The sequence below is a fragment of the Peromyscus maniculatus genome, chromosome 12 (genome assembly GCF_049852395.1).
Source record: "Peromyscus maniculatus bairdii isolate BWxNUB_F1_BW_parent chromosome 12, HU_Pman_BW_mat_3.1, whole genome shotgun sequence".
Lineage (NCBI taxonomy): Eukaryota > Metazoa > Chordata > Mammalia > Rodentia > Cricetidae > Peromyscus > Peromyscus maniculatus.
Genome location: NC_134863.1, coordinates 23,505,254 through 23,631,737, shown reverse-complemented (window position 1 = coordinate 23,631,737; position 126,484 = coordinate 23,505,254). Strand labels below are relative to the sequence as shown.

Genomic DNA, 126,484 nt, shown 5'->3' with positions numbered 1-126,484 from the left:
AGGTTTCATCATATCCAATAACCTAGGTAGCCAAGTTCTTTAATGAGGAAACTAACCAAGGCTACAATAATCTCTGTTCTTAAAAATAAACAAACCACATAACTCTTATTTCTAAGCTGTCTCATTATCAGCACTAACACAAAGGTTGAATCTAAAATCCAAATACTCATCACTGAAATACTAAACTGTATTTACAGGAGAAATCAATCTATTAGAATGGTATAGTCTTTGGTTATTTTGAGTTCTAAAGAACATTCCTGTCCCATTCTAAAATGTGAACCAGGGATTCTAAGTTTCACAGTAAACAACTGAAATATTAAGTAAGGCAAACCAATAATATTCGTTCCCTGCCCACAGGGCCTTTAGGAATCTGTTCAAGGACAGCGGAGTAACTCAGGTGGTAGAGTGACTGACTGTCTACAAGCAGTCTTCTCCTTAAGGCTTAAGCTGCTGGAAAAGTGAGACCCTGAAAGGCTGGCTCTTCCTATCCTCAGTACTTTTCAAGTTTTGGTTTTACACAAGGCATCACTATAAATTTGTACTCCACAATTTACTATTAAGTATGTAAATGAAAGATCTCTAAAAGGTGTGACACCACAAAGATCCACTCTATGGGACATGAACTATTTTTTTTTTTAAAGATTTATTTATTTATTATGTACACAGAAGAGGGTGCCAGATCTCATTATGGATGGTTGTGAGCCACCATGTGGTTGCTGGGAATTGAACTCAGGGCCTCTGGAAGAGCAGTCAGTGCTCTTAACCACTGAGCCGTCTCTCCAGACCCCGGGACAAGAACTATTTTTAAACATCAGCTTAATGGAAATCTTGAAAAGGTCACGTCTGTCCAAACCAAGTGTGAATTTCACAACTTAAACAAATTGACTTCACTGCTGAGCCAGTACTTAGCTTAAAGCACACAAATTCAGCTCCAGTGTTGGGGACATCTGCTTTGCAACTCATTACATTTCAGTCATTCTTAAAACTCAATAGGCTTACAGCACTAAGTTTTTAAAAAATAATTAGCTGTTTAAAGATCACTAGATCTGTAACTACTGTACACTGCTTTGAGGGATTTCTGTCATCACAGTGAGGTCTGTAAGAGATTGGGTCATAGATACTTGGACACAGGAAAAAAAATGAAAGGAACTTATTAACAAGTACACTTTTAACAAGTACACTTTTAACACTTTAATTAGTCTGAGAATGATATAAAATAAAGGGAGAGACCAGATTCATAAAACTTTTGGATGGATATAAGTTTTTCTGTAAGGACTATGATTCCAGGTACACATTTCCTCCATGAGGTTAATTCTATTAGTAGTTAACCTTATCCTTTCCCATTATTGTTAAAAATTAAAAACGTCTAAAGTCCTTGGACTTGAAAAGATAGAGAACTACTAATCTAGTCTGATTCTCTGTTTTTCAAACAAGAAATTCGAGAATCAGAGGAAGAAAGTTGCCAAGACGCTGAGAAGCAAAGCTGTTATCCAAGTGCACTGAGCCCTCCAGGCACCCTTCTTTGTCCCAGGATCAAACACCATGTATTGTACCCAGGGAGAGAAATCTTGCCTTCATTTTTCAGGAGCCCTCTGGTATTTTTCTTAAGTGTTCAAGTGAGATTCCTGCTAATTAAAGAGTTTTTAGTACTGGAGTTCAAAATTCTTTATTACTTGGGCAAAGGTCTTGACTTACTGATAAACTTAATGCCCCAAATCTAGTATTTTCAAGAGACGCAGTCAAAGAATGAGCCACAGAGCTTGTTACCACCCATTTTTCTTCTCTGTGAGAAGAAAACTAAACGTACACTATCCCTCCCTTCTGAGTTCCTAATATAATAACAGTTCAACCCTGAAAGGGATAACATTCATCTTCCTGCTGTTATCCATGTATATAGATGACTCCATAATCAGATAAAACAGTCTTAGCTTTCAAAATATTTCTGACTTTTGACTACAGACTCAAAAGAGTGCTAATACAGTAGCGTTGTATACAGGAGAAAACAAAAAGGGTGTTCAATAACCTAGATAGTCCTATCTTCTTCTCTAAAAAATCTTTTCTATGGTTTCCATCTATTCTTGGCAAATAATGATGCAGTTATTTTCCTTACTGAATTATTAAAAAAACAAAACAATGGACAATTGTCAGTTAAAAATGGCATAATTGCCAGGCGGTGGTGGTACACGCCTTTAGTCCCAGCACTCGGGAGGTACAGGCAGGCGGATCTCTGTGAGTTCAAGGCTCCAAAACTACACAGAGAAACCCTGTCTCAGGGGGAAAAGGCATAATTACGATTTTATAAGGATAGCACAAACCCCACAGTCTTGACCCTCCAACTACTCCTTCCAGCTTTAAGAAACAAAACCCCTTCGTTTACAAAGCCACAAATAAGATGGCCTTAGAGTAAACGACCCTAACTGATGTTGGACAACACACCACCAAGGGTGAAGAGCAGACTCTGGGCTCTAACTTTAATTTGCCCTGACTACTAACGACACAGTGAACAAGCTGCATGATTCCAGTTTTCTTCCTCATTCACAAATGAGCAGAATATACTGTGGAGGGAATGCATGAAGACAGAGGAGGAAACACACACACAGTACACACAGCACACGCTAGCTACTCAAAACCAGTCCTGCTCTTGCCTCATCCGGTTCCGTTCAAGTCCAGACAGCACTGCTCTCACTTTGCTCACCCGTTTTCGTTCCCTTTCTTTATGTCACTTCAAGTCTGTCTTATCCCTTTCCTCCTTACTTTAAAAACTCCTGAGCTGTTTCTACTACCTACAGGGAATCACTATGTTTAACTAACCTCACGGACCTCATTTAACTGTTCAATAAAAGCTCTCCCTTGAAAGACAAATAACTTGCAGAAGAACTAAGACAAACCCTTATGTAGGTTAAATACTTGAGCAAGGCAATATTCCCATTTATTTTTCTCATGTGTAATCCATAACCCTTCCTCCCATGGACCAACCCTGATAACCACACTCCTGGTCAAAATGAAGTAAAATCCCCTACAGCTCATCATCCTAAGCTTGATACATGTACAATGCCCTGTCTCTTAACTCACATATATGCTCAGTCATTTTAATTTGCTTTCTCACGAATGGATTTGCCAGTGCCAGGCATTATAAAAAAGCACTGCATACGCACTCTCACTTTGAACATTCTGCCTCAGGTTCTCAAGACAGGTTACTAGATAGAACCTAGCCGAACAGGACAAGAGGACACCAGAGTCCTCTGGGGAAACCTTGACTGGTCTGGGCTTTAGCTGGGCCCGTGCTGGGAGTGGAGATGGTGCCCACCGCACAGCAAAGCTGAGGACTCTCACTTTTACCCTGTGACTCCGGCCGGAGGCTTTAGGCTGCTGACCTTGACTTGTAGTTTTGTGAAACCTTCTACTATACATTTCAAAGGACACAGCTCTATTCCTCAGAAGCCAGTTTTTATTCACGTTCAGAGCTACAACTGAGGAATTACCATGCTTGCTCTATAAATCCAAACTGTTGGTTAAGCCTCAAGCACTATGAAAAACACCAAGTGGTATTATTCAGTCCCCAATCTAAAGAGAGAACTTTGACTCAAAGTATAAATGAAACTGTAATTATATAAATATATTTATAAATATTTATACAATTATATACTTATACATAAGCACTTACACAGACTTAGAAAAAATGTAAGAACATTAATTCAATAGGACTCACTGAAAAATAACAGAATTTCCCATGATTTCCTTGAGGAGATACATAACCCATTCTTTAGGGAGGTCCCTCAAAATCCAACCATTAACAACCATAGTCTATCATCACATACTAGCAACACAGCACATCTCTTTAGCTTATCTTTTTAATCCCCTGCTGCCAAGAGAGCAGTCTGCAAATACACAGGAACCCAAAGGTCTCTGAGCAACCACAATTTCCTCAAGTACAAGAATCAATTAAAATCTCCAATTGACAAGATAGGTCATTCTATTGAAACGATTTTATAACCAGTTTAAAGTTTTGATTTCCCCACCAAATCACTGCTGCCCTGCTAGAGCACCCCATCTGAAAGTTCAAGGAAAGAACTGAGCACATAGTGAAGCTGATGGCTAGTACTATATAGACTCAGGGGGCCTTTTCTAAATAATACTGAAAAAAGCTTTCACCAAATACAATTTGAATGTGACTTGTTGGCAGAAAAAGACTCACATCTGATGGTTACTGGTAATGTCCCTCTTACTAACTGTTGTCTTATGAACCAAGTTTCAAGGTCTTCCTCTCAGAGACTTTCAGTTTTGATATTTTCTAAAATAAAACAGCATGAGGAATTGAAGTCAATTAGTTACCAGAGCATTTTAGAGATTATTCCAATTGGGGGTAAAAAAAAAAAAACAAAAACCCGAAATCACTATTTCTAACCAAAAGAACATCTCAGCTGCAGCCTCCCACCCCCACCCTACCCACCCCACCCTGGGACATACCTAAGTATGCCTTAAGCACACGGGACAATCAATAACCATAGTTACAATTATAAGCCATTGCACTACATGATTATTGAACACCTGCCTTCCTACAGAACACTATAGACTCAGACAATGGAGCCAAAGGAACTAGTTTGCTGTGCAGGCAAAACCAGCAAGCACCTTCCTAGAGCAGACACCAGATGGTCATTAAAGGTTCATCCTAGGACTGAAAAGAGGAATGTAACTAATAGAGTAATAACAGAGAAAACTGTCTCAGGCTAGGACACTGAAAGCTACCCTGTGATACACACAATACACTGAGCACTCATTCTGCCAATAACACACATGGAAATAACTCTTGTAACTGGAAGATGGGAATCCTTGAGGGAAATTTAAAAATATAATGAGTAATAGTATAAGGGATGCTTTCCCCACATAAACAAAAGCCTGGATATTTCAAGAGATCTTCCTACATGAAAATTAAAATGCATGTTAAAGAGAATTTTTTTTTCTCTACCAAAAATGGGGGCTTACGAAAATGGAGGTTGTTTTTAATTCTGATTCTAGCCATTCTTTGTCAAAAGAGTCTAGGGTTAACATCACTAGATCCCAAAAAGGTGCCACACAAGAGACCACTTATTAAAACACACATTTCCTGCTGCCAGTACCAGGAAAGATCTTATTCTTATCTTTACACTTCCATTTGGTCAGAAAGAAACAAAGTGAGAAAAAGAAGAAAATCAGAGCCGGGCGGTGGTGGCTCACGCCTTTAATCCCAGCACTCGGGAGGCAGAGCCAGGCGGATCTCTGAGTTCGAGGCCAGCCTGGTCTCCAAAGCGAGTTCCAGGCAAGGCGCAAAGCTACACAGAGAAACCCTGTCTCGAAAAAAAAAAAAAAAAAGAAGAAAATCAGAGAGAGAGAGGAGAAAGAGATTAGCAGGAAAAAGACTAATTACAGGTGACAGAAAGAAATAAAGGAAAGGCAGGTGACTTGCTTGCCCAGCTTTGGCTTTATAGTCCTATGAGCCAAAATGCATACTTAGTGACATGGTACCTCACAGGAAAAGGGAAAAAGGGGTAAGCTGAGAGAGGTCAGGCCATGGTGTTAATTTCTTTCCTGTACAAAGACAGTCTCTTGAGGACAGAGGCCCGCCTCTTGTAAGGTAATGTCATAGTCCAGATGAGAGAGCTTCCTCCGAGGGAAGTTGGTAAGAAGTTCAAAACGTTCATTTGGATATCCTTTAGATTGAACATGCTTCACCAAAGCCTATGAAAAACAAGAGTAAGACAAAAGTGTTAGCTGGAAATAACACCATGCTGACAAATTTATAAGAGTACTCAATTTTTATCATATTAGATAAAGTAAGTTATTCAGATAATCAAAGCTCTTTGGATAAGAAAGATAAATCCATATCCAGTAACTTAGGGCTAGTATGTGATACTAAAAAAGAGTCACTGCTATCTTCCTAATAAATAAACCTAGTCAATATTTATAAAATATAGTACTGTTTTTCTTCTTTATCAGGGAACATGTCCTTTCATTCTGTCTACGATCAACCATGACCACAGAACTGTCTATTACAATTTCAACACTTCCTTCTCTACAAATGCTCTCTCATCAGAAAAACATGCCCAGTTTTCTCCAGTCACCTTTTCCCTTTACCTACTGTCTAGTTTTCTACTGAGTTTTGCAACTGAACTTCTCCAAAGAGTGGTCTACACAGTAGTAACCCTTGTCCCTAGGAAATACGTACCATGACCCCCGGTAGATATCTAATGATATAGATAGTACAGACCTCTGTATATTGACAACAACTAATAATAAAACACTATGTGTGGTGGTATTGTGTTCCCCAAAATATTGTGCACCCTAACAAACTTATCTGGGGTCAGAGACAGAACAGCCACTAGATACAAAGGCTAGAAAATGGTGGCACTCACACCTTTAATTCTAGCATTCCAGAGACAGAAATCCCTCTGGATCTCTGTGAGTTCAAGGCCACATTGGAAACAACTAGGCATGGTGACTCATGCCTTTAATCCCAGGAAGTGATGGTAGAAAGCAGAAAGGTATATAAGGCGTGAGGACCAGAAACTAGAAGCATTTTGGCTGGTTAAGCATTTGGCCTGGTTAAGCTTTCAGGCTTCTAGCAGCACAGTTCAGCTGAGAGCCATTCGGATATGAGGACACAGAGGCTTCCAGTCTGAGGAAACAGAACCACCTGAGGAATTGGCCAGGTGAGGAAGCTGTGGCTTGTTCTGTCTCTCTGATCTTCCAGCATTTCACCCCAATAACTGGCCTAAGGTTTGATTTTATTAATAAGAACTTTTTAAGATTCATGCTACAACTAAGGGTTGGGGATTTAGCTCAGTGGTAGAGAGAGCGCTTGCCTAGCAAGTGCAAGGCCCTGGGTTCGATCCTCAGCTAAAAAAAAAAAACAAAAACATTTATATATGTATGTATAAATGCTAGCATTACTTCTTTTAAGCTTCGGGACCATCAGTAACTAAGAGTCACTAAAAAGCTGCAAAATTACACATACTCACATTTAAAGTGTGTGTGTATGTATATATATCCCTAAGACAGGGTTTCTCTATGTAGCTCTGGCTGTCCTCGGAGTCACTCTATAGACCAGGCTGGCCTTAAACTCAAGAGATCCACCTGCCTCTGCCTCCCGAGTACTGGGATTAAAGGTATGCACCACCAAGCCCATCAAAAAAAAATTTTTTTTTTTTTAAATATAGATTTTAAAAGTTTCTGAAGTTCCTTGACCAGAAACCCTGTGGTAACTATAACATTCACTTGGTAACTAAGATGGCTATTGCCTCTTAAGCATACACATAGCCTGGCTATCCTGGATAAAGGGATAAAGGTGATAGGGTAGGATGATAGGAGGTTTCATTGTGCTATTCAGAGTGGTATGTGATTTAAAGCTTATGAATTGATTCTGGAATTTTCCACTTAACATTTCTATACCAAAGTTGGCTAACAGAACTAGAAGGGTGGAGAAAAAGCGCACCTATCATATTTGTTCCTTCTCTTGCCTCTGTCCCATTTTAAACAGTAGCAGCTTGGTAGTCGGGCACCAGCCAGCAACCTCCTCTTGTCTCTGTCTTCAACCTAAGCATCTTCAGCTGTCTGGTTTCAATTTCAATGTCCCCAAAGGCTCATGTTCTGAGCTTTTAGGAGGTGGGGCCTGACTGGCAGAGTAGGTCACCACAGGCAGGCCTCTGAAGGTCCTATCCACCCCTCTGGCTGGTCTAGCTCCCCTCACTGCCATGCTCTCACTGTCATGACTATCCCGCTCTGCTGGGAAGACATTTCGTGGAAACCATGAGCCAGAAGAACCTTTTCCTCCCTAAGTCGTTTCTGTCAGGTATTTTGTTGCAGAAATGAGGAGAGTGACTAACTCCAGTCATAGTGACAGGCCAGGTATAGGTACCTGACCAAAGTGGGGCTAGGGGGAGGGGCTACCCACAGGTTAAGCTCCGCTAGTTAGACCAATTTCCTTTTCCAGCAGTTAGGCCATAAAAAGCACCATGACAGTGATGTCATGTGCAAATCAGTAAGTAAACAAAACTTACAGGTAAACAAAGAAGGAAATGGAATAAAATAGAGAATCACAAGAAAAAAAATCACAAGACCACAGAAGAGATACAGAAGAACCTTGGTTCTTAACTACTTTGTAGTAACAGCTACTAAGAAACCCAAGATCCCCACTATAGTCTTCAGATAAATGCACCACTTCTTTTCTAGAACTCAGTGTATTCCACACAAACACAGATCTGAAAAGCCTTGGTTGGCCTGTGACTTGCCTAAAAGAATGAGGAAAAAATAAACTAATTAAAAATAAGACAGACATGGTAGCTCATGCTTATATGGCAGCACTTTGGAGGCTAAGCAGAAAGACTGTTTTGAGTTCCAGGCTAGCGTGGGCTATGAAGTGACACCCCACCTCAAAAACTACCACAGCCTTAATTCCAGCATTTGGGAAGCTGAGGTAGGCAAATCTTTGAGTTCCAGACTAGCCAGGGTTACACAGTGACGTCCTGTGTCAAAACAAAAGCAAAAACCAAGTAAAAAACCACAACCACCCCCCTCATAAGATAAAAAGGTAGACTATTGAATCTACTTTTAAAAAGCAACTACTAGTTTTAAATATTTTACACTGGATTGGATTTTTGTATATTGTATACAAATTGTGTACATTGATACAAAGTTGAGATTATTTTTGTTGAAACATACTATATACATATTTCTACTCTTGTTCAAGGTATTGTACCTATACATATTAGGTATGTTTCAAGGTCAAAGAGAGATATTTTAGATAAGACAGGTCATCTTCAAACACTTCAGAGATCTACAGAATATGGCATTTAAGGTTTTTTAATAACATAGATTCTTTTTTTTTGTATATGACAATGAGACATGTCTGCTCCTGGCAGTACCATCTACTTCAGAGAAGATGATGGGCATCGAATAAACTCCCTATGGAGTTTACTTTGTTTGTGGCAAAAGTTAACCACTAGGCAATAAGATGCCCTTGCCTCAACTGCTGACAGTATGCTGTCCAAATGGGACAAACAGGATACAAAAGAAAGGACTGCAGAACTTTGCCAAGACAAGGTAGGACAGTCCTTCAGAAAATTCTGCTTCACAGATAAGTCTGTCAGATATTCTAGGCCTGTAGGCCAAAGATGGATGCCCTAACATTGCAAAGGAGCCTTGGGTGATTGTCCAGGCAGCCAGATATTTCTGTCATTTGGAAGTTGCTTGTTTGCACCTCTTGTTTACTCAGTTAATATTATTTCCTTCTGGGGTATCTGATGGGAGTTGAAGACTAGATAGTTTTAGTTTTCCTTGTTAACAAATTCAGAAAAGAAACTCACTAAAGAGGTGGAAAGTATATAAATTTGGAAGACATCAAAAGATAACTTTTCAGTTGGTAATACAAGTTAGGATAGAAAGTGAATTAGGTACACTTTGGACTCACCAAAATAGGATAAATAATGGAGCATTTTCTCTGAATTTGTCAAATGTTAATGGACTGGACATTGTTACTGTAATTCTTACCTGTATACGGTATATAATTATTGTATTTATTGTACATAGTTTTTCTTACATTAGTTATAATCTTCTTTTACTATTTTAGACAATAAAGGAGGAATGTGGTGATATTTCGTTTGTACAAAAATTTGCCTGGAGATCAATGGACAGAGCCAGCCACTAGATTAAACATAGAGGCCAGAGAGTGGTGGCACACACCTTTAATCCCAGCACTTGGGATCTCATGCTTTTGCTCCCAGTACATGGGAAGCACACATGCCATTAGTTCCAGCACTTGGAAGGTTGAGACAGGAACTGATATGGCTAGGTGGAGAAAGGCACATAAGATGGGAGGAGATAGGCACTCAGTCCTTTTTGGCTGAGGACTCGGGCATTCAGTCTGAGGATTCGTGGAGACAGGATCTTCCCCTTCCAGCTGAGGAGCTGGTGAGGCGAGAAGTGGTTGTGGCTTGTTTCCTCTGATCTTTCAGTGTTTACCCCAGTATCTGTCTCCGGGTTTTTATTAATAAGACCAATTAGGATTTGTGCAACAGCCCCTCCCCACAAAAAGCTAAGACTCCTGACAACGAGGTTTGGAGTTAGACACCAGATATCCCACATCTCTGTCAGAGTCGAGCGACGCCTACCTGACTCCCACTGTCTGCATTCTCTAGGGAGGGGAGAGGGTTAATCTCTAGCACCACCATCAGTTTCTTGGCTTCAACCAAATGTTTCAGTGAGATAAACTTACCAGCAGCTTAGCTTGCTCTGGCAGAGTTATCTGCTCCCTTTTCCCATCTGGGTACCGAAGCATCAGCTGTGCTTTTGGTCCTAAGGAAGAGTTACACACACACAGGTGTTTAATATAGGAGATTAACTAGAGCAAGCCATTCAGCACATTCAAGTTTAGGAAGTAAAGCAGGTCTATAGTGGAACCCACCATTTACATCGATCCCCTCCACCATTCCATCTGACTTTTCAGGTGACATCTCCAAGACCTCAGGATCCATGGCTGGCAATCCTTGATGGTTTGTGGCTGTGCCGGGCTCAGTTCTGGCTGGAGGCTCAGTCAGCGGCCTTCTGTTCTCCTCTTTCCTATGCCCCAGATCTTTATGAGGAGACTTTCTGGACTTAGCAAGATTCTCTACCTCTTCTTCTTCATCAGAACCACAAACCGAAATGAATTCCTCACTGCCAGAAAAAAGTTCTGATTCAGATTCTTCATCTGAGCGGCTATCCTGTTTTGCCTGGGCTGAGTCGAAATGTGTCTCCTGCAAGGAAGCTCTGATGGCAGCTTCTAACTGGCTGTCTTCACTGGCATCTATGAGGCTCTCCTATGAGGGATAGTCAAAACACAGGTGGAAAGAATACAGTTAAACCCAAAACCACTCACTCAAACAAGATATAAATAACATACTAGTCAACATGTCACTATGATTTTCTGTCGAAGCAGAATCTATTTCTTGTACAATATGGGATCAGGAGTTAATATTAGAAAGCCAAGTTGGAATACATATTTTAAAGGAAAAAAAAAAGGCTAAATATCCATTAAGTTGGATATAGTAGCACATACCTATAATTCATGAAGCGGAGGTGGGGGGCTGCTCAAAGTCTGAGGCTAGCCTATACTACACAATGAGACACCGTTTGAAACACAAATAAACAACACAAAGATCTCATAGTACCTAGTACACTGGTGTTTTAAGCCCAGGCATTTTTGGCATCAAAATGAACAAAGCCAAGAAAATAGCTTATTTTTTGTTTAGAAAAAGAACTGAAGTTTTAAATATAAAGCTAAACTACTATTCTTTAAAATGATTAAACATCAGAAGTCATCTCCTTTGCTTATCATTAAATGCAATGATTCTTAGCATTCAAAACAAGAAAATACCATCACCAAAATATGACATGGTGGTGTATGCCACACCAATCCTCCCAAGATTTAACACTTGGGAGGTTAAGACAGGAAGCTTGCAAGTTTGACTTCCAGCATGCACTATACAGTGAGATCTTTTCTCAAAAACAAACAAACAAACAAAAACAAAGGGAAAACATTCGGGGTATATGTGCATAGATTAAATTCTGGAAAGCTTAGTAATTATAATGAAAAATTTCATTATGATGAGAAATACAAATTTCTTTTATTTATATTGTGTGTATGTATGTGTATGGCTGCACAGCCAGTGTGTACACATGTAAATCAGAGGACAACTTTCAGGAGTCTGTTCTCTCCTTCCACCATGTGGGTTCTAGAGATTAGACTCAGGTTGTCAAGGCTGGTAGAAAGTCTCTTTAACTACTCAACCATATGACAAAGATATGCAAATTTCTAATATTTTCTTGTAAAAGTTTTGAACATCACAGTCCCCCCACCCCCACACCTTTTTTTTTTTTTTTTTTTTTTGGTTTTTCAAGACACGGTTTCTCTGTGTAGCCCTGGCTAGAACTCGCCATGTAGACCAGGCTGGCCTTAAACTCAGAGATCGGCCAGTCTCTGCCTCCCAAGTGCTAGGATTAAAGGCCTGTGTCACCACTGCCCAGTCACACAGATTTCATTTTTTACTTTCTTTCTCTTTCTCTTTCTCTCTCTCTTTCTCTCTCTCTCTCTCTCTCTCTCTCTCTCTCTCTCCCTCTCCCTCTCCCTCTCCCTCTCCCTCTCCCTCTCCCTCTCCCTCTCTCTCTCTTTTTCATTCATTCAGTTTTTTGAGGCATGGTTTCTCTATGTAGTTTTGGTGCCTGTCCTGGATCTCGCTCTGTAGACCAGGCTGGTCTTGAACTCACAGAGATCTGCCTGGCTCTGCCTCCCGAGTGCTGGGATTAAAGGCATGCTCATTTTTTAAGAGTCACAAAATATGGACCACCTGAATGGAACTTAATTATGCATGTATACCATGTGCATGCCTGGCATCTACGGAGTCTAGAAGAAGACAGGGAATCCCCTGGAACTGGGGCTACAGGTAGTTGTGAGCTGTCCCATGTGGGTGCAGGGAACTACACTAGGGTTTTCTACAAGTGAAGAAAGTGCTCTTATTCACGGAGTCATCTCTCCAGCCCTGTTTTTTTTTTTTTTTCCGAGACAGGGTTTCTCTGTGTAGCTTTGCGCCTTTCCTGGGACTCACTTGGTAGCCCAGGCTGGCCTCGAACTCACAGAGATCCGCCTGGCTCTGCCTCCCGAGTGCTGGGATTAAAGGCGTGCGCCACCACCGCCCGGCCTCTGTGTGTTTTTTTTTTTAACAGAGAGTTTTATATAGTCCGGCTTGGCCCAAATCACACTATGTGGCTCAGGATGGTCTTGGAACTCTCAATCCTTTTCCTACCGCCATTTAATAATTTTTTAAAAATTAACCAGGCATGGTGGTGCACACCTTTAATCCCAGCACTTGGGAGGCAGAGGCAGGTGGATCTCTGTGAGTTCAAGGCCAGCCTGGCCTACAGAGTGAGTTCTTGGACAGCCAGAGCTACACAATAGAGAAACTTGTCCTGAAAAATAAACAAAAATTAACTGAAGTCTAATTCACCATTCACATGAAGCAGGCAGACTTATTTATGGTACATGCACTAGCTAAGTGATTGGATTTGCAGTAACACTGACTGCACAGCAGGAAGACAGCAGACAGCACCAGGTTCCTATCCAACCCTCACTCTTCCCTGAGACTCCTTACTTACAGAACCCAAAAGATGGTGATAAACAAAAACATCGGGGGCTGGAGAGTTGGTTCAGATTAAGAGAACCTGCTACTCTTTTTAGAGTTTTATTTTTATTATTTTAATGATGTATATTGTAAGGGGTATATGCACATTAGGTGCTCAGACACCAGACTTGGAGCTGGCTATGAGCCACCTGATATGGGTACTTGGACCTGAACTCAGTTCCTCTGGAAGAATAGTACATGCTCCCACTAATCCATCCTTCCAGGCCTACCTGCTGCTTTTTTAAAAAAATGTTTTTAAAAGTAATTTAGTTATCTTTATTTTATGTGCATTGATGTTTTGGCTATATGTATGTCTGTATGAAAGTGTCAGATCTTGGAGTTACAGACAGTTGTGAGCTGCCATGTGGGTGCTGGGAATTGAACCCAGGTCTTCTGGAAGAAGAGCCAGTGTGCTGTTAACCACTGAGCCATCTCTCCAGCCCCCCATCTGCTGCTCTTGCAGAGGACATGGGTTTACTTCCTAAGACCGCACATCATGGCTCATGACCATTCATAACTTCAGTTCCAGGGGATCCAACACTTTCTTGTGGCCTCTGAGGGCAGTTCACATATGTAGGACATACACACACATACAGGCAAAACATTTATATACATAGAATAAAAACTAAAAATTTTTTTAAATAAAAAAAAAGTCTAAGAAAGTCCATGTACGACTTGCACTATAGTATTGATCTGCTTGTTTTGTCTACGACTTGTTTTGAGATAGGTCTCACTCTGTAGCCTGAACTAGAACAGAATTCATTAGCTAGCTCTGACTGTCCTCAAACTTGCAGTAGTCCTCCTGAGTGCTGGGACCACAGACCTGTGACACCCTGCAAACTAAGACTAAAAGGAATACAGGTAGGAGATGGAGGCAGAAGTATCAGAAATGCAAGGATATCCTCGTCTACATATTGAGTCTGAGCCCAGCTGGACAAGATCATAACCTGTCTCTAAAATAAGGAGGAAACCTCAGTAACTTGATAAAGTACATCTTAATAAAATATATATACTAAAAGGGCAATCAATAGTTAAAGAGCTTACTTCAAAAGCTTGAAGACCATTGCTTAGATCCCCAGTACCCTTATAAATGCTCAGTGGGTGTAGCAGCCGGGCTATGATTCCAACATTCTGTAGGCAGAGACAGGGGACTGATTTCCATAACAAACTGTAACCAGACTAGCCATATTTATGAGCCTTGGGTTCAACTGAGACCCTGCCTCAATGAATAAGGAAGAGGGCAAGGAAGACAACTGAGTAAGGATCCTGATGTCAAACTTGGACTTACATAGCCACACCCACACGGCCCATACACAGGAACATACACGCACACATATCACACACACAAATTAAAAAAGCAACTATATAACCAGACAGAGGAACTTCTAGCAGTGAGACAAGCCTCCAAGAGCCAGGGAAGGAGCACTGAGTGGCTTAAACAGCCAGATTAGTGCTTCTGCTGCTTTAGTTACAGAAGCTTCTTTCTGCAAAGACTCCTAAGTGGTTAAAATATGGAGAATAAGTGTTAAATGTTCAGCCATAAATGGGACTACAGCACTCATAGAAGCCTCTCCAGGGTTCAGGGAACATTGTAGAAGAAAAGACAGGAAGAATGTAAGATGGGAAGGATGGGGTGGAGGGATGTGGGACAGTATTTTCTGGGCATGACAAAACTGAACTCCTAAATGCAGTGGCTGTGATCACCTATATAAATCCTGTACAAAGTGACCCACCACAACCTGCCATGGGAAGAACTCACAAGGACTCAACCTCTCTAAGGTAACTCTAAGATAAGCAGTTAATGGTCACTGGGAACAGGGTGTAGCCACTGGTAAGGCGCCAATGCTCCTGTAAATGATTTCTCTCCTAAGCTTCTATAAGTCAGTTTGGATCACAAAAATAAATAAATGAATAAAAATATAAAACTCTATCTACATACATATATACACATACATACATACATACATACATATATACATGCATATGTATATATCAGCTAGCAGCAAGATGTGTCATAACAGCTATTCAAATTAATAAATGTGTTTACTGAGGTTGCACTCTAAAGTCAGTACAAAAAAACAAGAAAACACTGCTGGGAGAAATTAAAGACACAGAAATAGGGAGATTTATTCCATACTACTAGACCTCAAGATTCAATGAATAGACGTCCACAGAACCAGTGCAATTCCAATTCAAATTCTAGCACTTTTTCTTGTATTAAATAACAAGCTGAGCTGGGCGGTGGTGGCGCATGCCTTTAATCCCAGCACTAGGGAGGCAGAGCCAGGCGGATCTCTGTGAGTTCAAGGCCAGCCTGGTCTCCAAAGCAAGTTCCAGGAAAGGTGCAAAGCTACCCTGTCTCAAAAAAAAAAAAAAAAAAAAACCAAGCTGGTTCTAAAATTTGTAAGGAAATGTGAAAGGCCCAAAACGTAAGTTTCATTTATTTAATTTTATTTAGGTAACTATTTTAGATAATAATTTAAAATAACTATTTTTTTTTGGTTTTTCGAGACAGAGTTTCTCTGTAAAAATAACTATTTTTTAATCACTATACAATATAGACTTCTAAAGATACATAATTTTATTCTTATTGCTATCAAAACGCAAACAGCAATTATAACCAAAGTGAGGCTGCCTTATGCCTTTTACTTGAAACTAATAGTGATGTCAATTAGCAAAGATGTCTGCATAACATATTATAGAGATTAAGTGCAAAATAAACTGGGAGCCAGGCGGTGGTGGCACACGCCTTTAATCCTAGCACTCAGGAGGCAAAGCCAGGCGGATCTCTGTGAGTTCAAGGCCAGTGGCCAGCCTGGTCTACAGAGTGAGATCCAGAACAGGCACCTGTCTTGAGGGGGAAAAAAAAAACCAAAAACCTCTGGGAGAGCCAGAACCCCAGGACCTAAAGCTATCTAACCAGTAATAATGCCAAATACTATCCCAAGTAAAAACCTTACGACCACTGCTACTTCAGTCTGGCATGAGAAGCCCTCCCAGAGCTGCCCTAGGAAGAAGATGCCTCTACCAGCAGCCTGGCCACATCAATTCTCCTGCTCTACATATTTATAGTTTTCCTTTCTTTTCTTTTTTAGGTCTCATTTTTATTCTCTAATTGTGTATGTATGTGGGGGTTATATACATATCTTATGATTTCATTGAGTAGATGAAATTCTTCTGTAGAAAACTATCAAAAAAAAAAAAAGTATCTAAGAAGTACAGCCAGAAACTCTTAACTGTTCACTACTTACATTATTCTAAGTACTACTTTAACAGCAAACATTTTTTTTTTTTTTTTTTTTTTTTTTTTTTGGGTTTTTCGAGACAGGGTTTCTCTGTGTAGCTTTGCGCCTTTCCTGGGACTCACTTGGTAGCCCAGGCTGGCCTCGAACTCACAGAGATCCGCCTGGCTCTGCCTCCCGAGTGCTGGGATTAAAGGCGTGCGCCACCACCGCCCGGCTAACAGCAAACATTTTATATAAGATGCTGACACACAAGTACATTCAGTCGCCCATCACTTATACTTACTGATCGAGCACATTTTTTGGGAGGGCTGCTAGAAAGTCCATCCAGTTGCCCATGTTCACCCAGAAACCCTGTTACTTGGTCCAAGAAAGAAGATACATCTAATTGGTGCCACTCTACAAGCTTCTGACCTAAAAAAAAAAAAATCAGGACATGTAAACATAGAAATCAATAATTAGTCTAACCATGCTCATTAAATAATTGCAATATGCATAATTAAAATTTGCTACAAATTCATATCCCCATCCCTCACTTGCTGAAGTCACACAGTATCATCATAACCTACCGACAACATCAATTAAAACTCATTGATAGATTCCTACCCATCATGACAGGAAAATTATCTGCTGGTACCACTTACAGCCATTTAGGAAGAGGAAATTCAAACAAAGCAAAATTTAAATAAAATATAATTAATAATGAAACCAGCCCACCCTCCAGTGTTCTAGAGGAATACAACTAGTACTTAAAATAATCTGAACAATTTAATAATAGAAAACCTAAGGAAACCCTTAGGAAGAGATGATCGCACCCATTTTCCTCTGTTCAAACACAAAATGCTGTTACCCCTCAAGTTGCTAGAAATAGATTCCCTAAATATACACATTCAAGGATGTTTACACAATCATAATGGTAATAAACAAAAGAACTTTCCTTAACTATTACATTGCTAAAACCAGATCCAGTTAAATATTAATCAACTATTTAGGTATGTGGAAAAAAAATAATAGGTTTAAGGCTGTAATTTGATGTAACTTACCTGTCCGGGGGTCCAAGATGGAAACATAGGGGAAATCCCCTAGTTTATAAAACTGTATGTATCTCTGACCTTCCTCACTGTCGTGATAAACCTGTTAAGCCAGTGATATAAAAAGCCTCTTTAAAAAAGGTTGACTGCGATGTTATCTACTAACAGCAATAGATTCTCCATATAAGCTTTTGATAAACATGTTAGGCTCTCATTCCCATGTGAAAGGGGAAGAACGGGTATAGACTTACATCCTATTCTCAGCCCCTTCTGAAAACTCATTATGAACACACCAACCTATTCTTCCTCCCTTCTCAGTTCAGAAGAGGTACTAACTCTTCCTTTTCAAGTATCTGTCCATCGATGGGTTTTCTGTTTGGTTGATTTGGTTTATTTTTGAGACAGGGTCTCACTATGTAGCTCTGGCTGTACTGGATCTCGCTCTGTAGACCAGGCTGTCCTTAAACTCAAGAGATCCACCTGCCTCTGCCTCCCAAGTGCTGAGATTAATGGCGTGTGCCACCACTGCCTGGCTATTTTCTGTAATTTTTTATTTTTATTTATTTTGCATACAGTGTTCTGCCTGCGGGCCAGAAGAGGGCACCAGATCTCATTACAGATGGTTGTGAGCCACCATGTGGTTGCTGGAAATTGAACTCAGGACGTCTGGAAGAACACCCAGTGCTCTTAACCACTGAGCCATCTCTCCAGCCCCTCAATTTCTAGTTTTTAAAAAGTTACAGGGGCTGTATACATAATAAATAAACAACAGGGCTAGAGAGATGGCTCAGTGGTTAAGAGCCCTGGCTGTTGTTCCAGAGGTCCTGAGTTCAATTCCCAGCAACACATGGTGGCTCATAACCATCTATAATGAGATCTGGTGCCCTCTTCTGGCCTGTAGTGCAGGCATACATGCAGACAGAACACTGTATACATAATAAATAAAATAAATCTTAAAAAAAGTCTTAAAAATAAAAAGAAAACAACAACAACAAAAACTAAAAAGGAGGATGGAGATTAGCTTAATGGTGGAGCACTTGCCTAGCTTGCAGGAGGCCCTAGGTTAAATCCCCAGTAGCAAGCCTCTCCAACAAAACCCAACCAAACAAAAAGAAAGAAACAAAAGGGAAAGTGAAGGTAGGCTACCTACTTTTAACTAGATAATTTACACAAAAAGATATCACAACTGGAACGCTCAGGAACACTAAGCCAAGAACACAATGTCAAAGAGTAACAAACTCAAGCTAAAACACAGTTTTAATGTTTCTCTGTGGTGATACATGGTGTATCCTAATACATGTGCCTGAGGATCAGACAGAGCCAGCCACTAGATTAGACACAGAGGTCAGGAAGCGATCCTTCTGGATCTCTGTGAGTTCAAAGCCACCCTGGACTACATGAGATTGACTTAGTCTAGGAGAGAAAACAAAGCCAGGCAGTGGTGGCACACACCTTTAATCCTAGTACTAGGAAGCACACACAATCCCAAGTAGTGATGTCTGGGCAGAAAAAGGTATACAAGGCTTGAGGAAACAGGAACTCACTCTCTTTAGACTGAAGATTTCGTAGAGGTAAGAACTAGTGGCTGGCTGCTCTGCTTCTCTGATCTTTCAGCTTTCACCCTGATATCTGGCTTTGGGTTTTTTATTAAAAGACCATCTAAGATTTGAACAACATTTCTCCAACGTTCTAAGATGTTTTCCACATGGCTATTCACCTTGCATGGCTATTAAACATTAGAAATTGACTAATTCATGCAATAAACATGAAATACATACCATATCATTGAGACTTCAACATACACACAGATCATGACATTAAATGTTAATGTTATATCATCTATTGATTTAAAGAAATATTATTATGTTCATTTCACCTGTTTCCTTTGAACCTTTTCAGATGGTATTTCTAGAAAAATGTAACCTGCTCGGGCTTACACTGTTTTCTACTGAACTATCCAGCTGTAGACTTTCAAGATGCTCCTGCAGCCTAAGTACCACATGACTCCATTCATTTTGCTCCTTCTATTAGTTCTTCACTGCTGCCCTTATCCTTATTATTTAACCATTACAGGGAACCATGTTATAAATGAATTCACTTTTCCCAGTTTATAAACCCATTCCTCCTTCACAACATGCTACACCACACCACACCACACCACACACACACACACACACACACACACACACACACACACACACACCACGCCAGGTGGTGACAGTGCATAACTTTAATCCCAGTACTCAGGAAGCAGAGGCAGGCTGTTCTCTGAGTTCAAGGCCAGCTTGGTCTACAAAACAAGTTCCAGGACAGCCAGGACTACACAGAGAAACCCTGTCTCGAAAACCACCCCAGATTAGATAGATAGATAGATAGATAGATAGATAGATAGATAGATAGATAGATAGATAGATAGATAGATAGATAGATAATATTACAAAGTTTTTAATTAACTGTCCTTCTCACCTGCCAGAAAATGAAATGTTCACGGATAATATTCTTCACAGCTTCATTGCTCCACACGTCACGATTGAGGCACTGGCATGCAAAGTCTTGTACATTCTGAATGTTTATCATCAGCCACTTATTTTGCATCTGGCCACACTCTTTGGCCTGTAAGAATAAGGTTAAATATTTTTAAAAAATAGTTTCAAACCAGGCAGTGGTGGATCACACCTTTAATCCCAGCACTGCGGCAGGCGAATCTCCTAGTTCGAGGCCAGCCTGGTCTACAGAGCCAGTTCCAGGGCAACCAGAGCCACACAGAGAAACCCTGACTTGAAAAACAAAACAAACAAAAAGTTTCTATTTAGTCCCTGGTGTAGTCCAGCATTCAGGTGTTGTCCTTTCCATGTGAACACTAAGCATTCTTTTAAAATGGACATCGATGACTCACCACTTCTTTGTGCAGAGGACAATGGTTAATGCATAAACTCACAAGTGGTCCAAGTGCAGAGGAAAGTGTCAGGAGTGCACAGCCCCAATAGCCCCAGGCTCAGCAACCATCATGAAAGAAGGTGAAGAATTTGAAGAACCAGAAATTGGAGAGGACCAGATTGCAACAGTGTCTTCCTGACCGTGACAGGACTCAACAGCTCTGAGTGCCTACACAAGGCCTATACAAAACCAAGCCAGTCAACATTCCAGCATGGAGGATGGAGAAAGGGACACGAACCCCCACACCCAAATGAGGAGCTACTGACAGATGACGGCTTCTAGGACAGAGAGAGTCCATCTTAAGAGTGTCATCCCTGTAGGAATGAACATGCTCCAGTGGATGTCCCCTGAACCATCAGTATAAGGGTAGTGCAAATTAGTCTCAATGGTTTTAGACAAGGCAGGGACAGAGGCTACAGAAGTTGAGGGGCCAGGCGGTGGTGGCACACGCCTTCCATCCCAGCACTTGGGAGGCAGAGGCAGGTGGATCTCTGTGAGTTCAAGGCCACCCTGGTCTACAAAGAGAGTTCCAAGACAGCCAGAGTTATTACAGAGAGAAACCCTGTCTCGAAAAACAAAAAACAAACAAAAAAGGTTGAGAGGGAGTCAACCTTCCCAGGTCAGAGATGTGAATCTGGGAGGAGTTACGAGAACAGGGAATGAATATGATTAAAATACACTGTAACAAATTCAAAGAGGGTATGAGTGGTGCACACCTTTAATCCCAGCATGGGTAGGCAGACATCTAAGGCTATATAGAGAGACTCTGTCTCAAACTGCTGCCAAAAAAAGAAAGAAAAAAATAAATTATCAAATAATTAATAAGAATATTTTTAAAATGATATTTAGAGGCTCGAGTTATAGCTAGAGTTAAAAGTACTTGACACTCTTGCAGAGAAATGGAGTTTGGTTCCCAGGAACTATGCTCAGTGGCTCATAGTTCCAAAGGATCTGATTCCTCTTCCGGCCTCTGAGGGCAACTTCATGCACATGCATTCATGTGCACATACATACACATAAGTAATAAATCTTTCATCTAGAGCTTTTAGTATTTATACATTATTATTTTGCATATACCTAATCCTTGAGAGCTATCAATGAGTGGATTAGGAGAAATCAGGACTGGTGAAATTACACTTTACAGAGCACAGACCTTTAGGATAGTGACTGGGAGAAAAGGCCCACTCAGAAGTTAGCCTGCACCAGCCACTGGATGAATGAAAATTGGAGGAAGTAATTACGTACACACTTGCAAGCCCCTTTCCTTCTCAATGTGCACATGTGGTCATTGCCATTGTCAGACTCCAGCTCTCCAGGAAGTTTCTAGGCCTTAAGCACCAGATGGGATGGCTGAAGCACCCAGCTCCTTAGATTGGGCAGCTCAAGTATACAGGCGGCCACTGCTGAACTAACTACCAGCCAGTATCATTAAGGCAACCTAATAAATCCCTCTTTTTTTTTTTATAATCATATGCACAATAGTCTTGATTCTGCTCCTGTAGAGAACTTCAGTAGTCTATAAAGCAGAGAAAGCGGAATGCTGGCTTTAAGCTGGCTGCTGGAACCCCACCTAAAAGAAATGGTGCTACCCACTTTCAGTGACACAGTCTTACCCCTCAGCAAATCCTCTCTGGATTTTCCAAGTATCTTGACAACGGGATAGTTTTGTTTTAATTTTTACCTGTTTGTTTTTAAAGGCTTATTTATTTTTATGTGAGTGCGTGTTTGTGAGTTTATGTGCATGCCTGCTATCTGTAGAGACCAGAAGAGGGCACCAGATCCCCTAGAACTGCAGTTGTGAGCCACCATGTGAGTGCTAGGAACTGAACCCGGATCCTCGGCAAGAGCGGCAAACACTCTTAACTGCTAAGCCGTCTCTCCAGCCCCTATTGCTGTTTTCTCAATGACAGTTGTTTTCGCTGTGGTGAGAAGGGAACATATTCCCCTTGCTTTGCCTAAAAGTTAACAGACAGTCAAGTAAACCTGCCCCAGGAAGTTTCCATCTGGGTTTAGGAAAGATAAAGCTAGGAAGAACCAGGGGGAGAATATATTCTGCAATTTGATTCAGACCTATTTCCAACATTCCCAGTACATGTGTGAAACCACAAATAACAAATATACACAAGTTTAATGCATTGTCCACTCTAACCAAGCACTGCCCCACCAAGACTGAACTTTTACAAAGAACGTCAGATATGACAGCAAAACTAGTAAAAAAAAAAATTTCCTTCTTCACAATTTCATGGATAGTTCATTCTTACTACAGACCAAGACTTATCACCCTTTTACTTAAAGGAAACACTTCGCAATCTGCCTGTGATATACCCAATTACCAATATCACTAGTTAAGTTGGGGGTCACAATGAAGGAAACACAAAGCATTTAAGATGTTACAAATTGAGTTGGGTGTGGTGGTGTACACCTTTAATTTCAGAGTCAGTCTGGTCTACATAATGAGTTCCAAAACAGCCAGAGCTACATAGTGAGACCCTGTCTCAAAACAAAACAAAAACAAACAAACAAACAAAAAAAAAAAACTAAATAAATAAAATGAAGATATTATAAGTTGATCAATGTTTTTTGTTTTTTCCAAGACAAGGTTTCTCTGTGTAGTCCCAGGTGACCCAAAACTCACTCTGTAGATCAGACTGGCCTTGAACTCAGCGATCCACCTGCCTCCTCCTTCCTAGTGCTAGGTGTGCACTACCACCACCCCAGCAAGTTGATCAATTTATTTTACCCCAGATCAGTTAGCTAAATAATAAACAGGTACGTAGGGCTGGAGAGATGGCTCAGCTGTTAACAGCACTGGCTACTCTTCCAGGGGTCCTGAGTTCAATTCCCAGCAACCACATGGTGGCTCACCACCATCTATGAGATCTGGTGCCCTCTTCTGGCCTGCAAGGACACATGCAGGCAGAACACTGTATACATAATAAATAAATCTTAAAAAAATAAAAATAGAAATAAATAAACAGGTAGGTAATAGATATTATATAGATACACTGTCCTGAGTGGATGGTGAGATTTCATTACGCTACTTAAAACAGTGCATAACTTAAAACATATCAATTTTTATTTCGGGAACTTTCCATTTAATATTTTGAGACTTCCTGTAAATTAAATCTAAGCGAAACTGCAAATGAAGAGACAACAACATAGGCAAAAGATGAATACAAATAATTTATACATGGTTAATAAATATAACATTACATACCCAGCAGTAGTAAAAGATACACACATTTTCAAAACTAATTTTTTTTTTTTTTTTTTTTTCAAGACAGGGTTTCTCTGTATAGTTTTGGTGCCTGTCCTGGAACTCACTCTGTATCCCAGGCTGACCTTGAACTCACAGAAATCCACCTGGCTCTGCCTCCTGAGTGCTGGGATGAAAGGCATGTGCCACTGCCACCAGGCAATTTCAAAACTAAGTTTTTAAAAAGAAGCTTTCAAAGTGGTAAAAGATTTTACACTGATGCCACACAAGGCTAATCAAAGGCTCTCAAAATAAACAATCTCATACACTGTTGTTAAAAATAAACTTCATGGGGGCTGGAGAAATGGCTTAGAGGTTAAGAGCACTGACTGCTTTTCCAGAGGTCCTGAGTTCAATTCCCAGCAACCACATGGTGGCTCACAACCATCTGTAATAAGGTCTGGTGCCCTCTTCTGGTCATACATGCTGTATACATAATAAATAAATAAATCTTAAAAAAAAAAAAAAAACTTCATTTACTGCCGTAAAAATATAAGTCAGTGTAACTCTTAAGTTTATTATGCAGAAATAGTTAAGATACCAATTCTCTATAAAAGGAAAAGAAAAGTAAAATTAAAAAATGAAAGGCAGCCGGGCGTTGGTGGCGCACGCCTTTAATCCCAGCACTCGGGAGGCAGAGGCAGGCGGATCTCTGTGAGTTCGAGGCCAGCCTGGGCTACCAAGTGAGCTCCAGGAAAGGCGCAAAGCTACACAGAGAAACCCTGTCTCGAAAAACCAAAAAAACCAAAAAAAAAAAAAAAAAAAGAAAAAAAAAGAAAGGCATAGTGGACACAGAGGAAGCAGAGGCAGACCCATCTCTGTGATTTTGAGGCCAGCATGGTCTATATAATATGTTCAGGCCACATGGTAAGGCCTTGTCTCAAAAAAAAAGGGGGGGGGGGGACAGGACACAAACTGTAAACCAGTTTATAGTTACAGTACAGAATCTTCAACAACTTACTGTTTCAAAGCTGCCTTTGTGCATCAAGTCGATTGGGGGCCGGAACAGATCTGCAAGGGTTGTTAGTTTCTTATCTATTGCTCCTCCATTTCTTAATTCCTGTTCTTGCCTAACTACAATACAGAAGGATGGAAATGTTTTAATTAGCCATAAAATAGAAATGTTAAATTACATAATAAACAAAAGGCCTTATATTGACTGAAAGAGTTATTGAATAGTGTGATTGGTCTCAAACACAAAAAGTTAATGACTGAAAAAATACAAAGAAGTGAGAAAAAAAAAATTTAGAATTTGGTGGTGGTTACTAGCCAGAGGATAAAAGTAGAAAATTAAATTAGTTACAAACAGTCATGCATAGAATATTCAAGGCCCTGTCTGTCCCCACAAAACACACACGCGTGCACACACACACACACACACACACACCAAAATAAATTCCTTCACATATTCATAAGCAACCCAGAAGACAGCTTTCAGAACCATTTCTCTAGTTCTAACAGTGACCCTAACCAATCCATTGTAGCTAGTTCCCATTTTGAATGACTCCTGAAGTAGAGGATATGGACACTGCTGTCCCCATCTACTAGAAGAGCACAGATTCCTTTGAAAACTCAAGCCTTCTCTTTCAACTTTCTCCAAAGTTACAGAACCTATCTGTGCCCTAAAGGGGCACAGATAAATAAGTTACAAAACTAGACACAGACCAAAGCATTTCCTATGTATTATCTAAAAGTAACTGTCCTGGGCCAGCTAGATGGCTCAGTAAGTCAGGGTACTTGTATATGGAAGGACAGAATCAATTCCAATAAGCTGTCCTCTTGATAGAGGACACATGAACATCATGGCTTATACACCCCCCCTCCAAATAAACAAAAAATGTCCTTTCTTTAGAAATCTTTAAAAGTGTGAGGCCAAGATACTTCTGAGCTGCACCATAGAAAGGTATGAACTGTGCTGACTAGTATGTCAATTTGACAAGCTAGAGTCATCAAAGAGGAAGGAGACTCAATTAAGAAAATGACTCCATAACCACTAGGCTGGCTACAGGCAGGCCTGTAGGGCAGTGGTTCTCAACCTTCCTAATGCTGTGACCCTTTAATACAGTTACTCATGTTGTGATAACCCCCAAACTATACAATTATTTCACTGCTTCTTCATAACCATGATTTACTATTGTTATGAATTGTAATGCAAATATCTGATAAGCAGGAGATCTGATATGTGACCCCAGTGAAAGTGTCACTTGACCACCCCTGCAAAACAGTTGTGTCCCTCATCTTGACAAACACTGCTGTAGGGGGATGGCCTAGCCCATTGTGGGTGGTGCCACCCCTGGGCTGGTGGTCCTGGGTGCTATAAGAAAGCAGGCTAAACAAGCCACGAGGAGCAAGCCAGTAAGCAGCACCACAACGTGGCCTCTGCATCAGCTCCTACCCCCAGGTTCCTGCCCTGTTTGAGTTCCTGTCCTGACTTCCTTCAGTCATGAGCAAAATAAACCCTTTCCTCCCCGAGTTGCTTTTTGGTCATGGTGTTTCGTCACAGTGATAGTAACCAAATGAGGACAGTGTGTGTATACATGTATGTCATGGTACACATGTGGAGTCCAAGTACAACTTGCAGGAGTCAGTTTCTCTCTTCTCATCACGTGGGTCTGAGGGATCAAACTCAGGCTTCACAGCCAGTATCTTTACCCAAATCTTAATGTCTCTATAATTTCACCTTTTAAACACGGTGAATCCTCACAGTAATTAGAACTAATACTAATCATCTTTTTCATTTTAAGAGAAAGGAAGTGGAAGAGGAAGTCGTCAGACTGGTTCACAAATACCTACTAGTTTCAGTTTGAAAATCTCGGAAACCATCAAATATTGAACGTGCAGGCCTTCGTCTTTTAGGGGCTGTAGAAGAAAAACAGAATTGGTTAAAAAAATTAAAACATTAATTCTGAAAATTCTCAAGATATTCCTCATATAAGCATTTCTTTTTTTATTTTGTTTTCTTTTATGTATATGTATATTTTCCCTACAATGTAAGTTTGTGCACCATGTGACCAGAGGAGTGTCAGATGCCTTGAAACTGGAGTTATAGACAGTTATGAGCCACAACATGGGTGCTGGGAATTGAACCCATGTCCTTTCAAAAAGCAGTCAGAGCTACATAGAAAAACCCTGTCTCAAAAAACAAAACAAAAAAAATCATTAAAAAAAAAAAAAAAAAAAAGAAGCCTGGCAGTGGTGGCACACGCCTTTAATTCCAGTACTCGGGAGGCAAAGCCAGGTGGTTCTCTGTGAGTTCAAGGCTAGCCTAGTCTACAGAGTGAGTTCTAGAACAGGCTCCAACACTACAGATAAACACTGTCTAAAAGAAAAAGAAGAAAGAAAGAAAAAGGGAAATATATTTTTACACTTTTAAGTCAAGGCCTAGTGTGGTAGCAGCACCCTTGTAATCCCAGCACCTGGGGCATGAGGATCACTCCAAGTTCTTGGCCAGACTGAGCTACAAAGCAAGACCCCTCATCTCAAAAAACAAAATAGCTCAGTCGGTAAAGTTCATGTTCTGCTCTCAAAATAAACAAACAAAAAAGTCAAGTCTTTCAAGTTATGACCCAATCATCTTATTATACAAATAAGAAAATCAGAACTAGGTAAGAGAGACCAGATGAAGATTTATAGGGTTTCTCTGTGTAGCCCTGGCTGTCCTGGAACTCGCTCTATAGACCAGGCTGGCCTTGAACTCAGAGATCCACCTGCCTATGAGTGCTGGGATTAACGGTGTGAGCCACCACTGCCTGGCTGTAAATTCTTTTCTTTGTAGAGAGGGCCTCATGTTGTCACATACCTTTTATCTCAGTATTTGTGAGGCAGAAGTGGACACATCTCTGTGAGTTCAAGATCAACGAGTTCAAGACCAGACTGATCCACATAGTGAGTTCCACATAGTGAGTTCTAGGACAGCCAGAGCTATATGGTGAGACCATGTCTTAGGAGGGAAAAAAATGCTAGGCAAGTGCTCTATCTACCTACAGTCCCAGCCCCTACATAAGTTCTACACCCTAAGATTTAAAAATTCTATCTTAATGGATGCACACATAGAATCATAAACACTAAACATAGACTGTAAATTTCTGAAGTGTTCCCATGATTACACAGGACAAAGTTCTTCTGCTACCCTTGTAGAGAGCCTATATTCAATTTTTAAGTATTTTACATAAGATTTAGAATGTATTAATTGAAATGTCACCTTCTCTTAGAAAAATGTTCTAAAACTTAAAAAAAAAGTATCAAATTACTCATGCACATCATAGAAAATGGAATTTTGTTGATGTTGTTTTGCTTTTTGAGATAGGGTCTCTCTCTGTCCTAGAACTCACTATGTAGACAAGGCTGACCACCTGTCTTAGAGCTGGGATTTAAAGACATGTATCACCATGGCCAACTGAAAATGGAGATTTTAAATAATTCTTTCAGTGTAACAGTTTTAACTGACTTACATATGGTGAGCCTGTCCAGCATATAACCAAAACAATGTCCCACATTAATGATTAGAAGATAAGATAGAGAGTCCAAAAGTCTCTCACCCCACATCAAAGCAACTTTTTATAAACTATGCTATCACTAAGTCAGCCGGTAGTGGGGGCATAGACCTTTAATCCCAGTACTCAGGAGGCAAAGGCAGGCGGATCTCTATGAGCCTGGTCTACAGAGCAGGTCCCAGGACAGCCAGGGCTACACAGAGAAAGCCTGTCTCAAAAAAACCAAAAAAGAAAGAAAGAAAGAAAGAAAAAAAGAAAGTACTAAGTTAAAAGGAAAACAAAACTACAAAATAGACAGCTCAGCAGTTGAAAGCAAGTGCTGCTTTGTTCAGTTCCAGCACCACATGGGTCAGCTCACAGCCAGCTCTAACTCCTGCTCCATGGGACCCACTCTCCTTTTCTGCATGAGCGTGCGTGTACACACACACACACCATAAATTAAGTCTTTTTAAAGATTTATTTATCATGTACACAGTGTTATGGCATGTATCCCTGCAGGCCAGAAGAGGGCACCAGATCTCATTACAGATGGTTGTGAGCCACCATGTGGTTGCTGGGAATTGAACTGAGGACCTCTGGAAGAACCACCTCTGAGCCATCTAAACCAAAACTTAAAAACTCATGGCTCATAGTAAAACTCAGTTCGTAGAGCTTGCCCAGCATGCAAGAAGCCCTGGCTTCCATCCCCAGCACCTCATAGTCCTGGTGTGGTTAACACATGCCTATAATCAGCAGAAATTTAAAGTCATCTTTGACTACATGAGTTTAAAGGCAACCTGAGCTGGCTACACAAGGCCATGTCTCAAAAAATTAGAACCCAAAATGAACTTCACTTTTTTTTGTTGTTGTTGCTTTTAAGAATTTTTTTTTTATTTTATTTTATAATTTAATTTTACATACCAGCCACGGATTCCCTTGTTCTTCCCACCCCCAAGCCATACCCCCAGGCCACCCCCCCCCATTCCCATCTCCTCCATGGCAAAGACTCCCCTGAGGACTGAGTTCAACCTGGTAGATTCAGTCCAGGCAGGTCCAGTCCTCTCCTCCCAGGCTGAGCCAAGTGTCCCTGTATAAGCCCCAGGTTTCAAACAGTCAGCCTGGATGCCTCCCAAACAGATCAAGCTAATCAACTGTCTCACTTATCCAGAGGGCCTGATCCAGTTGGGGGCTGCTCAGCTATTGGTTCATAGTTCATGTGTTTCCATTCATTTCGCTATTTGTCCCTGTGCTTTTTCCAGCCTTGGTCTCAATAATTCTCTCATACAAAACCCCCTCTTTCTCGCCAATTGGACTCCTGGAGCTCCTGGCTGTGGATCTCTGCATCTGGTTCCCTCAGTCATTGGATGAGGTTTCTAGCACGACAATTAGGGTGTTTGGCTATCCTATCACCAGAGTAGGTCAGTTCGGGCTTTCTCTCAACCACTGCCAGTAGTCTATTGTGGAGGTATCTTTGTGGATTTCTGTGGACCTCTCTAGCACTTTGCTTCTTCCTATTCTCACAATGAAGAATTGTGAAAATTCAGCATAGAAAAACAATGACATCATGAGGTTTGCAGGCAAATGGATGGATCTAGAAAAAAAATCATCCTGAGTGAGGTAACCCAGACTCAGAAAGACAAACATGGTATGTATGTACTCACTTGTAACTAAAGTTCTCCTGCCTTGCCCACAGTCAGGACAAATCTTTGTCACCCGCCAGTCCCACAGCCGTTCAGACCCAACCAAGTAAACGCAGAGACTTATATTGCTTACAAACTGTATGGCCGTGGCAGGCTTCTTGCTAACTGTTCTTACAGCTTAAATTAATCCATTTCTATAAATCTATACCTTGCCACGTGGCTCGTGGCTTACCAGCGTCTTCACAAGCTGCTTGTCATGGTGGTGGCTGGCTATGACTCCCTGACTCAGCCTTCCACTTTCTAGAATTCTCCTCTCTCCTTGTCCCGCCTATACTTCCTGCCTGGCCACTGGCCAATCAGTGTTTTATTTATACAGAACGATATCCACAGCACTCACTCACTCATAGGAGGATACTAGATGTAAAACAAAGGATGACTAGACTGCTACTCACAACTCCAGGGAGGCTACCTAGAAAACAGAACCCCAAGAAAGACACAGGGATCGCCCAATGACAGAGAAATGGGGGCAATGAAGGGCAAGGGTCGAGGGGAAGAGAGCTTAGGGGAGTGGGAGATCCCAGCTGGATCAAGAACAGAGAGGGAGAACAAGGAATGAGAGACCATGATAAATGAAGGCCACATGAGAACTTCACTGTTAATATTATGTTTAAATGCCATTCCTATAAGCACACACAACCACCAATATTTATGTTAAACTAGCATAATTATAAAGCCACACATAGTGCTACATGCCTGGAATCCCAGTATGAACAGGAGGTTGAAGGTCACAATGAGCTATATAGTAAGTTCAAGGCTGGACTACATAAGACTGTGTGGTTGATATATTGCTCACCCCAATAAACTTATCTGGGGGTCAGCGAACAGAACAGCCACAATATTAAACATAGGTTTAGGCAGTGGTAGCACAACCTTTAATCCTAGCATTCAGGAGGCAGAGATCCATCTGGATCTCTGTGAGTTCAAAGCCACACTGGAAACATCCAGGTATGGTGACACATGCCTTTAATCCCAGGAAGTGATGGTAGAAAGCAGAAAGGTATATAAGGCATGAAAACCAGGAACTAGATAGAGCCTTTAGGCTTTTGAGCAGCAGAGATCCATTTGGATGACGACACAGAGGCTTCCAGTCTGAGGAAACAAGATCAGCTGAGGAATTGGCGAAGTGAAGTTAGCTGTGGCTTGTTCTGCTTTTCTGATCATTCAGCACTCACCCCAACACCTGGCTCCGGGCTTGTTTTTATTAGTAAGACCTTTTAAGATTCCTGCTACAAGACTGTTTCAAAAACAAAAGAATCACAATTATCTTCAGGAAAAAAAAGATTAAAAAAAATAGTTAGTATTAAATATTTAAATACTTAACCCAAATTGAAAAAAAAAATTAAACCTAATTCTTTTCATTCTGTTCCCTTTTCATGTTTAAAAAAAAATTGAAGAATTGTGATTCTTTTCCATCTTTGAACTACTTTTAATCAAGAATTTCTATTTAAAATGTATGTTTGTAGCAAAAATACTTTAGGCTCAATGCCTTTGTTGTTGCTTTGGTTTTTTATAGACAGGTCTTGTATCTAGGCCAGGCTAGCCTGGAGCTCAAAATCTGCTACTACCTCAGCCTTCTAAGTACTAGAGTTACAGTCATGTACTACCATACCTGGCCCCCAAACAATGTCTTCTGAAAACTAGTCATATGATAGGGTTTTCATTTTATTTTATTGTGTGCTTGCCACAATCCATGTGTACGGATCAGAGGACAACATTGAGGAACTGGTCCTCTCCTTCAACCAGGGGTTCCAGGGACAATATTCTACTTACTTGTGAACCACCAACAGCAGCCAGCTGATAGAGAGTCCGCCACACTTCATGTCACCTCTCCTCCCTCCCTTCTGTGAGGCAGCTCATCACCTTGAGGCTTTTACTACTCCTTCATTATCCCTAGCCCTCTCCCCAGCTCTTATCAGTTCTCATCAGGCTCTTCTTATCAGGCTCATCACCTGCTCCTATTTGTTCCCGCCTCATTTATCAGACCCTCACTGAGAGCCTCTTTTCAACCTACAGCACTTCTTGTCCTAGGACCTTTCCTCCAAGTGCCCCCTCTCTCTTGCAAACCAGTTACTATAAGCAAACACCATTCCTCTGTAATCACCCTTCTACCCACTCAGTAGGCATGATATTCATCAAGGCCAAAAAGACTAAGCTACAAAAAGCTAAAAGAAATCCACACATAGTCAAGTCCTATACATCATAGTGGAAGACAAGGACTAGCAGAGAAAACAACATAGTGAGCAGAGCGACACTGTTTTCACAAATCTGTTAATATCTAGCTTAAGAGAAAAACAACGAGGATTTTCATTTCATCTGCATTAATTTACAATCAACTGCTTAATTTAAATTCAAGTATAGGAAAAATATTAAAATCCAGCCCCACACAGAAATACAGTAGTAAAGAAATATCATTTTAGATAAATATGAATATTCTTTGATATTCCAAAATTTAAGTAGTGGTGATTCCTTAAAGATTTGTGATAAACTGGGTTTGAAAGAGCTGGTTCAACAGTTAAAACGAATGTACCACTCTTTCAAAGGGTCTGAGCTTAGTTACCCTCGTCCACATCAGTCGGGGCACAACTACTTCTAACTCCAGTTCCAGGGGATCCGATGACCTCTGGCCTCCTTGGACAGGTATACACGTGCACATACACACTCCTACCTGTAAATGCCAACTCCAGGAAAACACACACACACACACACACACACACACACACACACACACACACACACACACACAGTTAAAAATTAAAAAAAAGAAATGAATCTTGAGCTCAGCCGTGAGTGCATACCTTTAATCCCAGCACTCAGGAGGCAGAGACAGACGGATCTCTGAGTTCAAGGCCAGCCTGGTCAAGTGAGTGAGTTCAGGACAGCCAGGGCTACACAGAAAAACCTTGTCCCAAAAAACAAACAAGTAAATAAGTAAATAATCTTTTGAAAAAGGTTTGTGCAAGTTAAAATCTAATCAGCTCTTTATATTCCGTCTCAATAAAATTCATTGTTCTGAGTCTTAGGCAGAGTCCCAGACTTTGGCTCTTTCACTTGCTTTGTATTGAGGATATAGCATTTCTATCCAACAGCTTTGAAGGAAACTCTTCTTCCTATGATTTGGGTGTCACCCCAAAGGCCTATGAGGAGGTAGTGAGCCCTTGAGAAGTGGGACCTAACAGAGAAGCTTTGGTCACTTTGGGTTATGCCCTTGAAGAGGGCATGAGACCCTGGTCTCTTTTATTACCCTTTGTTTCTTGGCTGCCAAGAACTGGGCAACTTCTACCATACGCATTCACTATGATATACACTGCCTTGCCACAAGCAAAGGGACTAACTGAAACCTCCAATAGTGAACTAAAATAGTGTCCTCTTTTCAAGATAACTAACTCAAATATCTTACTACTATATATCTCTCGGTATCCACAACCTGTAGGTGAATATCCAAGGTAGGATGACATCTTAGCAGCAAAAGCACTTGCTGTACAGACCTGAAGAGTTAAGTCTGGATCCCCAGAATCTAGGTTAAATTCCCAGTGGGCTCGGCAACCATGGTGGTTTAAAAGAAAATGGCCCCCAAAGGGAATGGCACTATTAGGAGGCATGGCCTTGTTAGATAGGTGTGGTCTTGTTGGAGGAAGTATGTCACTGTGGAGGCAGGCTTTGAGGTCCTTATATGCTCAAGCCACACTCAGTGAGACAAACCTGAGTAAGATGTACACAATAAGCATACACTCAGTGAGTGCTACCTGAATAAGATGTACAACTCTCAACTACCTTTCCAGCACCATGTCTGCCTGCACACCACCATGACCTACCATAATGATAATGGACTGAACCTCTGAACTGTAAGTCACCCAATTAAATGTTTTCCTTTGTAAGAGTTGACATGACGTGGTCATGGTGTGTCTTCACGGCAACAGAAACTGTAACTAAGACAGCAACCCACCTGTAATCCCAGCCTTGGAAGGTGTTGTATAAATTCCCTCAGATTAAAACATTCCATCCTGCAGGAAGCTCCTTAAGCAGGAAGGTAAACATCTCAAAACAGCTTCAGGAAGTCCCTGAAACTGACCAGATTCATTAGGCCACTCCCTGAAAGAGTTAGCAATAAAAGCTAAGCTACAAAGAAGACTCTCAGATCAGACTCACTGTCTGGAAGAAAATTAGCTGAGCTGCCTGGAAAAGGTTTAGACCTACTGAGGTACTTGGAAAGGACACTGCCCAACCTGTTGAGCTGCCTGTAGGCTGTGCATTGTGCTCCAGATTCCCAGCTTTTGTGAGCTGTCACTCATGCTGGGTGGGCTTTGGTGACAGAGCTATCTTTTAGATCCCTCACCCATATTCCTGTAAGTAACCCAATAAACTCATCAGTTCACCAACTTGGACTTTGATGGTATCCATACTTTGGTCTGTAATGAGTTCCCCATCTGACGTGAGTTACGTATGTTTTGCGCCTCCCAGGAAGTTTTGTCACACAATACAATGCAAAAATGGGATCCCCAGAGCAAGCTGGCAACCCATGTCAGAGAGCTCTGGGTTTGATTCAGAAACCTTCCCCAGTGAATAAGGCAGACGAACAATCGAGGATGATCCGAAGCTCTGGCCTTTACATGCATGCACATGCACACATGGGCACATTTTTCAATGTACTTACTTTATAATTTACACTATCTCTACATTACTTACTATATGTAATATATAATGTAATTATATATAACATATATAATGTAATTATATATAATGTATATAATGTAGTATAAATGCTTTCGAAATGACTGTTCTGTTGTTTAGGGAGTGCTGACAAGAAAAAAGTCTATGTTCAATACAGATGGAATTTAGCACTGCTAGGGTAAAACTGAGTGCCTCACACATGCTAGGCAAGTGTTCTACTTAGGAAGTAAGTATTGACACCAAATGGGTAACTTTTTAATCCTTTAAAACAAAACCAAAAACTAGTGCCCCTTCTTGCCTGGTATAGTGGCACACATCTTTAATCTCAGAACTCAGGAGACAGAGGCAAGCAGATCTATGTAAGTTTAAGAGTATAACAAGCCCCAGACTAGCCAAGGACACACAGGGAAACCCTGTCTCAAATAAGTAAATAAATAAAAATTTAAAAAATTATTTCTCTTTCCCTATTCTAGTTTTTCCACGAAACTTAAAAATAGGTCTTTCATCCTCCTGTTTCAAACCAGTTCTCTGTACTAGTGTTCTCAATATACATTTCACCATCTGTTTGTCCTACCACAGTAAGATTCACCTATTTTTTAAGTAATACCTACAAATACTTGCCTCATAAAAGGAAGTAGGTACTTATTAAACTATTATTATTACTGTTCTTTAAAACTGATTAAATACCCCATAATTTAGCATATTTCAAATTCACCCAGACTGCTAATTTTTTTTGGGGGGGAGGGGGGCATGGAATAAGAACTATTTTTCTCTTCTGTCCAAAACAAGAACAGCACTTGGAGAAATTAAAATGAGAGAAGGCAAAGCACACAAAACAATAAAGAGCTTTAAGTCAAGTGTATATTGAGCTATCCGTCCTATGTATATCCAGAAGACGACACGGCATAAAATTAAGAGTTCTTTTTAATATACTGCCATTGGTTTCCAAAAGATGCAGCGATTCCAAAGGGAGGATGTGTGTGTGGTGGGGTAGCCATGGCAGCGCACATCTTGAATCCTAGAATTGAGGATGGAGAGTAGGCAGTCTCTGAGTTCCAGGCCAGCTAAGGTTATAGTGGCACCCTCCCTTACAAAAAAAGACAGCCATTCTTTTTGGTAAGCTTCCTCCTCCTCATTATTATTCCCTGTTAAGGAATGCAGCTTACCTGGGGGAGAATATAGACATGTAAGAAAAGAACTGATTCTATAAATGAGGAGACCATCTTTGAGTAAGCCCTCAGATCTCCAGTTCATTTTATTAAAATCCTGGACAATGACAAAGTCAAATGAAGTTAACTTACCACCAAACAAAGGTTCTGGCTCCACCAAAATTTCTTGCTTTTGAGGAATTGGGGCACGAACTTCTTCTCTGTTAGAAAAAAAGTAGGAAAATATCAAAATGAAAACTGTTTGTGATACCTATTTTCCTTCTAAATTGTGAATGTATTCAAATTAACAAGTGAAACAAACACATGATATTTTAGAAACTACAGTAATCAGAATAAAGACGTTGTAAATGATTTCCACAGAGATTAACTAGAATAAAATATCTAGCACAGAAAGCAAAAACAGTTTACAAAGAAAGAACAGACAGAAAAGAAAAGAAGATCTCTTTCCATCTCAGGTCCCTTACACATTAATTTTTAATTAGGGGGAATAAGGGAGAGATATGTAGAGCTGAAACTTCATATTCCCTGAAGCTGCAATTACAGGTGGCTGTGAGCTGCCCAACAGCTGGAAACAAACTTAAGTCCTCTCCAAGAGCAGTATGTGCTCAACATAACCATTGAGCCATCTGTGCGTCTCAACCTAACTTCAATCCCTCTCTCTCTCTCTCTTTCTCTCTCTCTCTCTCTGGAGACAAAGTCTCACTCACGCTGTAGCCCTGTCTGTCCTGGGACTCACAGAGGTGCTGGGATTACAGCTTGTTCTACACTACATCTAAGCTACAGTTACTGTTTTGGCCTTTCACACCCCACTGCCAACTGAAAGCTGAACCCAAGGCCTTGTACTTGTGAGGCAATTTGTCTATCATTGCGCTAAATCCCCAATCCCTGAATTCTTTTTTTTCTTTTAAGATTTTATTTTTAGTTTAATTATGTATGTGGGAGTATGTGTATGTGACTGTAGGCCCTCGGAGGCCATAGGTGACAGATCCCTCTGGAGCTAGAGTTACAGGCTGTGTGGAGCTGTCTCTCCAGCATCCAGCCTCCCTGAATTCTTAAAGATAAGGAATTTATTGGGCTGGAGAGATGGCTCAGAGGTTAAGAGCACGGGCTGTTCTTCCAGAGGTCCTGAGTTCAATTCCCAGCACCCACATGGTGGCTCACAATCATCTGTAATGAGATCTGGCGCCCTCTTCTGTGTACATAATAAATAAATAAATCTTAAAAAAAAAAAAAAAGATAAGGAATTTATCAAAAAAAAAAAAAAAAAAAAAAAAAAAAAGATTGGGCCGGGTGTGGTGGCGCACGCCTTTAATCCCAGCACTTGGGAGGCAGAGGCAGGCGGATCTCTGTGAGTTCGAGGCCAGCCTGGGCTACCAAGTGAGCTCCAGGAAAGGCGCAAAGCTACACAGAGAAACCCTGTCTCGAAAAACCAAAAAAAAAAAAGATTGGAAAAATATAGGCTTACTAGAATCAATATAATTACTGCTCTATCACATAGTAATTAAAAGACAAAGATATATTAAAGTAAGCTTTAACAATAGGTAATAAATTTTATGCTATCATAGGTATAATCTTAAAAGTATTTACTCAACAGATCCTACTATACATAAAAGGAATATTCTATATAAAAATATAATAATGTATAAAAATATATAATAAGATATAAACTCTTCTTGAGATTTTTTTCTTTCTGGTTTTTTTTGTTTTGTTTTGTTTGTTTGTTTGTTTGTTTGGGAGATAGGGTTTCACTATATAACAGCCTTGGCTGTCCTGGAACTAACTCTGTAGAGTAGGCTGGCCTTGAACTTAGAGATCTGCCTGCCTGTGCCTCCTGAATGCTAGGATTAAAGGCATGTGCAACCACCACCACCCACTGAAATTTTATTTTCTATGTCTATGAATGTTTGCCTCAATATATGTCTTTATACCATGTGCATGCATGTCCTCAGATGCCCTGGGACTGAAGTGCAAACCGTTGGGAGCTGTCATGTGGGTGCTAGGAAAAGCAGCCAGTGCTCCTACCATTGCACTATCTCTGCAGCCCTAGTGATTACACATCCTTTAAAAGATTATTCTGGTGGTAGAGAGAGGGCTCAGTGGAGAAAGATGCCTGCTCTCATGTCTAATGACCTGAATCTGATTCCCATGCACAAGGTAGAGGGAGAAAATGGACTTTGGGATCCTATATTTGATCCCCAGCACTGGAAATAAATTAAAAATAAAAACAAAAAACATTCTTTTCAAAGTTTACTTTCATACACTCAATATAATTACTCACTAATAACTCAGTAAAAATATTTATTTTTATAAGCTTTATTTTTTCTAGAAAACCTAAATCATTTTTGATAAATGATTTATACCAGGGCTGATAATTCAGTGGTTAAGAGAGTTAGCTGTTCTTCCAGAGGACCCCACGTTTGATTTCCAGCACTGATATGGTGGCTCATAACAATCTGTAACACCAATCTTAAAAATACAAACACATGGGATCTGGGCATGATGTCGAATGCCTTTAGTCTCAGTACTTGGAGGCACAGACAAGTGAATCTCTGCAAGTTCAAGGCCAGCTTGGTCTACATAGTGAGTTTCAGAACAGTGAAGGATACGCAGAGACCCTTATGGTGATATTTTATTTGTACTGAAATGTGATTTTAATTTTATGTGAATAAATAAAGTTGCCCTGGGGTCAGAGCTATTAGAGCCATAGCAAGAGCGTGGTGGTTAGAAGAGCTAGGTAGATTTCTGTGTGTTCAGGGATACAGCCAGTATTGGAGACATACGCCTTTAAGACCTGGAGGGCGGTACTTACAGGCAGTGATGAGGCAGTCATGTGGTTGGGTTTACAACCAATGAGAAGGCAGAACAGAAAGACTATTTAAAGACAGACAAACAGGAAGAAGCTCTCTCGGGGAAGTTAGGAGCACTGCAGGAGGTAAGATTTTATCTCTGAGCTCTGACCTCTCGGCTTTCTCTTTTACATTGGCTCTGTGTTTCTTATTTTAATGGTTACATCTACAGACCCTGTCTCAAAAAAAAATAAAAAATTAAAAAATAAGTGCCATTTTACCTTTAAAATCAGTTTATTTAAAGTTATAACCAAATATTAAAAGTGCTTAATATTTTTTGACTTAATTGTCATAGAAAATAGCAGTAACTTTTAAGACTTCTAAGATGACCCATCGGGTAAAGGCACTTGCTACCAAGGCCTGACCACCTTACTGGATCCCTAAAACCAACACTCGGAAGAGGGGACTGACGGCCTCAAGTTGTCCTCTGACCATCCCAGAAGTGATATGGCCACCCAAACACATGGGGGGGATTATAAACATACAGAGACCAGTTTAAATTAAATTAGTCCTAATGATTTCTATCATGTGTTATCATGTCCTGCAAAACCCCTTGCCCACCACACATTTTTTCTGAGCCCATTTCTGAGCCAGGGTCTAACTAGGCTGGCTTCAAACTTCAATCCTCGTAACTGAGCTGGGGATGCACTGCGCGTGTTGATGTATGCCTTTAATCCCAGCACTAAGGAGGCAAAGCCAGATGAGTTTGAGGCCAGCCTGATCTACATAAGATCCTGACTCAAAAAAACAAAAAACAAAAAAACAAAACAAAATACAGCAAAGGATGCTGGGATTACAAACGTGTCATCAAATCTAACGGGGCCCTATTTTTTCATTATCTAACAGTTGGAATTTTGATATCTAACGCTTGGAATTCCAAGACATACTTTATATTTTTTTAAAAAACCACGAATATTCATCTGCCAATGAACACTAACATTCTATAATTAAAGAGCCACCAGTTAGATAAATCTATAAGACAAATGATTGAAGAATAATTCAAGACTATGTTAAGTATTCTTTCCTACTTTTTGTTTACAAGTCTTACTACATAACCCAGGCTGGCCTCAAGCTCAAGATTCTCCTGTCTCAACCTTCCAAGTGCTGGGATTAACCACTGGTGTTTCAGTGGTAGAAGTCTCACCTGCCATGTGCTAGGGTTATAGAAATGTGCCACCACACCCAGCTGCTCTTCCCTACTGGACATAGGTCACTGCTCATATGCAGATTTTAATAACCTGAAGGAACAGACAATGTATCTGTAGAAGGAAGTTTGGTAAATACTTCAATCAAAAAGAAACAAGCCAGTTGGTTTTGGTGACCCATGCCTATAGTGCTAATTACTTCAAAGGCTGAAGCAGGCAGTCACTTGAGCCCAAGCCAGAGGCAACAAAGAAAGACTCCATTTCAGGGAGAGTAAGCAGGGCAAGGTAAAGAGGGGTCCCTTAAGTACCTTTAAAAGAGTTGGCAAAAAAAAAAAAATTTGTTACAGTAGGGTATCATGTAACCCAAGCTGGCCTTGAACTTGTTATGTAGCCAAAGCTGCCCTAGACTTTTGATATTCCTGTCCCCACCTCCCAAGTGTTAGGATCACAGATGTGCACTATCATGCCAAGCTTTAAAAAGTATCTTTTAAGCCGGGCGGTGGTGGCGCACGCCTTTAATCCCAGCACTTGGGAGGCAGAGCCAGGTGGATCTCTGTGAGTTCGAGGCCAGCCTGGGCTACCAAGTGAGTTCCAGGAGAGGCGCAAAGCTACACAGAGAAACCCTGTCTCGAAAAAACCAAAAAAAGAAAGAAAAAAAAAAAAAAGTATCTTATATCCAAATAAATTTTTCCTTAATTGGTATATACTGCACTTCATAGGGTATGTGTAAAACTGCCTCAATCTAAGACAATTTGCTCACTAAACTGCAATAAATCAATTAATAGTTAAATAAATTGATAGTCTTGGGGATGGAGAGATGGCTCAGTGGTTAAGGGGGCTTACTGCTCACTCAATCATGAGTTAAGGTCCCATCATTCACAAAAATTTGTAACTCTAGATCCAAGGGATCCAACACTCCCTCCTGGCCTCCATGGCCACTCTCACACACACAGGTATGAGCACAAACATACACAATCTTTAAAAAAAAAAATTTTAATGTCCCTATAAGGTAAGACTTAATTACTGTACATCTGAAAATACTTGACAATGTTAACTACAATGAGTGGAAAGACAAAGGAGAAGGTGAATTGGAAGGGAAATTCTAGTTAAGGAATTAGGAGCTACTATTAAATGTTCATCTTAAGGATTTTTAAATTAAGCGGTTTTTTGTTTGTTTTGTTTTTCAACTGAGTGCAGAGGCATGTGCCTATAGTAGTCCCAACAAGGTTCAGGTCTAATACTTTCCAAAGCCTGATGAAATTTGCTCAAGAGTTAGGTATTTACCACAAACTCTCATTAATCAAATATAAAGGACTAGAAAATCAAATATATACAGTTCTATATACAGTGGGGATGTCTTTAGTGATTAGGTAGGTAACAAACAAAAGACTAGAATTTTTTTAATGATATATTTGATGTGCATTGATGTTTGCCTACATGTATGTCTGTGTGAGAGTGTCAGATCCCCTGGAACTGGAGTTACAGACAGCTGTGAGCTGCTATGTGGATGCTGGGAACTGAACCCAGGTCCTCTGGAAGAGTAGCCAGTGCTCTTAACCACTGAGCCATCTCTCCAGCCCCTAAAGACTAGAATTTTGTTTATATATTTATTACTTTATTTATTTTTTAGTGCTACATCTTAAACACAGCTCCCATACATGTTAGTCACACATTCTACCATTAAGCTATAGATTCAACCTTAGTTTTCAAAAATATTTCAAGATAACTCATTTTCCTAGGAAAATCTACGTTTGGAAATATGAACTTCATTAAACTGTATTTGCTTTTAACTGCTGTGTAGCTTAGGAAAAAATGGCCATGCTTATGGTGGTATTCTATTTGTACTGAAATGTGATTTTAATTGTATGTTAATAAATAAAGTTGCCTGGGGGTCAGAGCTATTAGAGCCATAGACAGAGTGTGGCGGTGGTGGCACACGCCTTTAAACCCATAGATCTCTGTGTGTTCAGGGATACAGCCAGCATTGGAGACATACGCCTTTAAAACCTAGAGGGCTGTACTTACAGGCAGTGACCAGGCAGTCATGTGTTTGGGTTTACAACCAATGAGAAGGCAGAACAGAAAGATTATTTAAAGACATACACACAGGAAATAGGTCTCTTTCGGGGAGCTAGGAACACCGCAGGAGGAAGGGTAAGATTTTAACTCTGAGCTCTGACCTCTCGGTTTTCTCTTTTACATTGGTTCTGTGTTTCTTATTTAATAAGACGGTTGGTTACATCTACACATGCTCTAGTTTCCTCAGAGGCAAAATAATAGTACCAATCTATAAAATTCTTAAAAAGAACAAAACCAAAACCAAAATGGCTTCAAGCTTGCTATGTAGCCGAGGATGAGCCTGAATCCTCCTGTCTCCACCTAAGTGCCTGGATTCCAAGCATGTGTCACTAAGTCGGTTTATTCAGTGTTGGGGCTTAAACTCAGAACTTCTGGAACGTTAGGCAAACACTCTACCAACTGAGCTTAAATCCTCAGCCAACAAAATCCTTTTTGTGGTATAGTTGGTGGCTGTGAGGCACACAAACCTCAGTCTTAGGCCAGTTATAATCAAGCAGTTGTACCCTGTACTCTGTCACCTGCCTGCTCGCCTCTAACCCACACAGTTCTTGAGGACTGAAAAGAAGAGATTAAATAGATAAGATGGCATGCTCTAGCGAATTTAAGGTATAGTAAATACAAACATTTCCACATAGTATTTTTCAGAGACTTTCAAACTTAGAGTAACTGCTACAATAAATAATAAACTCATACTCTGTGTGTGGTCTGACAGTAGAGACACTTGCAGAACTGGTACTGGGCTCCTCAGCAATTCCTCCACCATCCAAAAACATAGTGACCGCCATCTCCAGGTTGTTGTTACAAGCTTCAAGCATATGTTTTCCTACACTTTCACTTGCACCTGAAACAGCAAAGGAACAGAAAAGAAAGTTAAAAATGGCATCTTACATTCAAGCTCATGTTAAAACAGAACTTCCAAACAGATTAACAGTCCTTCCCCCTTTAAAATGACTTCTACAAAAATGCATTTGTTTACTTCTGTCCTGCTGGCTGGCTGGTATAAATACACAGAGCTAGAAAACAACACAACAGCACCATAGCAGTACAGACTCTTTCACAATGATATATGTGTGTGTGTGTGTGTGTGCGCGCGCGCGCGCGCGCATTTCTTTTTCTTTTCCTTCTTTTTTTTGTTTATTTATTTGTTAAGTATATGTGTGGTTTGTTTGTTTTTTTTTTGTTTTGTTTAAGACAGGTCTTACACTGTAGCTTGGCCAAGTGTTCAACTCAGAAATCCTCCTGCCTCAGCCTCAAATACTAGGCTTACAAGAATGAGCCATTACCATGCCTGGCTATTTGCCATTTCTTTGCGTATGTGTGTGTATATGCATGTATGTACATGTGAGTATGCCATGGCACATGCACACAGGTCAAAGGACAACATCTGGTACTGTTCCTTGCTTCTACCTTGTTAGATAGAGTCTCTTATCTGCCACCACATACATTAGGCTAGCTATCTAACAAGCTCTCAGGAGATTCTCTAGCCTTTCATCTCAATATAGGAGCACTAAGATTACAGATGTGTGCTACAGTAACTGGCTGTACGTTCTGGGGATTTGAATCCAAATCCTCATGTCTGCATAGCCTCAGCTCTATTTACAATTTCTTTTGTTTATTTTTATTTTTTTAAAGATTTATTTATTTATTTATTATGTATACAGTGTTCTGCCTGCATGTATGTCTGCAGACCAGAAGAGGGCACCAGATCTCATTACAGATGGTTGTGAGCCACCATGTGGTTGCTGAGAAATGAACTCAGGACCTCTGAAGGAGCAGTCAGTGCTCTTAACCTCTGAGCCATCTCTCCAGCCCCTATTTACAATTTGTTTATATGGCTAAATTAACCAGTGTGATAGTACATACAGGCGCACCTGAGAGGCACTCAGAGGCAGGTGGATCTCTGAGTTCAAGGCCAGCCTGGGACTATACTGTAAAACCCTGTCTCAAAACCAAAACAAAACAATAAAAACAGGATAAGTATATTATCTTTTAGTAATAATAAACTGAAAATGGGATAAAGAAAAATTAAAGACCACATTCTAGAAAGTTAGAAATATTTCCTGTTAGAAAGATTGCAGTTCAATTAATATTTTTATGAATTCAAAAAGTTTTTGAGGAGGGGCTGGGCTAGGGCTCAAACTCAGAACACAATTTTAATATCAAACCAAGAGAAGTAAACGAGATATTTCTGTCTAAGATATAAATATCTGGTAAGAAATGTCAATCTTTGCTATTTAAAATTGGTCCAAACAATCATTTGTAAATAAAGCCAGCACAATCTGTTGAGTGAAATGTAAATTGGTAAGTCCTCTTAAAAACAATTTTACATGTACCAAGAAATTCCTTTTTTGACACAGTTGTACAGACTTCTAGAATCAAATCAACATGAAATACTACATGCACAAACATGTCCAGAAATATGTTCAGAGTAGATTCAGTTAACGAAGCAAATTTTGAAACATAAAGCATCCTATAATGGTATAATGTGAACCACAGTGTGTATTTGATTTAAACATTATGTGGCCACTGCAAATCACCTTGAGCTTTCTACTTGGCATGAGTTTTCTTCATCCGAATTATAACCCTTGGAGTCTCGTTCTGTCGGTAGCAAATGCACTAAGATCTTTGTCTTGAAATGTCTATTGGGAAAGCACTTTACTGAGTGTGCCATCCAAGGCTGACAGCTGTTCTGTCTCAGTACAAGACAGAATTCCAATGTCCTCTGGCTTCTGTTGCTACAGCTGGGAAATCAGTTGTCAGCTTAAAGAAAATTATTTTTATAGCAGTCTGTTGGTTCTAGAGCTTTTAAGGTTTCTGTCACTGGCCTGCAGTTCCACTGTGACTTGTTAAGGTTAATCTTATTTATTCCTTGGGGTTCACTGGATTTCTTTCTTTTCCTTTTGTTTTTTCAAAACAGGATTTCTCTGTGTAACAGCCCTGGCTATCCTGGAACTCCTTTTGTAGACCAGGCTGGCCTCGAACTCACAGAAACCCACCTGCCTCTGCCTCCTGAGTGCTGGGATTTAAGGCGTGCGCCACCACCGCCCAGCATCAATCTTTTTTTAATGCTGCTGCCTCTTTATATCTTCATGTTGCAGTGTTAGCCGTATCTTGTCTGTTTGTTCCTTCTGAGATAGGGTTTGGCTCTGCAGACCAGGCTGGCCTCCTCCTGCCTCAGCCTCCCTGTCCTGGAATTACAGGCACATGGCAGCTCACCTGACTTGGTGATATCTTCACTGCTATCTTCTAGTTCACATATTTTCTAGTTCACATATTTTCTCTTTAGATATATCAACTGATTTAACATCATTTAATCCTTTATAAGTAGTTCTATTTTTGCTTAGTTCTTCATCTGACCATGTTTTAAGAAAGCCTTAATTCACATTCCTATTTCAACCTTTAATTTCAATTACCTCTATAATATAAAACATATACCACTACAATATAAACTTTCTGTAATATCTATGCATCACTATCTCTTATTTTTTCCTGGCTCTCTCACTCATTATCGAATGGTTTTTGTGTTATTGTAAAATTTTATCTTTTCATTGTGTATATACTGTTGCAGGATTTTGTTCACACTGACACTCTGAGACTGCCAATAAATTTAACCTTGAATCGGGGAAGGAGTCAGCAACTAGCTGACCAGAATTAGCCATTAAGGTTTTAGAGGACCCAGGATACATATATAGAGACAAGAGTAGTAGGGAGGGATTTAGAAAGATTTGCAGGCCTTTTTGAATCAGGGAAGGAGAGAGGGTGGAGGTCACTGGCCACTTCTCTGATCAATCAGGTTTTTAGCCCAATATCTCACTCTTGAGTTTTATATAATAACAGAACAATATAAGTAAACACTTCAATATATGTGTATGAGGGTATATACACCTGAATCTGAGAGGGCAGCAGATTCTCTCAAGCTGGTAGTTTTGAGTCAATGCATGTGCTTGGGTCCTCTGCAAGATCAGTTTGTGCTCTTAACTGCTGAGCCATCTCTCTAGCCCTGTAATTTTTATCCTTTTCATTATTTATTTGTATGTGTGTATCTGCATAAGTGCATGTACATGTTTGTGCAGTTACACACATCTAAAAGCACAGAGGCCATTATATGGTGTCTTCGAACCTCTTAAAGCTAGAATCTCAGCTATTTGCAGGGAGCCCAACTTGATACATGGTGGTGGGAGTAAAGCTCTAGTCTTATGACTGTACAGCAAGAGCTTTATGGTATCCTTCTCCATACATGGACTCCTTGCCAAGACTGATATCAAAATGTCAGCTTCCTTGAGCAGGAGTCCTTTTGGATTCTTTCAACCCTTGGGCTTTGTTTGCTGGGCTCCATTATACTATGAAAAGAAGTTCAAACAAACAAACAAAAAACAATTTGGGCAGATTCCACAGGATGAAAGATTGCCAGGTGGTTGCAAATGCCTTTAATCTCAGCACTGAGGATGCAGAGGCAGGTGGATCTCTGTGAGTTCAAGGCCAGCCTGGTCTACAGAGCGAGTTCCAAGACAGCCAGGACTATTACACAGAAAAACACTGTCTCAAAAACAAAAACAACAAGAAGCTAGCTAACATCTGCATTCCCAGTTTAATTTCATTTTTAACCTTTTGGCAGCATGATGAACTATAAAAGATTTTTAAAATACACTTTTACTTTATGTGTATGAATATTTTGATTGCATACATGTATATGCACCATATGTGTGCCTTGGTAACAAAAAGGTCAGAAGAGGGCTTTACTATCCTCTGAAACTCGAGTTAGACAGTAGTCAACCTACATATAAATACTGGGAACCAAACCCAGGTATTCTAAAAGTACAACTGATGTGCCGTGGATCCAGTCCCCAATACCACACATTTTTTTCAGCAATTTTCTTTGAAGAGGAATTATTCATGATATTCTACATTAGACAAACTATGAAATATGGAAGTGCTAGCTCTATCCTAATATCTCTCATTCTCCTCCTCCTTACACCCACACAGTTTTGAAAGTCTCTTATTGTTGCCTTGGATAGCCTGAAACTCGCTATGTAGGCCTGAGATTAGAGGTGTGTACCACGACACTTGGCTTTTATGTGTGTATCCTTACTGTGTGTGTGTGTGTGTGTGTGTGTGTGTGTGTGTGTGTGTGTGTGTGCGCATGTATGTTTTAAAGACAGGGTCTCATCCATTATGTAAAACAGGCTGGCCTTGAACTCAGAGAGAGCCTCCTGCCTCTGCCTCCTAAGTGCTATCATTAAAGGCGAGTTCATTAAAGGTGTGTGCTAGCAAGGCGGTGGTGGCACACGCCTTTAATCCCAGCACTTAGGAGGAAGAGGCAGGCGGATCTCTGTGAGTTCGAGGCCAGCCTGATCTCCAGAGCGAGATCCAGGAAAGGTGCAAAGCTACACAGAGAAACCCTGTCTCGAAAAAACAAAACAAAACAAAAAAAAAAGGTGTGTGCTACTCCTGACCTTTCTCTGTAACTACTTCAGTTACTACTACCTCAAGTCCTTCACACTTTTTACTTAATTACTACAACAGGCCCTAAAAGAGCATCATTCTGTTTTGCTGCTAGAGTATGCTCCAAAATACAAGGCCAATTATACCACCCACCCAGACTTCCTTAATGGCTTTCTCCTGACAGCTACAACATAAATACCAAAGCTTCAAAGTCAGTCTTTCATGATAAGGTCTCAGTTTGTTTATTTCACTTGCTATGCCAATCTTCTCCATTCTATAAAATTTACTAAACTCAAAAACAAATTAAGTACTTGGGATGCCATTATATCTACCTCCCCCATGTAGTTCAGGCATGCTGAGAATCATCGAAAGTGTTAATCTGTCTATTCTATCCACAGACTTATCACTAAGAAGTAAATGCTGGTTTATTTTCTTGCTCCAACACAATGAAAATAATTTGTTTGTTTTAAAGACAGGCATTCCCAATTTAATTTCATTTTTAGCCTTTACACAAGCACAATGATCAATATAAAAGGTTTTTCAGGGCTGGAGAGATGGCTCAGAGGTTAAGAGCACTGACTGCTCTTCCAGAGGTTCTGAGTTCAATTCCCAGCAACCACATGGTGGCTCACAACCATCTGTAATGAGATCTGGCGCCCTCTTCTGTATACATAATAAATAAATAAATCTTTAAAAAAAAAAAAAAAAAAGGTTTTTCAATCCTACACCTTTTATTTTTATGTGTATGAACATTTTGCTTGCATGTATGTCTGTACACCATGTGTTTGCCTTTGTGTGTGTCTTACGGGAAAAGAGAAATGGAACTTCCACACATCCACATGTACACCTTATGTAGCACTGGCTGTCTGGAACTCTGGAACTCTGTACACCAGGCTAACCTTGAACTCGGAGATCTGCCTGCTGTTGCCTCCCCAGTGCTGGGATTAAAGGCGTGTGCCACCAAATCTACCCGTAAAATTTTCTTGAAAGAATTGTGGCTTCTCCGGGCGGTGGTGGCGCACGCCTTTAATCTCAGCACTTGGGAGTCAGAGCCAGGCGGATCTCTGTGAGTTCAAGGCCAGCCTGGGCTACCAAGTGAGTTCCAGGAAAGGTGCAAAGCTACACAGAGAAACCCTGTCTCAAAAAACCAAAAAAAAAAAAAAAGAATTGTGGCTTCACATTTGTACTTGCATGTTATCGATGAGCTCACTTAGAACTGTTTCATAGCAAGAAATGGAGAAAGGGCTCAGCTATCAAGCTCATTTGTTGCTCTTCCAGAAGACCTAAATTCCAAAGCTCATTAACAACCTGTTATCCAGCTCCAGAGAATCGGATGCTCTCTCCTGCCTTCCAAGGGAACCCACACACATGTAGCAGACACTCACAGAGACACATACACATAAATAAAAATAAAATCTTTAAAAAGAGAGAGGCCAGGCGTGGTAGCCTTGGGAGGTAAAGGCAAGTGAATCTCTGTGAGTTCAAGGCCTACATAGAAAGTTCCAGGACAGCTAGGAAGACGTACAGAGACCCTGTCTCAAAACAAAACAAAACAAAACAAAAAAAACAGAACTATTTCATAGCACTTTAGCTGTTTACAACAAAGAAAAAGGAACCAGGACCACTAAAAACCTTTTCGATGTTTCTGAATTTTGTATTGTATGCATGTATTTGATTCAAATTTAATATATAAAGCAATTTACTTAAACTAAAATAATAAATAGCATGTGGGAAACTGGGTTAAATAAATCTGACAAAACTTTCTAAAAAGGGGAACCACACAAATTTTTACAAGGGTGTATCTCAAACAATATAAAGAGAAGTACAAATGGCAAAGATCATTATCCAATAAGCTGTCAGATGTCAAGGAATAGCTATAGCTGTTTCTCCTAGCTTATGAAGACAAACATCTAAGATAAGAATGAAAAAAGAGGATCTGGAGAGATGGCTCAGCAGTTAAGAGCACTGACTGCTCTTCTAGAGGACCCGGGCTCAATTCCCAGCACCCGCATGGCAGTTCACACCTGTCTGTAACTCTAAGATCTGACATTCTCACACAGACATACATACAGGCAAAACATATGTACATAAAAATAAGTAAATTAGTGGGCGGTGGTGGCGCATGCCTTTAATCCCAGCAGAGCCAGGGGGATCTCTGTGAGTTCAAGACCAGCCTGGTCTACAGAGCAAGATCCAGGACAGGCCCCAAAACTATACAGAGAAACCAAAAAAGTAAATTAAAATAAATAAATAAATGAAAAAGAAAGTGGATAAAATTATTTCATGAGGGCCGATGAGATGGCTCAGTGGATAAAGGCATTTGGGCCAAGCCTAATGGTCTGAGATTGATGCCTGAGACCCACACAGTAAAATGAGGGAACCAATTCCCTCAAGTTGTCCTATGATGCATGTATGTACAAACAAACATACATACACACAATAAATGAGCTAAAAAGTAATTTCTGCCCGGTGGTGGTGCATGTCTTTAATTCCAGTACTAGGTAGGCAGAGACAAGCGGATCTATGTGAATTCCAGGCCAGCCTGGCCGACAGTTCCAGGCCATCCAAGCCTGCACAAACAAACCCTCTCCTGAAAATCTAAAAAGGAAAAAAAGGGTCATTTTTTATTGAAATTAATTTCAATTAATCTTTTGTAGGGGAGGAGAGAATTGGATGAATATAAAATTATCTTTCATGTGGCATGACATGAAATATGTGGGTCTTCAGTCTTATTTCCTAGCATACAATTTCAAAAATCCTTGGAATCCTCAAAATGGCATTGTTTTGTTTTTCCAGACAGGGTTTCTCTGTAGCTTTGGAGCCTGTCCTGGAACTCACTTTATAGACCAGGACTGTCTCTGCCTCTTGAGTGCTGGGATTAAAGAAGTGTGCCACCACCGGGCCCAAAATGGTATCTTAAGGCATGCAATTGGGGTTGACTGATGGCTGAAGCCCATGTGACTGTTCAGGATGGAAGCTCATCAACTGAAAGACCAAGGCAGATTAAGTAAGGGCATAAATATTAGAGGTTAATCAATCACACATGTAGTGAAATCTCCATAAAAATGACAGACTTCAGAGAGCTCAAAAATCAAATGTGAGGCTGTTGGAGGGTGGCATGTCCACAAAGGGAGTTCAGAAGTTCCATGTCCTTCCAGAACTCATCCTATACATCTACCTGTATTCTTTGTAATATCCTTCGTAATAATCTGGAAAACAAGTGTTTCTCCAAGATCAAGAATTACTCAGGAAATCAATTAAGCCTAAGAAACAGGAGGCTGGTAAATCTGAGAAGCTTTCAATCCAAGACTCTTCACCTCCCCCCAACTATGAACACCATCACGCAGCCAAGTCATAGAGTCCCAGCTTCAGGAGCATCACTCCTACTCAACTCTTTCCAAGTTGAATAAAGTCCTACTGCAGACTTGTCATGCTCCTTTTTAAAAAAATACATTTAAATGAGTGAATGTAGATTTATTAATGAAAAGTGAGAAATAACATCTGAAAGAGGTTCCTGGGGAAAAACACACTGATAGGCTTTTTTTTTTACATTGTATTTATTTATGCCTAGCTCTATTTTTTTTTTTTTTTTCACATTTTAAAACTTACATTGGGTGTATGAGGTGTGTGCATGTCATTAACTTGCAGGAGTCAGTTCTCTCCAAGTGAGTCACAGGGATTGAACTCAGATCATCAGGACAAGTGCCTTTACCTACTGAGTCAACATCACACCAGTACCCTTGATACACTTTTTACATAGCAAAATAACATGTAATTCTCTTCCATTTCCTTTTTGAAAACAATCAGTCTCTCTTGAGCTACATACAAGATCTCTAAGACAGACCTTAGCGGGGAGGCTAAAGCAGGATTAAGACTAACCTGCACTACAGAATGCAACTCCACTTCACAAAAGAAAAGGAAAAGAGAGAGCAGTTCAAGTGACATACAACCACTATACACAAATCTTTCCTGTCATCTCCCACCACCGCATCCTACCAGAACTCCGAAGACACTTCCATTGTGAACTGTGAATAAAATAAGATAGTGTAAGCAAGCATGGTGACGTGACATACACCTGTAATCCCAACATCTGGAGGCAGGACGACGGATTATACATTTTGAGGCAAGCCTGAGCTAGACAGTGACACCCTGTCTCAAAAAATAAACAAAAAAACAAAACGAGGAGGTTGTTAAGCCAATCCTCTAACAAATTGCCTACCCCCCCCCCAAAATTTGGCCTGAAATCAGGATAAGATTTCAACAATTTTTCTTTCTTTCTTCTTCCTTTTTTTTGGGGGGGGCGGGGTGTTCAAGACAGGACTTCTCTGTATAACAGTCCTGGCTGTCCACCACCGCCTGGCAGAATTTCCAACAATTTCTAAAGTGGCACTATACATACTTCTGCCATCATGATATACTTGAGCAGCAGCACTGACTACAAAATCAAAATGCTGACCAAACTCTGAAAAGCACTGAAGATAGTTTACATCCCATTGTATCAAATATTCATCTGAGAGTTCTTTATTTAAAAAGGAAGCATATTATTATGCAAATTTGTTTTTTGTATTTAATAATAGAAAAATTATACGTATACCAAAGAATTGCTTTAAAATAAATGTCTTGGCACAGCAAGATGGCTCAGTGTGTAAAAGTACTTGTCAAGCAAGCTGGAGAGAGATCCCTAGAACCCACAATGGAAGGATAAAACCAATTCTTGAAAATTATCACCTGTCCTCCTCAAGCACACTGCATGCACCACCAATTCCCCCCCAATACAGACACACAAAGATTAGGCAGGTGTTGCACACCTTTAATCTCAGCAGTGAGTTCGAGCCCCACCTGATCTACACAGTAAGTTCTAGGCCAGACAGGGTTACAGAGTCTCAATAATAATAAATAATAAGTAAAAATTCTCGGGCTGCAGACATAGGGGAAAGCATCCTAGCAGGCACTAAACCCTGAGTTTGGTACCTGGCACCACATCAAACGGGGCATGGTAACTGTGATGGTTTGAATGGGAGTAGCCCCTACTGACTCAGACATTTGAATGCTTGGGCTCCAGTTGGTAGAAATGTCTGGGAAAGATTAGGAGGTATGTCACTGGGGGTGAGCTTTGAGGTTTCAAAAGCCCACAACATACCCAGTAAGCTCTCTGGTTCATGGTTGTCTCAAGATGTGAGCTCTCAGCTTCTGCTCTAGCATCATGCCTACCTGCCTGCCCCCATGCTCCCCACCCGGATAGTCATGGACTAAACTAAAGCTCAAGTCCCAATAAATGCTTTACTTATTTATTTATTGTAAATAAGCTGTTTTGGTCATGGTATCTCATCATAGCAATAGAAAAGTAACTAAGAGAGTGACACAAACCTGTAATCCCAGCACTGGAAGGGTAGAGCAGGAGGATCAGAAATTCAAGAACATACTCTGCTATATATCAGATTCAGAGTCAGCATGGATTTATATTGACTTTTGTCCCAATAAATAAATTTGATTTATTAGCAATAAATGTTTTATGTAAACTACTTTAGGTACCTATGTAACTAGGGTCTTGTAAAAAATTTTGTCAAACTAAAAGGAGTCACCAAGAGCTAGAAAGATAGCTCAGCAGTTAAGAACAATTGCAGAGGACCTGCATCCACATGGTAGCTCACAACCATCTGTGGAATTCCAGTTCCAGGGGATCAGATGTCTTCTGATCAAAAGCACCAGGCACACATGCAGATCATATACACATAAATACATGCAAGCAGGCAAAACACTCACGCACATAAAATAAATCTAAGACAAATTTTCTAAAGGGGAGGGAGTTTAACCAGTGTGAAAAATTTAAGCCCTGGTAACAAACTGAAAAAAACCTAAAGTACCTGGGGATGGAGAGATATAAAAAAGTTAGGATCAGGGCTGGAGAGAAGACTCAGAGGGTAAGAGGCTACTCTTCCAAAGGACCTGGGTTCAATTTCTAGCGCCCACATGGCAGCCCACAACTGTCTGCAACTCCAGTTCTAGGGAATTCTACACTCTCACAGGCAAAATACAGGTACACATTAAAAAAAAAAAAAAAAAGTTAGGGCCGGGCGGTGGTGGCGCACGCCTTTAATCCCAGCACTTGGGAGGCAGAGGCAGGCGGATCTATGTGAGTTCGAGGCCAGCCTGGGCTACCAAGTGAGCTCCAGGAAAGGCGCAAAGCTACACAGAGAAACCCTGTCTCGAAAAACCAAAAAAAAAAAAAAAAAAAAGTTAGACTCAAGCCGGGCAGTGGTTGTGCACACTCTTAATCCCAGCACTCGGGAGGCAGAAGCAGGCTATCTCTGTGAGTTTGAAGCCATCCTGGTCTACAGAGTGAGTTCCAAGACAGCCAGGGCTACACAGAGAAACCCTGTCTAAAAAAACAAAACAAAACAAAAAGTGATCTATAAAAAACTGCATGCCCAGCCTCTATACTCAATAATAATGAGAAAACATTCTGCATATTCCTTTCTGCACATAGGCAAAGGAATGTACACAACACAGATAAAGATCCGAGACACTCCTCAGATAAATTTGGTTCTAAATCCTAGTCATGTTGTCCACTGGTTGTCTGACTAGGTAACTTACTCATTTCTCTAAGCTTTAGTTCTCTCAGTTATAAGATGGAAATACTAACATCATGAGCTATGTGAATTAAGAAAATGCATTTGAGGGGCTGGAGAGATGGCTCGCTGGTTAAGAGCACTTGTTGCTCCTGTAGAGGACCTGGGTTCAGTTCCCCACACCTACACTGTGCCTCACAACCAACCCTAACTCTAGTTCCAGGGGCTCTAGAGCTCTCTTCTGACCTCCACAGGTACCAGGCATACATGCAGTGCAGAGTAATACATTCAGGCAAACACTAACACAAATAAAAGTAAAGTAAATCATCTAAAATTAAAGAAAAGAAGAAGGAAATGCACATAAGGGTATGGGGTGTAGGTCAGTGGCAGAGTCCTGGACTGACATGTATGAAATCCTACGTTTGATCTCCAGCAAAGGACAGGAGGGCCAGAAAAACTGAAGGTTGAAGGTTTCTCCTGCCCTTTCTCCCCAGCACTGACATTGCTATTAAGAGTGTGACCTACTACAACTACCTTTTCTATTTGAGTTTCTGGGGACAAATAAGTTCCTCTTACTTGGGAAGAAAACACTTTACAGACTGGGCTGGCTCCCTTAGCCCAGCACAGCTCTTAACCAGCAAACAGCTAGTTGTTACTAAATGTAATGTCCAGGTTGTACGGCCCTAAAGCTATATGCAAATGACCAACAAATAACATACAGAGTATGCAATGTAAATACTTATATAAACCATTTAAGGAGAACCATTTTGTCATATAGTATACAGGCCAAGTAAGGTCTTAGTTTTCTTTCTCTTGTCTATCTGATACTATGAATATATACTTCCCTCATGTTATATACTCATTTAGATAATAACAGAAATGCTGGGCATGGTGGCTAATGCCTTTAATCCCAGCACTCAAGAGCCAGAGACAAGTGGATCTCTGTGAGTTCAAGGCCAGCCTGGTCTACATAGTGAAGTTCAGGACAGCCAAGACTACATAGAGAAACTGTCTGGAAAAACAAAAACAAAACTATAAAAATAAGGCATGTTAAACCATTTTAAACTACTGAAATATTTGTAGTAGTTTGTTACCCAAAGGAAACCAGTAACACAAGAGTCTTCAGTTCCAAGCCCTAATAATAATTTTTGGTGAATCAGCTGTAAAAAAAAAAAAAAATCACTCTTGAGCCGGGCGGTGGTGGCGCACGCCTTTAATCCTAGCACTCGGGAGGCAGAGCCAGGCGGATCTCTGTGAGTTCGAGGCCAGCCTGGGCTACCGAGTGAGTTCCAGGAAAGGCACAAAGCTACACAGAGAAACCCTGTCTCAAAAAACCAAAAAAAAAAAAAAAAAAAAACACTCTTGTTATTTTTACAACAAAAATCATGCTTTCCAATGACACTAATATAATAAACTTGAGGATTTAAAACGTTTATAAACTTGTATACATTTATTTGAGATCCTAGTAGTATAAATAGCAGCAGAATAGCTTAATCTCACCCAAGAATGTGTGTATATGTATATATCTAGGGTACAATTTACACCCTACAGCTTGTCACCAATGTATCTTTTCCCCATTTATCCCCTTATCTTTTCCTCCTTCCCACAATAAGGTTGCTAGACGCAAAACAGGGCATTACTTCGCCTAGCCTGGGGCACACAGTTTATGAGAAGTGACTTCCTTGATGCTTGCTGTCTCTTAGTTTACACCCTTTCTCCATCTATGAGGAAACAGCTCCGAACCTATAGATAATGCAGTCTAGCTCACATCTGCACCAGAGCTAGAAGAACCAAGGGTCATTCCGAATGTACAGTCCTTATGCCAATTGCTGCATTACTTTTGGTGTCAACACAAGGACTTAACTGTCCTTGAGGAACCAAAGTGTAACAATCAATATTGAAGAAGAAAACTGTGGGACAAGGATCTATAGTCTCAGCTCTCAGGAGGCAAAGGAAAGAAGATAGAAAATTTGAGGTGAGCCTGGGATATAACAGTGAAACTCTGTCTTTAAAAAAAAAAAAACAAAAAACCACAGGCGTGGTGGTGCACGACTTTAATCCCAGCTCCCTGCACTCAGGAGACAGAAGCAGGTGGATCTCTGTGAGTTCGAGGCCAGCCTGGTCTACAGTGTGAATTCCAGGACAGCCAGGGCTAAACAGAGAAACCACCACCAGCAGCCTAGAGAGGTTACTTTTTGGTTCCAAGTTCACCCCAGCAAAAATTTAAAAAAAGGTAAGTCAGATTATCTACCAAAGAAAATGAAAGAAGTGGGTGATGACTGTGAGAAATTGAAACTTGAACAATTCCAACCTTAACCTCAAAAGTCTTCAATCCTGGAGTATTTCAACTTCAGTACAAAGCTTTTGTTCATTGCTTTGTTTTAAGACAAGGTCTCATTATGTAGTCCAGACTAGCTTTTAACTCAGACTCCTGAGTTCTGGATTATAGATGACATCACAATACTGGCTAAAACATTTTTTTTTTAAATGTATCAGCTCTTTCCGCCATTTTGGCACCTGTGGAGATCTGCCTGGAATAGAATTTCTAAAAGGAAAAGTATGTCTAGAAGGCTGGGTTCAAGGAAGGCCATTTTTGCTGGCTATAAATGAAGTCTTGGGAACCAAAGAGCACACAGCTCTTCTTAAAATTGAAGGTGTTTATACCCAAGATAAAACTGAATTCTACGTGGGTAAGAGATGTGCTTATGTGTATAAAGAAAAAAAAATACAGTGAATTCTGGAGGCAAACCAAACAAAAGCAGAGAAATCTGGGAAAGGTAACTCAGGCCCGTGAAACAGTAGCATGGCTCTCACCAAATTCCAAAGCAACCTTCTTGCAAAGACCATTGGACAAACAATCTGTGTGATGCTGTACCCCTCTCAGATTTAAACTAATAAAAAATAAACAAGTGAATTTGTGCTTTTGTTTAAAAAAAATGTGGCTGGGCGTTGGTGGCGCACCCCTTTAATCCCAGCACTCGGGAGGCAGAGCCAGGCGGATCTCTGTGAGTTCGAGGCCAGCCTGGGCTACCAAGTGAGCTCCAGGAAAGGCGCAAAGCTACACAGAGAAACCCTGTCTCGAAGAAAAAAAAGAAAATGTATGTACCAAAATTGCACTTAGTAAGTTTAGGGAAAGGAAACAATTAATCAGGTTAGAAAAAGGCTATCTTTCACTGCACTGAGGAGCACTACTCCAGTGACTAGAAAGTAACACCATGGAAACTTCAAGAATAAAGGATGAAGAGCTCACGCTGTCCCCTGTTCTGCAGTTACCTTGACCAGAGACACCCAGCGTACAAACAGTGGCTGGGAGAGCCTGTGCTGTCTGACAAAGAACTGTCTTTTCGGTTTTTTTGAGATGTATCTATTTATTATGTATACAGCGTGTATGACTGCAGGCCAGAAGAGGGCACCAGATCTCATTATACATGGTTGTGAGCCACCATGTGGGTGCTGGGAATTGAACTGAGGACCTCTAGAAGAGCAGTCAGTGCTCTTAACCTCTGAGCCATCTCTCCAGCCCACGTTGTCTTTTCAATCTAACAAAAGTTGGGGCATGAGAGGTTTATGAATGGTAAATTATTGTATGTAAAAATGTCAGTAACAACTGTCACTAAGGAGATGCAAATTAAACCCACAACTGTATTACACTTAATACACACGTATAGAAAAGCCTTTAAAGAAAGTTTAAAATAACAAGTGCTCACAGAATGCAGAGAACTGGACTAGCATGGTAGCTTTTGGGAAACCATTTGGCAGCATCTTACATTTATTCATGTATTAAATGAGCCAGTAAGTAAACCTCTAGGAATCGGTGTAAGGTGTGATGGTTAATCTTCACTGCTAATTTGACTAGATTAGATTACCCAGGAGACATACTTTTAGGTATCTTTGATGGCATTTCCAGAGAAGTTTAACTAAGCAGGAAGACATACCCTAAATGTAGGTAGTACCATGCCAGGGCTGGGTTCCTGGACTAAATTATCAGAAAAGCAAAGAGTCCTCAGGATCCAGCTCTGACTTACACTCATCCCAATAGACTGTACCCTCAAGTTATGAGCCAGCACAGACCTTTCCTCCCTTAAATTGCTTTGGTCAGGCATTCCAGCACAGCAAGGAGGAAAGTAACAAGACAAAGGAAAATGTGTATTCACATGCTTATGCACTGCTTTTAGCAGCTTTATTTGTAATTTTTCTAACTGGAAACAAGTGTGTCTCCCTCTTTTAACTCTTCTCAAATACTAGAATTTCAGCCACCACAGTCCTGTGCCACCATATGCAGCATACATCCTTCTCTTGGTAAATAGATAAACAAAAGCGTAGAATCATAAAGTGATATACTATTTACCAGTAATAGAAATGAACCACTGAGACAGGCAGTGGTGGCTCACACCTTTAATCCCAGCACTTGGGAGGGAGAGGCAGGCAGATCTCTCTGAGTTTGAGGCCAGCCTGGTCTAGAGTCCCAGGACAGCCAGGGCTACACAGAGAAACCTTGTCAAAATAAAAAAAAAAAAAAAAAAAAAAAAAAAAAAAAAAGAAATGAAAAGAAAGGAAGGAAGGAACCACTGATACTCCAAAATATGATTTTCAAATGTAATATGCTAAGAAGCCATACTCTAAAGACTACAATAGCATAATGCCATTTGTGACATTCTGAAAATAAGAGTGAAATAAATTAGGCTCCAAGTACAGAAGCAACTACAAGGGAGGGAGCAAAAGGAACTATTCTGCAATTTTCTTTCTCCTTAAGAATCTCACTTTATTGTGTAGGCTGGTTTTGAACACTTGGCCTTAACCAATCTTCCTACCTGGGCTTCAGAGTAGTTGGGACACTACTAGTAGGTGGGTACATAACACCATGGCTGGTTTGCTCTGCATTTTGATAGGTCATAATTACAGAATTTATCAAAACTTACAGAATAGGCCAGCAAGATGGCTCCCTGGGTAAAAGCACTTGTCATCTGAGTTTGATCTTTAGAACCAATATGGTGAAAGGAAACCTGACTTCCTCTGTCCTCTGACCTCCACATGCTTGAGTATATGTACACACATACCTCCTCTCCTATCCTCCTTCCCTCCCCCCCCCCCCTCAAACAAACTTACAGAACTAGCTGGACATGGTAGCACAGACTAAGACTAACTATTCAGGAGGCTAAGGCAGGAAGATAAGTTTGAAGCCAGCCTCAACTACATAAAAAGTTCAAGGCCAGCCTGGGCAAAATAGTAAAACCCTGTCTCAAAACTGATCTAGGTGCCTGGCGGTGGTGGCACATGCCTTTAATTTCAGCGCTCAGGAGGCAGAGGTAGGCAGATCTCTGTGAGTTTGAGGCAAGCCTACAGAATGAGATCTACAGAATGAGATCCAGGACAGGCACCAAAAGTACACAGAGAAACCCTGTCTAGAAAAACAAAAACAAAAAACTGATCTAGGCATATAAAACCCAAGTCAGTTCACTTCTCTGAATAGTTTTGTTTATGTAATGTAGAAATGGATCAAGATTTTCTAAGATCTTCCAGAGGTGCTGGGATTAAAGTCATGCGCCGCCGCCACCACCCGGCTATCTTCCAGACTCTTAACAACAACAAAACCTATTATTTTCTTTCTTTTCTAGTGAGAGGGGAAAAAAAGAGGAGTGATATGAATGTATGTGGAAGCCAGAGGTCAACTTTAGGTTCTGATCTTCTGTGGGAGCCTGGTTTTGTTGTTGTTTTGTTTTTGAAACAGGGACTCACTAGACTCACTGGTTAGCTTAGAGGGGGAGGCTGGCTGGCCAGCAAGCCCCAGGGATCTGCCTATCTGTCTTCCCATCCCTGTGCTAACAAGCATGTCCACGTTTTTTTACCTACTTCCTAGATTCTGAGGATGGAACTCAGCTCCTCATACTTATGAAGCAAGTTCTTTCACAAATGAGCTATCTACCTGTTTGTTTGTTTGTTCTACTGGAGCCAAAGTCTCACTATGTAATCCCAGATAACCTGGTACTGGCTACTGAGCCAAGTGGCTACAAACTAGCAGCCATCCTCCTATTTCAGCCCTCCAGAATGCCGGATTCCAGGCATGTAACCCATTTCCAGCACAACTCCATGAGTTCTCATTTCCTGCAGAGCTTATCTGATGTCTGATACCCCACCACACTCCTGACTTCACTCCTAGATCTCTGGTTTAGTCTTCTCTGTAGTTTCCCCAGGTGTTTTATGCCCCAGAGCCTACATTTCCTCACATGCTTCTCTCCTTTAAAATGTCTTTCTTATCGTTTTATTTAGAGCCTTATCTCATCAGCAACCAATATGGCAGACTATCTTCCCTATAGACCCAAGAATTCACTGACTTACTAAACAGCTCCATTTGAAATACCTACTGGCAGCCCCTACTTATCCAAAACTGAACCTAACCTGTCCCAAACCTCTTCTACAACCCCATACCTTCATGAACAGTACTTTTATATATCTAGATATCCAAACTAGATCGTAAACTGCATTCTGACTCCCAGATTTCTTTATCTTTTGAAGTTCACTTTTCTCTGCTTCCTTACTACAGACTTTCTTGCATTATCCAACAGGTGTCTGGAGTATCTCTTCTCCACTGGAGCAAAGAAGCTCTTTGTTTAAAAAGCCCAAGCACATAATTGCCAAGATTCCCTGAAATGGCTCTTAGCTGCACTCACTGCATCTCTCATATTCTTTTGGAATCCTCACCAACTCCCTAGACCTACTGTCTCTTCTCTCACTGTGTGCTCGCCCTCTTATCTCCAAGCCTTTCCACTTGTTCTTCCTGTCAGAAATGTCTTCCAGGTTCAGGTAGAAAATTCTTTCTTCTGGGAAGTCTCTGTATCCCTTCCTGTGTTTTCACATTAGCTTTTGGGTTGGTTTTTTTTTTTTTTTTTTTTGGTTTTTCCAGACAGGGTTTCTCTGTGTAGCTTTGCGCCTTTCCTGGAACTCACTTGGTAGCCCAGGCTGGCCTCGAACTCACAGAGATCCGCCTGGCTCTGCCTCCCGAGTGCTGGGATTAAAGGCGTGCGCCACCACCGCCCGGCTGGGTTGGTTTTTTTTGACACAAGGTGTCATCCTGTAATCATGGCGGGTCTGGAATTCAGACCCGCTTGCCTCAGCTTCCCAAGTGCCAAGATTAAAGGTATGAGACACCATGCCTGGCACCTGAATTTTTTTTTTTTTTTTTTTTTTGGTTTTTTGAGACAGGGTTTCTCTGTGTAGCTTTGCGCCTTTCCTGGAGCTCACTTGGTAGCCCAGGCTGGCCTCGAACTCACAGAGATCCGCCTGGCTCTGCCTCCCAAGTGCTGGGATTAAAGGCGTGGGCCACCACCGCCCGGCCCACCTGAATTGTTTTATCAAAATTTATTACCATCTTTTGAAATTGTTACTAAAATTCCAGGGGTTTTCCTTTAATACCTAGATCATGGCAATGTTTCCTTACCTAATGCTCTCAAATACAGTTTAATATCAATCCAAGAGAAATAAGCAGAAAATAGAAATGGAAATTGATCATAAAGCCAAATACTACACACACCAATGTTTCCTTTTTTTTCAGGGCTGAGGACCGACCCCAGGGCCCTGTGCTTGCACCACTGAGCTAAATCCCCAACCCCCACAGCAATATTTCTAATGTTCTAATAAATAGCCAGACCAGGTGTGATGTTGTACTCCCAACACTTGGGCAGATCTCTGAGTTCAAAGGCAGTCTGATGTAATAGCGAGGTACAGGACAGCCAGGACCACATAGTAAGATCCCATCTCAAATAATAATGCTAATAAACCATTCATTCAAAAATTTTAGAGAAACAGTAAACTAAGGTCTCTTCTACAATGGGAGTCTATAACTTTTTGAACTAGACAAATACCTATCATGCAGAAAACTCTATGAAAATCTCTGTGGTTGGAGAGAAGGCTTTGAAGGTAAGGCACTATTGCTCTCTTGCAGAGAACTGGAGTTTGGTTCCCACCACCGATACATATCATGAGTCTCACAACAACCTAACTTGAGCCCCAGGGGAATCGTGACACCCTCTTCTGCCTTCCAGACACAAATACAGGCATGTACATAAACATACATAAGTAAATAATTTTAAAAGCTTCTTACATTCTTCTCAGCCTCCAGTTTTTTAAGTTTATTACAGGGCTGGGCATGGTGACACATGACTTTAATCCCAGCACTTTTGAAGCAGAGGCAGGTAGATCCTTGTGATGCTGAAAGACAGCCTGGTCTACATAGTGAGTTCCAGGATTGCAAAGGCTATATAGAGACTCTGTCTCAAAAACAAAAACAAAAACAAAAAAACTTGTATGTATGGGGTGTTTTGCCTGTATGCATGTCTGTATACCATGTGCATGCTTAGTGCCTTAAAGGGTCAGAAGAGTGTCAGATCCTGTGGAACTGGAGTTACAGATGGCCAGCCGTAAGTGACAGGTGAGTGCTGGGAATAAAACCCAGGTTCTCTGGAAGAGAACCCTCCAAGCCCTTTTTAAAGACAAGTCTCACTATGCAGCACTGAACTTTTTTCTTTCCTTTAAGGGGGTGTTCAACTTAGGGTGTCTCTGTGTAGCCCAGGCTGCCCTGGAACACACTCTGTAGACCAGGCTGGCCTGGAACTCAGAGCTCTACCTGCCCTGCCTCCCGAGTGCTGGGATTAAAGGTGAGCGCCACCACCTCCAGGCTCATTTATCCTTATTTGTTGATTGCTAGTATTTTCACCTGGTCTTTTATTTTTTGGTTTGTTGGTTTTCTTGAGGGTCTTATTCGGCCCAGAGTGACCTTGAACTCACTACATAACAGAAGGCAGCCATGAACAAATGCTGAGATTATAAGTATGTGCCACTATGTCTGGCTTTATTATTTTAAATATCAAGGATAGAGGATGTTGCCGGGCGGTGGTGGCAACCACCTTTAATCCCAGCACTCGGGAGGCAGAGGCAGGCGGATCTCTGTGAGTTAGAGGCCAGCCTGGACTACCAAGTGAGTTCCAAGAAAGGCGCAAAACTACAGAGAAACCCTGCCTGGGGGGGGGGGGGAAATAGAGGATGTATATCAATTGTCAGTGATTCTCAAGCATGCACAAAAGCCTGGTTCAAGTACCAACATGGCATAAATTAGTTGTGGTAGCACACAACCCTAATTCCAACATTTGGGAAGTGAAGACAGGAAAAGTAGGAGTTCAAGATAATGTCCTTGTGATGCATTTGAGGCCAGCCTAGGCTACACAAAACCCTGTCTCAAAACAAAAATAACAAAATTTAGTAGGACTAATTTTCTTACTTTTCTCTTTTTTACCTCATTTAGAGAAAGAATGTGAAGGGGGGTGTGGGTGTGTATCTGCGCACTTGTGCACAGTGGTGTACACAGAGGAGAGCTCCTCTCCCACCCACCATGTAGGGAATGGAAAGGTAAGTAGGCACCTTTTACCTGCTGAGCCATCTCACTCACCCTAGTTTTCTTACCTAGCCTTAGACACGAAGGTAGCCTCTTCATAAGTTCACATCAAAGACTGCCAAACTATTTAAGATGTAATTGTTAAGTGAAGTTGTCTGGAATCTGTATTACATACATATACCATGATCCATAGTGTACAGCGTCAAATATTTAAACGTATATAAAGCATTTGTCCCAGACTTGAGAGGAAGAAGCAGCATGACTATAAGTACCAGGCCAGGCTGGGATACACAGTGAGGAAGAATATGTAAAATACATAATACTGCTGTGGTGATACTGGAGAAGTAATGCCTTCCATTTTCCCCAAAAACTACTTCATAGTGTCATAATCTTTTGAATAATTTTTGAAGATTTATTCATTTTTAATTTATGTGTATGAATGTTTTGTCTATATGTATGTCTGCTCACAAAACATATACATTCCTGGTCCCATCAGAGGCCAGAAGAGGGTGTTGGATTCCCTTAGACTGGAGTTATAGATGGTTGTAAGCCATCACGTGGGCCTGCCTTCTTTTTTCTTAAGAAGGGGTCTCACTACGTCACACAGGATCAAGATCTTCCTCAAGCTGGACATGGTGGCACAAACCTTCGACTCCAGCACTTGGAGGCAGAGGCAGAAGGATCTCTGTGAGTTTAAGGCCAGCCTGGTCTATATAATGAGTTCCAGGATATCCAGGACTTGACAAAGAGACTCTGACTCAAAAACAAAACAAAACAAAGATTTCCTGCCTCAACCTAAGTAGAACTAATTGCTTATCACTACATCAGGTTTAATCAAGTTTCAAATAGTTCATCACAATCTTCTAAAGAGTCCTGAAATTCATCCATAGAAATTCAAAGCCTGGCTGGTATACAACTCTGGTGAAGCAGAGGCAGAAGCAGGCAGATCTCTCTGTTGAATGCCAGCCTAATCCACCTAAGTCAGGAGACATATGGTGAGACTCTGTCTCAAAAAAAGAAAAAAAGGGGCTGGAGAGATGGCTCAGTGGTTAAGAGCACCAACTGCTCTTCCAGAGGTCCTGAGTTCAATTCCCAGCAACCACATGGTGGCTCACTACCATCTGTAATGAGATCTGGCACCCTCTTCTGTACACATAATAAATAAATAAATCTTAAAAAAAGAAAAGAAAAAAGGGAAAAAAATAAATTAGTCTATAGTCTGGTTGACATTGTAGCTCAGAAGCATAACAGCATTCAGCATTCACTCCCCACAAATGACTCCCCCAAAATATTTGTAACTTTTAGGGGGCTTTGAGTACAGCTCAGTGGCAGTGGGTACTTAACATATTCAATACCTTGAGTTTAATCCTCAGCACAAAAAAGAAAAGAAAAAAGAAAGAAATTAATAGTCTAAAGAGCCAGGCATAGTGGCTTATGCCTGTAAATGCAGCAGACAGAGGCCAAGGCAAGAGAATTCAAGCCAGTCTGAACTATAAAGTCAGAACCTGCCCCACAAAAGGAATTTTTTCTTCTGTAGACTTTCAGAAACCACTATGTACCAGGGGACTCCAATATGATCCAGCAACACAGAGGCTTAGGCCAGAAACAAGACTGGCAGACAAAAATAGTATTAAAGCAATTGAGTCTTATTTATTTTAGCATATTCTGGTTTCTATGTATATGTTTTGAAAATGTTGCACAAGAAACAATGTGAGGTTAAAACATTTAAGTTTCTCGCTGGACGGTGGTGGCGCAGGCCTTTAATCCCAGCCCTCGGGAGGCAGAGGCAGGCAGATCTGTGAGTTCGAGGCCAACCTGGTCTACAGAGTGAGATCCAGTGCAGGCACCAAAACAACACAGAGAAACCCTTTCTGGGGGGGGGGGGGGGATATGACAATTGAGTTTCTGAAAGAAGAAAATGAAATGGTAGCAATCTGCCCAATAACCTAAAATTAAACAGCACTTAAACTATCTCTAGGAAACCCAGAGAAAGATAAGTAATATTTCTCTGTGTGACTCGATAGATTTTTCTATGCAAACAATGCAGCAGTATTAACATCTATACACAGAAATCTAATTTCTTTCCATAATGTTGGACACTAGGAAATCCATATAGAATTACAATAATCTGACCACAAAGCTTAACAATATTTTCAGTTATCTTACTTTTCACCTCAATTTTATTACAAATCTTATTTTACCAGCTTTGATATACTTCATGTGACAAGACAAAAAAACAATGCATCAACCACCTAATTATCGTTTCAGATCAAAAAACAAAACTAGTTTCAATTTTAAAACTGCAAACAACGTGTATTGGTTAAAAATACCATGTCTTACAGATCTGACACGTCAAACATAAACCAGAAATATTCTCCACATCTAACAAATTATCACCAAAGAAAAGATAGCCCTGCTGAGAGCGAGAACTAACTTTCTGACCTCTTTTCCAAAATGACAAACTAGAACAGCAAAATCACACTCAGGCACATGGAGTACTCCTCTCTCAAATCACTCCACAGAGAACTTCATCATTTGCTCCGCCCTCTAATAACTCATGCAAAAAAAAGTTGAGCACCATCAGAGAGAAACAAGACACAGCGCCTTCATAGAATGGCTTAGAGCCTTTCCTCCGCGCTAAGAGAACCTGCGTCTGCCCTTCGTCGGGGTCCGGAGGGAAAGAAAAACCTAGGCCTAAGGTTTCGCGGATACTGGCACCCAGAAACAGATTTCTCGGCAAGAAGTTTCTGCCGCCATCCCTATTTTATCAGCAAACGCTCAGGCGCCATCGTCTCGATCTTTGATTTTATTATGAGGATGTGGAAAAGGCCACCCAGGATTACTCTAGGCCTCCCGCCCCCCATTAAGCTTAGGGGTTCCCCCCTCTGATTCCTATCTTAAACCCTCCGTCCGTAAGGTACCCCTCCGCACCCCTCGTTCCTGGCGGCAAGTCCCCCGGGATATGTGAAGGCGCGGCCGAACCCCCCGGCCTCGCCGTTAAGGCGAGAAGGCCCTCGCTCGCCAGGGCCACCGCCGAGGCTCCGGGGGGCCCGGCGAGGGGGAGGGCAGGCAGGGGCGGAGGGACGATGACCTGGCCGGGAAGAGAGGACGGCGTGAGGGGACGCACGGCACCCCCTGGTCCGCCGGCCGCACGGGTCCCCCCCAGAAGGGGATGAAGGAGGAAGAGGGCGGTGGCCCGGGTGCGGCCCCCTACTCCTCCCGCCCGCGGGTCCCCGGCCGCGGGGACGGCGGACTCGGCCCATCCCCGGATCCGGGCGGGCAGGGGGCGTGGGGGCCCTGACGAAGGCACCGAGAGGAGACCGGACCGAGGGGCTAGGGGGGGAAGCGCGGGACTGGGGCGCGGGGAGCAGCCTCCCGCCCGAGCCGCAGACCCCGGACGCCGTCGTCGCCGGTTCCTCCGGAGAGAGGACAGGAGCGCCCGAGGGAGGGAGGCACGAAGGTGAGGTGAGGCCGGGGCGGGGGGATCGGCCCCGACAGCCTCCCGCTCCCCGCCGCTCGGCACCTTCCCGTACCCGCATCTCTTACCGGTGATGGCCGTGAACTGCTGGATTAACCCCTTCAGCGCCGACGACGCCGCGGAGCCCCCGTGGGCAGCCATCTTACCGCCGCCGCCGCCGCCGCCGCCGCGGAACAACAACACAGACACACACACGCACGCACACACACACACACACACACAGACACACACGCACGCACGCACGGGCCTCCCTCCCCCCCGTTGCGTGCTGCGCGCAGGCGCACTGCCGGGCCCGAGGCTCCGCCCACTCCCCCGCCTGCCCGCGACTCGCGCAGGCGTAGTCTGCGCCAGCCGCCGGGCGCCCGGCCGTGGTGTGGTTCCCGCTTTGCTACCCCGCTGGCCCCTCGTTCTTTGAAACGGTGGGTGCCTTCCTGGAGCTCCGAAGATAACTCTCCTAAATACCGTGCGGGAGCCCAGGATACGAAAGGAGCCTCAGAACTGAAATACCAAAACCTTCAGGCTACGCGCAGGGTTTCACATCTAAGTAGGTATTTTGTTTGGTTCTCTGAGATCAGTGCGTTTCTTCAATTCTAAAGTGCAAATTAAAAAAATAAGTCAAAAATGAACCAGTCCGCTGGGCGGTGGTGGCGCACGCCTTTAATCCCAGCACTCGGGAGGCAGAGGCAGGTGGATCTCTGTGAGTTCGAGGCCAGCCAGGGCTACGAAGTTCCAGGACAGGCTCCAAAGCTACACAGAGAAACCCTGTCTCGAAAAAAAAAAGAAAAGAGAGAAAGAGAGAGAGAAAGAAAGAGGGAGGGAGGGAGGAAGAACCAATCCATAGGAGACTTTAATAAATGATTGTTCACTCTGTTTTCCTTCAACAAATGTCGCGGTATGTCTCCCCTAAGGGTCATTCTTATTTTCTTAAGATAAAAATGAGGAAGTGTCGGGTTTTTTTTTTTTTTTAAAAAAAAACAAAGATAGGTATATATGTAGATACAATAAATAAAATATATAAGGAGAACACTGAAAAATGGTCCTGAAAACACTGATAATAATTGCAACTAAAAAAGAAAGAGAGAGGCAATGATGAAAGAGACGTCTAGCTTGGTTTTTATCCTTTGTTTTTAAATAAGATAATAGTATGTTGCCGGGTGGTGGTGGTGGCGCACGCCTTTAATCCCAGCACTCACTCGGGAGGCAGAGGCAGGTGGATCTTGGTGAGTTCGAGGCCAGCCTGGGCTACAGAGTGAGTTCCAGGAAAGGCACAAAGCTACACAGAGAAACCCTGACTCAAAACCAAAAAAAAAAAAAAAAAAAGATAATAGTATGTAACCTGCACAATTCTAAATACTTATTGTTTCAGTTATTCAGAATATCTTTTATTCAGCACTTGGGAAGCAGAGGCAGGTGGATCTCTGTGAGTTGGAGGCCAACCTGGTCTACATAGCAAGTTCTAGGACAGCAACGGCTACACAGAAAAACCCTGTCTCAACACCACCCCACCCCACCCCACCCCCAAAAAAAGTTAAACGATGGAAAGATGGCTCAGCTGTTAAGAGCACTTGTTCCTTTTGCAGAGGACTCAGATTTAGTTCCCAGCAACTGCAGTGCAGCTCACAACTGCCTGAACTCCATCCAGTCCCAGCAGATCTGAGAGCCTCCTTGGGCACCACACACATGTGGTACACAAGTGTTCCGTGCAGAGCAGAACACCCACACACATGAAATAAAACGAAAGAAATTATTTTTAAAAATAGAACAAAAGGATTGGAAAGATGGCTCAGAGGTTAAGAGCACTGACTGTTCTCCCAGAGGTCCTGAGTTCAATTCCCAGCAACCACATGGTAGCTCACAACCATCTGTAATCAGAATTGGCACCCTCTTCTGGTGTTCAGGTATACATACAGACAGAACACTGTATACATAATAAATAAATAAATCTTTAAAAAAAAGATAGGAATAAAAAAAGGACACAATATAATTGGATGGTCCTCAAGTTGTAGATCAAAAAGTCCAGATCAAAGCTGGGCAGTGGTGGCTCTGCCTTTAATCCCAGCACTCAGAAGGCAGAGGCAGGCGGATCTCTGAGTTTGAGGCCAGCATGGGCTACAGAATGAGTTCCAAGACAGCTAGGGCTGTACAGAGAAACCCTGTCTCAGAATAAAAAAAAAAGAAAGAAAAGAAAAGAAAAGAAAGAAAAAGTCCAGATCAAGAAAGAGAAAGATTCCTTTAAAACCTGGCACAGGCAGGCAGGTAGGTCTCTGTGAGTTCATAACATCACAGCCTGGTCTACAGAGTGAGTTCCAGGCCAGCCAAGGCTACGTAGTGAGACTGTATCAAGGGAAAAAAGATGTAGGGAAGGCAGGCAGAGAAGAAAGGAAAAAGGAATAAAATTGGGCTTTGAACCCAGACAAGAATAAGCTAACAAGATTGGGGGATGGAATACAGCAAATGCAAAAAGGAAGTCCAAAAATAAAAAAAAAAAAAAAAAAGATCTCTGTTATTGGGGTCAGGCTAGGGAGATGATTCCGTATAAAAGCGCGTGGCCCAGCCTGCCAGCCTGGGTTCAATCCCCTTGGCCAGTCTTTAGGTAGACCCAATGTTGCCACCCTCGGAAACAAATACTAGGACTTAGTGGAGGAGAAGCATTCACAAGGCCCTTGTGAATTTGGTTTGATCCCAGCACTTAGGGAAAAAAAAAAGGTGGAGTACACATTCCGTTACAGCATTCAGATGTGTTGTATCAGGAACGTCCATCTCAAGCCGGCTCAAACAGCAGGGACAGTGAGGGGAGAGTTCATGCCCAGCGCTGCAGGGCTTCAGCTCCAAGGCTAACTCTGCAGACGTGCCTGTCTGTGTGAGTGTTGTCCCAGGCTCATAGCCAGGTGGCTGCCTGCCGCACTTTGCAACCCCACATGGAGGTACCTCAGGCAGAAGAAGAAGTGCCATCTCTCCTGCTAACAAAGGGACCGTTTTCTAGAAGTCTCTTTGGAGGCTTTCCTTCAGAGTCCATTGGTTTGAACTGAGTTACAGCTCCCTTCCTGAGCCCGTCCCTAGGCCGGGGGTGGGAGAGAAACGTAACTGGTTTGGTATAGCATATGGCTTTGTGGAGGAAGGTGCTTTAAAGCACCAGAATGTGGTACTTGAAAAGGAGACAGGAGGAGGAGGGATTGATGTTAATTAGGCAACAAACAGACTCTTTTCCATTCATAAAACTTCCCTGTGAACATGATGAAATTCTCCTCCACTTCCCTTTTTTCTGGTTCTCCTTTTACCCAGAATCCTTCTGAGTAACAGTTTTCCAGGTTCTTTAATACCAGGAAAACAATCACTAGAAACTTCCACCTCTCAAAATGAAATTTAAACATTGATATTGTGCAGTTAAGAGCACTAGTTGCTCTTCTAGAAGACCCAGATTCAATTCCCAGCACCCATTGGGAGCTCACAGCAATCTGAAATACCAATACCAGAGGATCCAATACCTGGCCTCCTCAGGCACTGCATACAGGAGGTACACAGAAATAGGTAGAGGCAAAATACTCATACACATAAAAAATAAAAAAAAAGGTTAAAAATGTTTAAAATGATATTGTAAAAGTTGTCAGAATTACAGTCACTTCTTTTTTCAAGTGCTTTTTTTTGTTTTGTTTTGTGTGTGTGTGTGTGTTGTGTTTTTTTTGTCTTCGAGACAGGGTTTCTCTGTGTAGCTTTGCACCCTTCCTGGAACTCACTTTGGAGACCAGGCTGGCCTCAAACTCACAGAGATCCGCCTGGCTCTGCCTCCCGAGTGCTGGGATTAAAGGCGTGCGCCGCCGCCGCCGCCGCCGCCGCCGCCGCCGCCGCCGCCGCCGCCGCCGCCACCACCCGGCCTTACAGTCACTTTTGTCAAGCCTTCCTTCATAAGGAATAAACAAAGCTGAGAGATCATGAGGGAGAGAATCCCATTTGCATAGGCTGGAGAGCGAGAACTGTTCACAGAAGACTTCTGCAAACACAGCCGTACACAAAGGCCACTATACCTTCCAGCTGATACCCCAGTGCGGATGTTAGCCCAGCATCTGTCTGTTTAACCTCAGACCGAAGCCATCATACAATAGACACTTGTAGACAGTGATTATAGTCCCAGAATACTTCATGTAATCCTTTGCATTCCACCCTTATATATTCCTCTTGTCGCAAGCTTGGTGGCACAAATCCCGGGAAGTGAAATCCCAGGAAGCTGAGACAGGAGGATTACTAGTTCCATGTCAATTTGGAGTTATATACCAAGACCCTGATTCAAAAATAAAATTCTCCTTGCCTCACCCTTTTTGAATACAAGTGTGCTTTACTGTGACATGTATTTGTACATTGCAATGCTCTTCTAGCCCCAATTAAATATTAGTCTTTCAAGAATTAAAGCTACTATAGTGCCACATACAAGAACTTGTGTCTGTATGACCACAAGTCTTACTGCTCTGGAGGAGAATAGTGAGATATAGAATTATTGGTTTATATAGCCAGTTTATGTTTGATTTTATAAAACGTCAGAAAACATGGGGCTAGAGAGATGGCTTAGCCGTTAAGAGCAGTTCCTGCTTTTGCAGAGGACCTGGGTTTATTTCCCAGCACCCACATGGTTGGCCACAACCATCCATAACTCCAGTCCCAGGGGATCGATGCCCTCTTCTGACCTCTGAGGGCACCAGGCACTCATGTTATACACAAAAATATGTGCAGGCAAAACAGTCAAACACATCAAACAAAATCTTTAAAAATTTTTAAAGGACCCAGAAAACTTCCTTGTGGTTTTAACTTTCTGTTGGAGGGGGCTGGAGAGATGGCTCAGAGGTTAAGAGCACTGACTGCTCTTCCAGAGGTCCTGAGTTCAATTCCCAGCAACCACATGGTGGCTCACAACCATCTGTAATGAGATCTGGTGTCCTCTTCTGACCTGTAGTCATACATGCTGTATACAAAATAAATAAATAAATCTTAAAAAAAAAAAAGTTTCTGTTGGAGAAGGCTAATTGGCAGTCGTCATTTTAACCAACCGATAGAACTTAACATTACTAACATTAGAACAGTTTAGCCTGGCATTGTGGTGCAAGCTGTGGTCCCAGGTACTCTGGAGGCTTAGGCACACCCCTGGCAAAAGCCTATATTAAGATAGTTTTGCAACCGGGTGGTGGGTGGTGGCGCATGCCTTTAATCCCAGCAATCGGGAGGCAGAGCCAGGTGGATCTCTGTGAGTTGGAGGCCAGCCTGGTCTACAGAGCAAGATCCAGGACAGGCATCAAAACTACACAGAGAAACCCTGTCTCGAAGAAAAAAAAAAAGATAGTTTTGCTGTTTTTTTAAAGATAGCTATGGATTGTTTTCCTCACATGAGCAAGACCCTCGTTCAATCCCTAATAGCACACATTCAGAAAAAGAAAAGACAATATTTTGTATTCCTAATGGAATGTGTTAGGAAGTGCCAAGTAGCACCCATGACATATTCTTGGCAAAACTGTTACCAGTTAAACTTATGAGTTCTACTTTTTAGACTAGAAAAAATTACAGGAAGATACAGGACGAGTTAAAAGATGCTAGAGGAACCCCTCTGGACAATCCGAAAGATTGGCAGTCACAAGACAGCCGCCCTGGTCACTTAAAACGGTCTGTGCTGAGTGTGGTGACATGTCTGTGAGCCTAGACACAGAGACCCACGCAAGAGGATGGAGAGTGGCTTGGGGTCCTTAGCCGAGTGACTCTCCCAACAGAAGAGCTTTGCAGAAGCCGCAGCTGCATCGTGGTGAGGTGATAGCGCATTAAAGACTCCATTAGCTCCGATCGTGGAAGCCCTCCAGGAGAGAGGGAAGGACGTGGCTCCGGAGAAGAAAGAAAATCACGAAACAGAGGTAGAGGGACACGGGCTAAAGAAGAGGTCAAAGTCAAGAGCAGCCTCAGGGCTTCACACCTGGGGAGGGGGGACAGGGATGCACCGGCTAGTCTCACATCAACTTGACACAAACTAGAGTTATCGGAAAGGAGGGAACCTCAATTGAGAAAATGCCTCCATAAGATCTGGCTGTAGCCCATTCTCTTAATTAGTGATTGATGCAGGAAGGCCCAGCCCATTGTGGGTGGTTCCACCCCTGGGCTGGTGGTCCTGGGTTCTATAAGAAAGGAGTCTGAGCAAGCCATGAGGAGCAAGCCAGTAAGCAGCACCCCTCCATGACCTCTGTGTCAGCTCCTGCCTCCAGGTTCCTGCCCTGTGTGAGTTCCTGTTCTGACTTCTTTTGATGATGAACAGTAATATGGAAGTGTAAGCCAAATAAACCCTTTCATCCCCAACTTGCTTTTTGGTTATGGTGTTTCACTGCAGCAGTAGAAACCCTAAGATAGGTGCAAGACAGGTGAGTTCAAGTTGTAAAATTAAGTATAACTCTTAACCTACAAAGTCATATACTAATAAGTATAACTTTACTTTTCTGTAATCCAGTTTTTATTACAAGGTGTTATAAAACCATGGATGGAGTAGGATGGTGAATAATCACCTATATTATTATTATTATTAATTAACTTTACCATCAAAATATTTTATTCTCAGGCTGACAAGATGGCTCAGTGGGTGAAGGCATTTGCTGCCATGCATGCCTGGTGACAGAATTTGATCCCTGAACCCATATGGTGGAAGGAGAGAACCACTTTCCACAAGTCCCCTGATCTCCATACACCTGCTGTGGTATGTGTGAGTGCGTACACATAACAAGGCAACTTGTGGAAGAGTTTACTGGAGGCTTACAGTTTCAGAGGATGAGTCCGTGACCATCATGGAGTATGGCAGCAGGCATGGTGCTGAAGCAGCAGCTGGAACTTACATCCTGAGACAGAACCACCAGGCAGAGGAGCGGGCAAGGGCGCGGGCGTGAGTCAGCTGGGAATGGTTTGGGCTTTTGAAACCTCACAGCCCACCCCTAGTGATACCCCTCCTCCAAGGCTACACTTCCTAATCCTTCCCAAACAGTTACACCAACTGTGGACCAAGCTTTCAAATATACAGGCCTGTGGAGGCCATTCTCATTCAAACTGCCGTAAATATTTAAATGATGATTTTTTTTTTTAAAGTATTTATTCCCATGGATAGCAATAGGGTGTTTTTTGTTTGTTTGTTTGTTTGTTTGTTTGTTTGTTTTTTCGAGACAGGGTTTCTCTGTGTAGCTTTGCACCTTTCCTGGAACTCACTCTGTAGCCCAGGCTGGCCTCGAACTCACAGAGATCCACCTGGCTCTGCCTCCCAAGTGCTGGGATTAAAGGCGTGCGCCACCACCGCCCGGCGCAATAGGGTGTTTTATTGCGAAGCCCTCAGTAAACAGTTAAATGTCCCCTTTTCCTAAGCCAGTTGCCACCTCCAGCAGGCCAAGGACAGAACAGATGAGTTGTGAGGGAGGGAGAATGGTTTTGTGGGACTCTGGGGACAGATGAGACCCCGGGCACTAACGTCAGAGATGGCTGTTCTTGTTCTAACAAGTTCATTTGCAGTGCGGTAACGGTGGAGTCACTAAGTACCACAGCTTTTGTAAGTGCTGGGTACTGATGACACCATTATCTCATCTGGGTGTATCTGGATCTCTACTGAAGGCAGGCCCTTCTGTTTGAGGGTCACGACAGGAAGTTTCCTGAGCTTTGGCCGCAGGGCCAAGCCCAGCTTAGCATACATGAGCTCCAGTGGGGGGCAGGCTTGCTATCAGCCACTCGATTAGATAGTTGTTTTCATACTTGTATCTCCTCAGGAACCAGAACCCCTAAGGGAGACTTGCAGTTAATTTCCCCCAGAGAACTTAAATGTGTACATCTGCACACAGACACAGGAGCCGTCTAATGACAGACTCCAAGTAACCACCGACTTCCTCCCTATGTTGTGGTGATGTGTTGGTCACCATCTTCTCTGGAAATCATCCCCTGTCCCCTGCCACAGGGCTCATAACCTAGCAGGATCTGGTTTCCTAAGCATTTCCGGGGAAGAGGCAGAAGTCAGGGAGAAAGGTGCCACTTGGCTTCTAGATGACAGATTAAAGGTGTGCACCAGGCCAGTAGGGTCTATATGGTTCCAGGCCAGCAAGGCTATATAGTGGCACCTTGTCTCAAAACCAAACCAAAACAAAAAAACTTGTCTGAACTTGGTAGCTCATGCCTTTAATCCTAACACTCAGGAAGCAGAAGTGAACAGATCTGAGTTCAAGACCAGCTTCATTACCAGCCAGGGCTACAAAGTGAGAACCTACCTCAGAACACATACACACACACACACACACACACACACACACACACACACACACAGTGGCTTTAGTATTAGAGAGTTACTTCTCTTACTTAATATCAAAAGGTAGGCAGAGATGGACTTGTTCAGTGAAGTCAGAACTGATCTCTTTTCCTTTTGCACGTTTCCAAGACAGCTTTTGTAGCTTCAGCTATTTCAACAAGCATCTATCCCACGACTTAAAAGGTTTAAGGCAGGAAAAAAGTGGGAAAGGGCAAGGTAAAGTATTATTAGAGTCCCCCATCAGATTTCTGCACTTTCCCATTGACTATGATTATGTTAGAGGACATGATTACAAAGCAAATTTCTCCGTTTTGAGAAGTCCCTCCCTGTAATGATAAGACCTGGATAAAGGTTAGTGTATCCGTCACCGCTACAGTGCTATGACCAAAGTACCTGAGCAATGAAAGGAGTCATGGTTTGTCTCACAGTCTGTCATTGCTCCCCTAGTCCCCAAAGGTTCATGACTCTCCGTCTTAGTTACTGTTTTATTACTGTGAAGTTACACCATGACCAAGGCAACTCTCATAAAGCAAAGTATTACATTGTGTTATTGTGGGGCTAGAAAGGTGGTTCAGCAGTGAAGGGCACTGATTGCTTTCCCAAAGGACCCAGGTTCAAATCCCAGCACCCACATGGCAGCTAATAACTGTAACTACAAGACCTGTCATCTAACTGTGGTGTCCATTAGCATACCAAAGTGCATGCTTGGCTTCCAGGCTTACTCAGTAACTGTAGATCTGCCCAGCACTTCCCCCCCTCCCCCCAAAACCTCTTCAGCCTAGGGGCTTTCCTTCCCTCCCCCCAGCTTCTCTTTCGTATATAAACCTGCTCTTTTGGCAGCCATGTGCTCTTTTGGTTCTCTTTGCCTCCCCCCACTTCTCTCTCCTCTTCCTCTCCCTCCCCTTCTCTCATGGCCCTGTTCAGTCTGGACTCCTCCAGATGCCTCTGGCTGTCCTCTCCTCGTATCTACAGTAAAATCCTTCTCCTCAGCCACACCTTGGAGCGGTCATGTCCTAATTTTCATTCAGTTCTCAGAGTGTATTCAATGAACCAAGCTGTCATTGATTGATTAGCTAGGTCTATAACCTGTTCTTGTTACCATGGATATAGACCGAAAAATCAATGTTTTCCTAGGAGCATGGGGAGTCTTACTCTCCTGGGGAAATTTTTTGTAACTCACTACAGAGAAAAAGTCAATTTTCCAAGTGTATAAATAATTCTCTGGAAATTGAGAAAAAAAAGACCAACATCTCAACAAAAAGAACTCAAACAGAAAAATAAATACAAACGGTCCAGAACGTTGAAAGAAAAACTAACTTTATTCTGGAGCATTGGTAGCCCAGTGGTAGTTAGCTGAATTAATGAATAAAGCCCTGGGTTCATCCTCAGCACTAACACAGAAGCACCTCAACCTCTTTGTTGTTCTGAAATTGACCTTGTGCAGTGTCTATATTATACAGTCTCGTGTAAACTGTGCAATATCTCATGTATATCATGCAGCATCTCACGTATATCATAGTGTCTCGTGTAAACTGTGTAGTGTCTTGTGTATATTGTAGTGTATGTATAATGTGCATTCACTCATGTATATGTGCATAGGTGTGACGTCAGAGGACAGCTTCCAGGAATTGATTCTCTCCTTCTATCTTGTGGGTCCCAGAGATCAAATTCATCAGGCAAACCACTTTACCCATTGAGACATCTCAAAGGCTCTCAACTTTTGTATTAATGCTTTTATTTAACAATCATGTGCAAGGTCCTGAAGAAAAGCACAAACCACAGCCATGAAATTAAGGTACAACGCTGGGCAGTGGTGGCGCACACCTTTAATCCCAGCACTCAGGAGGCAGAGGCAGTCGGATCTCTGAGTTCGAGGCCAGCCTGGTCTGCAGAGTGAGTTCCAGGACAGCAAGGACTAAACAGAGAAACCCTGTGTTGAAAACCAAAACCAAAACCAAAAACAGAATTTAAGGTACAATATCAAAGGACAAGTTAATGCATATGCCACCAAATTTTAAAAATATGTGTTTATGCCCAGGAGGTCTCAATCCTTCAGAGAACCACAGGCAGCTGGGGGATGCTGAGAGCCAATCGTCTCCCCAAGGAAGAGCACACCAATTGGTTATCCAATACCAAATGGTCAACCCTGAAAAATTCAAATAACACTATATAGACTGCATAGGTTGTATTTAGGAATATGTACGTATATACATAGATGTATATATGTAAGAACAATTAATGAAGAAAGAGGCCATGAACTTGAGGAGTGCAAGGAGGAGTATATGGAATGATTTAGAGCAGTGGTTCTAATCTTCCTAGTGCTGTGACCCTTAATACAGTTCCTCATGTGTGGTGACCCCGGCCATAAAATTATTTTCGTTGCTACTCGTAACTGTAATTTTGCTACTGTTATGAATTGTAATATAAATATCTGATACTTGGATGGTCTTAGTCAATGTTAGATTCAAAATTAAGCCCCACCTGCCCAAGGACCCGGTAACTTCCTGAGATTCTAGGAATTGTAGTTCTTGGAAACTGACAGCAAAGCCTCATGGGAAAGTATGGTGGCCTGTGGGTTTTGCCCATATTATTAAGCTCCACCAACAGTGTCTTGGGACCACTTACCTGGAAAGTTTCCAGTTGATGATCCTGGCCATATTCCATCTTGGTCAGTATTTAGTATCTTTAACAAAAGCTTGCTTAAATTCAGCCAAAATGGTCGAACTGTTTTTTTTCTGGCGTATTTCAGGATTAATAGTCAACCCCTGTGAAACGGGACATTCAACCCTAGAAGGGTCTCAACCCACAGGTTGAGAACTATTGATTTTTAGATTTCTAAAAACAAAGCCTGCTAAGCACTCACCCGTGGTGGGAAGCAAGCTGTCTGCTTCTAAGCTGTGCGGGTGACCTGATGGCAGTGCCTCTTGCTAATTGTTACTCATAGTCTAGCCTTATTCTCTATAATTCAGGTTTACCCTCGAGAGTTCCTTCACTAGGCTCCATTTCCACTGGTTCATGTGCCCTCCTTTCAAGAGAGACATCTGATCTTGTCCAGGAGCCCGACTCTGTTATTTCTAGGGTGTATCCTGCTAGCAGTACTGGGAATGTAATGATTATGTCTAAGGGCTTAATTTTATAAGGAGGCAATTTCAAAGAGGAATTCTTGGCACCCTCGTGAGTGAGGAACTGTACAGGCTTGAGGGACTTGTAAGGACTCAGTTAACAGCCTGAGTATGGAGTGGGGCACACCCCTTATCCTTTTGAATCAGCAACTCTAGTCATGGTCAACCTGAACACTCGGGCCTTTTGTGTCCTACCTAACATCCTCAGTTAGGCTTCGATTGCTTCCGTGTTCTCCTGTAGGGTAAAAAGTCGGAGCTCACTTCCAGGTTCTGAAAACCCACCAATCCCCGGGGCTCACCCCAAGCTCAGGACTGGAAATCACACCAATTCCCACCCTTGAAAATCCTGCCCCCCAGAAAGCCTGTATAAGCCTGTCTCCTGCTCAGTTAGCTCCCTGCTGCCGCTGCTTGCCCCAGCAGAGGCAGCCACCTCTTGTGTCTCCCAATAGAGCTCTTGTCCACGTGAGCATGTGGCTCTAGCAGGCCTTGTTTGCCCTTCTCCCATGCCCTCTGCCTTGCTATAAAAACCATTAGATTACACCTCTAACGCTGGCCATCAAGGTCTCGTCCCATATTTGCCCACTTCCTCCTCCTGAGGCTGACTACCAAGGCCCAGCAACCAAAAGCCCCATTTGGTTCACCTAATATGCCCAATCAAAATATACCACATCCTATAGGGTCCTTGTGTAAGAATGGACTAGGATGCGGTGATAGATTTTCTCACCTTCAAAGTTACACCTGCAAGGTCATTTGCTGCTGTTTTCTGAGTTAGAAAGCAGCCACTTTAATTTTTCTTCCTCACTTAATAAAGGATCTCTCTTCGAAAACAGGTGCTTGTTTATGGTTTGTGCCTAATCCAAAGACCCAGGAGAGAACCTCTGCTGTGTGTGTGTGTGTGTGTGGGGTCTCCTTCAGTTGTGCAGAGTGACTTTGTGATATTCCTTGGCTCCAGACTGCCAGAATACTTTTCCCCTCAGAGCTATAACACACCTTCACTTCATGATCACCTGGATAGCTAGTCTCCATATTCAATACCCACTGTTGAAATGATCCTTGTGGGTTCACTTTCTTTGACTTCTTTTAGAAGTGTGTCTTGCCAGCATGTGTCTCTGTGCATCAAATGTGTGGCTGGTGCCCAAGAAGGCCAGAAGAGTTACAGATAATTGTGAGCCAACATGTGGGGGCTGAAAATTGAACCCAGGTCCTCTGGAAGAGCAGCCAGTTGCTCTTAGCTGCTGAGCCATCTCTCCGGCCCTGCTTTTATTTGCTTCTTTGAAACAGGGTCTTCACTTTGTAGCACTATGGAGACAAGGACGACCTGGAACTCAGAACTACCTACGTCTGCCTTCAGAATGCTGGAGTTAAATGCATGAGCCACTACATCTAGCTACATCAAAATGTTTTTTCTTGTAGACCTCTGTTGTAGGTTGTTTTGTTAACCAGCGAGCTTTCTGAGGCTATCTGCTGCATGGGTGAGCAGAGGTTGCTTACAGGCCCATGGTGACAAGACAGCTGTTGAATTCCCGAAAAGCCCACTCCAGAATGGGTACCACTCACCAAAGCTGCATCCAAGGAACTCCCTATGCAACTTGCAGGAGTTTCATGAAGAATCTTCTCTTCTAGCAGTTGTTACTGTTTATATGACCCTGGGGAGGTTGTTCAGTTTATTTTTGAGACAGTCTAAAGAGAACCCAGGGCAGAGCAGCTCTAAATCTCAGATTGGCTTCGAAGTCCCTGTGTACCTGAGGGGTCCTGATCCTCCTGCCCATTCAAAGTGGTGGGATAGTCGTCCCACACACACTCTCTCCCCACCCCACCCACTGTGCGTGTCACTGAGTATTGAACCTAAGCCCTTGGGGCTGTCAGGAAAGTATTCAACTTGTTCTATTTCAAGTCTCTTTATTATTTATTTATTTGGAGGGGGTGGTTTGAAACATGGTTTCTGGATGTAGCTCTGGCTGCCCTAGAGCTGTAGATAGACTGGCCTTAAACTCAAGAGATCCACCTGCCTCTGCCTCCTGAGTGCTGAGATTACCATTTTTGATCCGGCTGTTCTTTGTTCACAACAGGCTTGTAGGTCTGCCACTATCCTATCTGGAAAGCCTAAATTTTGTTCCAGTGATTTAAAAAATACATCAAAACAAAACAATCCAAAAAAATTTCAATGCTCCATTTCTTCCTTGCTGAAAAAATTCCTAATTTGAAACTCTTAAAACTAGCTGTAGGTCGGGTGGTAGTGGAGCACACCTGTAATCCCAGCACTCAGGAGGCAGAGGCAGGTGGATCTCTGTGAGTTAGAGGCCAGCCTGGTGTACAGAGCTAGTCCAGGACAGGCTCCAAAGCTACACAGAGAAACCCTGTCTCGAAAAACCAAAAACAAAACAAAACGAAACAAAAAAACCTCGCTGTTTGTGGTGGCTTGTGCTGTTACACATACACTGAGAAGGCAGAACTATGAGGATCACAAGTTCAAGGCCAGATTATTCCTCACAGTTAAGAGAGTAGCAGGGGTCTAGGAACAGGAACAAAATATACTACACACATATATGAGAATGGCATACGTCTTACACCCATTACCCATTATGTATATTCTAACACAAAATTAAAATGCTAAACATGACAAAAAGCAGCCACATGGAGTAGTACAAACTTGAGCTTTATAAACACCATGGAGTATTTTAAAAACATTTAATGTTACTTTGACTATTTTCAGCATGATTCAGAATTTCAAAGTATTAAAGATGTCTCTTTGAGAAACTTCGTTGTGCCCTTTCTTCTCTTAATCCTCCTGCTTAAAATCTTAATTAAAAAAGCCTTGTAGGACAAGCAAGATGGCTTAGTAGTCCAGTCTCTGTTGCTTGGATTCTAATGGCTCCCTCTAGGGAGGGGGGTGAGAAGGCGCAGCGTCAATAACACAGACACCAGGAGTCCACTGAAGGGAATAACAAACTCATTTATTCAATAACAGGGAAGGCCTTATATACTGTCCTCCCAGCACCCAGTCTGTGTGGTCATCCCACATTGACTGGGCACAATCAGGAACTCTGACACTGATCAGGAACCAACAGTGACTGTTGCTAGGCCCTCAGGCAAACTCAGCATGACCAGGAATCCTGACAGCTCCTGTTGCTAGGCCCTCAGGCAGACTCCAGGTTGGCTCATATGGAGTACATTATATGCATGCTTTGGCAATTGGTCTGAGCCAATTTCCTCGACCCTATGGGCCTGTCCTACTACAAGTTTCCAGAAACTTCATACTAAGAACCAACTCTTCCAAGTTGCCCTCTGACCTCCACAAGCATGCTGCAGCACACTGCTGCCAGCCTTCACAATAAATGAATGCAAAATAATTTTTTTTTTTTTTGTATGTAGCTCTTGCTGTCCTGTAACTATGTAGACCAGGCTGGCCTCAAACTCAAAGAGATCTGACTGCCTCTGTCTCCCACGTGCTCAGATTAAAAGCGTGTGCCACTATGCCCAGCAACTTTGTTCTTAAGTTTTATTGGAGTTTTGTTATAATGCATAACGTCTAATTTTTATGTAGCCAAGTTTTGTTTTGGCTTTTGAGATAGAGCTTCACTTGGGCTGGGAATGTAGCTCAGTGAGAGAATGCTTACTTAGCATGAGTGAGGCTGTGGGTTTCCTCTCTAGTACCACAAACAGGGTCTTAATATGCAGCCCAGCTTGGCCACTATATCAAAATCCTCCTTAGCCTCGATAGGATTGGCATGTATCACCATGCCTGGTTGTAACCTTTTTTTTTTTTTCTACTAAAGTGTAGTAAAATAAACATGAGAGCCAATTATTTACTAATCATTCTTTTAATTAATTAATTATATATGTTTTAGAACTCACAGAGATGCCCCTGCCTCTGCCTCCCAAGTACTGGAATTAGTTAGGCATGTACCACCATGCCCGGCCTCTTTTTAATTTTATTTTAAACATCTGCACAGCTTTAATATTTTGAGAAAATTAAATGTTTCCCATAAAAATGAGGAAAAAAACAGTTCACTAATGACCAATAAGAAAATGTAACACTCTTTAACACACAGGTATAAACAGTAGGAATAACAGAAAGGCTAAAAGAGAAACTACAAATTTCAAAACCAACTCCAGTCAAGATGAGGTCCCCATGGACAAGCAGGTAGAGAAGTCAAGTATATAAACTCTAACATACCACTTCATGGCCTGTTTTTCTTCTTCCCTTTGGTCATGAACTATCCCAGAAAGATTCACTGTGATAACTTTTAATTTCGAGTTCAACACTTAAAGCATTAAGGTAAATTGCTCTTAGAAAAAAATTATATCAAGATAAACATAAAAACAATCTCAAAAATGGAAGAAAAAGCTCAGGCCAAACATTGCACTAGGACAGTTCATTATATTAACAATAAATGGATGCCAGGACACCAGAAGAAATACTATTGGATCTATGATTTGCTAAAAGTTGTTTGTCTTAATGAAAGGAAAGATAGTAGTACAAGTTCAATTTCACAAGATAAAGTCAGTTTCCTTTGGATTTACCTTTCAGGGCAAGCATGGGCAAACACCACACACCACTTCCTATCTCTGTGCAAAAAAACAAATAAAAGTCTGAGCCAGTAAGCGATAAGGACGGGAATGCACGGTCCTGCAGTAAAGTCCTTTTTCTAGAAGAGATCAGTAAAAATATCACAATATTTACAAAGATACCACAGTGTGAAAAGCTGTAAACCTAAAATATTGTCACTTAACAAAGAAGGGATGAAAGAGAATGTTCTGCCACAAGAAATTCAGTGCCCACTCTGGACCCAGTTTCTGATACAGTTCCTGTGACCTCTAACTGCCAGCCCACCACTCAGCCCTATCCCACTCTTTTTTTTTTTTTTTTTTTTTTTTTTTTTTTTTTTTTTTTTTTTTTTTTTTGGTTTTTCGAGACAGGGTTTCTCTGTGTAGCTTTGCGCCTTTCCTGGAACTCACTTGGTAGCCCAGGCTGGCCTCGAACTCACAAAGATCCGCCTGCCTCTGCCTCCCGAGTGCTGGGATTAAAGGCGTGCGCCACCAACGCCCGGCCCTATCCCACTCTTAAACCCTTTTGTGCTATCAACCTAGCAGCCTTTAGTCAACTAGTTGATGTAGATCCTAACCCATCTTAAATCAAAGGAAAGGCTGGGATGCTTAGATTAAAGCAGGTCTGGGAATGAACTACTTAGTGTTATGGAAGCCACCCATGTGGATTCCTTACCCATTCAAAACAAAAGAAAGGCCATAAAACTTGGGAGTTTTGGAAAGGGAATGGTACCTGAAGATGTCCTGACCAAGGCATTTTTATAGCTATAACTGTAAAGATGGTCACAATTAGAACATAGCAGTTGACAACGGAAACAATTAAGGACCTTTCCTTATCACTGACTTTTGTAGAAACATATTTGTAGATTCTTCCTGTGTAACCATACCTTAAAAAAAGGAGAGTAAGTGTGCTTGCTGAGCGGAAATAATGGCACATCTTAAGATTTTATGACTGAAAAGAGCTAGCTTTACAATACAGCTTTACTAATTACAGAACACTCTCTTTACTCATGCTTTGCTTGGTTTATCTCTGAAACATCTGAATAATACTTTTCTGTGAATTACTAGGCTGCTGGGAATAAATGCTCTTGGATGCATTACTACAATCATCTTTAGCTGGACCTGGCATCTTTCTTCCATTAACTGAATCCTTCCAAGTGCTTTTAAAGGGTTGCCAATATTCATCTTTTGTGCTCCTCTGAGATTTCGAACGCTCTGAATTAGTCTGCTTTCCGGAGTTCCTATCTCTGGAATTCTTCCTCTGTTTATTCAGCAGCCTGTCTGGGGGCGAAGATGTGCGCAACTGGTACTGATCTGGGGACCCTTTCTGTCGGTTTAGCATCATTTGCTCTTTATCCACCTCCTTCTGAAGTTGCAATGCTAACAACCGGTCCTGTTCTTCTTGCTTATGTCTCTCAAAAAGCATACGTTCCAAATCTATCAGTTTTTGTGTAAAATTCCCTTCTGATTCTTCTTGATCTGAGGATTTGAGGAAAACTTTCCTCCTTTTTGCAGAAAAGCATGGATCCATGACTGCTTCCAACACAGATTCTTGGTTTTCTCTCTCAGAAATCTCTTTTCCAAGTACTAGATGATACACTCTACTTTCTGGAACTCTGTTACCACCAATGCACTCTTCATTTTCTATTTTACCAGAAGGATTAACTGTAGCTTCGTTAGAGTAGGAAACTTTGGCTTTAGGTCCCTCATGATTTGCAACACTTAAATCATCAGGATTGGTTGACAGTGTTTCAACTGTTCCTTCAAGGCACTGTTCGGCATCCCTGGCAAATAACCATGGCACAGGTGATTCTCTCAAAGACTCTGAACCTTGTTCTTGAGTTTCTAGGCATATCTGCGGAGAAAGTGTTGGCATATCTTCTTCAATTTCTGTGTCTTGCCACACAGGGCTCTTTGGGTCACTACTGTCAGTTTCCTGTAGAGAACAAAATTACTGACTATATAAAAGGAAAACATTATATAAGCCACCTGATACACTGACACCAGAGGTGAACAGTCACTATACACTATCACATAGTACTAATAAGTGTGTTCCCATCACCTCTGCTCCCCTTTCCTTCACATAGTACTAATAAGTGTGTTCCCATCACCTCTGCCCCCCTTTCCTTCACATAGTACTAATAAGTGTGTTCCCATCACCTCTGCCCGCCCTTTCCTTCACATAGTACTAATAAGTGTGTTCCCATCACCTCTGCTCCCCTTTCCTTCACATAGTACTAATAAGTGTGTTCCCATCACCTCTGCCCCCCTTTCCTTCACATAGTACTAATAAGTGTGTTCCCATCACCTCTGCCCCCCTTTCCTTCACATAGTACTAATAAGTGTGTTCCATCACCTCTGCCCCCACTTTCCTTCACATAGTACTAATAAGTGTGTTCCCATCACCTCTGCTCCCCTTTCCTTCACATAGTACTAATAAGTGTGTTCCCATCACCTCTGCCCCCCTTTCCTTCACATAGTACTAATAAGTGTGTTCCCATCACCTCTGCCCCCCTTTCCTTCACATAGTACTAATAAGTGTGTTCCATCACCTCTGCCCGCCCTTTCCTTCACGTAGTACTAATAAGTGTGTTCCCATCACCTCTGCTCCCCCATCTTTCCTTCTCTTTTCTTTCTTGATGGGAACAATGATCACAACCTATGTCTACCATAATTCTTTCTTAATCCTATTTTTACCTGGTGTGCCAATTAAGATTAGGACAATTAATTTCACTGCCATGAAAACCTACTGTAAGCTCCACAACTATATTTAACATATGGCCAATAGCTGGCCTCAGGATTTGGACTCTTTCATCTTATAAACTTCAAGTCCAGGATGTTTTGACCTTTACAGATCTTCTCTAACATTTTAAAGATTTTATTATTAATTATGTGTATACGTGTGTGTGGGAGGGACAGGCGACATATGGACATGAGTGCAAATGTCCACAGAGTCCAGAGAAGACACTGAATCCCTGCAGCTGGAGTTACAGTCAGTTGATGGAAATGTTGGGAACTAACTGAGCCATCTCTCCAGCCCTTCTTTGGTACAATCTGATCTGAAACTCTAGGACAAGAGATTCTGCCCCCTAAGTCTTCCAAGTGCTATGACTACAGGCATATGGCACTGTGCTTCAAGGCCTTTGGTTTGGTTTTGGTGTTGCTGGGAAAAAACTTGGGACCTTGCTACATGCTAGGCTAGTGCTCTACTACTGACAGCCGTAAGTTTTGTTTTTTTGAGGCAGGGTTTCTCTGTCTAACAGCTCTGGCTGTCCTGGAACTGGCTTTGTAGACTGTGCTGGCCTTGAACTTACAGAAATCCTCCTGCCTCTGCCTCCTGAGTGCTGGGATTAAATACGTGCATCACCACCGCTCAGCCAGAAAGTATTTGTAAATGTAAAACTTGAGATAACATGGTCTTACAACAGGAATTGTAACAAGATTATTATAATATTTAAAAAACAAAAGTGTGAGCTGGGAGTAGTGTTACATGCCTTTAATCCCAGGAAGTGGGAGGCAGAGATAGGTGGATCTCTGTGAGTTCGAGGCTAGCCTGGTCTACATAGTGAGTTCTAGGACAGCCAGAGTAAGACCTTGCCTAAAAACAAACAAACCCAAAGCAAAAAACAAATGTGTAAGAGTTGGGGATGTAGATCAATTGGCAAAAAGATTGTCTAGCATGTAAGAAATCCTGGATTCAAACCCTAGCACCATGTAACACCAGGCATGGTGGTGTATATTCAAAAATCCAACACATAGGAGATGGAAACAAAAAGATCAGTAGTTCAAGGTCATCCTTGGCTACATAGCAAGTTGAAATCTAGCCTAGGCTACATGAGATCCAGTTTTGTTTTGTTTTTAATCCACAGAAGATATTTATTGATAAACTAAGATACAGTAGCAACATGAATCATTTGTATCTCAAAGAAGAGATGATTATTAAAAAGTGTATATAAAGTATAAGACTTGTTTCCCTTCCTTTCCCCTTCCCTCCCTTGGTTCTGGGGATCAAATCTGGCCTGTCTTTATGTGCACACTGTACTACTGATGTACTTGCAGCCCCATTCTGTTTCTCAGGCTCCTGGCAGGCATACAGATTCATTTTAATATCCTTATGAACAAGTCTGTTTGAGACAAGGTCTCATGTAGCCCAGGCTGGCCTCAAACATAAGATCCTCCTGCCTCAGTCTTCCAAGCACTGGCATATGCCACCACTCCTAGCCAACACTTGTATTTCCTCTAACGACACAGTCACAAATACCATCACCAGCACCATGGTTTGTTTCCTATACTAAACATGAAAAGAAACACTAAATTAGAGATTAGAAAACAATACACATTCTTTTACTTAGCCCTTAGGTAAAAAACTTAATTTGCAAGCCTGCAGAGATAAGTCAATAGTTAAGAAAACTGGCTAAACAAACAGCCAGAGGACTGAAATTCAACTTCCAACACTCACATGAGAGCTCATAGCTCCCTATAACTCCAGTTCCAGAGGATCTGTTGCCCTCTTCTGGCCTCAACAGGCACCAAGTACACAGACATACTTGGAGGCAAAACATACAAATTCCTTAAAATTTATTTATTTATTTAGGCAAGGGTTTTACTCTGTGTAGTCCTGGCTGTCCTGGAACTTGCTCTGTAGACCAGGCTGGCCTCAAACTCAGAGAGATCTGCCTGGCTCTGCCTCCCAAGTGCTAGGATTAAAGGCGTGCACCACCACCACCTGACAAAATAAACACATTTTTAAAAAAAGCCAAAGCTTGAAGTGACTTATAACTCTGACTAGGTTTGTCCCTTACCAATACCCCTGAGAGCTGTACATTAGGGATGTTACCGGAAATAATTGGCTTCTTTGGAAACAAGAGTCTTACTATGCAGTCCAGAGTAGCATGGACTTGCAATGGAGTCCAATTCACAGTCTTCTGGGCACAGCCTCCATCTTCCTATGTGGAAGGATTATAGGTCCGCAGCACCCTGCCCAGAAGCCACTCGGACATGGAGTTTGAGTGCCAGCACGGTGTTGCTTGGTATTACTTTTAGGCCACTGCGGAGGATCTCAGTGGTGAGGACCCCCTCCTAACATGGACTTCCCATCTTAACGTCTTCTAGGTACACTGGTGCAGATATTCAGCTGTGTCAATGCTGCCACGTTAGTCAGGGATTAGAAACTGAGGCCCAGAAGCCAAGTCCATCCTGCTGCCTATGTCTGGAAACAGTTTGGGCTGGAGAGGTGGCTCAGTGGTTCAGGACACCTGCTGCTCTTGCTGAGGACTCAGATTTGACTCCTAGCACCAACTCCAGTCCCAGAGCCATATGCCCTCTTATGACCTTCTTGGGCACCAGGCATCTACATGTTATACATACACACATACAAGCAAAACACTTATATGAGGCTAGATATATGTGGCTTAGTGGTTAAGAGTACTGGCTGCTCTTTCAGAGGACCTGAGTTCAATTCCTAGCCCCCACATGGCAGTTTATAACTGCCTGTAACTCCAGTTACAGGGGCTCTGGCACCCTCCTGCAGGCAAACATGCAGCCAAAACAACAATGTGCATAAAAAATAAATAAATCATTTAGAGCTGGGAGTGGTGGCGCACGCCTTTAATCCCAGCACTCGGGAGGCAGAGCCAGGCGGATCTCTGTGTGTTCAAGGCCAGCCTGGTCTACAGAGCGAGATCCAGGATAGCCAGGGCTACACAGAGAGACCCTGTCTGTGGGTTGGGTGGAGTGGGGAAGAGAAAGATTCCCTGGACACACATAAGCTAACTTGTTTGCCTATTTACTAAGGAGGCAGAGGCCCTCTGATAACAAAGACTAAAGTGTCTGTCCCTGGCCCATTCGAGAAAAAGTGAGCTGAAGACAGCACAGGTACTCACAGGTACCCAGAGCAGAGTCAATGCCCGAGAGCTTCTTCAGCACCAACATACCTTAGATATGCCGCTTTTATCCTCTCCAGGTACAGCTTCACATGGCCATGACCGAGACTTCAATTTAGGTGACAAATACCTTTAAACAACAACCACCGAAAGTTAAGTTTACTAAAACTCAAATGCTTTGAAAAACCTCAATATGCTAACAGTAGATGAACCTGGTGTATGTCTGCTGGCTATTTAACCTACTGGAGCAGATTTCATCTCAGGTCAACTTTAAAACACAACCTGGGGGCTGGAGAGATGGCTCAGAGGTTAAGAGCACTGGCTGCTCTTCCAGAGGTCCTGAGTTCAATTCCCAGCACCCACATCGTGGCTCACAACCATCTGTAATGAGATCTGGTGCCTTCTTCTGGCCTGCAGGCATACATGGAGACAGAACACCATATATATAATAAATAAATTAATTAAAAAAAAAAAAAAAAGACACAACCTGAAACTACCGAGTATTCCAGGAAGTGAGAGTGCCTGGCTAGCAGCGGGAGGGCCTAGCTTACTGCCTAGCACTGTAAGGGGTGGATGTGGGGGTGTTCAGTACAGTATTTTAGTGTAAAAATAGAAAAGAAGGAAAGGTCACATTAAATATCTCACAATTCTTGAAAAGAGTTTAAAAGGCTGATAGAATCAAACAATGGAAGACTATAAAGTTTCTCAAAATTAATGACGATATCATTTTCTTGTATAGTATTAGAGGAACCAGCCTTAATATTATACATCCCAGGGGCTCAGGAGAGGGAACTACCAACGGTGAGGACTATTTTCAGGAAATAGAATCTCAGCACACCGAGCTCTATCGTCCACTTGCTTTAATTCCTCTGGCATAACATCCGTTATACACAGCTTTAGTTCTGTTCTTGTGTCTAGCTCCTTTCTTGCCTGATTTCTCTCTATATTTATCTACTGTTCCCTGTAAGTTCTATCTTAATTCTCTCGTCTTAACTCTGCCTCATCTAGGTCCTTCTCATCTTGTTCTTACCCAGCTAGTACTTCCCCATCTGGCTCTTCCTCATCTTCCATCTTGTTCCTCTAGTACTCTCTTCTAGCCCTTCAATCTAGTTCTTCCCCATCTCAGCTTGTTCCTCTCAAGTTCTTACCCATCTAGTTCTCCCATACTCTTTTCTCTTCTCAGTTCCTCTGTGCCCTGGAAGTTCTGGTATATAAAGCCAGTCTTCCAGGGTCAAACAGAGGGGTGATAAGAATCAGAGAGAGGCAATAACTGTTAATTATCATTTGCAACCCCAAAGGGAAGTGACCAATGGGGAAATGAATTAACTAAAGGCTAAATTCGGGTAATATCTAAGAAGAGGGACTCTTATGTGCTCAACTATAGTCTTAAACATGATTGGTAGAAAATGTTAAGAATCTATAAGTTGCTAGGTCAATGGGAGAAAATAAAACTGCCTTTTTTCCTGTGGCTCCTATCTGTCCAAGCAATCTGCCGTTTTTCTGCAGGGTGGGGGAAGGTGTGCTCGGTCGCTAGGCAACCTGTGTACAGCTAGATGCCTCTGGTGATAGTTAAGGGAGATCTGGAACTAGAGGTAAGGTTTGGGAAAGGAGGAAGTAAGGCTTAATTGGTACATCCGCCAGGCCTTCTCAAACAGGTAGCCTGGATGGTTAAGTCTGTTCTTAGAGAATACAGAAGTATCTCTGATAAGGTACTTTCCTCCATCTGGGGATGGACCTGGCCGGATGCTGCCAATGATGGTAATTACAGGGAGGCTTGAACTGGGGTTCTGGCTGAGCATAGCTGTCAGCGCAGAAGGTTATCCAAATATTCCTAGAAGTGGTTAGGTAAGGAGTTAGCAGTCGATGAAGTTAGTAAGGCTGTAAGAAAGGAGGGTCCGAGCTGAATTGTATAAAGCTATTACTTAACGTCCACCTGACCTAGGTGGTGTCTCCTTGTGGAATTTACCTTAAATCAGGAGACTTGCATGTGGACTGTTATTACTGCTAGTCCTTGAAAGTGGCCAAGGGAGATATCTGATTCCAGAGAAAGCCTTTCCTGAGGCAGTTCTCCAAATACCTGGAATGTCCAGAGAGTGATCAGTCCACACCGTTAGCCCTTCTTAGGGAAAAGCCAATTGGGAAAGCTATGAAGGCACACATGATTTTCATAACAGCTGATATATAACAAGCCAAGTAACACCAAAAGCTTCTTGGGATTTGGCTTCCTCTGGAGGAATTCCCTGATTCCTACAAGTAGTGACTTTGCCATAACCAGCTGAGTTCTTATGATATTCCTGCGGCCCGCAGCATCATTTGAGGCTGGGAGTGGTAGTGCACACCTTCAATCTCAGCACTCTACAGAGTTCGAGGCCAGTCTAGTCTACAGAACGAGTTCCAGGACAGCCAGGGCTATACAGAGAAACCCTGTCTCAAAAAACCAAAACCAAAAACAGGAAGGAAGGAAGGGAGGGAGGGAGGAAAGAAGGGAGGGAGGGAGGGAGGGAGGGAGGGAGGGAGGAAGGAAGGAAGGAAGGAAGGAAGGAAGGAAGGAAGGAAGGAAGGAAGGAAGGAATCTCCTTGAAGGGAACAGAAACAGTCTATCATGCCCCTTATTTCTCTAGACATTATGCCTATTCTTAACAGCAGAAAGAACAAATAAATCTGATTGGTTGGATGGAAAGACTTATATTCTGTGTCATTGACAATGATGGAACACACAAGGAAAGATCCCGTTCTGTGACTCCTGACTGGTGAAAAATGTAACTGTAATTTGGCACAGGTGTTTATGGTTTTGTGCTTATAGACCTCACTACTGCCCCTGCTCTGGCTGCCAGGAGAAACAAGGCTCCTGAGTCCTTGTCCTGCAGTGACCCTGCTCATGTGGTGATTTATTAAAGACTTTTGGACCCATAAATGTTGTGTCTCTCCTTCCTATAACACACAATGGACAGGGTTTAACATCCTATTTCTTTTGGTTTTTGATTTTTTGAGACAGGGTTTCTCTGTGTTAACAGTTCTAGCTGTCCTGGAACTTGTAGACCAGGCTGGTCTCGAAAAAAGGAGATTTCTTTCATTTCATTTTTAAGATTTATCTTTATCTTTTTTTGTTGTTGTTGTTTTGTTTTTCGAGACAGGGTTTCTTTGTGTAACCTTGGTTATCTTGGAACTAGCTTTGTAGAATGGGCTACCCTAGAACTCACAGAGATCCAGCTACCTCTTCCTCCCGAGTTCAAGGATTAAAGGCATGCACCATCACCTCCAGACCTTCTACATCTTTTTTTACAAACCTACAGTTTAAAAGAGTCATTTTATTTTTACTTATGAATATGTCTGTGTGATTGTATGCTATATATGTGTATGGTCTGTAGAGGCCAGAGAGGTGCATGGTAACCCCAGAGAAGGTTATGAGACACTTCACCTGATTTGAGTCCTAGAATTGAACTTGGGTTCTCTGAAAGACCAACAAATGCTCTTAACCACTAAACCATCCCTCCAGCTCTTAATTTTTAAAACAGTTTTTTGGTAAAGATGGGTCAGGAGGTATAGGAACTTGTCACCAGGCCTGATGGAGACCCAGTGCTGTGGAATAATCCTTCTATACACTGTGAAAATGTGTTGCTCTCGTTGTTAATAAAAAGGTGATTGGATTTTTGGGGCAGAGACAAAGCTAGGAAGAAGGGCAGAGTCAGAAGAGTTGTGAGCCAGAGAGAGAGGAAGCAGGACATGTAGATGAGATAAAAGCCATGAGCCGGGGTTGGGGATTTAGCTCAGTGGTAGAGCGCTTGCCTAGTAAGCGTAAGGCCCTGGGTTTGGTCCTCAGCTCTGGGAAAAAAAAAAAAAAAAAGCCACGAGCCTTGGGGCAGCACACAGATTAATAGAAATGTGTTAAGTTGTAAGAGCTAGTTAGTAATAAGCCTGAGCTATTGGCTGAGTATTTACAATTAATATTAAGACTCTGAGTGACTATTTGGAAGCAGCTGCTGGGACAAGAAAACTCCACCTACAAATGGCGCCCAAATGTCTGGCAATGTAGATCCACATAAAACTAAGAAAGCTATTAAAAAAGGGGGGGGGGGAGGTCCAAACACACAAAAATGGAGCCAAACTCGGTTTCTTGGTAACTGCCTTTTTTGGGTAGGCTGTTTGCGGGTGGCAAACAGAGATACAGTTTCCTTGGCTTGGTGCTAGCAGCAAACATGGACATGGCTCTTTCAAGAGGCTCTGCTATGGAACACTTAAATGGGGTTCATGAGCAGCAGGCACGCGCTACTTGGTGGCAGCATGGACCCAACAACTTCCCAGAGCTGGGGTGGTAAGCATAGCTCCCACCAGTACCTATACCATGACACTAAGCTCTCAGGCAATGGGGGAAAGGGGCAGCCGCCAATGCCGTGCACTAAGCTGAACCAAGCCCGCGACTAATACAGCAGTTTAAGATTCGTCTCATGTGATCAAAAAACAATACAGATGCTCACTAAAGACAGATTCAGATGGGGAAAAAACCTCTAAACGGGTTACAGTGTGTTTAAAAATATATATAGGCTTGGTAGAGACAGTCACAGATTTAAAAATAGTTTAAAAATAATGAAGTCCTTAAAAAAGGAATAGAGTAAAAAAATATATATAATAAGCCACGAAAAGATGGAAACTACAGAGTCTGTATTCTGTATGTTATTGTGTTGTCTTTAGATTTTCAGATTGCTAATAAAGAAACAACAGCTGCAGCCAGGCGGTGGTGGCGCACGCCTTTAATCCCAGCACTGGATCTCTGTGAGTTCAAGGCCAGCCTGATCTCCAAATCGAGTTCCAGGAAAGGTGCAAAGCTACACAGAGAAACCCTGTCTCAAAAAAAAAAAAAAAAAGCCAAAACAACAACAACAACAAAAAAAAAAAAACAGCTGCTAAAACACACTGGATTATGAGAACTGCTAGATTAAACCAATGTCTATATTTTAAAAATGTCTTGACTTTAAGAGGGAAGTCAGAAGATATGCTACCTTGGAGAAGAGGTTATGCTTTTATTTCCACAGGAGATGAGGGGCCGTGGATTTGTTCCAGGCTGATATAGATCAGGTTTAATAGGGGAAGACCCCCTGAAAATCCTGACTACAAATATAAAGACATAAATTTAGGGCTGGGCAGTGGTGGTACACGCCTTTAATCCCAGCACTCAGGAGGCAGAGGCAGGCTGACTATGTACAATGCACACTCTATACTTGTATTAATACAGATATGTATGTTATCTTTAAAAGTTTATGCATTTTCAGAGTAAGGGGACCAGACACCAATAAAAATGGATGGCCCAGGTGATCCAGCATCCAGAACAGCTTCAAGGTTGTTGACTGAGATGATCCAGCCTCACAGAATACTCTGGCCAAGACTTAACAATTATCCTGATTTTTTCAAGATTCCCTCAAAGATGCCAGCACCCCCTGACAACAAGAAGCAGTCTAGAAGAACAACACTTACATTTCCAAAAGATGGGTTATGGATGTTCATTTAAGGGGGTTTGGTTACAAATTGTTATTGGTCATGGTATTAAAAAAAAAAAAAAAAGCTAAACAAAAGAGTTAAATTCAAAGATCTTTTTCTAAAGGAAAAAATAAAGACTATGGAAATGATGAGATAAGAGTAGATTACTGAATCTACTTTAATAAAAAAAACAACTAAATTTTCAAAATATTTTACATCGGTACAGATTTTGGGTTATTGATACAAATTTAAAATTAATTTTGTTATACTGTATGTACGTTTCTACTCTTGTTTAGGGTATTATGTTTATGCAGCTATTTTAAAAATGTATAATTAAGAAATACAGGTCAATAGTCATCTATAATAGTCAAACTTATAGTCATGTTAGGTATGTTTTCAAGGTCATACAGAGACATATTTCAGATAGGTAGGCAATCTTCAAACACTTTAAAGACCTACAGAATATGGCATTTAAAATGTTTTAATAACATAAGACTTTTATTGACAGTGAGACACATCTCTCTGATCAGTACCAATTTACTTCAGAGAAGATGATGGGCAGTGAAGACCCTCCTTATGAAGTTTATTTCATTTATGGCAAAAGCTAGCCATTTGGGCAAAAACTGCCCTTGCCTCAATTGCTGACAGTGTAAATATCCAAACTGAACCAACAGGATGAAAACAAAGGGACTACCAAACTTTGCCCAGACAAGGTAGAATTCTCCTTCCAAAACTCCCTGCTTCTCAGAAATGTCTGTCAAGATGGATGCCCCAAACATTACAGAAGAACTTTGGGTGACTGTCCAGGCAGCCAGATGTCCCTGTTGTTAGGTAACATTTCACCTTTCTGGGGTCTTTGGTGGAGTTGAAGACTAGATAGTCATAGCTAAAAGTTTTCCCTAGTTATGATAAAAGGTAAATTAGGTATAAAACTTTAGGTTCACAAAGATAAGTAACAGAGTATTTTCTCTAAATTTGCCAAATACAAATGGACTGGATATTGTAACTGTGATTCTTATTTGATAAATGTTTTTGTAGTATGTAATTTTACCATGTTAAAATTAAAACCTTCTAAGCTGATTAACCAATAGCTAGGTAGGATTTTGAGGGCAGAGAGAATGCTGGGAAGAAGGGCAGAGTCAGAGGAGTCACAAGCCAGATGGAGAGAAAGCAGGCCATGCAGGAGAGGTAAAATTCGTGAGGAGGCACCACATAGATTAGTTAACATTGTAAGAGCTCGTTAGTAAGCCTGAGCTACTGGCTGAGCATTTATAATTAATATTAAGTCTCTGTGTGGTTATTTGGAAGCAGCTGCTGGGATAGGAAAACTCCGCTTACAACCCAGGGTCAGTTCCCAGTGCCTATACTATGACACATAACAGTTCCAGAGGATTCAATGCCCTCTTCTGGCATCCTATGACACCAGGCACACATTCAGTGCACTTACATACATGCAGGCAAATCATTCAAACTTAAAGAATTGTTGGTCAATAAAAACAAAACTCAAAGGCATACAGTAGATGATCAATGGATAAATGGCAGTTATGTTCACTTACTTTTGAATATCTCCAAAGTTTTTTTGTTTGTTTGTATTTTTCTTTTGTGACTTGTTTGTGACTGCATCTGACTTTCTGGAACTCGAAGGAGAAGCCAAGGTATTTTTCTCGTAGTTATTGTTCTTCGGTCACAAGAAAAACAAAGACATTATTAAAGAGAACTTTATATAAAAGATTAAAAAAAAAAAGCTTTGAATTCTATGAACTCAAAATTCAGAAACTGAATTCTTTAAGTTCTTTGAAAAATACTAAGCATGTACATACTTCATTCTCATTACCTAGACTTTATTTTGCAATAGGCATCCACACAGCATGTACATTATATTACAGATCATAAGACATGATTTAAAGTTCACGGGCAGCAAGATGGTTCAGTGGCTAAGGTGCTCATGCTAAGTTTGACAGCCTGAATTCCATCTCAGGACCCATATGAGAAACAACCAAGTGTCACAAGTTGTCCACTGACCTCCACACAAGATGCTGTGGTACATGTGTATACACACACATATACACTCATCAAATGCATAAATGCAATAAAAATAAATGTACAGGAGAATTTGTTTGTGTTATATGCAAAGCCATGCCATTTTATGTAACACTTGACTACCTTCAGATTTTTATATATATGGAAGATCCCAAAACTAATTTATACACCAAAGGATGCCTATATAAACAAAATTAAGCTCTTTCAAGTTTGCCTAAATTAAATACATTACTATATACATCTAATTATACTATATATTTGTATATATAAAATGAAGCATAACACACACACACACACACACACACACACACACACACACACACACACACAAATACACTCCTTCAAAGAAATAACGAATCTCCTAGCTGATAATTTCATCCTTTTGTTTTTTAAAAAAGATTTACTTATTTTACCAGCACACATGGATGTCCCAGAAGAGGAACTGTAGTTATAGAGGATTGTAAGCTGCACCATGTAGGTGCTAGGAATCAAATCTGGGTTCTCGGCAAGTATAGAAAGTACTTTTGACCACTGAACCATCTCACCAGCTCCTGACCGTCTCATGCAATTGCAGCTACCTTCTTCTAGCGAGGAAAGTACTTAAAAGTACAAAGTATATCTGGAGCAAAAGTTCCTACACAGAAATAAGCCATAATTGTTCACCATCTCCAAAATTTACATTAAACCAAAGATTACCCTAAAATTTCAGTAAATCTACTTGGACCTTGTGTGACTGAAAGTCAGATACAGGTGACGCCAAACTCCCCTCTTCCGATGTTTCCATCTTGATTCCACTCACTATTCACTTATTTTACTGGACAACCTCTTCCTTTCCTCTCATCTCTCTCTACTGTTTGTAGACAGTGTTCCAACTATATAGCTCAGGCTGGCCTTGAAACTGCAGTGACCCTTTTGCCTCAGCCTCCCAAAGTACAAGGAGTAACTCTCAGCTGGTTAATTTTTTTTTAATTTCTAGACTGTGTATCTTTCCAAAATTTCTACACAAACTGAGAAAAGGATATACAACAGAAGGGGGGTAATATCACAGAGCTTAAGATTATATTATTAATGGTAAGATTCATAAAAAAAATTCTAGGTATACTTCATTTGTTGAAATATATTCTCAGATGTGTTTTTCAAAAGTAGGGGAGTTAATTCTCAGAGGCTCTGTATCCTCAATATTTCAGACACCCTAGATCTCACTGGAGATAGTACTCACTAATGCTCATCCCCAGAGTCCAAGTCAGTTTGGTTTAGAGTAGGTATGAGAATTTGCACTTTATTTTTAAAACGTTTTAAATTCACCGGGCGGAGGCGCATACCTTTAATCCCAGCACTTGGGAGGCAGAGGCAGGCGGATCTCTGTGAGTTCTAGGCCAGCCTCAGCTACAAAGCGAGTTCTAGGAAAAGCGCAAAATTGCACAGAGAAACCTTGTCTCGAAAAACAAAAACAAAAAAACAAAACAAAAATTATTTTATTGATTTCTTCATGGGTGTTTTGTCTATGTGTATAACTGTGCACAACATGTATGTAAGCTACTGGGGATCAAACCCAGGTCCCTCTAAAAGAGCAGCCAGTGCTGTTAATACTGAAACATCACTCTAGACCCTGAGAGTTTGTACTTTAAAAGAAGCCCAAGTGGGCTCAAGGTATGTAGCTCAGTGCTATAGCTTGTGCTAAGGCTTTGGCTTCAATCTACCAGGCTCTTTTAAGCCACCAGGTTCCAGAAACCTTAGGTTTTAGTGTATGTTTTCCCATCTTGCCTTTCATTGTTCTTTATGAACAATAATTTAACAGTAAGATAAGGAAATCCAGGTTCAATATATTTAAGAATTGGGCTAGGAGGTCATGCACTTGCCACCACGTCTGGAGACCTGAGTTTGATCCCCAGAACCCATATAGAAGGAGAGGATCAACTCCTGCAAGCTGTCCTTTGACTGTGACTCATGTAGCGCCCACACACTAAATAAATAAACTAAATGTTAAAATAAGACAGGATCAGGATGAAGGTACAGCTGACCTGTTTAGCATATCCAAGGTACAGGATTTGATCTGTACCATTGATAAGAATGTCCCCAGCTACAGGAAATAAGTAACAATACACAAAAATGTTTCATTCATAAAAGTTTGTTGGGCTAGGAGTGGTGGCGCACGCCTTTAATCCCAGCACTTGGGAGGCAGAGCCTCCCTGTGAGTTCAAGGCCAGCCTGGTCTACAGCACGAGATCCAGGACAGGCACCAAAACCACACAGAGAAACCCTGTCTCGAAAAACAAAACAAAACAAAAACAATAAGTAAATAAATAAGCAAATAAATAAATAAAGTAGTTTTCCCCCGTTAAGTAGAACAAAGATATCCTAACACCCCTGTAACTGTTGTGACGCCTTCTTCAGGAAAGCCAAAGCGAAGGGGCATCTCCCAAAACTTGCAAACTTACAATACTGATGCTGAGCCTCCGTGCCAGCTCCTCATCGCCTTTCAGCTGCTCTTCCATCTCGCTTCTCCTCTTTTCTGTCTGCCTTTTCTCCTCCTCCTCCTCTTCTGCCAACAATCTCTGTATGTATTCCTCACTGGCTTTGTTTTCTTCTTCTTTGCTGGCTTGTCGTTCAGCCTCCACCTTAAAAACAATAAAGGACATCCTTTTCTGAAATTTTTAATATACTCATATTTCACAATAATTGTAAAAAAAAATGGAAGTGAAAAGTGGCAAGAATTTAACTCCATGAAATTCAAATCTCCACAGGGAAACTTGCGTACAGCAGTTCAAGGTCCTACCTCAGGAAGCCCACCCCAGTCAGCCCAACAAAGGTTTGGTTGAAGACTCCAACCTCGTGCCCTCCGTCCTTACCAGTTTCCACCGCAGTACGACACAGACACGCAATGCTTCCTCGGTTCACGGAAAGCCATGTGCTGACTAAGGTAGACCTAGCTGCCTCTGCTGCTGCTCTCTTTAGCAGAGCACACAGATTGACTAAGGAAAAGAGAAAGAACTCCTGAGTAGAAGGGGAGCCAAAGGAGGAATGCCCTAGACCTAGCTGCTGCTGCCTCTTTTGTTTTTTAAAGACAGAGTCTCACTCTGTAGACCTGGCTGTCCTGGAACTCACTCTGTAGACCAGGCTGGCCTTAAACTCACAGAGATCTGCCTGCCTCTACCTCCTGAGTGCTGGACTAAATACATTCACTACCATGCCTGGCATTTGTTTGTTTAATTTATAAATATTATTTGTATGTGAAAACAGGATCATTGGGGCTTGCTGGCTTCCAGACTAGCTGATTAGGAAAAAAAAGCAAGTCCCAAGTTCAGGAGACATTTTGCCTAAAAGGAATAGGTGGAGAATGACAGAGGACACTCAACTCCCTCTGTGCACACACACTATCTTTATAACTAACACATAGAACCTTGACTTTCGGTGGCTGTGAAGATGGTTCAGTGTGGTAAACTGCGTGCTACCAAGCGTAAGGAACTGAGCTTGGATTCCCAGCAGCACATAAAAGGTCAGTGTGTTAGCCGGGCGGTGGTGGCGGCGCATGCCTTTAATCCCAGCACTCGGGAGGCAGAGGCAGGCCGATCTCTGTGAGTTCGAGGCCAGCCTGGGCTACCAAGTGAGCTCCAGGAAAGGCACAAAGCTACGCAGAGAAACCCTGTCTCAAAAAAAAAAAGGCCAGTGTGTAGCCGGGCGGAGGTGGCACACACCTTTAATCCCAGTACTGGGAGGCAGAGGCAGGCAGATCTCTGTGAGTTCAAGGCTAGCCTGGTCTACAGAGTAAGATCCAGGACAGGCACCAAAACTACACAGAGAAACCCTGTCTTGAAAAAACAAAAAGTCAAGTGTGTCAACATCTGTCTAAATCCCAGGTGTTCGTAGGTTAGCCAGTCTAGCTGAATTGATAAGCTCCAGGTTCCATGAGAGACTGAGCTTCAAAAGACAAAGTTGAGAATGATCAGGAAAGACACCAGATGTCAATTTCTGGACTCTACATGTATACACCCAAACATTTGACTTTAGCTGGGTGTGGTAATACACACCTGTAATCTTAGCACTTGAGAGCTAAGGCAGGTGGACTGTTGCAAGTTCAAGGCCAGTCTGGGTTAGATCATGAGACCCTATCTCCATACCCCTCCCCCTTCTCCTAAATCAATCTTTTTGGAAGTCATACTGGGTGAGTAAAATATTCGAATTCTATTAGCATTTAGGAAGCAGTTGCTGCAGCCTGGAATTTACTCCTGAACTCTGTGGTTCACTGTTTGGCAGCTTTGACTCTAAGCTCGCTGGGAATCTCCCTTCATTCACTCCTGTCTTAGATGATGCCTCCATGAATAACAACTTGTCATCTGCATAGAACCACGCTTCCTGTAAGTCAACAGCTCTTTCATTTGCTAGATCAGCCTTATTTCATTCATTAGAAAGCTACTACCCTATCAGGGCTTGTTTGCTTCTGAAGTTTCACCCTCTTCTGTGATGGTATACACAGCTGCTGTGCTTCTCTGTAGTAGATTGGTGCTGAGCTAAATATAAATACATGCCCAATTTCAAATTTAGCTGGGTCACCCCCACAGATTTGGGGTTAGAAAAGCGGCCCCCAGTGATACTCTTGAAATTCAGGCGTTTTCCCTGTAACAAAGAGAAGCACTGGGCTTGCTTCCATGACAGCAAGCTGTTCCAAAGCACTCATTTCAACTGGTGTATTTTAGTTCCAGGCCTTGGCCTGTGGAGTCTTGTTATTTCTCAATTAGTCATAATTCAAACTCCTAAAGGAACTTCCAGGACACGGGAATCAGTTCTTTTCTTGGTGGAGGAAAGGTCAATGACTAACTCCAATGTAGCTATTCGCCTATAATACTAGCCCTGAGAAGGCTCATGGCAAGAGGATCACCAGCTGGAGGGCAGCCTAGGCTATACAGTGAGTTCTAGGGCAGCCTGGGATACAGAGCAAGACTCTGTTTCAGAAATATAAGTGTCCTCCTAGTAATAGTACCATCCTAGTGAAGCTCAAATGCCTCACCGGAAGCCGAACCTTTGCCCACTGTGTTTCCAGTCACCCCTGTATACTTTCCTCCCTAAACCCACAATCTACCACTTCTTTACCATAATCCTTTTTAAGGTAAAAACTCCAGGGAAATCAAAGACATTTTTACACTTAAATGCTTAGGCATTATAATAATAATTAATAATCACATAATATTAAGGCAGCCATTGCTACACAGAAAAATCCTATCTAAAAACAAAAGCACCCCTCACTAATTATATATATGTAACAGGGGCTAGTTTATTATTATTATTGTTGCTGAATATTTAAAAAGGGACCTTGGGATGCTGGAGAGATGGCTAAGAGGTTAAGAGCACTAGCACTGGCTGCTCTTCCAGAGGTCCTGAGTTCAATTCCCAGCAACTACATGGTGGCTCACAACCATCTGTAATGAGATCTGGTGCCCTCTTCTGGTGTGCAGGTATACATGCAGACAGAACACTCTACACATAATAATAAATCTTTAAAAACCTTGGGCCACACAGATGGCACATTGGTTAAGACTACAGGCTACTCTTCTAGAGGACCTAGGTTTGCTTCCCAGCACCCACAAGGTAGTTGACTAACTATAGTTCAGGGAATCCTATGTATGCCCTCTTCTGGCCTCTAATGAATAACACTAGGCACATGAGTGATGCACAGACACACATGCAGGCAAAACACCCAAATACATAAAATAAAGTAAAAATAAAAAGTAAACAAAGATGGGACCTCTAGGTGCGCTTAGTGGCACACGCTTTTAATCCCAGTGCTTGGGAAGCAGAGACAGGATCTCTGTGAGACCATGTCTGAAAACAACAACAAAACAACTTTTAAAACAAGGTGTGACATCACTATTTGAATAATCCCATCATTGTGCGATGGAGGCAGGAAGATCAGTCAAGTTCAAGGTCATCCTGGGCCAAAAAAGCTTCAGGCCAGATTGAGTTCCATGATACTATCTTAATAGAGGGTGGGGGTAGGGCCTATAAAGTCATTAAAGTTACTAACATTTCAGTCCATGATAGTTATATAAACATGTACTATATATAAATCTGAGATTTCTAAGATTGAAAGCATAGCAAAGACATTTTCAACAACATAAAAAAATCAAAAACTAAACTATTTCATACCCTACCTTGCTTATCTCCTCTTCATATTCTCTTCTCAACTCCCCAGGTTTACTTAACAGACGAACTGGCTGGTAGTCATCAACTGTTTCACATGGGGAAGAAAATAGTATCAGGGCAGCAGAACTTTATGACTGACTTTGGCCTCCCTTTAAAACTTAATGAACACACACACACACACACACACACACACACACACTTCCTAGACTCCATAAAAAATAACTACAACAAGCAGGGTGGTGGTGGTGCACACTTTTAATTCCAGCACTAGGGAAGCAGAAGCAGGTAGATCTCTGAGTTCAAGGCCAGCCTGGTCTACAGAGTGAGTTCTAGGACAACCAGGGTTACACGGAGAAATCCTGTCTCAAAAAACCAAACCAAATCAAACCACCTGTAAAAGACAGAGCTAGGGATGTGGTTCAATAACAGAGCTCATATCTAGCATGTACCAGGCCCTGGGTCATAAAAGCCCATCAACAGAGTACAAAGAAAAAAAAAAAAATAACCCCAATAGTATACTGAGATTAAGGAAGAGGGAAAAATAATTAAAAAAAAACAAGACAAGTACAAGCTTCCAACTTGAGATCCTCCTGCCTCAGATTCCTGTGTTGTAATTAGAACCAGCATGCCCAGCTAAGTCTTTGATTTCTCTAAGTATGTTTTGTAGTTTTTCTGAGAAGAAGCATTAGATATTGTGTTGAGCTGTGTTCCAATTCTAAACTCCAGTTCTTCAGGATAGGATCTTATTTGGAAATAGGATCTTTCAGAGGTAATAAAGTTAAAGTATGGTCACTGAGGTGAATCTTAATTATGACTAGTAAATATGGGACAAATTTGGACACAAAGACAAACACAGATTGGAGATGGTATCAAGACATGCAGAGGGGGGGCCTGGAGAGATGGCTCAGTGGTGAAGAGCACTTGTTGCTCTTGTAAAGGACCTGGGATTCCCAGCACCCACATGGTGGCTCACAACCATCTATAACTCTAGCTTCAAGAGAGCCAACACGGTCTTCTGGCCTCTGCAGGCACCTGGCATGCACATGGTACAGACACATATGCAGGCAAAACACCAATACACATAAAAACTCAAAAAGCTACAAAGAGGTGAGGAAGAGCTCTATTTCCAACTTCAAAAGTCAAGGGCCCTGGTTATATCTTGACTTCTAGCCTCTAAAACTATTAGGAAATGTTCATTTTTTAAACTCATCCAGCTTGTGGTACTTTGTCTTTCTGCCTTAAGAAACTAATATATAAATTTGTTCTTTTTCCTTTCTTTTTCTGGGTTGTTTTTTTTTTGGGGGGGTGGTGGGGTGGTGGTGGTGTTGAGACATTGTTCATTCACTGTGTAGCCCTGGCTGTCCAGGAACTCATTCTTTAGACTAGGCTGACCTCAAACTAAGAGATCTGCTTGCCTCTGCCTCCTGAATGAATGCTGGGATTAAAAGCATGTGTCACCACCACCACCCCGACCTCCCAGCTTGTTTTTTTTTTCCTTATAAAGAAATATTTTTGTCCATATGTGTGTATGCCTGTAAACTTTATGTGCAGCACAGGCATGCAGTTCCAATGGAGACCAGAAGAGGGCAGGACCTCAGATCCTTAGCAACTGGAGTTAGAAGGGGTTGTAGGTGCCTGGTGAGGGTGCTGGGAACTGAACCCAGATGCTCTGGAAGAAGTACTGTTAACTGATGAGTCTTCTCTTAGCCCCTTGCTTTGCTTTCTCCAGCAGTCTTGCTACATAGCCTAGGCTGTCTCAAACTTGTAGCAGCCTTCTAAGTGTTGGGATTACAAATGTCTGCTGTCTGCATCCAGCTTTTATTATTTTTATTACATTTAATTACTATGGGGTAAGGGGACATGAACCATGGAGTGTGAGTGGAGGCCACAGGACAACCTTCAGAAGATGGCCCTCTTCTCTCATGTAGGATTCCCTGGGATCACATTCAGTTGTCAGACTTGGCAATAAGCACCTTACTGGCCCCAATGCATCCAGATTTTTTTTTCCCCAAAGACATGGCCTCACTATGTAGACCAGGCCTTCCTGGAACCTTTTGTGTGCAGGCCAGGATAGCCTGAAACCACAAAAACCTGCCTGCCTCTGCTCCCTTCAAGCTATGCCTAGAGACGCTTGCTACATGCCTAGCTCCACCTTAGGACTCAACTATTTCCTTGGTTTTCCTGACAGTTAACCCTTACTACTGAGCTTTAATTCTTCCTCAAATTCCCAAGGTTTAGCCTGGGATGTAGTTGGTGGCAGAGAGCCTTGGATATTCATATATACAAGCATGTGTGCGTAAATGTGCACAAACACACACACACACACACACACACACACACACACACACACACACACACACAGCTTTTAAAAATGAAAAGCTAGGCTGGGTGGTGGCACACACCTTTAATTCCAGCACTCAGGAGGCAGAGGCAGGCTGATCTCTGTGATTTTGAGGCCAGCCTGGGCTACAAAGTGAGTTCCAGGACAGCCAGCAAGATGACTTAGTGCCACCAAGTGTGACAACCTGAGTTGAATCCCTATGACCTATGTGGTGGAAGGAAAGAACAGACAACCAAGAGCTGTCCTCTGATCTCCACTTTGGTGCCCACACTCAGACAGTAACACAGGTAAAGAGGAAGGGTTTGAAAGGGAATTGATGAAGAGCGAGAAGTGTGTGGGTTTTACACACAGACTTCTTAGAAAAAAGATTGCTCCAGGATTGAAGAACCATCATTAGAAAATCCAAATTTCCTATTTGCAACTGTCATTCTGCAGAAAGCAATGCAGGCAAGAGTAATAAATAGGTGTTAAACCCTTTGCTGGAAAATCTGGAGGAGAATCAGTCTCAAAGTATCATTTCATAGTTACATTTATTCCAAGGGATACAGTTGACAAGTCTGCCATTATGAGTCAGAATATTATATATGAGACAAACTAGCATCATGTACTTACTATATACTGTGTGGAAGGTATAACCTGAATATTCGAAAAAAAAAAAGAAAAAAGCATGCCTCTAACTCCATGTTCTAGAATTTGCCAATTTTGTTCCTGTTAGCCACCACTGCTGTGACAAAATGCCTCAAACAACTTGAGAGAGGCAAGGTTCGCCTTGGGCTCATACAGAGGTTTGCAGCCACGGTTTTTTTATGCCTGTGCAAGGTAGAAACGTGGTGGTGAAAAGGCTTGCTGAGGCAGAGTTGCTTACAAAGCAAAGACGCCCAGCAGGGACCAGGAACCACCCACACCTCTCAGAGCCAGTCCCCAGTGACCAGTGCATTGTCTCCTAGCAGCCCGTCTGGTGTGAACTCATCAGTGGACTGAGCCACTGATGAGGCCAGGACTCCCCTGCTGCAATCATCTCAGCAAGGACAGCTGAAACAAAGTCTTCAGCCCACAGTCAACTCGGACAGTTCCTTTTAACGGGTGAACAGTATATTCTGTGCAGTTATATATACATTTAGTTCATCCACCCACTGAGGACATTTGGGCTCGTCTACTTTTTTGTTATTTTTATATGTTTTACATGTCTGTACTAATACGTTCTCATATTATAAAGGCAATGAAGAGGAAAAACCTTCCTTTTCCTATTTTAGTCATCTGAAAACAGAACTATATATTTTTTTAAAAAACTTTCATTTGGAAAACAAAAAGATAAATTCTGCACTTGGAAGGCAGGGGAGGCAGATCTCAGAGTTCGAGGCGAGCCTGGTCTACACAGGGCTACACAGAGAAACTCTGTCTTGAAAAACCAAAAGAAATAAAAGGGCAGCTTAAAATCTAACTAAGATAAAAAAAACGTTCATTTGACTAAGTTAGCTGTCTCCAACAACATCCTCTTGTTTTGATTCAGTTCTTCCATCTCTTGTTCTTCTCATGGGTCCTGTACCTCAACCATCTCTTGTTCCCTTCCCTGGACCTGTCCTCTCTTCCTTTGGGTGGCCCAGGATAGGCAGGTCTCCTTCCCTTCAGACTTGCTTTTGTCTAGGGATTCTTGCTGACCCTCTATGATTTTTCCCCCCAGGCGTCTTTTCCACAGTCATCCAAATGAGTATGAAAGCAGTGGTATTGCCTCTATCTCGGTGGTTTTCATCTGTACTTACCAAATGACTAGCGATATGGACCATTACTCCACTGATGACGTTCAGGTGCCTTACTAGTAAGCTAAACCCCTAAGTATCATTAATGGAGTGATATCTAAATTCTTTGCCCAACCCCTTTCTTTTCTTTGAGACAACATCACTGTAACTCAGGCTGTCCCAGAACCTACTACATAGCTCAGGCTTACCTTGAATCGAGTCTCTTGAGTGCTAGGACTATAGAAATGAACCACTTCACCTGACCACTTTGACCACTTTTAAAAGAATCTCACTAGTCCTGGTTAGACTGGGACTCTTTGATGGAGATTCCTGATGAGTTATTTTTGTAACAGGGTCTCACAACATAGCCCTGCCTGGCCTAGAATTTACAGTGACCCTCCTGCTTATATTTGGGTATTATCTTACTTTCTATGATTTGCAAATATTTTCTTCTATTTTGTGAGATGTCTTTTGCTCTCTTGATAGTTTTACTATTTTTATTTAACAAATGGCCTTTTTTAAAGACTAACAAGCCAAGCGGTGGTGGCGCACGCCTTTAATCCCAGCACTCGGGAGGCAGAGCCAGGCGGATCTCTGTGAGTTCGAGGGCAGCCTGGGCTTCCAAGTGAGTCCCAGTAAAGGCGCAAAGCTACACAGAGAAACCCTGTCTCGAAAAAACAAAAACAAAAACAAAAAATTAAAGAATAACAAATTTCTGAAAGTTGGAGAGATGGTTCAGTAGTTAAGAATGCTTACTGTGCCAGGCAGTGGTGGCCCATGCCTTTAATCCCAGCACTCGAGAGGCAGAGACAGGCGGATCTCTGTGAGTTCAAGGCCAGTCTGGTCTCCAAAGTGAGTTCCAGGAAAGGCGCAAAGCTACACAGAGAAACCCTGTCTCGAAAAACAAAACAAACAAAAAAGAATGTTTACTGCTCTTCCAGAGGACCTGGATCTTTGGTTGGTTCTTAGTACCCATGTGGCAGCTCACAGCTATCTGTAATTCCAGTTCTGGGGGATCTGATGCCTCTTTTGACCTCAAAGGGCTTCTGCATGCAGACACAGACACACACACACACACACACACACACACACACACACACACACACACACACACAGACACACAATTAGATACATATTTAAAAGATAAGAAATCTCAGCTGGGCGGTGGTGGCTCACACCTTTCTTTCTTTCTCTTTTTTTTTTTTTTTGTTTGTTTGTTTTTAGAGACAGGGTTTCTAAAGGGACTAAACGTCGTGTCGTCGTGTGCCACCACAACCCGGCTCACACCTTTCTTTAATCCTAAGACTCAGAAGGCAGGGGGAACTCTAAATTCAAGGCCAGCCTGGTCTATAGAGTGAGTTCCTGGATAGCCCAGGGCTACACATACAAGTCTGTCTTGGAAAAAAATAAAGAAACCTCAAGTTTTCCCTTCCTAAGCATCTGCAATCGCTTAATTCTGCCACCTCCACAGATAAAGAATTTTTCTTAAGAATGTTAATAGGGATATTCTAAGAAGCCAGGGGCTACTCTGACCAAGTTTGGCCCTTATCTTTTCTTTTTTCCTAAAGAAATTTTATGGAAACACAGGCACTACCTTCATTTACGAAGGACAATGTAAATTAATGTAATGTCTATGGTGCTTTTGTTTTTACAGCAGCAGACCTATCTTCAACAGACTATACAGTCCTTAAAACACTATTCTGACCTTTACAGAAAAGGTATGCCAGCCCTCATTAATACTACATAATAAAGGACGGCTCCTGCACACCTGCAAGTCCAGAATTTCTAAGGATAAGGCTACCCCAGGCTACCTAATGAAACCTTATCTCAAAACAAAACTAGGGGCCCAAGACATTGGTCAGTGGCTGTGGGGCGAGTACAAACGTGAGCAGTGACTGCCACACACGCGTGGAGGCCAGAGGACAATTTTCAAAGTCAGTTCTCTCCATTCTAGGGACTGAACTCAGGTCACAAGGTTTGTGTGGCAAATACTTGAACCCACTGTCTCAGTTACTGTACTAATGTCGTGAAAAGACACCAGGACCAAGGCAACTCTAAGAGAAGCCATTTTATTTGGGGCTTGCTTAGGGTTTAAGAGGCTCATTTGATCCATTCACATCACGGGAAGGAGTGAGGCCACAGACAAGCAGGTATGATGCTGGGAAAGCAACTGAGTAAGTACTACATCCTGATTTGCAGGCAGCAAGGAGAAAGCAAGACACTGGACCAGTCACAGGCTTTAGAAACCTCAAAGCTCCTTATCAGCCCCCCAACAGGGTCACACCCAATCCTGCCAAATAGTTCATCAACTGGGGACCAAGCAAGCAAATAGGAGCCCGAGGGTTTCTTCCAATAGCCTTGGCTATCTTGGAACCAGCTTTGTAGACCAGGCTGGTCTTGAACTCAAGAGATCCACCTGCCTCTGCCTCTGGGAGTAAAGGCACGGCTGGCCACATTTTGGGGTTGGTTTTTTTTTTCAACACATAAAAGGCAAGTACACCACAGACAAACACCACATTCAAGGCCCAAAAGGAAATACTGAATGGTTTGTAATACAGGAAAACTGCTAAAGACTAAGGAACAGTTTATAGCTCCTTGCACCCCCAGACTGGAAGGGGTCAACCAAAAATGACTGAACTAGATGGAACTGGCAATGAGAAGCTAGTTTAGGCTTGCTGCATACTTAGAACCACAGGTCAGAGAAAGTGGCGCAAAGCCAAAGAACTTTGGAATTTAACCGCAAGTCTTTAGACAACTCGAAAGTGACAATTCTATTTTTTTGGTTGTTGTTGCAGTTTTAAAAACTCAATCACAGCTAGTGAACACAACTTGAGCTACATGCGACAAAAAATTTGCCCTTGACTTTAACCCATGTGGGGGCGGGGTTCATAAAACCACAAATCAAGATCAATTTAAACTATTTAGTCTTCTTTTTAAAATAGAAAAATAACGGTCCCTTCTCTAAACGTTTTTGGGCCTCTTTTCTTTTCTTTTTTTAAAAACTCAATAAACACGTTGACTTTCACTCACCGATTTCCTTTGATTCTTGTCCAGAGATCCTAAGCTTACATTCCTTTGCATAGTGTTTTTGAATCATCTCCCACAGTTTTGTATTGACAAGAGAATTTTTTCGGGTATGGTACCGAGTCCACGAAGAGACCCGGCGGCGACAGAAGGGACAGCACAGGTTGGCCTTTTCAACAGTCGACTGGAAGCACGGGTTACAGAGCGTGTGGTTGCAAGGCAGGGTCACCGGCTCCAGCAGGATTTCCATGCAGATCCCGCACTGACATTCGGCTAAGGAAGGGACGGCGTCTTCGCAAGCAGCCATCTTCGTATGCTAATGAGGCCTACTCAACGTCAACACCTGGAAGAAACCAGATTCGCCGTTCGGCGGGCGAACCAGGCAGTCGGGAGGAAGTCAGCGGGCGGGTTGTTTATCCCGCCGCCCGGCAGCGTTACTGCAGTCGGGACAGGCTGAACCTCCTCGGGCCCGCGGCACACCGGCGCTGTGCTGTCAGGGCCAACAGTGGCGCCCTGCGTCCGTCCAGCAGGGCAATGAATGAACGTTCCTTCGGGAGCTCGGCGGCCCCGGGGCGGGGAGCGGCTCCGGCCCCCCGCGCCGCGGACAGTCGGGTCCAGCTCCCCTTCTTACCTGGTGAGGACCCGCCCGCCTCTTTGCGCGAGGCCGCCGGGCCTGCCAGGGCCGGAAGCCCCGGAGGCCGCCGCGCCGAGAGCACCCCGTACCGCCCGGAAGCCGGGCCCGGGCCGCCGCTGGACTTCCGTCTCGCCGTTGCGGCGGTGGCAGCCCTCCGTCCCCGCGCTCCAGCTTCTGGCCGCCTCGCGGTTCGCCAGGGGCCCGAGACCCGGCCGCTCGGACCCGCAGTCCCGCCAGCCAGTTTATTGGCGGCGGCCGAGGCAGGGACACACGACCTACTGACGTCACAGTTCCCCCGCCGAAAAAACGGCACTGCTCACCCCCAAGGAACCGCCCACTCGGGCGGGACTTCCGGGAGCTGTGCGCCTTGTCGCGTGCCACCTGCCAGTCGCAGGTCCTCGGTCTGCTATCCTTTAAGCTAACTTGGCTACAGAAACTTGGTTAGTCACTGGCTAACAACTAACCTCTCTAAACAAGCTCCAAGCAGTGATTTTTATAATTATTCTCTTAAACTACTTTTTGTTTCTCCTAACAAAGCTTTCCAAAGTTTTTAGTGCCTTTTTTTTTTTAAACTGGCTTGATCAGACACCTGGCCTGGGAATTGAACCCGGGTCCTCTGGAACAGTTTTTAGTGCCAAAAGAAAAAATTGCGACAATTTGAGCTGAAAGGTTTTTGTTGGCTTTTATTTGCAACACTGACGTTCTATAGAATGTGTCTCAGGACCAGCAGATATTGGCTCTATAGACAAGTAATGTTCAAGGAAAACAGCAACAAAAAGTGGGACTGATGGTTTCTAAGAATCCTTGTAAAGGTTGAGGTGGGTAAGTATCGTTATGGTACTGGCTGGAGCTCAGCAGTCTGGAGATTTGTCTGTTACTGTTCTCTCCCTCCTGGTTTTATGAATGCTTAGCTTGGGCCCTGTTCCCTGAAACTTCAGCATGAGTTTGCTATCGGAATCTGCAGAGCTAAGCAAAGAGTCACATGCCTGTAACCCCAGCCCTTGGAAAGTAGTCACAAAAGGATTATTATAAACTAGCCCTTGCTAACTAACTGGTTCCAGGCCAACCTGGGCTATATGAGACCCTGCCTCAAAAAGTCAATCAGTCAGTCAGTCAATACTGGATCCTCATCAATAGCCTATATTTTATATAATATTAGAAAAGTGTCTGTGGCCAGGCATCGTGGTGCACACTTAATCCCAATACTTCAGAGGCAGAGACAGGAGAATCTCTGTGAGTTAGAGGTCAGCCTGGTCTACACAGTGGGTTCCAGTACTACTCAAAAAAAAAAAAAAAAGTATTCTGAGATAGGTGTGGTCACACGTGTCCTGTAATCCAGCATTCAGGTAGTAAAGGCAGAGACAGAAGTGAGGGAGGGGATCTAGAGTTGGAGTCCAGTTGGGAAACAGAGAGTTCTAGGTCTAAGAGATTCTGGTTCAACTCTCCTGTAAATCTGTACGAAGGCTGCTCTCACCAGGAAGTTGAAAGTTTGGGCCAGAGAATCCTCAGACCTGTGACAACTTGACATTTACACTTCCTCCTATGGCCCAGCCCCTGATGTCTGCAGCCTCCCTTCCTAAAGACTTAAGGCCCATAAGCTTGGCAAGAAGTATCAAGACTCTATCTGTTGTTGGGATAATCTTTTTTGTACACTGTGTGAAGAAGTGTCTCTGTCCTTCCTCACCTGCCTAAGGCACCTTCTGATTGGTTTAATAAAGAGCGAACAGCCAATAGCTAGGCAAGAGAGGATAGGCAGGATTTCCAGGGAGAGATGGAAACTCTGGGAAAGAATCTGGGGTGTGAGAGATTCACCAGTGAGAATCGGAAGAAATAGGACTTACGGTACTGAGGAGAGATAACAAGCCATGTGGTAAAACATAGGTGAATATAAATTAGTTCATTTAAATTTTAAGAGAAAAAAAAAAAAAGAGCCGGGTGGTGGTGGCACACACCTTTAATCCAAGCACTCGGGAGGCAGAGGCAGGCGGATCTCTGTGAGTTCCAGTCCAGTCTGGGTTAAAGAGTGAGTTCCAGGAAAGGCGCAAAGCTACACAGAGAAACCCTGTCTCGAAAAACCAAAAATAAATAAATTTTAAGAGCTACTTGGGAACAAGCCTATGCTAAGGCCAAGTTTTCAGAATTAATAAAAAGTCTCCGTGTCATTACTTGGGAGCTGGCAGACCAAAGAAAGCGCCGTCGTTACAGTCTGTCCTGGAGCTATGGTTGCGAGACCTGGCAGAGGTGCTGGGAACGGAACTCTTAGCCACTGAGTCATCTCTCCACCCCAATACGTTATGTTTTTTATTGAGTAATTGCCTTTTAATAGGCATTCAAAATTCACAATATTCGAAATGAACATTCTGACTCTTTCTAGAGAAACTAAAGAAATCTCTATTTCATCCAGACACCAAAGATAAGCCAAAGAAGAGAGTCCATCCCAGTTCAGCTTGGGGAACCAATGAGTTCATTAGTCTTACAGGAACTGAGTGCTTACGGAAGTGTGGATTGACTCAAAGGCAAGCCACACCACCTAAAATTCCCACCTGAACATGGGGATGACCCACAAAAGCCTCACCACTAGACTCCCAACCGCAGTCAACTGTCCACCTCCTGTATGCTCTAGCATCCCCTAAGACCAGGGGAGCAAGATTATGTACAGCTTGTGGCTGGAATCTCAGGGGAAAGTAACATTTCCCTTTCCCTTCAATGAGGAAATGACAATAGCCCTGATCTCATGACCATGTCCTGTGGCTGATCCCAGCTTCTCTGATGAAAGACAGGGATGCCACGTCACACCTAGAGACAAGTTCCACCATCGAGTGAAAAGAATTTCTTTCATCTTGCCTCTTAACCTCTTCATTTTCCCCCCTAAAATATTTCTTAAGTATCACTGCAGAAGTGTAGATATCTACACTAATACACAGTATCTTTTAAAGTATCATAGATATGTATATATAGTTAGTTTTGCCCCCTTTTGTACTTCCCATTAGATAAATATTTAAATGAAACACCACCAAATTTGAGTGATTATTCCATATAAGTTTATTTTATTTTTTAGGTTTATTGTATTAGGGATTGAAACCAGGACCTCCTGCATACAAAGCATGTATTCTTGGCTACATCCCCAGATTATTTCATTATAAAAAGTTTGCCTATTTTTTAATATGGCTACACACACAAAATATTGTGTCAATTTCTCAAAATTTCTTTAATGCTCCTTCCACTCTTGCTATAAAATAAGCCTACAGTAATCAAATTATTCATTTTTGTTTTTGCATTACAAATGACTGAAAGTGGGATTGCTGAGTTATTGGGTAACAGGTTCGTCTTTGATTGGTGGTATCAGCTCTTTTAGGGATGCCCTTTGGTGTTCAGGGGTCCTCACTGCTTTCCCCTTCTCGATGACCTGAACAGCTCGCAGCAAACCGTCCTGCAGAGCCTGGTTCTTTACCATGTTGGTGATCATGAACGTGACATCTTTGATGTACATCCGCCTTACATTAGCAGCATAGTGTTCTGCTTTGTTGCCGTGGGCAATGAAGAAGGTACAGAGTGCTGTGACATCTCTCTCTTGCAGCCCATATTCCTCCAGGACAGACTCCCACACAATTCTAACGTGCTTGTTCTTGACTTGTCGTCTAAGGACGGAGGCTAAAGTTGGAAGACTTCTCACCAGGTCTGGAAGCTTCTGAAGCACTCGAGTGTGCAAGCAGATAAGGACTTCAATGACATAGCTATATAAAATATTCAGTTCCATTGAGGTGAACCTATGAGAAATGTGGAAAGCTCCTTAAATGGAATAGTCTGTGTATAAATGTAAGTTACATTGGATTAGGTTGACCCAATGTAAACCCACTAGGAAACCAGCCATGTATTTCAGAAGTCGGGCCTGCACCAAACTGCGTAGCTGAGTTCTCAGGCCCCCCATTGGATGAGCATCCCATGGTGAGGGAGTTCTGTTACTCATCCCCTTCCATAAGACCAGCTGGTAAGAGACTCACAGGGTGGGTACTGTGGTGCCTGGCATAAACACAGATCAACCTTTTCTGCATGAAGGGAGCCGAGCCTGAGTAATGCCCTGGGACGTACTAAACATAGTTTTGGAATGGCCACCGAAAGCTCTCACAAAGCCACAAAAGCCAGGATTTCTCAACCGTTGCTCACCCGAGGCCCAGAACCGCTGTCCATATCTCATCGTGGGCTGCTTGGCTGGCCAAAGTCTTGCCATGGTGTTCAAATTGCTGTGTCAGGTTATCCTTGGTGACGTCTAGTTCTCTGAATTGAATGTCTAGAGCTTGGAGCTTGTTCTCTACCCTACAGGATTAAAGAATCAAAGGTAAGTTCAGGCCAGGGTAAACCTAAGACTAATAGATTATTTACAACCCCTGCCAAATTTAGATGGGTACTTAGAGTTAAAATGTGAACGGGGTCCCATTTGCCAAGCCCTCTACTGAGCCTGCTCTTCATGTTGGCAGACTTCTGACTGTCTAGTTAGTTGTTCCTGTGTCTAGTGCAACACTTACACTTCACAGACTATCAGCAAGCATTACTTCTCATGACTCTAAGAAGTGAAGCTGTTTGGGGCTAGAGAGATGGCTCAGAGGTTAAGAGCACTGACTGGTCTTCCAAAGGTGCTGAGTTCAGTTCCTAGCAACCACATGGTGGCTCACAACCATCTGTAATGAGATCTGGTGCCCTCTTCTGGCCTGCAGTCATACATGCTGTACACATAATAAATAAATAAATCTTAAAAAAAAAAAAAAAAAAAAAAAAAGAAGTGAAGCTGTCAGTTGTTGCATTTTAAGGACGGATTTATTTTGTGTGTGGAGGGAGGGTTTGGGGTGCATGTGTGGAAGCCAGAGGACAAATTGTAATTGTAGGAGTTATTTTCTCCTTCCACTATGTGGGTCTTGGGGTGTGAACTCAGGTGGTAAGGCCTGGGCACCAAGTGCCTTTACCAGCTCAACCATGTCCCCAGCCCCATTTTTATATTTTAGTGAGGGAAAGTTTATTTGTTAGAGTTGTAAAAGTCCCGATTTTGCCATTTTAGAAATAAAGAAATTAAGTTTGAAAAAGACCCAATCACTTAAGTGGCGAGCGCTAGAACCAGCGGACATAATAAAGTGGCTTTCTTTACCCTGATAGGACTTTGCAGATCCATTTTTACTTCAAGGATCAGCTCAAATTCCACCGTGTGTGTGTGTGTGTGTGTGTGTGTGTGTGTGTGTGTGTGACGGTAATGCTGAGGACTGAACCTAGGGCTTCATACCTTCTGTGCCAGAGTTCTACCACTGAACTATGTCCAGCCCTCCACTCTCTTCTTAACCCACTCTCTGGGGAAACCCTTGCCTCTATCATGCAATACTTCTTGTTTCAGTTTGCTTTGCATGAAGTAAAGTATAAATTCTACATAGGAGATCGTTGGCCATTTCTTAGAGATATTATTCCTGTCTCCCAATAACTAGCAGAGGCATTATAGAGAAGTGGTAACTTATGTCCAGGTCATACAGCTGACACCTGTGACGAGAAAGAATGACCTGCTGAGGTCACAAGAGGACTGAAGTAGCTCTGAGTAGCCCTGAACACCAGAGGCACCATAGCACTAAGACTGCACCTAAATGAGCCACAAAGAGCTAGGGTGACAACTCACTGGCCTGAAAGCACCACATGGTCTTTAATGAAGGAAGGGATAAGAAAATAGTTATCTCTCCAGTGACCTCAACACTTTGTGGCCGCCCAAGATTATATCCTGACCCTGTTCTCTTGGTCCTCCGTATCTCCCAATAGTAACTGAGTTTCAGGTACCATTTTTCTCTTAGACTTATACTCTCATCTGTTTCGTGCATTTCTCCCTAGGTGGAGACATCAAATCCAACTGTCCTAAGCTTGCTTAACTTGATGAACTCTCTCCTCCACCTTCAGAAATTGTGATAGAGGAATTTTCTCTCAGTTTTGGTATCAATTCACACCTAGATAAAAGTTGGTATGAAATGTGTGTTTTATAGGAGTATGAAGCCTGTGAGGCTTATATGCAGCAACCTCTGTTTTTGAGTCAAAACAACACCACCTGACGGTCTTTAACTTCAGACTTGAAGCTGTAGTGCTGTAGATCATTGCTAGTTTGAACTCTAGAAATGAGCTGTAGCTTGTCGATAACAGTTTATAATTGCAGAAGTTCTTTGGAATACCCCGCCAAAAGACATGCGGACCACTCTAATAAATGCTGAAAAAAGAATGTACAGCTGGCTCATCAGGTTAAGGTGCTTACTGCTGACCTGGTGACCTAACTTCCATCCCTTAGCCCCACATGGTGGAAGGAAAAAACCAACTCCTTCCTGTTTTCCTCTGACTTCCACGTGGGTGCCTGTGGCATGCACAACCCCTTCCCACCACATAAATAAATAATTTATTATATATTAGAGCTGGGTGGTGGTGGGAACATGCTTTTAATCCCAGCACCCGGCAGGTAGATCTCTGTGAGTTCAAGGCCAGCCTGGTCTACAGAGCGAGATCCAGGACACTTAGGGACACACACACACACACACACACACACACACACACACACACACACACACACACAACTGTCTCAAAAACAAAGAAGGATTGGAGGAATGGGTTAGTGGCCAAGTGTACTTGTTCTTGAAGACCTGGGTTTGACTCCCAGCCCCCACACAGTGACTCATAGCTGTCACTGATATCTCCAGTTCTAGGGGATCTGATGCCCTCTTCTGACCTCTGAGGGAATCAGGCGCACATGTGGTACACATAAAATAATTCTAAAAAGAATTTTTAAATTAAAAAAAATGTAAATCTGAGAGTAATGTTTCCTACCACAATTCCCTAGCTCAGTTAACAGCCTTACAGTCTATTCAGTTGTTTGAATTAGAAATCTAAGAATAATTCTCAACCCCTCCCCCACAGCTGATATCTATTTAACTCACCTCTCACCTGTCATACCCAGTAAACCAGTCCATCTCCTTTAACCTGGTCCTAGGACTACCGTAGTCTTACTGAGTCCTTGCTCCAGCCTCCAATTCATCCTTCACACAATTCTCTAAAATACTGTTATGATCATATTTTTAGATTTATTTATTTATGTATATGAGTGCTCTATCTGCATGTACATCTTTATGCCAGAAAAGGGCATCAGATCCCACTACAGATAGTTGTGAGCGACCATGTGGTTGCTGGGAATTGAACTCAGGACCTCTGAAGGAGCAGCCAGTTGTGATCATTTAACTCAGCTAAAAATGTATTTTTTTATGCCACCTGACTTTAGAGACGAACTGGATCTCCTCAGCAAGAAGCAGAATGTCTTTCTGAATCTTCTCACACATTCTAGTTGCTAATCTGTAATTCCAATCTTTTGTGAGGTCAAAATGTAGTTTTCTCACTATAAAATTCCTCCTCCTATTTATTTCCTCATAAACTAACTCAGATGCTATGATCCGGCAAAGTATCCCTCTGTGAAGAGCCACTTCCTTAGGCCAAATGGGTTGATCCCTCCTTCGTGTTCCTTTGGTCTTTTTGGAACATCACTAGTATAAGGTCATGTGTATTAAACTGTATTTGAAAAAACAATTCTACTATTCCTGTAGGCTATGAGCTCTTCAAGGGAAATAGTTACATTTTACTTATTTCTGTGAATCTAGCATAAATTGAACGGAGCTATAGCATATTAAAGCAGATTTCTTTTCTTGATTCCGTGTGTGTGTGTGTGTGTGTGTGTGTGTGTGTGTGTGTGTGTGTGTGTGTACACATGCAGATGCAGAGGATTTAAAAACTAGGGCCTTTCAACTACACAAACATTCTACTACTGAGCTAAATCCCAACCCCCAAGATTTTTCTTTATTAATCAGTTTACATATTTTTTGAACCTGCAAGACTCCAACCACTTTAGCAAACACAGTTCTCTGTGTATGGCTGCTGTTCTCTGCTTATTTCTGCTCCTCATTCTTCACTCCCCATCTTGTGAGAAGAGCAGACCCTGGCCCTATTCCCTCCCTGGAGCCCCGAGCCACCTTCTCATTGCTTCCTTCAAGGATATCAGGGTTGTGCTTTCATGGTTCATCTTCTTTAGGAAGGGGAAAGGAAATAAAGCAAGATGAAGCCCCTGTGGAGGCTGAGAGCTGCTGTTTTCCGCTCCGCAACAGGCAGCAGCAGTGGGAACATCCTGTCTAAACTCTGCCTGGAAGGTCACTAAGTCCGTGAAGCTTTTAATAGCTTGAACATCCAAATATAGTTTCAAAGAACCAATGGTGTGAACACAGGTGTCCTGGAGTGCACTACGACATTTGCCTTTGAGAAGAGACCAAGTCACTATAGGACAAGGCACCACCCACAAGTACAGCTTTGTTTACACTGGGAAACTTGTATAGGGACACACAAACAGATACGATACTCTACGATTAAATTTGATGGAGATGCTACTTTCATTTGAAAAATATTTATTTGCTGTACATGAGCGTTTTGTGTGCACATAAGTCTGTGCATCAGGTGCCAGAAGAGGGTGACAGGTCCCCTGGAACTAGAGCTACAGATAGTTGTGAGGTCTCATGTGGGTGCTGGGGGGCCAACCTAGGTCCTATAGAAAAGCAATAACAAGTGCTGTGGGTTTTTTGTTTGTTTGTTTTTGTTTTTGTTTCTGTTTTCAGACAGGGTCTCTCTGTGTAGCCCTGGCTATCAAGGAACTCCGTGTAGACCAGGCTAACCTGGAACTCACAGAGATCTGCCTACTTCTGCACCCAAGTGAAGGGATTAAGGATGTGTACCACCCATGCCTAGCTAACAAGAGCTTAACTGTGAGCTATCTCTCCAGCCCCGGGTTTCATATTTTAGTTGTTTTTTTTTTTTTTTTTTTTTTTTTTTTTTTTTTTTTTTTTTTTTTTTTTTTACTAAATTACAATCTAAATCAGTTTTTAAAGAATGCCTTACATTTTTATGATGATGATGGTTTTAAAATTAAAAATCTAACCCATGGTAGAAATTATTGAGGGCTACTAGTAGTATCAAATGAGGAACTGATAGAAAAATACAAGTGAAACAGGATTTCTCTGTGGTACTGTGGTTTGAGTCTGTAGTCCCCCTTTCAGGAGACTAACACAGGAAGGTCTTCCCAGCCTATGAACTCAAGGCCAAACTGGGCCACATCTTGGAACCCTTTCTCAAAACAAAAATAAGTTACCTGTTGCTGTTATTTTTTAAAAAAGCAGTAAATAGGCAGAGACTCCAAAAATCATAGAAGATAACAGTAGGTCATAAAGGTTCAATAGGGAAATGCTCACACTGAAGTAGGAAAGTGCTCACACTGAAGTAGGAAAATGCTCACACTGAAGTAGGAAAGTGCTCACACTGAAGTAGGAAAGTGCTCACACTGAAGAAGTACGAAATTGCTCACACTGAAGTAGGAAAGTGCTCACACTGACGGCGGGTCTTATCCTTAAAGGGAAGAGTTATTATCGGAGGGGGGGATATGAAGAATTACAGACTGCAGAGTTTGTACAAGCGAGATCACAGAGATGGCAAGGCAACGGACTAGTTCAGGATCTAGGAGTATATGTCTGTTTCTTTGTCCGTTGAGACAGGGGCTTGCTATAACTCTCTAGCCACGCGCTGCCTCTACCTCACAATCCTCTTTGCCCTAGCTTCCCAAGTGCTAAGGCTACAGGTGTGCACCAAGTCCAGCTCACGAAGGTGTTCTGATCAAATGAGTCATGTGAGCTTAAGAAAACATTTAAGCTTATAAGAACTAAGTCAGGTTTGTTCACTCACTGAAGAATTTATTCCCATCAATACTTATTGAACATCATAAATGTTAATTAAATGGATAATACCTATGAATGATGAGAAGGCAAAAATCCTCCTCCCCAGGGAATATGCTAACAGAGAGGAACGGGGATAACAAAGCTAAAAATGCTGCCAGATAGCAAAGCAAACGTCAACAGAATGAAGAGACCACCTACAGAACAGGAGAGTGTAATTACAAATCACACATTAAACAAGGGCAAACATCTAAAATAGACACAAACCTCCAAAACCTCAATAGTAACATACTACTAAAAATAACACAATTTCATCTTATTTACTTTTTTTGTTTGTTTTATTTTGTTTTTTGAGACAGGGTTTCTCGGTGTAGTTTTGGTGCCTGTCCTGGATCTCGCTCTGTAGACCAGGCTGGCCTCGAACTCACAGAGATCAGCCTGGCTCTGCCTCCCGAGTGCTGGGATTAAAGGCATGCGCCACCACCACCCGGCTACAATTTTATTTTAAAAATTTGAGGTTGGTTTATTTATTTTTATGTGTACATGTGTTTTGGCTGCGTGTGTCTGTGTACCATGTGCATGCAGTACCCATGGAGGCCAGCAGAGGGTTCAGATCCCCTTGGAACTGGAGTTACAGATGGCTGTTAGCAGCTATGTGAGCAATGGGAATCAAACCAGGTTCCTTTGGAAGAGCAAACCTGCCTGAGATTTTGAAACTGAAGGAAAGTGTGATGGCTATTCTTGTCACCTTGACTACATTTGGAATTAATTGAAATCCAAAAATGGAGGACACACCTGTGAGGGGTTTTTGCTTAATTTGAAGTAGGTCAAAATCCACTTCTAATCTGGATCTTTGAGATAGGAAGGCACATGCCTTTAATCTGGATCTTTGCTTTATCCCAGCCCCCGACTTCAGCAGGCATTCCCTGGGAACACGCCAGCCAAGCCTGCCAGAGAAGCAAATAGGCCAGCAAAACAGGTTAGCTAAGAGCTTCATATCTCCATTCTCCCTGCTCTCCTCCATATCCAATGCCCAGTCCCATGAGCTCTGTGGCAGACTACCAGTTGTGGCCTCTCTTCATTCTCTGTCCCCATTCCCAGGGGACTAAGCAAATTCTGGTGGAACAATCTGTTTTCCTCCCTCCCATGAACTCCCTCAGCCTTCCCCCTCCTAGTGCATCGCCATTCCTAAGTATCAGCTCCAAATACCTAGAAACACATTTTACCTGGAACCTCCAGTGGCCACACCTATCAGGATCCCAGAAGAATTTCCTACCAGACAACACACAGTCACTAACACTCTCCAAAGAACCAGATAGTGCAACAGTAACCAAGGAACAAAACACCCACCTCACAAAGACCACCAGATGTCAGCACCTAGAATTACAATCTTCCCAAACCCAGATGCCTAGACGCCAGCATACAAACACAATCAACAACAGCCTGGACAATGTGTCTCCATTAGAGCCCAGCAACCCTACCCAGTAGGCTCTGAGTGTTGTACCATAGCTGAAACACAAGGCAAAGACCTTAAAATAGCTTTTATGAATATGAGAGAAGCCCTTAAAGAGGAAATAAATCCCTTAAAGAAATGTATGAAAAAAAAAGTGGAAGGGAATAAAGGTTCAAGACCTGAAAGTGGAAATAGAATCAATAAAGAAAACCCAAACGGGCTGGAGAAACTCCTCGGTGGTTAAGAGCACTGGCTGCTCTTCCGGAGGACCTGGGTTCAATTCCCAGCACGTACATCTGGGCAGCTCACAACTGTCTATAACTCCAGTTCCAGAGGATCTGACACCCTCACACAGACATATATGCTAGCAAAACACAAATGCACATAAAATAAATTTAAAAAGAAAGGAAACTCAAACAGAGGGAAATCTGGAAATGAACAAGTTAGGAAATTGAACAGGAACCTCAGAGGCAAGCCTCACCAACAGAATATAAGAGATGCAAAAGAGAATCTCAGACAAGAAGACATGAAGAAATGGACATCAGTCAAAGAAAATGTTAAACCTAAAAAACGTCTGGCACAAAACATCCAGGAAATCTGAGACACTATAAGAAGATCAAATCTAATCATCTAAGAATAGACAAAGGATGGGGCTGAAGAGATGGCTCAGAGGTTGTTGACTACTCTTCCAGAGGGCCTGATTTCAATTCCCAGCAACCACATGGTGGCTCACAGTCATCCATCTGTAATGAGATCTGGTGCCTTCTCCTGGTGTGCAGGCATACATGCAGACAGAATAGTATATATACAGAAAAACTGTACATATAATAAATAAATCTTGAAACAAAAAAACATAAGAAGGTGAAGTAACTCAGCTCAAAGGCACAGAAAAAAAATTCAACAAAATCACAGAAGAAAAATTCTCTAACTAAAGACGTAAATGCCTATCAAGTTACAAGAAACACACAGAAACTGGGTGGTAGTAGCACACACCTTTAATCCCAGCATTTGGGAGGCAGAGGCAGGCAGACCTCTGAATTCAAGGCCAGCTGGTCTACAGAGTGAGTTCTAGGACAGCCAGAGCTACACTGTGGAACTCTGTCTCAATAAAGCTGAGAGAGAGAGAGAGAGAGAGAGAGAGAGAGAGAGAGAGAGAGAGAGAGAGAGAGAGAGAGAGAGAGGAGGGAGAAGGAAGATAGAGGACACTACATACTCATCAAAGGAAAAATCCAAGACATTGAAATTCTTAACATCTATGCACCAAACACACGGGCACTCAAGTTCATAAAAGAAATACTACAGCTTAAATCACATATTGATTCTCACACTGATAGTGAGAGACTTTAATATCTCACTCTCACCAATAGACAGGTCATCTAGCCAACAATTAAACAAAGAAATGCTGGAGCTAACTGACATCATTTCAAGTGGTACAGCTGTGGAGGGAAAGGTATCCTGACTTGTCAGGAAGTCAGGCTATACCTGAAGTTGGGGTGCGGTGGGGGGATGGTCTCCCCGCAGGATGTAACAATCCTGCTCCTCTCCAAGAGAGAGCCATTACAGCTGAGCTCTGATCTGTTCCCCTAAGGGAATGTCCTAGGAGAGCTATCCATTTCTGCTCTGACTCAAGATGTTACTTCTGCTTCACTCTGATATAGGGGAATCCCTGCAGAAAAGCAGCAATCTCCTCCGGCTCTGGCGACATGTTGTTACTCCTTCCCACCCCCACCCCCCCTTAGCCCCCCTAAGGGAACCTCTCAGCAAAGGTTCTTCTGCTCATGCCGGTGAAAGAAGAACTTCACCCAAAACTCTTTTAAGAAATTTGGGAAGGGGGAGTCCAGGAAAATGGCTGACTCCACCAGGGTAGGAAAGGACAGCCCACAACTGAATAGGCAGAGGGGCTTAGATAGGGCTTCTTAGGGGTGGAGTTTCTCCAGGGAGAAGAAGATTTTTCTCCCCAGGGATTGGTTAGTTTTCCTGCTCAGGGATGGGTTGGTTTAGTCGGTCAGGGGCAGAGTTGGCTCTGGTTTCAGGGCCAAACTGTGTTTCTTTCACTGGCCCTTTTTAGCCTTTTGGCTCCAGTTTTAAGGCCAGGGCGTATTTCTTTCACTGGTTCTGGTTCTAGGGCCAAACTGTGTTTCTTTGGCTCTGGTTTCAGGGTCAGGGTGGGTTTCTTAGGCTGGCCATTTCCCCCTACAATCATAACCCAAATGCTCCCCAGTAATGACACGAAGACTTATTATTTGTTGTGTGATATTTTGTTTGTGTATTGACAAAGCTTGCTTGGGGTCAGAGGGCGGGGCTAGCTACTAATGAACCACACAGGCCTGGAGAGCAGTACAGAGGAGACAGGAAGTGACGAGGCAGGGAGAGAAGGGAAGTGCTAAGGCGGGGCAAAGACAAGCTCTCAGCCCCTTTGAACTGGAGGGACAGAAGAGGTAGGAAGCTCCCCTGCTTCTCTGATCTTTCAAGTTTTTACCCCAATACCTTATTGCCAGTTTTTATTGATAAGATTAATTAGATTTATGCTTCATCTGGTGCTGTGGAAAATCCTTCATACACTGTAAAGATTTATGACTGTGATTGGTTTACTGAACAGGCTGCCTGGCCAATAGCTGAACAGGATCAAGTTAGGCAGGAAAGCCAGACTGAGAATGATGAGATGAGGAAGGGAGGAGTCAGAGGATTGTCAGCCAGAGAACAAGTCAGACACACAAAGTGGGATAGAGGTAAAAGCCACAAGCCTCGAGGCCGCACATAGATGAATAGAAATGGGTTAATTTAAGTTGTAAGATCTAGCTAGTAACAAGACCGAGCTATCGGCCAAGTATCTATAATTATTATAAGCCTCTGTGTGGTAATTTGGGAAGCAACTGCTGGGTATTTGGGAATAGGCAGTCAGGATAGAGAAACATCTAATTACAATTATAATTATGAAAGCTCAAAGCTTAGGCTTGTTACTAACTAGCTTTCACAATTTAAATTAACCCATTTTTTTCAAACTACTTTTTGTCCTGTATCTTTATTACCTTAACCACATACTGCCCATGCTGCTTCCTCTCCATCTGGCTGGTGACTCCAGCCTTCTTCTTCCCAGCAGTCTTCCTGCCCCCCAAATCCTGCCTAGCTATTGGCCATTTACCTTTTTATTAAACCAATCCAAGTGACACTTCTTCACAGTGTACAAAAAGATTATTCCACAACAAAATGGACCTAACAAATATTTACAGAACATTTCATCTCAACACAAAGGGATATTCCTTCTCAGCACATCATGGAATTCTTTCTAAAACTGACCACATACTCAGACACAGAGCAAGTCTCAACAGATACAAGAAAATAGAAATAACTCCCTGCCTCCTATCAGACCACCATAGACTAAAGCTGGATAAACAACAAGAGGCTTACAACCTCATGGAAACTGAACAACTCACTACTGAATGGAAAATGGGTCAAGAGAGAGATTAATAATGAAAGACTTTTCTACAATTGAATGAAAATGAACACATAACACACCCAAACTTAGAGGACATATGAAGTGGTTCTAAGACCAAGTTTATAGCACTAAGTGCCTACATTTAAAAAAAAAAAATTGGAGCAATCTCATACTAGCAACTTAAAAGCACACCTGAAAGTTCTAGAACAAAAAGAAGAAATCATACTCAAAAGGAGCAAATGGCAAGTAATAATCAAACTCAGGGCTGAAATGAATAAAATAGAAACAATACAAAGAATCAATGAAACAAAGAGTTGGTTCTTGGAGAAAAATCACTAAGATTGACAAACCCTTATCCAAATTAATTAAAAGACAGAGAATATCCAAATTAACAAAATCAGAAATGAAAAGTGGGACATAACAACAGACACCGAGGAAATCCAGAGAGACATAAGGACACACTTTAAAAATTTGTACTCCACCGAATTAGAAAATCTAGAAGAAATGAGTAATTTCCTTGATACATACCACTTACCAAAGTTAAAGGTAGGGTAAGCAATTTAAACAGATCTATAATTCCTAATGAAATAGAAGCAGTAATTAAAAGTCTCCCCTTCTCCCCCCAAAAAGCCCAGGGCCAGATGTTTTTAGCACAAAATTCTACCAGGCTTTCATAGAAGAGTTAATGCCAATACTCCTCAAATTATTCCATAAAATAGAAACAAAAGGAACATTGCCCAATTCATTTTATGAGGCCATAATACCCTGATACCCAAACCACATAAAGACCCAACAAAGAAAGAGATTTACAGACCAATTTCCCTTATGAACAAAGATGGAAAAATTCTCAATAAAATACTTGCACACCAAATTCAAGCACACATCAAAAAGAACACCATGATCAAGTTGGCCTCAACCCAGAGATTCAGGGATGGTTCAGCATACACAAACTGATAACTGTAACTCTCCATATTAACAAATTGAAAGACAAAACTACATGGTCATCTCATTAGATGCAGAAAAGGCTGCTGACAAAATCCAACACCCCTTCATGATAAAAGTCCTGGAGAGATTAGGGATACAAGGGACATGCCTCAACATAATAAAGGCAGTTTACAGCAAGCCCATAGCCAACCTCAAATGGAAAGAAACTCAAAGCAATTCCACTAAAGTCAGGAATAAGACAAGGTTGTCCTCTCTCTCTCTCTCTCTCTCTCTCTCTCTCTCTCTGTGTGTGTGTGTGTGTGTGTGTGTGTGTGTGTGTGTGTGTGTGAGAGAGAGAGAGAGAGAGAGAGAGAGAGCACAAACACACGTGAAAGTCAGAGGACATCTTTGTGGAGATGTTCTCCTCGACTATCTTCCATGGGTTCTGGGTGTTGAATTCAGATTGGCAGCTTGCACAGCAAGTAGTTAACCTGATGAGCTACCTGGAGGGTCTGAGGACTGCACTGTCATTACTTTGAGACAGGGTCTCACTATGTAGCCCTGGCTGGCCTGGAACTCAATGTGTAGACCAGGGCAGCCACAGAGAGAGCACCTATCTTGGCTTTCAGAGTTCTGGGGTTAAGGTGTACTCCACCACATCTGGCCCAATGACTGCATTCTTCTTTCTTCTCCTTCTCCTTCTCCTTCTTCTTTTTGGTTTTTCAAGACAGGGTTTCTCTGTGTAGCTTTGCGCCTTTCCTGGATCTTACTCTATAGTTCCAGGCTGGCCTCGAACTCACAGAGATCCGCCTGCCTCTGCCTCCCCAGTGTTGGGATTAAAGGCGTGCGCCATCACCGACCGGCTTCTCTCTCCCTTTTTTTTTAAAGTACTGCATTCTTTTAAAAGAAAAAAAATTATTAAATGTTTAGGGTTTATCACTAACTCTTATACTAAAATTGTGTATAAAGTTGCTTAAATACGTCCAAATCCAACATTAGGTATCAGCATCTTATGCATATAGTTCTTCAGCAACTATGAATTCAAATCTAAATTATTAAATGCAAGCCAAATTACAA

At 42.1% G+C, this 126,484-nt stretch overlaps 3 protein-coding genes across 8 annotated transcripts; all 3 read right to left on the bottom strand.

The window, feature by feature from the left end:
* Window positions 1-5,439: 5,439 nt before the first annotated feature.
* Ubxn7 (UBX domain protein 7) lies at window positions 5,440-66,883 on the bottom strand. 5 transcript variants are annotated; one of them, XM_076548713.1, is made up of 12 exons: window positions 56,055-56,174; window positions 44,729-44,920; window positions 42,426-42,573; window positions 35,795-35,862; window positions 26,447-26,512; window positions 24,615-24,727; window positions 19,927-20,073; window positions 17,473-17,563; window positions 16,716-16,843; window positions 10,436-10,829; window positions 10,247-10,326; window positions 5,440-5,715 (listed from the first exon to the last, which is right to left on the bottom strand). In XM_076548713.1, exons 3-12 carry the CDS (start codon window positions 42,545-42,547, stop codon window positions 5,554-5,556), a joined length of 1,371 nt encoding a protein of 456 aa, XP_076404828.1. In that variant the 5' UTR covers window positions 42,548-42,573; window positions 44,729-44,920; window positions 56,055-56,174; the 3' UTR covers window positions 5,440-5,553. The 5 variants fall into 5 exon arrangements, with proteins under 5 accessions (XP_076404828.1, XP_076404829.1, XP_006974571.1 ...); XM_076548714.1 differs by having other exon boundaries at window positions 56,061-56,145; XM_006974509.4 differs by lacking the exons at window positions 44,729-44,920; window positions 56,055-56,174 and adding an exon at window positions 66,675-66,883.
* A 14,063-nt stretch (window positions 66,884-80,946) lies between these two features.
* On the bottom strand, window positions 80,947-109,625 carry Rnf168 (ring finger protein 168). Of its 2 annotated transcripts, XM_076548769.1 has the most exons (7): window positions 109,206-109,506; window positions 102,107-102,183; window positions 98,399-98,578; window positions 95,477-95,598; window positions 88,500-88,578; window positions 83,081-84,502; window positions 80,947-82,871 (listed from the first exon to the last, which is right to left on the bottom strand). In XM_076548769.1, the coding sequence occupies exons 1-6, from the start codon at window positions 109,504-109,506 to the stop codon at window positions 83,591-83,593; spliced, it is 1,671 nt and encodes a 556-aa protein (XP_076404884.1). In that variant the 3' UTR covers window positions 80,947-82,871; window positions 83,081-83,590. The 2 variants fall into 2 exon arrangements, with proteins under 2 accessions (XP_076404884.1, XP_076404885.1); XM_076548770.1 differs by lacking the exon at window positions 102,107-102,183 and having other exon boundaries at window positions 109,206-109,625.
* Window positions 109,626-112,860: 3,235 nt separating this feature from the next.
* Window positions 112,861-118,041, bottom strand: Smco1 (single-pass membrane protein with coiled-coil domains 1). Its single transcript, XM_006974506.4, has 3 exons — window positions 117,855-118,041; window positions 113,998-114,147; window positions 112,861-113,600 (listed from the first exon to the last, which is right to left on the bottom strand). The coding sequence occupies exons 1-3, from the start codon at window positions 117,902-117,904 to the stop codon at window positions 113,141-113,143; spliced, it is 660 nt and encodes a 219-aa protein (XP_006974568.2). The 5' UTR covers window positions 117,905-118,041; the 3' UTR covers window positions 112,861-113,140.
* Window positions 118,042-126,484: the final 8,443 nt, after the last annotated feature.

Excerpts from the sequence above, each read along its gene's own strand:
- Smco1 (XM_006974506.4), bottom strand. The coding sequence starts at position 117,904 with ATGAACCATGAAAGCACAACCCTGATATCCTTGAAGGAAGCAATGAGA. Across the intron at positions 114,148-117,854 it reads TTGAAGGAAGCAATGAGAAG|GGTAGAGAACAAGCTCCAAG; the intron begins GTGGCTCGGGGC and ends TTAATCCTGTAG. Across the intron at positions 113,601-113,997 it reads ACAGCGGTTCTGGGCCTCGG|GTTCACCTCAATGGAACTGA; the intron begins GTGAGCAACGGT and ends CATTTCTCATAG.
- Rnf168 (XM_076548769.1), bottom strand. The coding sequence starts at position 109,506 with ATGGCTGCTTGCGAAGACGCCGTCCCTTCCTTAGCCGAATGTCAGTGC. Across the intron at positions 88,579-95,476 it reads AACTTTGGAGATATTCAAAA|GTATTTGTCACCTAAATTGA; the intron begins GTAAGTGAACAT and ends TGTTGTTTAAAG. Across the intron at positions 84,503-88,499 it reads ATAAAAGCGGCATATCTAAG|GAAACTGACAGTAGTGACCC; the intron begins GTATGTTGGTGC and ends TGTTCTCTACAG.
- Ubxn7 (XM_006974509.4), bottom strand. The coding sequence starts at position 66,747 with ATGGCTGCCCACGGGGGCTCCGCGGCGTCGTCGGCGCTGAAGGGGTTA. Across the intron at positions 16,844-17,472 it reads CATCTTGGACCCCCGGACAG|GTCAGAAGCTTGTAGAGTGG; the intron begins GTAAGTTACATC and ends TTTTTTTTTTAG. Across the intron at positions 10,830-16,715 it reads CCAAAAAATGTGCTCGATCA|GAGAGCCTCATAGATGCCAG; the intron begins GTAAGTATAAGT and ends TATCCCTCATAG.